At 43.3% G+C, this 119989-nt stretch overlaps 1 protein-coding gene across 1 annotated transcript; it reads right to left on the reverse strand.

Annotated features, from left to right (window-relative positions):
- Nucleotides 1–2891: 2891 nt before the first annotated feature.
- si:dkey-22o22.2 (neural-cadherin) lies at nucleotides 2892–119154 on the reverse strand. Its single transcript, XM_018678732.1, is given in 39 exon segments — nucleotides 2892–4952; nucleotides 5862–6019; nucleotides 6695–6945; nucleotides 7024–7204; nucleotides 7548–7812; nucleotides 8139–8305; nucleotides 8402–8582; nucleotides 10256–10367; nucleotides 10516–10643; nucleotides 10741–10868; nucleotides 12590–12804; nucleotides 13893–14170; nucleotides 16637–16875; nucleotides 17139–17323; nucleotides 20986–21079; nucleotides 22776–23772; nucleotides 23852–24481; nucleotides 27003–27286; nucleotides 34701–34844; nucleotides 34927–35113; nucleotides 35757–35884; nucleotides 37707–37725; nucleotides 37727–37957; nucleotides 45012–45179; nucleotides 47277–47449; nucleotides 50199–50369; nucleotides 50447–50615; nucleotides 50702–50874; nucleotides 53770–53912; nucleotides 54315–54564; nucleotides 54976–55087; nucleotides 58956–59160; nucleotides 60874–61099; nucleotides 64974–65162; nucleotides 114678–115071; nucleotides 115073–115159; nucleotides 115161–116257; nucleotides 117172–117250; nucleotides 118894–119154. Coding segments are annotated over 37 exon segments (8844 nt in total). The 5' UTR covers nucleotides 115656–116257; nucleotides 117172–117250; nucleotides 118894–119154; the 3' UTR covers nucleotides 2892–4265.
- Nucleotides 119155–119989: the final 835 nt, after the last annotated feature.

Raw genomic sequence — 119989 nt, forward strand, 5'->3', positions numbered from 1 at the left:
GAATATCAATCAAGTTAAAAGAGAGAAAAAATAAAACAGTAATTGTGATAAGTGCAAACTTTGTATTCCATCATAAATTATGTAATATCAGAAAATTCTGGATGCAAACATAAAGAGGCTGAACAACAGGACGCTGATCCAAAGCAGAAACACGAGCTGATGGTTTTAGAAATTTGGAAAGACTGAACATCTGAGAATAAATCTTAAACATGCAGCAGGACAGACTGAATATCTGAACTGAAGCTGCATGTCACGATTACCGTGTTCTTTTTCTATTTTTTAAATTCAGGAAATAAAAACAAACGTGAAGAAAATCTGACTTTTAACATCTGTTTGCTGCAGAGGTTGGATTCACTTCTTTTACCTTGAAATATCAACTAAATATGACAAATGAGATTCTGTGAAATCACCTGTTACCTGGACGAAGACGTTTCTGTCCAGAAACCTGAAAGAAGACTCTCCTGAACCCTCAGAGACTCTGGACCTTGGTCCTGGTCTTCTAACATTCCTCTTCTTCCTTTGAATAAAATCTAAAATCAAACTTTTTTCTTTAGGGGAAAAGCCTTTTTATTAAAAGTCATATACAAAAGGAATATTCCATGTTAGGTTATAAAACGTCCATATGTACATCGTATCGTACAGATCAACACTGGATTTACAACAAACATCGACAGATGTCGCACACAGCACAGGTCAAAACTCAGACACAACATCTGGAGCTTCACATCAGTTTAGAAAAAGACACCTGTGTTGTTTCATTTGGATGCATAGCTTCGAGTACAATTCGTTGAGGGCTCGTTAAAATCAGTTTTTAAATCAGGAACCAGAGGAGAAATAGAACTGGAACTGACGCTAAAATATAAGGATCTTTCGTGACTTCTGGAAAAAAATATTTCAGGGTTTTACTCGAAAATACCTTTTCAAACATCTGGATTTGATTGACTTACCGCACTCTCTGATTGTACTCTTTGCTCACTCAGACTCCACTTCCACCAATCTTGTTTTTAAAATTTTTATAAAACTACATTCATCAGGCAGTGTAAATGACAACACGTGAAGCCGAGAGGTAGGCTAGGAAACGACCGTCAGACACGACGCTGGTTAAAGTCTGCGGACACCACCGAACAAACCACTCCGCCCCAAAACAATGATTCACATTTCTGTTGATTTTAAAAAGTGACAGAAGGAAAAGTGAAAGGTCGACCTGCGAAGGATTAATGCTCTGTCTTTTTGGTCCTTATCTCTCCAGCAGGGGGCGATCTGAAGCTTCTACAGAGGCTGAACTGAACCAAACACTGATCATACAGAAGTTAAGAAATGACAAAACTACTGAAGAGGCACAAAACTAATGTTAGCAGAATATTCACCAGGAAAATAAACTTTTCTGATGATTACTGTTTTTCAAACCAAAAAAAACAATCAATCTCCTCCTCTCCTTTATTGTAAACTTGATATCTTTGAGTTTTGGACAGTTTTAAAAACGGGTTTCTCATGATTTCCAGGCTGAATTATCAATAAACTGGTGAATCTATAATGAGAATAATTGCAGAGACAGATGTTGAGATTTCTTTTTTTCTCGTCTGTGAAAACAGGTGAAAAACAAACACCTGCCGTGAGAAGCAAGAGGAAAAAAAATTGCAGTTCTTGTTGTTATATTGTTGACATGCATCACTAAAATCCGATCTAAACAAGACTAAAACCTTTTGTATTTTCTTCCAGATGATTTTTAATTAACTTTTGCAATATTATTTCAAGAAACTCGCCCTCAGATTTTTTTTCCCTCCATGTCCCCTCAGGGCTCCTGGGCAAAACTTTTGCGAGATCTCAAGAAACTTTCCTGAGAAACTTGAAATAAGAGCAAAAAGTGTCTAAGTGTCGCTCTTTGTATCATGTTTGTAAAGCTTGTCCTGCAGACAGCGTTCAACTGTTTCATTTGTTTTCACAGATGTACAATGCAAACTTAAAACCAACCTCTTCTTTTTTTATGGTTTATTTATGTTTGGTCATTTGTATTTTATTTGTTTGTCTATTTACTTTTTTAAACTAATTTTTAGGACAGTTTTAACTAACTGCTTTATTATTATTGCTTTTAGAATTTTAAAATTCTTTTCGACTGTTTTTAATGTTTAGCATTGTGTTTGTTTTGTCCTCTATGATTTGTTCTGTCTTATCAGTCATTGGTTACAGATGTCAGTTTGTGCTTCTTCAGCAGTTTGATCATTAATAAATGAACAAGCTTTGGATTCAGCCCCTGCGAACACTCACAGACTAAATGTAGAAAATATTGTTTAAACACGATGAGCTGCTTCCTCTGGTCGAACACAAAAAGAAAACGTTAATGCAGGAAGTGGAGAGGAGCTTTGGGGAAGTTTCTACACAGGAGTAAAAAAATAATCTGTCCTCTGAAAACATCCTATCAAAGCTTATTTTACACGTTGGAAACACTTTACTGTATTTCTATTTTAACTGGCGAATAGGTTCTTCTCTGAATTAGTGCAACAGGAAGGTAGAAAACGGCAACAGAGTGAAGTGATGTTCCTTAACAAAATAAGTTTGTCCTTGGGAGAGTTTTCTTTGTGACTTTTTGTTTTTAGCAGCGGGGTGAGGGTGAAAACCGTCATTGCGGACGTAAAAAGATTAAAATGCTGCGTCAAAATGCCCTTAAAGCAGAACTCACATCAAGGCCTTAACGTTCAGCTCCAGTCACCCAGAAGGTTCCTGACACAGCTTGTAACTTTCCACATTTTCAGGAACAAAACTCAGGAAAAAAGAACTGCCCAGAAAATGAAATAAATACAGAAAAATGAGGAAGTAAAAGCAAAATAAATAAAAAAGTTTGATGTCGTGTTCCTGTGTAAAGCTGGTACAACAACAACTCTCTCTGTGCTTTGTTGCTTTGAACTTGAACTGCATCTGGTTTTCTACATGAAGAAACATCGGCATCATATCGTAGTTTTACTGCCGTGACACCAGGGAACAGAGCTGCTGCGTTCACGTCACGTCAAAAATAAAACACGACCCGAGACGAAGCCGAGCACATTTTTGGTTTTGTTGTAAACCATCAAAACACTGATTAAAAACCAGTTATTGTAATATTTTAGAGCTTGAGCTTTAAGTGTTATTCCATAAATCCTCACTTTACTTTTGTGAAAATAAATGAACAAGACTTGAATTTTAATTTGAAACTGGACTGTGGGAAGTTTTACAGACGATTAACTGAGAAAACAAGCATCAGAATAATTCATAACAATGATAATTGTTTGCTGTAGTTGTGCAACAGCAACTAGAATCAAACTGGTTCAAAATCTCTCAGTTCTTCTCCAGGAGAAATCAGAGAGCCTGTAAATGTTCTGACTTCATCAAAACTCACCTGGATTTTCTCATTTTTTCCACTAACTAAACTCACAGCATCAGAACATTTCTGAATGAAACTGCATCTAAACACAGATTCATTGGTTGGTTGTTTTACTCACATTAAAGTTTCTCTGCTGTGTTTGTTTGCTCCTCATGGTCCAGAGAATCACAGAAGTTACAGACTGAGAATTCAAACTTCCCTCTAAAGGAGCCAGCAGCCAATCAGAACCAGGACTTTTTGGTTCAGCCAATCACATTTCAAGACAAGTGAACTAACCTGTCTGAGCCAATCACATTAGCTTTGTCAGACCTGTGGGCGGGGCAACAGAGCTCTGACTTCTGCTGCTGCCACCAAACTGTTTCTTTTGTTTTTCAGTTTTAAAGGCTTCTCTGTGCCTCCTGTTTATTTTAAATTAATGTACAGTTTATCTTGTTCTGACCTCAACTTTAACCTGAGCAAAAGGAACTGAATATATCTGTGTATTTGGACCAGTTTAGGCCCAAATCAGGTGTTGGTTCATGGTTCATTTTTGGTAATTTTACTAACTGCAAACGTGCTTAAGATGATGCAACACTGAAGAGGAATATCTACTGAAACGAAGAGAGGCTTTGTGTATGATTCACTCCTAAAAACACTGAGTTGTTCACTAAAGGTGAAAACATACAGGGAGTCAGCATTCCATGACATTACACCTTTCAGGTGAATCATAATGATCTGATTATTTCATTTCAGAGCAGCGTTGTTTTGCATATATATCTATAAAATATTCTTTTCGATGTTGTTAATATTGAACCACATCACACAGCCCTTCTGTGGTTTTTTCTGCCTCAGATTTGACGTGAACGCAGCACCACCCTCCCCAGGTCTGTTTTATGTGTGTGTGTAGGTGGGTGGGGTTGTGTGGCGCCCCCTAGTGGTGATGAGGCAGGGGGTCGTGGCTGTGGCTCCTCTGTATGTAGGCTATAGCGTCCTTGTATGACAGTGTGAGCTGGGGCCGGTCGTACATCTCGCTCAGAGCCTGGAACTTGGGGCCCCACCGCGACAGCCTGTCGTAGACGAACCCTCCTTCGTCGTCCTCCTCCTCTTCCTCTGTGATGTTTCTGCGCGATGCCGCCGACCCCAGCGAGCTGAGGCTCCCCGCTGACGATCCTGAGCCCTCCACGCACCAGACGTGGTAGGCATCCGGTGGGAACGCCTCGCCGTCGTTGTCGGCCTCCCAGATAATCCGTGCCACGTAGCTCTTAAAGTCCACATGGGAGCGCGACCCTGGCTGGGCGGCGTCCACGTAGCTGCTGGCATCGCTCGTCTCCACGTCTCGGCCGGCGTGTGAGGTGAAGTTGGCGTAGGTGGCGTCGCCAGTGTAGCTGGCGGCGGCGTGCTGCTGCTGCTGCTGCTGCTGCTGCTGCTGGTGGTGGTGGTGGTGGTGGTGGTGCGGGATGCTGAGGTAGGGGGCACCTGAGCTGCAGGAGGAGCTGGACGGGTGGACCTCCTCCTGGGAGCCGGGTGAGGACTTGATGAGCGGGGCAGTGGTGCAGGATGAAGACTGGGACAGACTGGAGCACAGCGGGCGTTTCAACTCTGTGATGTCGTATCCGTTCTGGAGGAAGAGGAAGGAGACAGCGTTTGAGTCAACTGATTCTGGACTGGAACCTTTCAGGTCACATTCTCCTCCCTTCTGCTTCCTGTGTCGCTATGAACAACCTCTGAGCTGCAACCTACAAGATGACGATGTTTTCATGAAGTGTATGAAACTGTTTCAGTGTCTAAACGTGGCCGTACAAGACCTAAATCAACTCATCGAAAGTCCTTCTGATTGTTGAACGTTTTATAACTTCTGAAACGTCCATTTCGTCTGTAGGAACTGGTGAATAATCCAGTCTGAGTGTTAACGTCCTGTCGTATCAAACAACAAATGTGTAGAATGTGTCGACAGAGATCGCCTCCTTCTTGTTTTCACACTGTTTTTTAACACTAGACTGCACAATAAAGTGTCAGCTAACAACAGGTCTAAGTTTAGCAACATGAAATATAAGGTGCAGCAAACCCAAACTGTAACGTCCCCTGTATGAGGACACAGGAAGGATCTGGGCTGGACTGTGAGGCTACTGTGACCCTGTTTTAGGTGTGTTTCCATTAATACATTTCTCTACACACTGAACAGATCCTCACTGTAGTTTCTGCTTTGATATTGTGTCTTTCTCTGTTATTTCTGTGCAGATTCTGACACATGGAAAACGTCCTTGGGTGTAAACGCCACACAGCGTTAAAGGATGGTGGACTGGAAGCTCAAGAATTTCTTTTTACTTTTTAAATTTTTGTGTGAATGTCCTTCTTTCAACTCAAGGTTCCCTCGCTCGGATTCAAAACGAGACTCGCTGCAGATGTTTTCTTGTAAAAGCCATAACTTTGACCTGTGTGCATCACATTTGTGTGTTTGTGACTGTTTATCAATAAAATGTTCTGGTTTGAAGCTTTTCACACGGTTCAGGGTCTTTCTTTCTTTTACCTGGTCCTGCTCCCCGCCTCCCTCCTCGTTGTAGTTGAGGATGTTTTCTCGGATGTCCTCCCAGCTCTCGTGTTCAGTGGGGATGTGGTAAACTCCTCGCTTCCTGAACTTGTTACGGCTGCCTTTCTGGTTCCACACCGTCACCGCCACCAGCACCGCTACACAGGGAGGACAGTATAAATATGATTCTGCACCATGGGGACAGATCATTTCCTTCCTGTGTGTTTGTAGCAGCAGCTCATTAACTCTGCTCTGTGGAGCCATTTAGCCTCAATAAATCAGAACAATGTTCATTTAGAAACATTAGTGTAATTACTACAAACAGGTGAAACATTAACGAGCAGCAGAATCTGTCTTTAACATCCTTCACTCTGATTCTTTTCTCTGGTTGAATTTAGAGGAAAAACCTGCTTCCAAATTCACCTCCTGCATGTTTGTCGTCTTCAGGGGAGAGCAGGAATAAACGGGACTCATGGGAAATGAAGTTTTAATGTGGACGGACTAACAACACCACTGATGGGGAGAGGCAGAGGAGGCCAACATATTATGAATTCATGAGATGCACTGACGTCCTAAAAAATGGCACATTGAACTGATTGTTTTGTAACGTTTACATAACTGAAATCTCTCCACGTCAACAGTCTGTAGGTTTCTGATCGATGCTGATGGAAAACCTATTGATCGCTACACCACTCTGTTACACAAGTTTGTATGTTTTTATCCGTCAGTCCAACTGAAAAGATTTGATGTTAATAAACTGATAAACCTTTGGCTTCATTGAGACCATTATACTTGATTAAACTTCAGTTTATTTTAATCGTCTTGTCTCTTACCAAAGAAGACGAGCAGACACATGCTGATGGCCAAGATGGAGCTGGGACTGAGGGCGGCCAGCCGGTGACCTTTGACCTGCCCCAGCTCACAGCGCTGACCCCTGAACCCCTCCTGACACCGGCACCGGTAACTGTCGGGTGACAGCGCCTGACACATGCCGCCGTTACGACAGGAAGAGAGTCCGCAGGGTGATGGCACGCAACGCTGCTGACCTGACTCGTCTGTCACAGTCACCTGACCGCCGGGACACCTGGGAGACGACAAGGTGAGCCAGTGATGTCATAATCAAGCGACAGAGGGTGTATTAGAGGATATGTACGTGTTTTACCTGCACTGGTGTTTCCGCCACAGGTCGATGCAGTGCAGCGGGCTGCGGCAGGGCTGGCTGCTGCAGGCGTCGCTGGAGCACCCAGAGGTGACGCCCCGCCTGTCCAGCACCATCACCAGGTCCCGGCTCTGCCCGTCCAGAGGGAGGACCTGACCGTTAAAACGAACGTCCCGCAGACAGCCTGGAGGAAAGAGCCAGGTGTGAGCGGACAAAACTATTTCTACTCAACCAAACCCGGACATCGAGTGAGGTTTACATCCTTACAAATCTGGGGAAAAAATACCAAATATCTTTGCAGTATGAGAAGTTTTTGACCTTATTTTGTTTTAAATGTCAATTTAGAATTTCCTATTTCACAAACCAGACTAAATCAGTCCTAGACCAGGAGCAGTCGATGCCAAACCAGGACTGGATCTGGATAGTTTAGTCGTACAGAAGAAAATCAATCACAGTGCTAAGAAAACCCAGCTGAAACTGCACGACATCTAGAGACCGACAGAATCCAGATCAGATCCAGATCTCACCCTGAAAGTCTCCCTTGTCTCCCGTGTTCGGTCCATTGCCGACCATCACGCTTGCCGGGTGAACCACGATCTCCCTCCGGCTCCCCAGCTGGGCCTGGACCTCCCGGGACCCTCCGCCCTGCTCCAGCCTCAGGGTGAACAGGTTGTCCTGGCGACTGAGGCTGACCAGGACCCACTGCCCAATGTCCACCCGCTGGCCGGGGAGCCGCAGGGCGTGGGCGCCATCACCGAGGTTGGCGCGAACGGAGAGGTGACCCTCCATGATCTGAGAGAAGACAAAGATATTTACATACCAGACAGGGTTTCTGAAGTTACATTTAAGACTTTTTAAGACCATTATAAATGAAATGCAAGACTGATTTAAGACTGAAGTAGAGAGGATATAAAAGAGAGTCCGTCCTAGAATTACTTCCAAAATGATTTATAGACAATGATTTAAAGACTTTTTCAGGCCTTAAATTCAGATTTTAAAATTTTGGACTTTTTAAGACTCCAGTGAAAACCCTGTTAGAACGAAATTACACAGCTGCTTTAATAAAAATAAAATAATGTGAAAGTCAAAGGACTGATTCAGCTCGGGGCTGAACTGACCTCCAGGACGATGTACTCGTTGGCCTCCCGGGACGTCACGGACAGCAGGGTGCCTGTGGTGGATCTGGTTCGGAGCAGCAGCTGGACGTTTGTGCGTCGGGAGCTTCCGCCTCCTCTGAGCTGATAACGCACGACGCTGCCGGAGTCGAAGGAGAACTCTGGGACGGCTGAGGGGTGGGAGACAAACTCTGAATTATCCAGCTGCTGCACATCTGGAAGTCTGTCTACTTCACTGACTGTTGGAAAACAAAACACTCTCTCACCTTTGTCACACTTGTGTCCGGTGTATCCTGGGTGGCACTCGCAGCTGAAGGAGCCCCAGTCAGCGAGGCAGGAGGCGTGGACGCCGCAGGAGGGACCGGCTGCCGTCACGCACACCCCATCCGTTAGCCTGCACCCTGGGGCGCTGTCCACGCTCTCACCTGGAGACGCCAGGTCGTACACCTGAGGGACGGAGGGAGGTAAAATGTCTGCTGTGACCCAGGCTCCTTTCACATCCTCCATGTTCAGAGGAGTGTTTTTAATTCTGCACAGTATGACTGAATTTGACATGCACTACATTTCCAAACATGCCCCATTGTTTTCAGCTGGCAGCCGTGCAGCAGTTGCATTTTGTGGCGTGTCAAAACGCCTTAATGTATGGACTCTGAAATGTGTTCAGAATTTTCTGAAGGAAAAGAGAAGAATGTTATGGTGGATTATGTTTCTCTTTCCTTTTAATGCTTTTGAATTTGGCCACATGAAAGCTAAGGTTCATCCTCCTGGGGAGCATGAATGTGCTCAATATATCTCACATTCTCTTGTTAGTCGGTCATAAATGTTAAGACTCCTGGGAACCATGGGATAGATGGACTTTGCTTCCCTTACCATAAAGTGGTGCAAGAATGAGTCCTAAAAGCAGGAAGTCAGTTAGCATGTTAGCATGTTAGCTCTTCCTGTTGTCAGTGTGTTTCTGGTTAAATGTCTGAAATAAGGTCTGTGGTTTTAACACAAGCTCAAGACATTTTCAGGTTTTATTCTCCGACATAAAATGGGTCAGTAAATCCCCCACTCCTGATGTTTGAAGCTTTTACGTGTCTTAAAAAAGGCGGTTGCTAACGAGTGTCTAAATGAGACTACAGAGGTTGTCGGGGACGTTAACATGAAAACCCATCTACTCACCAGTCCACCTTTACAGCCTCGTTGTGTTTCTACTCACGCTCTTTCAAACTCTCACTAACTTTCTAAGAAGAAAGGCTTTTGTAGAAGAGCTCAGAGCTAAATGAAATGACCAGTTGGAAGCTTAGTGGTGGAGACGTTGACGTCATGTGACCGTGGTGTAGTTGGTTTATAGCCTAACATTAGCTTCTTACTTCTGGAGGTTGGATTTAGGCTTCAAACATCAGAAACGAAATGTGTTTGTATCATAAAATTTTTGTTGCTCACTGTTTATTTTCTGTAATAATCCAAAACACTATGAAAAAATCCCACTGGCTTTTTGTGGAGGAACCAGGCTGATGTTAACTTCCCATAAAAATATATTATCCCTGCACTACTCTACGTTAGGTACGGTTAAACTAACGATTGTAGTGATTCATTTTTTGGTTTCAGATCAATACTGAAGCTGTTTTCTTGAAGCTTCAGCTCTGAAACATAAAAACCCATAAAGTTTTGACATATAAAGCTGTAGCAGGCTGAAAACACGAGCTCCATTTGAAGGCAGCGTTGGTCTCAGTCCTCTAAGATGCGGTGATGCTCGTTAACCTCTCAACTCTCAAGCCCCAAAAACACAGGGGATTGTGGGTAGAAGGACACGGATACAGTGTTTTTATCTTGGGGAATATTTTGGAGGTTGTTGAGGTTTTTCACTGAGCAGCAGCAGCAGCAGGAGGAGGAGGAGCAGGAGGAGGAGGAGGAGGAGGAAGAGGAGGAGGAGGGTTCTTTTCATTTATATTATATTTTAGACTGTGATGTTGTTGTGATGTTGGCCTTGGATGACGAGCCGAGCTCACACCACCATCTGTCTGACCACTGTTCCCCCTGGTACACACTCTCACACACTCTCACTCACACACACACACACACACACACACACACACACACACACACACACACACACACACACACAGTTGTGTTACCTGACTGTCCACCACCAGGTTGCGGATGCAGCCGGTGAAACTGTGGTAACGTCGGTGAGGAGACGTTTCCTTCACTCCTCCCAACTGGAGAGGCTGGAACACATTCAGATACCTGAGGAGGAGGAGGAGGAGGAGGAGGAAGGAAAGAAAGGAAAAAGAGGGAAGAAAAACAAGTAAGAAGGAGGAAGAAGAGGAGGGGGATTTTCAAAATAAAGCTCCTCTCTGTATTGAAGATCCAGCGTCTCCAGGTGTGATCTCACCTCTGGTTCCCAGGTGTCTCTCCTGCAGCTCTGCAGCCGGACTCGTCCGTCTCCTGAGCGTCACCCCCGACGCCCTCCGGCTCGTTCACCGCCACCCCCCCACACTGATCCAGGATCAGCTGCACGGCCTGAACACACACACAGACACACACACAGTGTCAGAAACCTTCACTGATCCGTCTCCTCTATCCTCCGTCCATCTGTCCGTCCATCTGTTCGTCCTACCTTTCCATCACTGACGACGTCGAGGCGATGCCAGCGCCGGTCGGTGACGGTGGATTTGGGCGGGAGTTGCAGAGTCAGAGTCCCTGATCCGTGGTTTATACTCAGAGCTGGAACCCCGTTCCTCAACTCTGTATGGAAAAACATGAGATTCTTAGTTTTCTGTTTTCCTGTTAAAACCACATGAGAACGAACCACTGTGGCCCTGATATAAAATCCCACAACTTCTCATGACCAAAAAAAGCAGCTTCCATGACGTAAAAACGTTGCGTTCTCCTTCTCTTAAGCCTGTAAACACCCAAAAACATGTAAAATTAGTTGGAAAATACAAAATCACAGAGTGAAAACCTCTTTTTTAGGATTTTCGACATCTCACAGTCTTCACTCTGCAAACACAGCTGACTCAAAACATATTAAGACGAGATATAAAGGAAACACAAGGCACAATAAAAGACCCAAAACTAGGATTTTAAAACTCATGAACCAGTGGACATTTGTGGTTCGATTCTTTCCGCCACACGTTTTAAGACTCGACCAAATCAAAAGAATAGATATTTTCTTTATTCATATCACGTCACGTCAAATGACCAAACCTCTGACCTCGACATCACCTCTCTGTTTCGCTGTGTAAACTGCTGAATCCCATCGACAGCTGCTGGAATCCACTCAGTCAATTCTGTGTGTGTTTTTTTCAATATCCTAAACTGCTGTCTGTGTGTTTGTGTGTTGTTCGTCCTCTCCTCTCACAGCCGTGTTATCGTACATGTAAGTGAAAAATGCTTTGGATCGATCGATGCCGCAGCCACCTTTGATTTTTACCCACACAGCAGCAGCAGCAGCTCGGGTTCAATAATTACATAACTTTAATGCCACGAGATTATGCAAGAAGTGTTTGAGAGGCTGTCTGCAGGCTAATCCGCTAACGCCACATGAGGACCGCTGGGAGCTGACATTAGACTTCATGAAGCTTGTTTGTCCACTGAGAAACTGTCTTTATAGCAGCACATTGATTCAGTCTTTGTGTTTGCTGAAAGGGACGAGTGGCGCCATGTTTCCAAGCGGCACTGTGAGATTAGCATGTTTGTTAGAGCGCTTACAAGTCAGAGAAATGTCAGAACTTTTAGAAGGATGCTGCGTTTCAAACTGAGATTTCAGTAATCCCATAGCAGCGAAGGAGCCACACCAAGAGCTTCCCAGAAAGCTGGTGTGTTTTATCTGTTACTGTTGATTTATACTTCTAATCCTAGGCCTATGAACCTCCCAAAAGGTCCCCACAAGACAGGACCTTGTGGGGGGTATTGTGTGGGAGTCAGGGGTACTGTGACTGTTGAGGTGTCTCCGATCCTGTTTGTGATATTCATGGACAGGATTTCAAGGTGCAGCCGAGGTGAGGACAGCATCTGGTTTGGGGACCTCAGGACTGCGTTGCTGCTCTTTGCAGATGATGTGGTTCTGTTGGCTTCATCAGATCAAGACCTCCAGTGCACACTGGGATGGTTTGCAGCTGAGCGCGAAGGGGTTAGGTTGAGAGTCAGCACCTCCAAGTCTGAGGCCAGAAAGTGGTGGATTGAGGAGATGTTGAGGTAGACCCAGAATTCACTGGAGGGATTATATATCCCATATATCACACACACCAAACTAACACGTAAAGGCAGAGATAGAAAATAAATCAATGCAAATGACTTAATATCCAGATTTGGGATAGAGCCATTCTAAACAGTATGTTCAGCTAAGGGTGGTAATTTCTTAAAAAACACTCTCATATCGTTGTTTATTCAATATTTCTGCATTTAACAGTTTTAATAGACATAATTTACTTTCTCACTTTCTCACTCTTTAGCTGTAAACTCACCTATGGCGATGAAGTCCTCCTGCTCCCCGGAGTGGGCGGGGCCGAGAGGTCCGTTGTAGAGAAGCAGCCCGTTGGCCGACTCGGCCAGAAACTCCAGGGAGATGTGGCTCTGGAAACAAGGCTTGATGGGAGGGAACCAGGCGTAGCCTTGGCCGCCGAAGCTGTGCTTGGTCTGCTGGCACTCGGGGCCATCGAACATGGGCGGACACTTACACCTGAGAGACGGAAAGAGCATCGTCATGAACACGTTCAAAACCACTGAGCTTACTTTTCATTTCACTTCAGATGATTATCTGTCAGTATCAGTGCTAGATTAGCTAGCTAATGTTAGCACCTGCTGGTAAAAAGCAGGTACCCCTGTACCCATTTGTACCAGTGAGTGCTATCGTTAGTTAGGTTAGCTGGCTAACGGTAGCACCCACTGGCATCAAACTTTGTTTTTCCTCATTCGTTTGAAAACATATCAATTAGCACAGCACTGCAGCATCTTGAAAACAGGAGAGACTCAGAGAAACTGGAGCAGGAAACAGGATTTTCATTGGTCATGACGTCATGACAAGTGGATTAGCATCAGCTGTATATCTTGATTTCCCTTCATAACCTGGAGTGTAACTGTAGGAAACTACCATCTCAAACACTAACTCAGTTACTGTGGAAGAAGTTTTATTTCCAAACATAATTAAAATGAATTGAGTCTAACAGGCAAACACAAAGAGAGTCAGAAACCAAAAGCTAGAAACCTTGACAGAAACACTGTTAATTAAATGTAACTGTAGAACATATTTGTTTGTGTTAACTGGCTTCTTTTTTTGAGAGCGAAGAGAAGGAAGGAGGGAAAACCATCTGTCAGATTTAGCAGCTTAGAAGTTGCATTTGATATTTAAACCATTAAAATGATGTGACAATTCAAAGTCAGCTACTGTACATGAAGCTTTGGAGGGTTAGAAAGAAATCTACCCTCTCTCCCATTAAATCCTCTAAATGTTTGACAGATTTACTGAATGTTAATCAGCGTTTCAGATGATGCTAACGGTTTAGGGTGTGAATCTGCTGCAGATGACCTGCAGGCTTCTAAACCATGGTGAAAACTACAGAAACACAGAGCAGCTGCTGAGAGTGAGAAAAAAGGGGCTCACTGTATCTCATTATAAAGAAATGTTCTTGTTGCGCTGAAGCTTTTATTTCTTATTTATGAGGTTCTACCCATAGTTATAAGGACAGGAGCATTTCAGAGACTGGCGACAGAAAAGAGCTGACAGGCCAAGTCAGAGCTTGTTGCCCTTTGACCCCTCTCTGCACTCACCTGTACCCCAGCGGTCCGTCCTGGCAGGTGCCCCCGTTGAGGCAGGGGTTGGTGGGGTAGACGGAGCAGGACAGGTGGATGGCCTCTCGACCCCTGCAGCCACACTCTGCCCTCGACAACGCCGACAGCGACACCAGAGAGATGTTACCGGAGCTGAGAGCCACCGGGGCCTGGCTGAAGGAAACCTCGTTACTGCAGCCTCCAGACTGACTGCAGTCTGTGTGGGCACAGTCGTCAACGCCCACCTGAGAGATGGACACTCCCAACATGGCCTCCAGCTGGACAGGAGAAAAAAAAAAGACATAATGGACAGAAAAAATTAGACACACACATTACTAAGAATAACGATGATGAAAATGACTGAAACCAACTGTTAGCATGATGCTAACTGAAAGTAAAAGGAAAGTAAAACTAAAACTAGCAAGAATCTAAATTTAGAAGTAAAATACAAATACTGTAAAGTAATTGAAACCAGGATTAAACTAACATGAAGCTAAAAACTAAAATTAAAACTAAGACAAAGTAGGAAGCTAAAATTAGCAAGAAGCCAATTTAAGCTAAATCTAGCTAAAAGCATGAAAGTAACCAAAACTAATAACTACATAAATACAGCACAACTAACAACAGGCTAAAACTATGATAAAACTGTAACAAACATAAAGCATGAAGCCAACTGAGACTAAAACAACACAAAACTAAAATGAACATGGGGCCAAACTAGCATAGCACATATATTTGATAGGTTTAGTTTTGATTAGCTCTGCTAGTTTTCTTCATTTGGTGTTAAGCTTTATCGATCCTATCAGTTAACTACGCTTCTTTAGGTTCATGATACTTTTAGTCTTGGCTAACACTACCTTCGTCTTTGTTTAGTTTAATGCTAGATCTAATCCCAGTTCGCTTCCTTCGTGCTAATTTTAGAGCTATAGCAACATTAGCTACCTGAATCTCCAGCTAGGATTAAACTCGGAGTAACATGAGCTAAATGAAACAAAATTTAGGATTGAACCTGAAGTAGCATGAGCTAACTAAAACTAAAACTAGCATAAAACAAAAATGAACATTCGAGCTAACTGAAACTAGCAAGAGATTAAAAATACATGAAACAAAAATTAAAACTAAATGGAGGATAAATAAACATAAAACTAAAACGAGATCAAACACAGGTGTTCTTAAAGCTGTAGCTTGTGTTTGAACATAATAGAGAATTTCAGGGAGCGACAGCAGTTCTCTTTGATCATCAGTGATATCTGAATTTATTCCCCTTAATGTTATTTATGCACTTTGGTGTTTCTCTGTCATTTCCCTCCTGTTAAAGTTTTGCTGTCATTTGCTCTCTGCTGCCGAATTCACCCGTTTCCCTGCTTGTCATCTTGATTCTCTTCTGTCGTTTTGTCTTTATGGGTGAGAGGTTTTCATCAGAGTCCCTCAGGGTTTCCTGTCTCTCTCCAACTGTGTGTATTTCTTTTTTTGGAGTTTAGTTATTCAGCTGACACTCTTATCCACAGTGACTTCACACTCCCCAGGCAGGGCTTCAGTTTTTTGGCTCCTGAGCCAGTTTCAACATTGTCTTTTATTTTTTTGTTTTTAATCTGGCATTCTTGTTCTAAATCGGCAAAGATACTTTTCCTTTTACCCTGAGATAATTAAAGACACAACTTTCTTCTGCAGCATTTGATGTACAAGTTATTTTAATCATCCTGTCTGCTTTGTACTGTTATTTATACTTAACACTTTAAGATGTGTTTCACAGTGTGATATATCACTTTATTTTCACTCTCATTTTGCGGAGTTTTCAACATTTTAGCACTGATTTTAAATAAATCAATAAATCAAAACAAATATTTTCAGTTATTTTCATCATTAAGTTATTTGTGGATGTTCTTTCTGTGAATAGTTTAGTTGTAAAATGTAAGAAAATCTCACAATCTCCCTCAAACCCAAAGATATTACACTTAAAAGAGATAAAACCATCGTTCTTTCTGTTTTTAATGCTTGTTTTCTTTTATTAGTGTTTGGTTGTTTTGAAAATCAGCACAGAAGCAGCTGAACGTTCAGATCTGCTGCTCAGTCGTCTGTTTGCATGTGTGTGTTTAATGTGTGTTTACATGCTTCGCTAACTGCCGTCACCTTCCTCTCCTCTGAAATCACTGCGCTCAGGTCAGCAGCTGCTCTCAGGGCTTTTAATGGATCTGAAATATTAATATAAAAACATGTACAGATGCGTTCGAGGTAACGTGTGTGTGTGTGAGCAGCCACTTGCTGGAGTGACAGGTCTGCATTTCCATGTGTCACCCCTGCAGTTAACCTCTTCTAGCATCTGTGTTCATGTGTGTGTGAGACAGAGCGTTAAATGGTTTAATGTGTTGAGTGTTTGAACCTGAACCAATGACGAGTCTCCTTCCTGTGGAACCACCTCCCCACTGACATTAGACTCCTTTAAATCTAAAACTCATCTTTACACCTTCACCTGATTCTCTTTCTTATTTCAGGTTTCTACCTGTTACCACTCTACCGTCAGTCTCCATGCATTAATTTTGCAGCAGTAAGGTGATGTAATTTCTGAGTCCGGTTCTGTTCAAGGTTTCTGCCTCTTGAAGGAGGTTTTTCCTCTCCACTGTCGCCTAGTGCTGCTCATGGTGGAACTGTTGAGTCTCTCTGTAAATATCCTAATATAGTAGAGTACAGGTCTAGACCTGCTCTATATGAAAACCGCCTTGGGATAACGTCATGCTTCTCCTCACCTTGGCTTTGTTCGCTGCTACGTAGCCGTGCAGTTTCTCCGCCTTGTAGTACGGCGAGCCGTGAGCAGCAAACCAAACGTTCAGCTCCTTTGCCCCATCCCGTTGGCCGGCGTCACCAACAGAGAAGATCTGGACGTTTTCCGGCAAAGTCTGCAGGAGCCCGGCCAGCGATCGACCCAGACCGGAGAACCGACTCTCTTCACCTCCTCTGCTGCTGAAGAACTGCTCCACCGTCAGGTCTGGGAGGAGGAAGGATTTATTTTAAACACAGCTGCAGAAAAAACTCAAATGAAAACTCAAACTCTGTGAAGACGGGAGCAGAAAATAAAAAGAACAACTGTGATTTATTTCCCATCATGCCTTGCTTGTTGTCTGTTGGCGCTGATGGAGCCTGGGGGGGCTGACAACCCTGAAACCAGAACCCCAAGGCACTCTGGGATATGTGACACTGTGCCCTGTCAATTACAGTTACCATGGGAATCATCATCACTGCAGGACTCACTGAAGAGGCGAACGGAGGCGGCGTTCTGCAGGGCGTCCTGCTGCAGCTCGGTGACGTCCACCTGGGCGGTGGAGGTGACGTCGGGCCAGGCGTGGTCGGACACGCGCACCTGGAGGTGGTACGAGCCCGGCGGCGTCCCCTCCCTGATGCTGAGCTGACCCGAGCTCTGGTTCAGACTGAACAACCTGAGAGAGGAGGACGGAGGTTAGTGGTGGATTTTCTCTCTGTGTTATCACCCTGACGAGATGTGCAGACAGTCTTTTTACTTCGAGGTCACAGAATGAAGGTTTTGTCGATTATTTCTTACACTGGAGATCACTTCATGGCCAATATGGAGAGGAGGAATAATTACATCTCTTATTGTACAAAAGGCACTTGAGTGTTGTATTAAAAAATATCCTAAAGACACTTCCAATGACCTTCAACATGTCTGCCTCAGCTTGGATTTAAAAGACATAAAAATACAGCAGGTGCAGCCGAACAAACAAAGATTAAGAACAAAAAACAGACGTACTGCTTTAAGGAGCCGCTCCTGGCAGGAAGTGGAATACACAATATACAAAGAAAACACTGTTTTTGTATTGATTTTCAAGGATAACTTAACTTTTTTGACAAAGTACCAGACTCCATTGACAAAATCAGCAATTTTACCAAGCAGAACACAGGAGCTGCTGGAATACCACTGCCTCCATCTGTTAGTGTATCTGATTACTTCTTCCACCACTGAAAGTCACACAGTAACACAGACACACTAACAGATGGAGGCAGTGGTATTCCAGCAGCTCCTGGCTTAAATCCCTGTTTTTGTCAGTGGAGTCTGGTAGAGATATATAGAGATGTCTCTGGTTAAACTAAAAGGATCTTCCTCTTTAATAAAAAGCTCTGTCTCTGTAGGAATCCTGTTATAATGTTGTCAGACGAAAACAAGAACTTTAGTGGACGGACTTTGATCGATACGGCACAGAGTCCGAGGATTTTTGTCCCCATCGATCATTTACACCAAAAACATGTGAAAATAAGGCCCAGATTCAAAGATACCAGAGTGTCAGTGTAGTAAAATCTATAGTATATTTAGAATATTAAGGTGAAAATGGAGCAAGGCCAAACTGAAAGTGTTAAAGTGCAGGAACACAGCTGCTCCTCCTGCTCGGAAAAACTTGGCCTGATCTTCACCTTGGTGTATTTTTCCTCGCAGTCTTAGATCTGAGTAAAATCTCTCTCCGTTGGGACTCCTCAGATCAAACTGACCAGATGGAGGTCTGTGGTTGAACATGAGTCCACATGGGTTCTTGATCTAGAAAACCTTTGCTCTGCTGCACCAGAGAGTCGTCGATCCCAGTCCACCCTGACGTGGCCCGGGTCCAAACCCGGTCCCTGAATCTGTGCCACCGGGGCTCATGTAACTGTTTAACCTCCTTCCGCCGAGGCGACCTTTAGAGCCTCAGACCAGACGGATTAATTAACCGTGACTGAATCAAGGCCAAAACCTATCCTGAGTTCGAACCTCTCTGCTGCTGGATTCACGTCACGCTTTAAAGATTTCAAACCCTGCGACACAGCACTTCACCGACAGGAAACAAATGAGCAGATATAATGAGCCGATCAATTCCAGACAAATTACTGTCTGCTGTTTGCAGCATGTGCTGTTTGTCGTCTTCCTGTGAGGCCCACTGGGGCTCCTCCACCTGGAACTCTTTCTTCTCCTTCTTTTCCTACTTTTTCTACATGTAAATAACACACAACCTAAACCTGATCCACACTGCGAACAAATTGCTATCTGCAGAGCCGGTGTGATGAGGGGCGGCGGTTCAGGAGGATCTATGATAATTCTCTCTCTCTCTATGGCAGTTTCTTTGTTCTCGGCCGTTTCTTGTCGTCTCTTTTGTCGTCCCTCCTCATAGGTAACTCGTTAGAAAGAGAAGGTGGCAGAGGGAGCGCAATCAGGCTCTCCTTTCAACGCGTCCGCATGAAGCCTCGCCTCATCAAACAAAACGAGCGCGCCCTCGCCGCGCTTCACTGGGAATTTTCAATACCGCTGGTTATGAAGTATTAATAGCACTGTTCCTGACAAGTCAGATCCCCCCCTCTTTTTTTCTCATCTCTCTCTCTCTCTCCCCGTCCTCTGCCCTTTCATTCTCTTTCACTCTTTCTTTGTTTCTCCCTTCAAAACTGCCTGTTTCTCTGTCCCAATTTTCCCTTTCTCCTCTTTTGTCGCTCCGCACCTTTGTACTGTCTCTCCCTCTCTATTTTAAATCTGTCAGTTCCTGTGCAGATCTTTTATTCTCTCTTCTTCTTTTCCTTCATGCCTCTCTTGCTGTGTGTCACATGAGAGAGGACACTTTAGGAGGAAATCTTTGTTAGCTACAACACATCCTAAAACAGCTTTACATCTGCCATTCTCTGGATGCTTTTATCCAAAACTGCTCACAGTACTCCTGACGGGGAGTGTGTGCATTTATATAAAGATGGTCCAAAGACTCCACAGGGATTTAACCTTCCCTTTGTCTTTCAATCACCTGCTGCTTTTATTAGTTTCACCTCAGTCTGACTGAGACTTCAGGATTTCTGGATGTATTTTACCTGCTGCTCCAGGCCTCCATTAGTTTCAGTGTATTTCTGCAAAATGTGAAAATGTATTTGCGTTTCGTCAGAGTGAAAATCAAGTCCATTTGTCGCTGTTAATTTATCAATATGAGGTAAATGAATGTGGTTTAAGTGAAGAAATGTTTAGTCCTCCAATATATAAGACATGTTTCTGTAGTCCAGCCCTGCAATTAACATCAGCCTGGTTCCTCCACTAAAAGCCAATGGGATTCTTTCATAGTGTTTTGGATTATTCCAGAAAATAAACAGTGAGCAGCTAAAGTTTCTGATCCTTCAGGTTTAGTTGATCAGATCATCTTCACAGATGAACACCACTGTTCTGATGTTTGAAGTAAGAAGCTAATGTTAGGCTATAAACCAACTACACCACGGTCACATGACGTCAACGTCTCCACCACTAAGCTTCCAACTGGTCATTTCATTTAGCTCTGAGCTCTTCTACAAAAGCCTTTCTTCTTAGAAAGTTAGTGAGAGGTTTGAAAGAGCGTGAGTAGAAACACAACGAGGCTGTAAAGGTGGACTGGTGAGTAGATGGGTTTTCATGTTAACGTCCCCGACAACCTCTGTAGTCTCATTTAGACACTCGTTAGCAACCGCCTTTTTTAAGACACGTAAAAGCTTCAAACATCAGGAGTGGGGGATTTACTGACCCATTTTATGTCGGAGAATAAAACCTGAAAATGTCTTGAGCTTGTGTTAAAACCACAGACCTTATTTCAGACATTTAACCAGAAACACACTGACTCTGGACGAGGAACAGGAAGTGCTAACATGCTAACATGCTAACTTACTTCCTGGTTTTAGGAAGTTACAAGTTACTTTTCCTAGTCACTACTTAGTTTTCTATGCAGCAACTGATTACAGTAAGTCACTTTTTAAAGAAGTAACTACTAATGGCCGAACACTGCTAGCAAAACTACTAGCTGCTTTAAACTTGAGAAAATAAATAATTTCTACTTTAAGAAGCAGCTGAAAATCATGTTTTCTCTACACCACTGCTTCCTTTAATCTGTCTCTACATTTCTTTATCACCACCTACATCTACAGTATCACTTCCTCATCCTCTCTACCTCTTTATCCACCTGTTTGTATTGTTCTCCACTTTATCTTTCTACCTCTTCTGTCCTTTGCCTTGCTGCCTCTCTACTTTGTGTCCTTCAAACTCTACATCTCTATTACTTTTCCACCTCTACTTTCTCCTCCATCACTCTCTCACAGTTTCCTCCAGGTGAGATCAAAGTACCTGGTTGGTTTGCCCTCGAACCGGTACACCTTCTCACTCCAGTCATCAAGGTCGGGGGATTGAACTTGTCCGAGAACCGTTGTCGGGAGGATACCTGTCAGGAGGCAGGAAGTATTAAAAAAAAGACAAAAGGGAGAGGAATTACTTTTTGAGTGCAAATGATCCCCTGCGGTACAACCCAAATATTAAGAGGGAGAAGAAGGGAAGAACATGGAGGCTTCTTTAAAGGAGATAAGGTGTCGGGCGGCGCCTCATTGGCACGTTCGGTCATGGTCTGACAGCACAGCAGGAAGATAGGCTCACATTAGAACCGCTCGCTGAGTGTTTTCCCCCCTCTTCAAAAAAAAAAAAAAAAAAGAAAAGGCTGAACACGGTGCTGTAATCTCTTTAGCTGTGAAATCAGCTGCCTTTTAAAAAACGGCTCCCTGTTTATGTGCCCGTCAAACCTGGGAGTTAATTGTTTGCTTCATGGCATGTTGTTGAGGTACGTGATGGATTCATATTAGCGGGTTAATGTACTTTCATGTGGAAAAGGCCCCGGAGAGGAAATCCAACTAAAAATACATTATAGCAAACCTTAGTTTTACCAGCAAATTACAGCAGGATGACAGATGGTATGAAATGCTAAATAAGTGATGTGGGCTGAAGCGGGGAGAGCTGCGAGCAGTCGACTGTGACGAGTACAGTCTTAACAACGCGAGCGCAGAGCACTCAGGAGGTGGTGAGGAGGGACAACGGAGGGACCTGAAGGTTAGAGGAGACGTCTGTGATCAGAAACACACCAGTTTGAAACCCTCAGACCAGCTGGTGAACTCTGAACTGAGATGATGAATGACAAATGTTCCCTGTGACAACCATCAGGGTCTATCTGATCCTAACCGTGGTGGGTTGTAATTAGAGGCTCTCAGGAGTGAAATGGACAAAAAACAGAAAATGCACTCACTTAAATTAAGGTTCACAAGTTAAAAAACACACACAAAATAAAGGTAAAGAAGCAGATAGATAAAGAGCTTTATGAGTGTGAAACTACCTCACTTTTATTTTGCGGCGCTTCACTTTGATCTCAGCCTGGGGCCTGTTTCACATAAGTGATTTGCGGGTACAAATCTATGGGACTAAAGGGACGCCGATATGACGTTTGCTTTGATTAGTCAAACACATTAAAATGAGCAAGAGGATCTCAAGCTGTAAATAAGCCTCTGGTTGTTGATGAAAACCAAAACCAACCAAAAATATCAAAAGTTAAAGAATAGAAGTGAAAATAAAAAACTTTGGATGCCAAAATCAGCACATCATTGTATATCTCTACCAGATTCCACTGACAAAAACAATGGAGTCTGGTAGTGATATATGTTTCTGGTTGAACAAAAGGGATCTTACTCTTTAATAAAAAGCTCTGTCTCTGCAGGAATCCTATCCATAAAGTTGTCAGACACTTATAATAACAATCTGAGCCTGTCCCTATCAATCACTCACACCCAAAAACATGGGAAAATAAGGCTCGAAAAGCACAGTCGGTGTTTTGTCCAGAGGAGGACCATTAGATGCAGCTGAAAACTCTAGTTGAAGGGTTGAAAATATTACGTAACTTCAAAAAAAAACATTTTTGGACCAATTTCATGCTCTTGAAATCGTAAAAACCAAAATATGCAACACTCAAGTTTATGTAACCAACAGTTTGATTACTTTAAGAGCTGCAGTCATGAAGACTTTGACACTTTAAGATCGCGTCAAGGGTCAAATAAAGTTGAGAAATCCATACTTAGAACAATACATGACAATAAACATACCCTCATAACTGTAGACGATGAAGTTGGTGTGTCCTGGTGAGTGGGGGTGGTCGTTCCTGTCGCCGATGACAACTGTCAGTGTGCTGGTGGAGCTCATTGGCGGAGAGCCGCTGTCAATCATAAGAATCGGGAGGCGGTACTCTTTTTGCCGCTCACGATCAAAGGTCCGGAGGGCTGTGATGGCAGCGCTGCCGTTCTTAAAGTCCGTCAGGTTGAAGTTGGTGGCGTCCGATGTGAGCATGAGGAGTCGTATGGAGAACGGCCCGCCGTTAGTGGAGGTGTCGCGGTCCGTGGCGTGGAGGAGGAGGGAGGTTTCGTTCATCCGTACGGCCTGGGGTGCCGCCGTGTTCTCCCAAACAACAGGCTTATACAGGACCTCGAACTCCGGCCCGTTGTCGTTAACGTCAAGTACAGTCACCATCACGATGGCGGTTCCAGTCAAGGGTGGACTCCCAGCATCTGTGGCGAGGACCATGATCCTGTGCTGCGAGATTTTCTCCCTGTCCAGAGAATCAGCCACTACCACCCAACCAGACTGGTCCACCAGGAACTGGCTGTAAGGGTCCGACTCTTTGGAAATGCTGTAAGAAAAACGTCCATTTTGGCCGGAGTCTAAATCAGAAGCTGTAACCTGAGCAACAATAGTCCCCACAGGTACGTCTTCGGACATGGCCGGCGACTCGTAGAACTGTGGGAAGAAGACGGGGGCGTGGTCGTTGGAGTCTTCCACCTGAACGAGACAAAAGGCGAGACTGAAGAAATCGGCGTCCTCAGCCTTCAGGGTCAGATTGAAAGTCCTTTCGTGGGGCTTTTCAAAGTCGACCTTCTTCTTGAGCTTTATCACGCCACGTCTGTTAACTTTGTCGGTCTCCACAAAGAACTTCCTGTCCTCGTCACCTCCAACGATGCTGAAGGTCACGACGGCGTTCTCACCCTCGTCTCCGTCTGTGGCAGAAACAACGAGAACCTCGCTGTTGACCTCCAGGTCCTCTGTCACCTGATGGACACAAGAGGACTGTTATTATTACTACTCATGATATCAACAGGTGAGGTTTGTTTTAGACAGGTTGACTTACCTGAGTGGTGTAGACTCTCTGAGTGAAGACAGGTGGGTGATCGTTGACATCTGAAACCATGATGGTGGCCGTCCCCGTCCCGGCCAATCCCCCTCCATCCCTGGCCTCCACCACCACTAGATACCGGTCCTCCACCTCCCGGTCCAGGGAACGCAGAACTGTGTAGATGGTCCCTGTGGTGGCGTTGATGGAGAACAGGTTGAGGTTGATCTCATTGCGAACGTTCTTGATGATGCTGTAGGTCAGCATGGCGTTCTTGCCCTCGTTGGGGTCGTCCAAGTCCATGGCTCGCATCTCCATGACGGAGGTGTCGGCAGGTGAATTTTCAGGCACTTGGCCGACAAAACATCCATCTACTTCCAGCGCCGGACACGGGAAAAAGGGTGCGTTGTCGTTGACATCTTGGACCTCTAAAAGGACGTCAGCGAATCCCGTGAGGCCGGCCCCTCCCTCGTCTGTGGCGAGGACAAGGAATCTCCAGGCCGGACGCTCCTCGCGGTCCAGACGACGCTGAGCGTAGATTCGTCCAGTGCGTTCATCAATGGTGAATTCGCCTCCAGCGCCCTGGCCATGGAGAGAATAGCGAACGGCGGTTTGGTCGGCTTCTTGGTCTGGATCTGTGGCTGACACCTGAAAAAGTGGCACAAAAAAACTTTTACCAAACAAATTCTGAGAGCCTCAGGTCATCTGATAAAGGTCTGCGAACTATAATAATAGTTAAAAACTTCTAGTTCTAGTACTTACGGTCACAGAAAAGTGACTTGTGTAAGTGCTTACATAGCATAACAGACTGAGTAATGTAAAATTTAGTGGTACTTCAACACCTTTTGACTCTATACAATGCAATATGTCAAACACAAAACACCCACACCACATTCTCTTGGTGAATAAAAGGGTTTTATTATATGAAGACTGCACTGAAACACTGGTCAAAGCCGCCACGTCGACTTTTCACTCCAATTCATTCAATAACGTTCGACTTCTTTAAAGGAACTATTGCTTTTTGTTCTTTTTTGTGGCCGAGGTGTTTCTTATCAAAACAGTTGAATTGCTTTTTCATTATGTACAAATGTCAGGCCCAGCAAATAGGACATGAGGCATGGGGCTGATTGCAGCAGCTGCCCCCGCAGACGGGGACTCAGCAACACAGGAATAAACATTTTCTCGTTGCTTTGTCCTGTTTGCTTAATTAACCTGCCTTCCTGCTATCTCTCTGAACGAGGGGACGAGCTCTCACATCTGTCACCGCGACACACAATGCAATTAAAAGTTAATAGACGCCAGCAAAAGCAAGAAAAAGTACACTTTTACCCTTTCTTCTCCTCTTTTCTCACCAGAGGGTTTGTTTACAGAAGCCCTTTGAAGTTTCCTCCCCCCCTCCCCTCCTCCTGCTGCATGCTTCCTCCCCCCTCCTGTTGTTTTTTTGCATTTCCTGACAACGTGATGCAGGTAGACAATATTGAAGATGAGCAGTCGCGGTGCCACAGAGGAGGAGGCTGCTGCACAGGTGAAGTCAAAAAATATTCATTTCAAATTGGATTTTCCCCTCCGTTCGCTATCTGCTGAATTGTATTAATGCACGGGGCTGAGAGCGGCGTGCGTTCAGGGAGGGGCTGGGGGCCGCCGCCGCCGCCGCTCAAGAAAAACCATTGAGAGCGTTAGAGAGGAACCGAGCGCACATCAAATCAATTCCAGCAGGCGAAGGAGGGGAAGCAGGCCCGGGTTGAGGACTCGGTGACACATGCCTCTCTGACGGGGGATTACTTCCCTGCCCTCTCCCGACGCGCCTCCACCTTTTTAATCTGATTTATCTTGGCGGCGCATGCATATTACCGTGAATTACCGGAGATAGGTGTGACGAAAGGCGGATGAAGGAGGTCGAGTCTGACTTTTCTTTTTCCGAGGCAACTTTTCCTTTCCTGTCAGGAGGATTCGGGTACGTCAAACCTCGGCGCCTCTATCAGCTGATATTGTGTTAAACAATGACACACATGTGCGATGTGTTAGTGCGTGGACACTGGATCTGAGCTGAGGTGTCGCTCCAGGCTAATTCTCCTCTGTGTCTGCATTAAACCCGATACAGCTTCACATGTTGTTCATATAAGCTCCTTTACGGTGACGGTGCGTTCAGGAGGTGCAACTTTCTCATGTTTATGTTTTAAACAGTTTCATCTGGAGTGGACGGACATCTGATCGGTGCTTATGGTTAAAGAATTCAGATTAACAGCCTAAAACATCCAAACATCCACTGTGCCGCCAACTCATCCGTTCACCCACAGAGGGGCCCTCTGTTTGGGTTACCTGGCTCACTCCAGGCCTAAACCTGGTGCTTCTGAGGCCACCTTTTTGAGGTGTCAGTCTCCATTAACCTCCTCCAAGAAATGTCAGTAAATCTTAAAACCAAATAAAAATGTCCCGTAATGTAGGCCTGGATGCTAAAACGATCTCAATATGGATTCGTGATAAAATTTATGTTGATTAAAACGATAAGACCGAGGCATTTGTTCTAACAACCTGTTGTGTCCTATATCCTATAACGTCAAAGTAAGTAAGTAAGAAAGATGAGTAACAAGAGGCACGAAAGTGAAGAACTCCCGTTATCCACCAAACAGGAAACTGTTGATAACAAAGGTCACAACACATCGATTATGTGGAAGTGGTTTGGTTTCCTTAGATTAAGACGGTCTGAAAAACATGTCACCAACAAAGATCAGAAACACATCAAATCTTCTCAATCAACCTGAAAAGGTTTCAGACTGTTTGTCTGTGCACATCGAGTCCTAGCAGGATTAACAGCTAACAGGGCTGAACCAAAACTAACATTTAAGCGACTGAAAAGAAACGTGGATAAAACAAACCCAGTTTTCTACTTCTCAGAGAACAGGATGCCCCTGAACATAGCAGAGAAACATGGGCTCAGGAAAATGATTTAAGTGTTGGACTCTAGCTGTGAACTCCCAGACAGGAAATACCTTACAGTCTAATCTGCACCTCTACACAGAAGGTCCTATCAGATGAATCTCTGATCATAGTCGTCACAGGTCTTTGTTTTATTTACATGTTTTGTTCAGTTACCACTCGAGTCCGTTATAAATATTGATATCAATCAATATGAGGAAATATCCTGATCATATTCTGACAGTATACCGACCTCCAGGATGAAGACCGGCAGCTGGGTGAGCTCCTCGGTCACGGCAGCGTGGTACTCGGTCTGGCTGAAGACGGGCGCCTCGTCGTTGCGGTTCACCACCTGCACCACCACCAGCGTCTCATTCTCCCACTTCCCGTCGGAGGCGACCAGCCGGAGCTCGTAGCGCCGCTCCGTCTCGTAGTCCAGAGGCTGAGCCACGAAGATGGTGCCCACCTCGGGCTCCACGTCGAAGGCGCCCATGGTGTTTCCCGACGTGATCTGATAGCGCAGCTTGGCGTTGGCACCTGGAAGGAGGAAGGTGGGGTTAGATTATCTGACAGGTAGACGAGCAGCGATTACTGTGTAAATGTCCAACTGTCCATCATGTGGTGACAGCGGGGCTCTTATTGTGAAAGGAAGCTTTCTGAATGTTATTGGAGTGGATTTCCACGCAGGAAAACAGGAGTTTGATTGGCAGTGGACACACAAACACACACAGAGCGATGACCCTGTGTGGACAGCAGCAGCAGATATCAAATATTTGGGAGGAAAACAGGCGTCTCTCTCTCACAGTGGGGCTCATTAGACGCCTCCATCTCCTCCACACCTCCTCCTCCTCCCTCCATCTCTCTCTCACTGAGGGAGGTGAGAAAACTATACAAACCACATTTCTCTTTTCTCCTCATCATGTTTGTCTCTTCCCTCGCTCTTCTCATTTCCATCTTCTCTTTCTCTTCCGTCTCCTCGTTACTTTTTTTCTATCACCACCTCCTCACCTCTTCTCTCCTCCTCCTCTCTTACCTTTCTCTTCCCACTCCTTTATTTTCCTCCCCTTTCTTCCTCTCTTCTCACTCCTCCATCTTCTCCTTTTTCCTCCTCAGCACTTTATCTTTTCTTTCTTCCTTTCCTCGTCTCTCTCTTTCATGCTACACCTTGCCTCCTTTTCCTCTTCATCTCACCTCCTCCTTTTCCCTCCATTCTGTATCTTCTTTTTCACCTCCCTCCCCTCAATCTCTATTTTTTCTTCTCCTCCACCCCCCCTCCTAATCCTTTCCTCTGTCCTCCTTTCAGTCCTTTTTCTCTCCTCCCTCCTTTTTCCATTCTTATCTCTCCTCTCCTCTTTCATCCTGAACCTCGCCTCCCTTTCCTCTTCATCTCACCTCCTTCTTTTTCACCTCCCTCCCCTCCATCTCTCTTTTTTCCTCTCCTCCACACCCCCTCCTAATCCTTTCCTCCTCCTTTGCCTCCTCTCTCGTCAGGTTCTCTCCTCCTCTTATCCTCCCTCCTTTCCCCTCGTCGTCTTCTTTCCTTCTCGCCTCAGTCTTCCTTTTCTCTTCCTCCATTTCTCTTCTTCTTCATTACTTCGCTCTCCTCCACCTCTTTTCTCCTCACCTTTTATCTCCCCTTTTTCTCCTCTCCTCTCTCCTCGTCTATGTCACCTCCCTTTTCTCATTCCTCCTTTTTCTCCTCTCTCCTTTCTCCTCGTCCTCCACACCCTCTCCTAACCCTCTCCTCTTGCTCATCTCTCATACCTCCTGTCCTCCCTCATCTCCTCCCTCCCTCCCTCCTCCTCTTTCCTGCTGAAATACCAACACACACATGCACATGGCAAACACACACATGTACACAAACACACACAGAGGCCTGTTCAGAGCCCAGAGGCAGGTCTGTCTGGGTCCGGCCTCCTGCTCTCTCCTGTTTACCGGCACCAAGGAGACTTTAGGAGACAAACACCATCTGTGGAGACATGGAGGACCTTCATTACCACACTGGAGAGAGTGTGTGTGTTTGTGTGTGTTTGTGCAGAGAAGCTTAAGTGCACCGGTCCGTCACAGCCTCTGAGCACGACCCATCATGACACTCGCCAAGCAGCCGAATGTGTGTGTTTGTGTGTGTGCATGAGTGGAGTAGCTCCAGCGGTTTTTTGCCTCCGGCTGCCTCCCTAATGATCAGTCTGGCCATATGGTGTTGCCCACTTAACACACACACACACACTCACACAGACACACACTCACACTGGGGGATAGGGCTGATTTAATTCGCAGCCTCGCAGGAGGCCCCAAAAATTGAGATTAAGGTCAGATCTCTGCTCCTCGAGAGGTGGACCGGAGGGGAAAGTCGTCCCTGAGCACCGACTGACTGACTGACTGCTGGTCGACACTCTGAAGGACTAAACTCTCCATCGGCTGCAGAAAAAGTTTCATTTCGATTTGGAGAAATATCACATGTTAGGGCCTCAGATGGCTGTGAGAGATACTGCAGCTTTTTGAAATTCAAGCTGCTGCACTGCCCGAAAAACCCCGTGTGGAGATGTGGTCAAAGCAGGGAGAGATGGAGGATTAAAAACCTGAATCCGGGAGGAAATTCTGGGATAATTTTCTCACAGAAATGAGCGATTTATACCCCAAAGGACAAATAATGAACTCAAAATGTCCAGAGGTGATTGGACAGGAGGGTCCAGGGTCGGACCTCTGTGATTGGAGGCCAATCTTAAACTGGACGAAGGTGTTTTTGTCATCAGACGTCTCAATGTTCAGTAATCAGAGACTCCCCACCCAAGAGTGCCACAGGAAAATGTTGATTTTTAACGTGAAACTGTTTTATTCAGTGTTTTTACTGATTTTAATCACTTGGTCTGTTTGTTTAGGAGAGGAGGAGGAGGAGAGTTCAGCTCCTGTAAAAACCTCCTGAAACATCAACACTGAAGGAATCTGAACCCACAGATGAAACAACTTTGTTAGCATTAGCTGGGCGAGAAGCTAGCTAAGGCCAGCTTTATTCACCTTACCTGGGTGAAGATAGCCACTTAAGGGCAGCTACATTAGCCTTAGCTGGGTGATGATTGCTAGCTAAGGCCAGTTTTATTAGCCTTAGCTGGGCAAAGACATTTAACTAAGGCCAGCTTTATTCATCTTAGCTAGGCTAGAAGATAGCAGGGTAAGGGCAGCTACATTAGCCTTAGCTGGGCAGCACAAAACAGGACTGACATCTGAAACAACTACAGTTTATATCGAGGTACTTGCTTTTACCAGCCGGTGCTAACTGGTACTAATGTTAGCTAGGTTAGCTCGCTAACGTTAGCAGTTGCTGGCGTCAAAGTTTGTTTGTCTTCCTTCTTTTAAACACTGTAACTTAGCTGCAGCCGTTTCCTCTGAGTTTTTGGACTCAGTTATGTTCAGACAACATGGATTCAGCACTGCAGCATCTGGACTCAGAGAAGTTGGACCAGGAAACAGTGTTTTCATTGGTCGTGACATCAGGACTGAACAGGCCAGTTCATCACCTCACACTTGTTGTTTTTGTAGTTTAAAAACTACCAGTCTGAACAAATCAACGACGTTTTACTACTGACTGAACTGATAACAGAACTATAACACAGTCACAGTAAATCACCATCATCAGCCTCTGTCTGAGTAACACACTGCTGTTCAGTGTAACATGTGATCACACACACTCACTACAGCCTCATTATCACTCCACCTCACTGCAGCAGTAGGTGTGTGTGTGTGTGTGTGTGTGTGTTTACTAAACCCTGGGGGTGACACTAAACTCAAACACCAAACTCAGCGGAATTAAAAAAAAAAAAAAAAAAAACAAGCCTCTTGATCTCATTACCAGACGCACTTAGTTCGGCAAATTTTCCACTTGGAGGACCAGGCAGCATCCAGACAACACGACGGGTGACGAAAGCCGCTGTGCCTAATCAGCTTTAAGATGGGGAAGAGGGGGGAGGAGGGGGAGGTAATCTAAACCCAACTCCCCCCTACTCCACCTACCCTTCACCCCACCTTTCTTTACTACACCAAACAACAGATTAAGATGAATTTTACAGTGAAGGAGCCTCGGTGTGTTTCTGCTGTCTGTGTTTGTTTGACCTCCAGTTTATATGAGGACAGAAGGTCGACACCTGTCAGCGTCAACAACAAACCGTGGTCATAACACACACACACACACACACACACACACACACACACACCTGCAGCCAAGGTGACAGTGCATTCGCTGCAGTCAAGAGAATAAAACCTTCAGGTGTGTTTACAGCTCGTCAAATCTCAGATTGGAGCTTTAATTCTTAGAGGAGTTTCGAGTCTTTCACCTTCAGTCTCCACAGGATGTAAACACAACACCATCAGCAAGTCTATAGATAGAGAGGAGATGCCTCTGGACAAGAAACGCACACTTAGCTAATAATACACACATAACCTGACACATTTCTCTCTTATGTTATCAGTTTTACCTCCTGCACAGCCTCAGAAAATAACCAACACAACACAAAGATGCTGTATAGACCAGTCACCAGCACAACTGCATTTTTTTAACCAAAAACAAAACGTTTGGTGACAAATAAGACGAAGTAAAGGTTCCTCTTTGGATGAGAACAGAATTTCAAAAATAGAGAAGATCCAACAAACTCTTCTGGTAAAAAAGTTACTAAGACTTTATTCTTTATTAAGGTAGAAAGAGATTAATTAAAGAACTCTCATTAAGCAGCGTACACACTAAAAGATCAAAGTTAGCAAAGACCTGATTATCTGATGGTGATCTTGTCAGATTGTCCTGTAGTGTGAGGTGTGTTCAGAGTGATTTTACCCTCCCCAAACAAGAGACGTCGTCGTCTGCCATGTTTGTTTCCTCTGACGTGGTTAGATGTGGAGTTGTGAGAGTCCAGACTCTGGTTGTTGGCGGTGAATCTGTTAGTGTGTGGTGTGTTGGACATCACACACTATAAGAACACAACTGTGACAATCTGACATGATCTGTCCTCAGGTGTGTGTCTCTCATGTTTTATAAATCTCTTGAGATTTCATAAATCTTTTAGTGTGAGCTGGGCTTTAGCTGCACTGATTCTGCAGAAAGTTTGAAATTAATAACTTTTGTGTTTTTTCTGTTTCAGCATCAACATCTATAAAACTAAAAAATCAGTGAAATCAGGCTTTAAGAAAAAACATGATGGAGAGCTGTAACATACCCACAGTTACTGTGAAAACACTGCGCATGTGAATCAAATCAAAATGGCGACGTCCATGCAAGAAGAGGAGCTGATTTGTCTGTTGTATTCAGTGCAAAAAATAGAATAAGAAAAGACGATAAAGATTCAAAAACTGCCACCCAGATCTCCTACACTCAGTGCTGACTCAGCAGGGACCAGGTCTAATCTCAGGAACACCCCCACCTACCTGCCTGTTAGGAAGGACTGAGGCAGGGGTGGGGTTGAGTTCTCCATCTCCCTCTCTGGACCCCCCAGTGGTTTGGGGTTGAGGGGGGTTTGTTAATTATCGCAGGGAGTCCCTGACGAGACACAAACTGGGGATAAAGCGTCAGCGTTTGGGAGCGAATCGGCAGCAGTTTGCTATCCTGGCATTTCTTAATCCTGTGTTCAGCGACTTCCCCGAACCTCGCAGGGATCAGTCTGAGGGGAATAAATACTAAATCTAGAACAACAACCACACATTAGAAAAAACTAAACAGATAAAAGCAGCGACTGATAACCAGCAACAGAGAGAGAAATGTAAAGCAAAGCAGATTTTTTTTCAGGCTTCAGGAGTCTGTGGTCATCGCTCTGCAGCCAAAGAGACTTTTTATGTTTAGAACCACAAAAATATCAAACAGCATCTCTGAAATTTATTGTGTTAAGATACGGACACGACACAGATCGCTGCAGCTGGAGCTGGAAAAATTAGAAATGCACAACAAAAAAATCAACTCAAATCTCTTCTGTTTTAATCAAATCACTGAAAAATGACAGTTTGTATCTGGTTTCCTTTAACACAACAAAAGCAGCTGATTCAACCTGTTTTTATCTGGTGTTGCTACGGGGTTAGCGCCACAGCTAACCTCACAAAAAAGAAGCTTATTCAAGTGTGCTATTAGCGTACTTCTTTTAAAAACTAAAAATAGCTAAGTGTTCTTTGAGTTTACTCTTTATGTTCTTATCAGAGATAAACTAAGCAAAATTAAACTTGAGTATACTTGGCTTATACTTACATGTGTAACATTGTTGATGCTAAACCAAATAACGTAAACTAACAGTATACTTAAAATTTCACTTGTAGTATAATTTACAGTATAGTCGTAGCGCAAAATAAGTTTCTTGCAGTGAACTTCAAAGTTCACTTGAATAAAACTAATAAGTGGGTTAGAAGTTAAGCTAACAAGCACACTTGTAGTATACTTCAAAGTGTACTTTCATAAAGATTATAAGCATACTAGAAGTATATATCAAGCTAGCAGACAGTATACTTACAAGTTCACTGTAGTATAGATTACAGTATAGTTGGAGTACAAAATAAAACAGATGTAAACTAGTTTTGTACTCTAATTACACTAGTCTTACACCTACTGTACACTTAAAAGTGAAATTTTATAAACTAAAAAGTACTGAGATAGTACACTTGAATTAGATTTAAGTTAGCATACTTACTACATAAAGTATACTTGGAAAATATACTTGAACTTAAGTTTTAGCAATAAAATAAACTTTGTATAAGAAGTATACTCAGGTATAAAGAAGTACATCTCTTTTTCATAAGGGCAGCCATCTTGGAATAATCTGTGAATATTCTCAGGTCATAATAAATGTGTTTTTCCTGATGACAGTGCACTGATAAGTTCATATTTATAAATTCTTTAACTGCTGAGTCACACAATCACATCTTAACTTCTCTCTCCACGTCTCACTGTTCTCAGGGTTTCTGGCTGAAACTGATCAGATTTTTATTTTAGCTTGTTAGTGAAGCCAAGCTATTTTTACTACGGTACAGTAAATGTGCTCGATTCGGAAAAACCCGATCAAACTACGAGAGAAAGTTTGGGAGGAAACCATGGGAGACGAGCGACGGGATCTCCAGAAGGAATCAGAACAAATCCAAAACAGGGATACGAAGCAGAGAGTGTCAGACCGTATGAACGTGGGAGGCAGGAAAAATAAAGGTTAAAGATTAAAAAAAGAAAATAAATAATCAGATGTCACTCTCTCTTCTGAGTCAAGAAAACCCCCGAGGCTTCAACTCGACGCCAACAGCCGTCATTAAGAGAGAGAGAGAAAGAGAGAGAGAGAGGCTGGTTCTGTTGTTTCTGAATTCTTCTTCTTCTTTTTTTTGTTGCCTCCTGCTGCTTATTGGTTTAGAGCGGAGGAGGAAGAGGAGCGAGGGACAAACACAAACAAAGAGACAAACATCAAAACTGTCAACCTCAAGGGAGCAACAGCACTCACTAACGAGCTGTGACAGGGAGAGGAGGAGGAGAGGAGGAGAGAAGAGGAGAGAGGAGAGGAGGAGAGGAGGAGAGGAGGAGAGGAGAGGAGAGGAGAGGAGAAGGAGAGGAGAGGAGGAGAGGAGAGAGGAGGGGAGAGGATAGAAGGAAAGAAAAAGGGAGAGGAGGAGAGGAAAGAAGAGGAAGGAGAGAGGGGAAGAGGAAAAAGATAAAGAGGAGGAGAGGGATGAGAGGAAACAAGGAGAGGGGAAGGGAGGAGAAGGAAGGAAAGGAGGAGATTACAGGAGGAAAGTACAGGAGAGGAAGGAGAGAAAAAGGGAACAAGGAGAGGAGGGGAGGAGGAGAGGAGAATAGACGGGGGGAGGAGAGACGAAGAAAGTAAAGGAAGAAAGGAAACAAAAAGAAAGAGGAGAGGAGAGGAGGAGATGTTTTTGTGAAAACCTCCTTGGAGTTCAACCTGAAATCAGCCTGAACCCGAAAAGAAAAACCTGCCAGACGCTGACTCACCTTCATCCTCGTCGTTGGCGGTGACGGTGATGAGGACGAAGCCGACCTCCTTGTCCTCCTCCACGCTCACCTCGTATACCGGCTGGGCGAAGGCCGGGGCGTTGTCGTTGACGTCGGTGACGAAGATCCTGACGTACGCCGTGTCTGATGGAACGACAGAGTTTACAGAGCTGCACAATCGTCTCGAGTCTTTAACAGTTTTACGTTGTGTTTGTGTGTCTGTTACCGGTGTTGGGTTGTCCCTGCTGACCCGGTCGGGCCGACTCGGACCCGTCCTGTGACTGCACCTCGATCAGGTACGAGGCTTTCTGCTCGCGGTCGAAGGACGCCCGGGTGACGATGACGCCACTGCGCGAGTTGATGCTGAAGAACTGGGAGTCTCCGCTCTCGTCCTTCAGGATCACATAGTGGATCTAAAGACAGCCAATCAGAGTCAGCTTAGTCCACTCGCCCAGCAACCGCTGAGTCATCACCAACTGCTGAGTCACTGGTTGCTATGGTGACTGGGGCCTCCAAAGGAGCTGTTGTCTACCATCAAAAATGCCCACATAGCTAGAAAAGTAAAAGTCCTATCAACAAAATTTCTTCACTGTGAGCTCCATAGAGCTTCAGTGAAGACTCTGATGTTTTATACATTCCTGAACATTCCGCGCAATACACACCCATTATAAACTCTGAGACGGTAAAAAACCCCATCAAACTTAAACTGCGATTTCGTAAAAAACGGCAATATCAAAATGCAGATTTAACCTAAAAAAGTCTCAAGTCTTGTGACCTGTTTCAACCTTGTTTCTATGTGAATATATGATGAAATCATTTGGTCTCAAAGAGGGGTGGGTTTCATCCCCTTGACTTCCAATCCACTTTCAATGGGAAATTTACATCGTCATGGTTACTAAAAATGTTACTAAAAGTCATAGTGACTTTGATGTATGTTTTGCCAGCATTTTCTAAAAGCTGCAGGACTAATTGCATGCCAAAATTTATATGGAAGAGGAATAATAACAAAAAGAAATGCATTGGATTATAACGAGCGCAGGTGGAGGTGTTTCTCACCATCCCATGAAGACCAGAGTCCAGATCGGTGGCAGACACCTGAGCCACCGACGTGCCGATCTCTGCTCCTTCGGGAACCGTGGCCTCGTAGGTGGACGACAGGAAGAAAGGGACGTTGTCGTTCACGTCTGAAAGAAAACAAAGAAAGGGAAGAGAAGAGAAGAGAAAGGCATCATCTTATTTTTTTCTAAATTGATCTGTTTTGTTGTTTTGTTGTTGTAGGATCTGGCAGGAGAACACATACAGTCTGTCACGTCCATGAAAGCTGATTAAATTGGATTAAAACTGACAGACAGAGAAAAGGCGAGGAAGAGGGGAAGAAATAAACAGACAAACAATAGAGGAGGGAAAGAAAGAAAAGCAAGAAAGACGGCAAAGAAAGACAGAAACAGTTTGTGTTTGGAGGAGATTAAAAAGTAAAGATCAACTGCAGAAAGAAAGAACGAGACAAAAAGAGAAAGAGTGTGAGAGTCCATCAGAACGTCAAGTTGGACTGTGTCTCCCCTCGCTAATGAAAACTGAGTTATTAGTGAGGAATTATCCTCCAAACACCCTGAAGAGTCCACAAAGCAGCTTGTCAGCTCACTTTCAAGCTCCGCTAAGCCAATTACAGCGTCCGATGTGGGTTTGTTCAAAGCCAATCAAAGTCAGGAAGTGTTTTCTCCTCTTTCCGTCTCTTCACCCGCCTACAGACGCTGATTGGGAAATGAGTCACTGTTAAAATGAGGCGGTGTGGAGCTCACACCACCAGCTGCTGTTGTCTTGTTTTTTTTACGACCACAGACGAGCAGGGATATGAACCACACTTCATTATTCTCTTTTTTTTCCCCCTCGTCTCTCTCCAGCAGCGCCGCTCATTATGGCTGTTGTTCCCTGATCACTTCTTTCCCTCCGCCGGTCAGAGCTGAACGGTGACTTTTATCACAAGTGTAAATGTGTTTTCCTAATTCCAAATAAAGAAAGTTAGAGGCCTGGCTTCAAATGAGAAGTGCTATTAAAACACTAATAGGCTGCTGCTGTTTGTGTAGTAGTTGTGTGTTTATTAACTCATTTATACAGCTAGTGTTTGGGACTGATTGACCAACTAATGGACGTGACCAGAAGGTGGCAGTAATGCAAGAAAAAGCTGTTTGTCAACATCCAAAAAACATCAGAAGAAGAACTTTATGACACCTGACTTTAGAAGGTTCGTATGTGCCATAGCTGTACCGTGAAACACAATCTGGCCCATACATGTGCCATAATTAGCTCATACGCAGAACTGAACCACTTTTATGACAATGCCCAATCCGTTCCACGCATGATCAAGATTTCATGTCAATTTAATTCTCGCATGAGCCTTTTAAAAGTCTTTATCATTGGAGTTGGTAACATTTGAAACAAGACAGGAGATAGTGATACGACTGTGCTGTTTTGTGTGTAAATGAGGGTTGCAAAATTCTGGGAATTTTTGAAGTTGGAAACTTTCCATGGGAATTAACGGGAATTAACTGGAAATTAGCTAAATTTCAGGTTAGCCTATAAGAGGGAACTTAAATGTAGTTGAAAAAACCCATCTTGCAGCATAATCTTGATTAAAACAATCAGATTTTGTGTAAATTCAGTTGAATTTCTACCGTCCATTACACAGACAACATCCAGTCAACTATAGTTTGATCATATTATTGAAATAAATATATTTGATCTGTGGTATTAAGTAATCACAAAAACACATCAAAATATGTTTATACAGTAGTTAGCAGGCTGCTAAATCAGATAGGAAAAATATAAGTTACCTAACATCATGTTTATGTTTATTTTATTCAAACATTCAGGTTTTTTTGTTGTTCAATTAGAAAATCAATGAAACTTTTGCTCACTAATAAATTATAGTCAGAAATGTCCATTTTCTAAATTTGTATTAGTTTCCAGGCGTGTTTGCTTATGACAAAACAAAAAGTCTCGTCTCACCTGTGACGTTGATGTAAACAGGTGGTGAAGGAGGCGAGCGGCACGGCGGCCACGTTCTGTACCCGCACCCTGAGCGTGAAGAAGCGCGTCGTCTCGTAGTCCAGGTTCTCAGCCACCAGGATGGACGCCGAGCCGTCCGCCCGGTTTGGCTTGATGTAGAACCGCACTGGCATGTTGGTCTCCGGAACCTGACCTTCCTCCAGGTTGTAGGTCACTCGGGGGTCGCCGAGCGGAGACGTCGCCTTGATGGTCTAATGGGAGGAAGAGAGAGAGAGGAGGGACTGAGCTTTACGTTAAAGCTTCAAGGTGTTTCTCATTCACACCGCGAAGCAGGTCAAGACAGGAAATGACACAGGGAAACATATTAATGTCGCACATACCTGGAGACAGCAGCCAACAAGATTTCACAGACACAGTGAGTTTTCTACACCTGATCCAGTGTGGTCATGGAGAGCTTGAGAAACAGAATCTGAATTTCTCTCTTTCTGTCAATGGGAAATAAACATTCTCCTTTCACAATAAAAGTCCTGCAATAATGTGTGATTATGTCACAATTCTAGTAGCACTGTTCCTGAGTTATGGTGTTAAATGATCCTAAAACCAGGAAGTCAGTTAGCATGTTAGCATGTTAGCACTTCCTGTTCGTCCAGAGTCAGTGTTTCTGGTTAAATGTCTGAAATAAGGTCTGTGGTTTTAACACAAGCTCAAGACATTTTCAGGTTTTATTCTCCGACATAAAATGGGTCAGTAAATCCCCCACTCCTGATGTTTGAAGCTTTTACGTGTCTTAAAAAAGGCGGTTGCTGATGAACTAAACCTGGAAGGATCAGAAACTTTAGCTGCTCACAGTTTATTTTCTGGAATAATCCAAAGCACAATGAAAAAATCCCATTGGCTTTTTGTGGAGGAACCAGGCTGATGCTAACTTCAGGGCTGGACTAAAGAAACACATCATCACTGCACCGGCCAGAAAATGGTTTCTGCGTGACCTTTGACCTTTTCATCACGTCACCATTTTATCCTATTAACTATATATTTTTGTTATCTTTGACATGACATGATTTTTTAAGTTGTATTTTGTGAGGTCACAGTGATCTTGAGCTTTAATCTTTAACTACCAAATTCGAATCACTTCATCCTTGAGTCCAAGTGAAAGTTTGTGCCAAATTTTACGTAATTCCCTGACTAATTACTGATTTAACTAAAAAAATATGTTTGTTAGTTAGCTTGAACTTGCTCTAACTGCTCTGTTCACATATTTCTGAGACAATAACTCCCACATCTCTCTATAATCCATCTGAGATGTGCTGAAATCGCACAGCTGCTTGACGTCGACGAGCTCGTTTATTATCATAACGACTCCAACGGCTTCCAGATCCATAAACCATCACACTCAGCAGAGGGATGACACTAAAATACACAACTTACATCTCAAAGAATTCATCGTTTGAGCTCAGCCCTTCTATGGACAACATGCAGCTGAGTTGACTTTCCACCGCCTAAAAAGGTTTCGGTTTCTGCTCCTGCTGATGTTTTTCATGGTGTGGAATTTGCCAGAAAATATGTGTTTGGAGCAGCAGCAGCTTTTTAGACTTGTGTTATTCTCTCGGCAGCAGATTAAGCTGAACCTCAGAGAGAGGGAGTGTGATAGCTTTTAAGGCTCGTGTCCTTCCTGAACCACACACACACTTTGCCAGGGAGTGATTGTGTTTTCCACGGCTGAGTGACGCCACCTCACTTTACTGTGCCGACAGTAAGAACATGACCTGTACACAAACACAGACACACACAGATGGAGAGCTCCACATATTCCCAAACATGCTCATGTTAGTGATTCATGCAAAAGAAAAGGAAAAAAGCGTTTTTAAATAAAATCTCCAACATTTCTTTTCTCAGTTCATCCTACTTTTTCTTGTGTTTTCAGCTGCAGACTTTAACTTACTGATGCTTTTTGTGCTTCAGACTGGGGTTTAGGGTTGCAAAGGGGTGGAAAATATCTGGTAAATTTCCACAAACTTTCCATGAAGTTAATATAGGGAATTCTGGAAATATTGAATTAGAAATGAGAACTTTCCTGGCAATTTATACAAACTGTATCATATCCAAAATCCATTGTGTTATGTCAGACGCAGTCACGCCCAGAAACTAATACTAATTAAATTTTCTTTTAGTTTTGACTTAACTTTAATACCACAGATCTGCGGCCTCAAAAAGGCAGTGAGTCAAACCAACACATTAACAAACCAATAATTAACAATAATCGATTGATCGTACCCCAGTTCAGATACAGGTGTCTTTCATATTAACGTGCAGTGGAGAAAGAGACATGTGCATGATGGTCAAACGACCACTAGAAGAATAATAAAACCAGTCCTCTTATGGTTAGCCTAGCTTAGCACAAACACTGGAAGCAGAGGGAAACTGTTAGCTTAGCTCCATTAAAACAGGAAAAAATGCACTTTCCAACATCTCCAAATGTTGTCGTGGTTTCCAGCAGAGGTAACATGTTTCCTCACAGAGAAACGCTGAGTGAGAAACACTGTCTGCCGCTTCCAACACCAAAAACCTCTCAGCCATCTCTGTCTCTGTGACCACAGCCGCTCAACCCCCAACCTTCCCCCTCTCTCATGTCTTTACCAGCCTCTTAGCATGACACACCAACATCACAATAAAACAAGAGAATATTCTTAGAGGGAATGTGTTCCCATGGGCTGAATATTTATAATTGAGTGAGAAATTTGGATCTAAACACTGAGGCCCAGCAGCAGCAGCTGTCCAGTTTCAGGTGAGGAGTCGGTTCAGGACACGTTGGTCCTCCTCAGGAAAGCGGAGTGTGGTGGATGTTGCCTTGCGGCGGCGGCGGAGGGGCCGAGGCAGCGGAGCGCGCTGGAACTGGCGCTAATGACAAATCATCTCATTAGACAACAGCTGCAGTGAAGCTGAAGCTAAGCTGATCAGTGTCTGCCATCTTCTCCCACACAGATTAACGCCCGAGGAGGAGATATCGCGGCGGATCGCTCTCAGCTGGTGCGGCCGGTCGACCAGTGTGATTCAGCAGCTGGAATAAAGATCATCCTGTCAGCTCGCTTCACATGCTAACTGTTAGCAGTCAGCTGAGGGGAGGAGGGCGGGAGGGGGCGTTCATTAAGATCTGAAACTGGAGGAGTGTTTTTTTTATTGAAGCTGGTGATTCTCACACTGTATTTCCTTAAATACGGCCACTTTAGGCTTAAGAAATGTAATATATCCATCTTTATTAGCAATGAACGTGATATAGAAGTTTGGCTTCATGCTTCAGGTTAAATTTAACTATTTCCAGATCCTGAATCTTTTTCATTTTGAGTCTAAAGCTGAAAGTGATTATTTTTAGAGTTAATATTGCGTGGTATGGGTTTAATAATGTGTTCACCTCTCGGCTGAGGTTGAAGGCAAAGTGAAGCTGAAGTGAGTGATTTGTTAGCTTTAACATTAATGCTGCAGCTAAATAGTACATCTGTCAGACCTCTGAACATTCAGCGCCTTCATGCTGCTAGCTAAACCTCAACTAAGACTAAACTAACCCCTAAAACTTGACTATTTGATGTACCGGTCAGGAAGTCTCTAATTTGACTCAAAAAAAGTCAGTCAGAGTTCTACCTTCTCTCAGGAACTACAGCGAGTTAAAATGAGATGACAGCATCAGCAGCCCGGCAGCAGAGACACAGCATGGTAGGATTTTATAACTGAGCTGTGAACAAGACGCCAACTTTATGTCCGCTGTGTTTCCGCTGTTTACGGTTTGTAGCAATGGGAAGATTACTGTTGCAGTTACACGACTTTGCAAAGGGCTTTTAATCTGAAACGATGGTCACAGGAAGTGGAGACAGTGGTAATACCTGGTTGAGGTGAGAGGGAGAAAGGTAGATTTAACTCGCTAACATTAAGTTAGATTTGTAATAACCAATTGATCCTCACTCTCCTGGAACAAATCCCAGCCCTCAGTAATAATAAATATAAACTGTCCAGTTGACCTGAGCCATCAAGAACAAGATAATCGTGTTGTGCTGATGATGAGACGATTATAACATGAAACTTGCAGACTCACACGTGAACACAGGAGATGTCTACAGCGTATTGATATGGAGATTTAACACTCACACACACAGAGCAGCTCCCACCTCTGCAGCGTCTGCCTCCCACCACCTCGTTAACAATGTAATTAACAGACCTTATTAACGCTGCTAAATTTAAAACAACAGTTCCTCCTCAGTGCAATTAACACAGTGGAGAGGAGGAAAGGGGGAGGAGGAGGGGGGAGGAGGGAGGAGGAGGGGGGAGGAGGGAGAAGGAGGAGACATTTCTGCCTTTTGAATGATTTGTACAGGTCGTCTGTTACATGTTAACCCACGACACTTATTAGTGACTAGAACTGAAAATATTAACTAGAAACCTTGAAGGACTGCTACGACTTCTTAAAGGACAATTACAGCCTCCACAGTGGCCACTAGTACCACTGAGAGGACATCTAGAACCTTCTCGTTGATCCCTGAAACCACAAGGACCTGTAGAACCTCTCCAATGACCACTAGAACCAAAGGACTCCTAGAATGCTGTCAATAACCAACAGAAATTCCCAAGGAACTTCCCAAAGGCCCACTAGAAACCTCCTGAAGGACTACTAGGTCCTCTTAAAGGAGCACTGCAACCTCTGAAAAGACTTCCAGAACCTCTTCAGTGATCATTTAAAATTCAAACCAACCTCTAGAACTCTTAGAACCTCTAAATGAGCTCTAGAACCTCCTCAATGGCCACTACAACCTTTGCAAAGGCCTCAAGAACCTCTAGAACCTTTTTAGTGACCACTTAAACCTCCCAAACATCTAGAACATCTAGAACCTCCTCAGTAACCTCCAGAACCTCTAGAACCTTCCTGTTAACCAGTAAAACCTCATCAGTGAGCTTAAAACCTCCAAAGAACCCTTAGAACCTTCTTTAGATTCTCTAAACGCTGTACTGCCATGTTGAATGAAATGAAAGTAAAACTGAACATAAAGTGTGTTAGTGAGCCTCAGCAGTGACAGTCATACTGATAAACTGAGAGACCTCTTCTTCCTCTCCTTTTCCTACATTTGACTCACCCCTCCTCCCACCACCTCCCCCCTCCTCCCTCCATCATACAGCCTCTGTCAGGTTAAACACAGTAATCAAGCGTCTGTTTTTTGGAGGTGATGAGCGTCCATTGTGACGCTCCGACGGCAGGTGCAATTATCTCCCTCTCCTGTCAATCACCTCTGACAGGGACGAGCTGTGGGTGGGACAACCTCCAATCACCGCCGCCGCCATCGCCATCATCATCATCATCATCATCATCATCATCATCATCATTTTCAGCCTTTTCAGCAGTAATATGGGGTCGAAAAAGGAGGGAAAGGAGGAGGAGGAAAGATTATATACAGCACAGGTTCACACTCATAAACACACACAGGCTTACACTGGATTACACACACACACACACACACACACACACACTCGCCCTACAACTGTTTGAAAACTGACTAACCTCCATGAAATCGAGCAGCTGGAGGGTAAAAACTCCTCCACCTTCTAAACCAGCGGCTTAGGAAAAGAGAGCAAATTAGGATGGAGGGATCAAAAGAGGAAAAAACCACCAGTATACAGGCAGACCCTGTTAGTGTGTGTGTGTGCTGGCTGCAGTGAATCAGGTGAGACAGACTCCGGTGGTGGATTTGTTGTTTGCTCGGCAGAAAAATGTTTGGAAGCGCCTTGTTTAAACGTGCTGACACTGAGAGACGGAAAGAGAGAGAGAGAGGGATGGATGGAGGAAAAAAGAGAGGAAGAAGAAGATGAAGAAAGCGTGTTTCCAGGCTCCTCGGGGTGCTCTGCACAGATGTGAAGGAGGATGTAAACGAAAGAGAAGTCTTTAACCGCTGCAGGAGAAGAACTGGGTTTAAATATTCCTCTCTCCTCAGAGCTTAGAGCTGCTTACACTGATCAGAGGAGGAAGTACGAGCTCCAGTTTCCTGATCAGCAACTTTTCACATAATGTGCACCGTTAATTTACTGTTAAATTCCTGTTAATCTACTTTGCACGTTTCCTTTTTTTTTGGGTGCGAAACTCAATCTCTCTCTTTTTGTTTAAGCAAAATGAACCAAATATATGAAGTGAATCAGTGTTTGTTTTAGCAGAGCGCTGTAGCGAGTTAGCTCTGCATGGTTAAGAAATATAACAAAACAAAGAAAGACAGAAGGTCAAAACTGAAGCTGCAGAGTTAAAGATATAAAGTATGACTCAACTGGATCCTACATTTCCCATGATGCAACTCAACAGCCTTTCATCAGACTCTCCTTCCCTGGTGAGCAGCGATGTCTTTTAAACTGCTCAGCTCTTGTTTGCAAGACAGGATGTTTGTCATCTCCAAACATGAGCTGAGATAACCTGAGGAAGTTCCCTCCAGAGCCTCAGAAGACATCACACAGTCTGCTTCATCCATCCATCATCCATCATCCATCCATCATCCATTCATTCATCCACCTGTTCAATATCTGTACTCTCGCTGTGAGGTGACAGAGCTAACCTCTGAACACTAAAGGTCAAAGCTGAAGCAGCAGAGTTAAAGATATTCAGACTTTTAGTTGCTAGTTTGGCTCAGACTCCACTGGAGCCTACATTTCCCATGATGCAATGCAACAGTCTTTCTATCGAACATATATATGAAGAAAAGATTTGGATGGCCTGCTGCCTGCATGGATCCTTCACAAAAGAACAGACATAACCCATCGACATAAACGGCTACAAGCTTCAAATCACTTCTAGCACAATCCTACGAAGTGTGTGCAACTTCCTGTGTTGACATTTTGTTTTGATGTCTTGGTTTACAGTCTTATTTTGAAGAAAATGACCAAAAATTCTACATCACTTTTTTCCTTTTTTTGTTTTACAGGCTAATATCCCCTTTCAATCTGATCAAACACAAAGTAAACGAGCCACAGAATCTGACCAGACGCTAATGTGTTTGTTGTGTTGAGAGCGTTATTCAATACTCATGCTACATGTTAAAGCTTAAAGGAAGTTTAACATTTTTAGAAATACACTTATTTGCTTTCTTTCAGTGGGTGAAGCCAGAAGATCAGCATTGATCTTAGTCTGTGGGGTTCAGTTCAGAGGTGGAGTCAGGATGTGGTTAGCCTAGCTTAGCATAAAGACTGGAAACAAAGGGAAACAGCTAGCCTGGCTCTGTCCAAAGATGAAAAATAAATAAATAAAAAAACGCCTGCTAACAACTACAACGACTGTGTGTCCCTCACCACGATCTTGGCGTCTCGGACGGTGTTCTCCGGGACGGTGACCCAGTACTCGGGCTGCTCCCAGTGCGGCGGCTGGTTGTGGACGTTGGTGATGATGACGGTCAGCTCCACGGAGCTGCTGCGGTTCCCTCCGTCAGACGCCACGATCTGCTGGTTGATCCTGGACGTCTGCGGTGAGAGTTTATTCAGATCTTTAAACCACAGAATCTGGAGGGAATATCTGTCCAGCTTTCAAACAAAAAGAAAAGTTTGCTACCAAAACTTAAAGGTCTTGTCATCATATTATCGTCTTTTTTATCGTCAAAATCTAAATTTAATGTCCATGCAGTTGTTTGAGGATGGCCTTTTGAACACTTGTAAATATTAGAGTGGAGAGAAAAAGAAAATGTTAAAACGTTGATCTTCTGGTTTGTGAATAAAGAAGGAAAGAGAGAGTTGGGGTGGGTTTGAATCTGCCTTTGCTAAATTATTGACTGATGTGTCATTTAAAAGATCAGTGGCAGAGAAGAGGAACAGAGAGAAGCTGACAGTCACTGAAGAAGAAGAAGAACAACAGTCAGACACTTTGGATTTTCAGTTTGACTTTGAACAAAGAAGAAAAACACACGACAATCATTAAACATTTAAGGCGACTGTCGGTTTGACGCAGCTTTTATTGTTCTCACAGTGGAAACAACAGAGCAGCTGCTGCCACTGGAAATATAACCTCCACCTCACGACCTCATGACCCCATTAACCACTGACTGTGTCATTACAAGTTATTATAAGTGTCCCACAGCATTATGGATAGGATTCCTACAGAGACAGACCTTTTTATTTAAAGGAGGAAGATCCTTTTTGTTTAACCAGAAATAGTCATTTTTATCAATACCAGACTCCATTGACAAAAACAGGATTTTTTTTTGAGTTATTATGTGGTACTTTTACTTATATAAAGTATCTGATTACTTCTTCCACCACTGAAAGTCACACAGTAACACAAACACACTAACAGATGGAGGCAGTGGTATTCCAGCAGCTCCTGTGTTCTGCTCAGTAAAATTTCTGTTTTTGTCAATGGAGTCTGGTATTGCTATACGGCCAATTGATTTTCATTTTGGAGTGAACACAAAACAGATGATGAGCCCTTTCCCGTTTTTCGTTTTCTAACAATGAAATTGGAAAAACAAAGCTTAAAAACCGTCAGTTTTGTCGTGCATTAAGTTTATTTTGTCCTGGAAGTCACCCAATGAACGACAGCACAGGATCCCTGCGAGCTAGCACTGTTCTTTTCTGTGCTGCCCAGCTAAGGCTAATAAAACTGGCCTTAGCTAGCTATCTTCACCCAGCTAACGTGAAAACAGGCAACCTTAACTGTTTTCGTTACTTTTGGGCAGCACAGAGAAGGACTGACAACTGAAACACAAAGATGTGGCTCAAAGCAAGAAAACTGTAATTAGCAGATGCTAATGTTAGCGAGGTTAGCTAGCTAACAATAGCACCCGCTGGCATCAAACTTTTATTTCATACGTTTAAGAATTGTTACTCATCAACTGCAGCCATTCTCGTCCCAAGAAAAGCAGTAGAATGACACTGAATAGCTAACAGAGGCTAGTGCTAGCTAGGTTAGCTGGCTAATGTTAGCACCCACTGGCTAGTAAATAGCTATATTACTATGGCTGTTGTAACATCAACGAGTGGATAGCATAGGAAGAAGAAAGCGGAATGCTGTGGAGCATGTAATTTTATTTAAAATAATTCATTTAAAAAATAAAGAGTTGTTCTTTGTTTTCTTATTTCGTTGATCCAAAAATTGGAAAACGGCTCATTTTTCATTTTCCTATTCCAAAACAAGAGACAGGAAAAGGCTTTTATCTGTTTCTGTTTCCCCATCTGAAGACAGAACAGAGGTGGAATAACGTCGCCACATTCCCGCCTTCAACAACCCTCCCTGGTGTCGTCTCTCATTTTCATTATTACTTGTAAACACACAAGTCAAAACAACAGCGCAGACTGTTCTCCCAGGGAATGATGGGAAATAAGTTTTAGCATGAAGCCATGAAGCCCCGAGGTACAAACATACATACAATCCAACAACATGCAAAACATCCTGTCGGCAAAGAGACACAAATCCTCACCTGAAGGTACAAACGCACGCACACAGACACACACATGCTCCCTCATGTTAGCGGTTAGCTTCCTCCATGTTTATTTATATCCAAACAATGAATACATTAATCTGAGTGTGTGTGTGTGTGTGTGTGTGTGTGTGTGTGTGTGTCGGACCTGTGAGATGGGGTGGTTGACGTACACCCAGCCCGTACTGGGGTTGATGTGCAGGTACGCCGGCTTCTGATTGGACAGTGAGTAGGTGATGGCCGCGTTGCTCCCCTGGTCGTCGTCGTGCGCCGCCGCTCGAAGGAAACTAGTTCCCACCGGAGTGTCCTCACGCAGGAAGTCTGAGAGACAGAGGGAGAAATACTACTGATACTACTGATACTGCATCTGATGGTACTGCTAATGTAACTGCTGTTGTTGCAACTTGTACTAAGACTACTACTTCTACTGCTACTACCTAATATTTTTACTGCTACTACTCATAATAGAAGTACTGACTCTGATAATATCATTGGTGCCATAGTTGATACTCCTTTACTGGAACTACTACTACTACTACTACTACTGCTACTGCTACTGGTATGGCTACTGCAGTTACTGCTACTTGTACTCTAACTACTACTACTGCCACTGCTACTACTGGTGCTACCACTGATACTACATCTACCACTACTGTTACTACCACAGAACTACTGCCAGTACTTCTTCCACCAATACAATACCACTGCTCACACTTCTACTACTACTGTAACTAAAGTACTACTGCTAGCACCTCTACTACTACTACTGTTACAGTGCTGCTACTAGTACTTCTACTACTACTGCTACAGTATGACAGCTAATACTTCTACTACTCTTGTACTAGTACTTCTACTGCCAGTACTGCTGCTGATAATAATGCTACTATTGCTATTACTAGTACTTGCCACAGTACTGCAGCTAGTACTTCTACTACTGATGCTACTGCTACACTATTAAGGCTAGTACTTGTAGTATTACTACTACAAACCATTGCTTGTACAATGGTTCTACTACAGCACCACTGCACTGTACTTCTACTACAGTAACAGTAGAGTAAGAGAGTTGCAGTAACAGTACTACTGCTAGTACTAGTACTACTACTGCTACTCGTACAGTACCACAGCTACTTCTACCACTACTGATACTTCTACTACCAGTACTGCTGCTGATAATGCTACTACTACACAAATACTACTGCTTATACGACTGCTACTACAAGTAGAACTACTACTAATTGTGATGCTATTTAAAGTTGTGAGTATTTTGTAGCAGTATTTGTGTGTATTTGTGAAGTACAGACTCTTCACACTCAGCAGCTCTCGTGTCTGAAAACTGAATCTCATTAAACTCAACTGAACGCAGTACAACATCATGTTCTGTGATGGTAAGCAGATATTATAATAATGGCGACACGGCGGCGTTGTGTTGTGTTGTGTTGTGTTGTGTCAGCACTGTGTCACCTCATTTTGTCATTTCTGGGTCTCACTCTGCAAAGTCAACAGATGCATTTTTTATTTTTTTTAAGTTTATGAATATAAGCTGGGATCCTGCTGACGGTGACGTGTGTCAGCGCTGATCACACAACAAAAACAAGGAGCAGGGAGGCGGGTTCGCTGCTGCATTTTCCTCCTCTGTAATACTGCGTTTCAAGCATTATGTCAATAATAATGTACTTTTGACATTTGTGGGTCTGGCTGGAAACGTCTCGACTGAATAATCACATCAGATCCTGCTGAGTCTAATGTGTGTCACTGAGGAACCACGAACACAGGATCTGCCCGTCGCTCACGGTTTACGTCTATAAAGACAGAGCGAAGCTGCATGATGATGAACTCTACTTCTTCTACCTCTGTTTTAAAAACGGCTGTTTTCTTAATGAGGTTTGGTTAACACAAGGAAAATCAAGCTTCATCATCTTGGATAATTCTACTACTTTTACTACTACTGCTATGGCTTCAGTACCACAGCTAATACTTCTACTACTACTGCTACAACACCACTGCTAGTACCTCTACTACTGCTGCTATTCCTCCAGTACCACAGATAATACTTCTATTTCTACTGCTACTGCTGCTGCCACAACAAAAATGTGAAAATGTCTTGAGCTTGTGTTAAAGCCACAGATCTTATTTCAGGCGTCTCAACCAAAGTCCATTCAAAAAAACATCTATTTAAGGACGAGGGAACAGGAAGTAGAAACTGCAGAATTTGAATCTATTCTTGATTAATGTATGTAGATAAACAGCATGCAGGCTAAACAGGCTGTTTCCAGATCACTTCCTCTGTTAGCACAGGAAACCCCCCAATAACACAATCACACACACACACACACACACACACACACACCGGTGGTAAATGAATGCATGTCCCAGAAACATTTCAATCTGCCTGTTAAATAGTTAATGAGCCACTCTGTGTGTTTCCCTAATCTGACGAGGAGAACTTCTGACACGACGCTTATCAAAACACATATTTGCACAGATAGTAAACAAACATGGACCCACGGGAGCCGGCAGCGAATATTTCATCAGTCTTAAGAGCTTTCCAGGATTACAAGGATGCAGATTGATAGACGACGATAAACAAACAGTTTCCTCACCTGTTTCCTTTAAACAGGCAGTATCTGTAGCAGTAAAAGTACTACAACCAGGAGAGAGGGTAGTATTAGACGTAGCAGTGGAACCAGTAGTAATAACTGCAGTAGTAGCAGTAATTGTAGTAGCACTTGAAGAACCAGTAAAGGCAGAACAACTCCTTAGAAGTACTATAGTTGTAGTAGAGTTACTTGCAGTGGTATTTTAGACAGCGGTGACTGTATTTGTAGTAGTAATCATAGCAGTAATAGTAATAACAATTATAGGACTACAAACTCAGTAGTAGCAGTAACAGTAGAAGTAATCATAGCAGTAACTGAGTAACTGCAGCAGTAGCTGTAAAAGTAATCATAACCATAATAGTAACAGTGGACTCGCAGTAGGAGTAACTGAGTAACTGTAACAGTACCTGTGATAGTAATCGTAGCCATAGCAGTAACTGTAATAGTAACTGTAACTGTAATGGTGGACTCACACTGGTAGCGGCTGTTCTCAAACTTGGGGTCGTTGTCGTTCTGGTCTGCGATCAGAACCGTGATCTGGCAGATCCCGATCAGCGGCTCCTCGGCCTGATCCGTGGCCGTCACCGACAGCGTGAACTCCCTCTGCCGCTCCCGGTCGAAGCTCATCGCCGTGGTGATCACACCTGACCGACACAGGGGTCAGCGCGTTACCACGGTTACGGCTGCAGTCACAGTATTAACGTGTTGCCGTGGAACTCACCTGTGTCTGGATTAATGTCAAACCCCGACGACACGCCGTCTCGGTGCATGATGCCGTATTTGACCTCTCCGTTGACGCCCATGTCGGCGTCGTGGGCCTGGACGCGCAGCACGAACGTCCCCGGCGGCTGGTTCTCCAGGACGGCGGCGTTCAGGCTGTAGTTCTGACACTGACAGGACAGATTGAGAGGTTGAGAAAGCGGCAGGAAAACTCAGCAAAACAAGCAGAACAGACAGGTGCGACGGATTCGTTCACCTCCTGGAAAACCGGCTTGTTGTTGTTGATGTCGTTGATTCCCACGATGACCTGGGTGGAGCTGCTGAGGGGGTACGGTCCGCCGGACGCGTTGTCGTCGGTGGCGGTGATGTTGAGGACGTACTGCGGTCCTCTTAACCTCGGAGGTGGACTTCGCCTCAGCTTGATGATCCCTACAAACAAACATTTCAGTCTTTAAATATACGAATATTTAACAGGAGTCTGGTGCAGGCTGGTGACTCACAGAGGAAAAATATCAGCATTTCTTAAAAGGAGAACAAGTTTAAATTACTTTTATGTTCCCAGGCATTCGAGGAGTTGATGTGTTTCCTGTTGCCAGAGGACACTGTTCACACTTTACAGTAAACAGACTGAGCTCTGAATGTTTCAGCTTAAAGAAAGTAAAGAAGAAACACCCGAGAGCTGCTGATCATGCTGAGTCCCTCAAAGTCAGGAGTGACTCACTGACGGAGGGAGGAAATTATATAATTCATTTTTCTATTCATATGTTTGGTGGCTGTCAAATGAAAAGCTCTTAAAAAGAGTCAGAGTCGACACATTTTAAAGCTACAAACAGGTTCGTAAATCTTTAGGTTAAGGTCTTAGTTTTGTTAAGAACGGAAAAGTTATTCCTTCTCAAGGAAAAGTTACGCATTGAAAATGCAGTATCATGCCGAGCCAGTAGGTGGCGATGTAACAGTGATGGAGTGCGTTACTCTAGCTAGGAATATGGCGGAAAAACAAGGAGGCATCTCAGAAAAGTCTCTGATTCTCCAAAACTATCAACACGGAATACAAATACAGATTACCATTGACGACATAAAATGGGTCAGTAAATCCTCCACTCCTGATGTTTGAAGCTTTTACGTGTCTTAAAAAAGGCGGTTGCTAAAACCAGTTTAAGGAGAGAAATGTTTGTTTAGTCTTGTTTAACTAGCCTTAACCTTCTTAGCTTAATGCTAAGTTCACACTACACGATTTAAGCTCTGATTTTTCGCTTGCTGATATATACATATATTTTTTTTAGAAAAGTCTCTTTGGGCGCTGCTGATTTTCTGTGGATATTTTCCAGACTTTGAAACTGAAAACCTGAGTTTGCACGATGCAGCTAGCTGAAAAAATCTCATTGGTGATGCTAACTTCCGTATTAGCCTACAAAAATACTACAGACTACAGTCTCTAAAATATCGGGAGAGGTTTGGGTTGAACGTCCAGATAATGAGCCTGTCTTGGATGTATACTGTGGATATATGATGGTTAAAGCCTAGACTGGATATTAAATGGATGTTGAGTGTTTTCCGTACAAATGCTAAACGACATGTTGAGCTTTAACACTGCTGATGTGAAGCTGTGATGTTGGTCTTCACCAGCAGCGACTGTCGGCACAAATATCAGCCCTCCCTTTGCGAACAGGGAAAAAAAACAAACCACATTATTCTATTCTAACTCGGGTCTAAAACAAATGTCATATTTTTTTCCTGCGCTAACAATCACTTCCACATTAACATAACAGAGCAGCGGAGCAAACAAACAAACAAATAAGCAGCTTTGGTAGAAACATGAATAGAGACACGGAGGCTGGGAGGGAGCGAACACATCTACATGAAAATACTTCACAACGCTTTGAAGTGACAAAGCAGAACAGCCAAGCAAGCCAAAGGCCATCTGCTGTGTGTGTGTGTGTGTGTGTGTGTGTGTGTTAGAGAGACTTAATATATCATTTATGTGCAAATGTTCATGTTTATATCTGTGCATAGACGCATGTGTGTGTGTGGCAGAGCAGTGGAGCGGTGCATGCTGGGTGACAGAGGCTTAGACACACACACACACACACACACACACACACACAGAGATAAACATGCACATCACAATATTGCACATGAAGTTTATCTTCAAAAAGTGTGTTTCTGACACACACAAAAAAACGCACAAACTCAGGAGAGGTGAGCAGTGTGTGTGTGTTCATGTTTATTTTTTATTTATGCACGTTTCTCTCTGTGTGTGTGTGTGTGTGTGTGTTACAGGGGGGTTCATTGGCCTTACTAAAGCCGCCAGGCTTTATCCCCAAATACCTGTTACCACAGCAACAACCAGTCTACTGTATATGTGTGTAAAACTAATTGTGTGTGTTGTATGTGTGTGTTAAAGCTATCACCTCATCTCCGTACAAAATAAATTCATATTTGTGTCGGGAATATTCCTTGTTGCAGCTTCAAGCGGACGCTAACAAGAAATCTTTTAAGAGTCGGTTTAAAACTTTCCTCTGATAAAGCTGCTACAGGCTTAAGGTCTTTTCACACAGAGCATGACGTGAATACACTGGACATGTTGTCAGGAAGTTGGTGGGACAGTTTGAGATCCTAAGCTTTATCTTGCTTTTTACTTTTATCTTTCCTCCTTAGTTTATTACCGTTTTAGCATCAATACACCATCAAGAGGATTCTGATCTGAGGAGGTAGAGGATCGATGTGGATCCTTCGACCCAGAGCCTCTGACCGTCTGTGTGACTGTGACGCCTTTAACTGCAGCGCTAAAGCTCAGAAAAATCAACCTCCTTCTGAAAAAAAAAAAAACAACTGTTTTTCCTGCGTAATATTCACGTTGTGTAAAAGTATAAACTGACACCGCCAAGACCTTCACACTGCTGGGAGATTTCCCATGATCCACCGGGCTCCTCTCTCTTTCTGTACGTACTTATATCCCATAAACGCACATTACTAACTCCCTTCCCCGTAGTTTTGTTCTCTTTCGTCTCTTTCTTCTTCTCCTGACTCTGATCTGTGATGACGTGACTCCTGCTGCTCCTACGATCCTGCTCAACCTCTGCTGTTATAATTAAAATCCATCCATCCATTTTCTTCCACTCACCTGGGGTCGTGTCGCAGTGGCAACAGTCTGAGGCTAAAAACCTCTTTTTTAAAGTTGGAGCTTCTGAGGTCGGGACGTCTGGAGAGCTGTGTGCAGCCACTGATGCTAAGCTAAGCTAGCTGCTGGACGGTAAGGAAACCCCTTCAAGGTACTTGTTAAACCACAGCGTCTCGTTTTCTAAGTCTACATCCTTCCCTCACCTTTCTGGTTGTCCAGCAGGAAGTTGCTGTCCTCGTTGCCGCCGGTGATGGCGTAGGAGACGCCGTCTCCGTCGGGGTCGTTGGCGTGGACGATGGCGACCAGCGTGTCCGGACCGGCGTCCTCGCTGAGGAAGGTTTTATAACTGACAGAGGAAGAAAAAGAGAGAGAGAGAGAGGGATGTTAAATCTTCATATGACTGAGGCCTGGTGGAGGTGAAGAGAGAAAAGATGAGAGGAAAAAGTTTGAGAGGAAAAAGGTGAAGTACGAAACACAAAGTAAAGACGAAGTAAAGAAAGAAAGTGTGAAGGAGAGAGACAGAGGAGCGAGAGCGGAGGTGAAGACGGAGTGAAAACAGATGGAGAAAGAATAGCGCGAATAAAAATAGAATCTGAATTAAAAACAAACTTAATTAGCAGACTGAGTCTGTGGGCGAGAGACACAGACAGAGAGAGAGAGACTGACGGCTGATTTTATTAAATAAAGTTGAATTAAAGAAACAAAACTGCAGGAAAAGTAGAGAAAATAAAAGTGACAGTGGTCGTACACGCTCTGGGAGAAGACGGGCGCCTCGTCGTTGCTGTTGGCGACCCGGATGCGGACGGAGGCGGTGCCGGTACGGGGGGGCGTGCCGGCATCCACGGCGACCACGACAAACTCGTAGATGTGATTGGGCCGCTCGTAGTCGAGGCGACGGGCGGAGCTGACCACGCCCCCCGACGTGATGTCGAAGTCGCCGCCATGGACGAAGTAGGAGAGCTCGGAGTTCACACCGGAGTCACAGTCCCGGGCCAGGACTGAGGAGAGAGGAGGAGGAGGAAGGAAAGGACGACAGAGAGGAGAGGAAGAAGAGAGAGATTTTATAAATACATCAGTCTGAACACTGCTGAATGTATGTATGAAAATGTGTGTGTGTGTGTGTGTGTGTGTGTGTGTCAACCATCTGTCGTAGCTGCTGGTGACTGGTTGAGATCAAACAGTCCGACTTCAGCGAGGCTTTGCTCTTATTAGGCAGACAGCCAGCAACACACACACACACACACACACACACACACACACACACACTCTACACAACACCCAGGTGTAATGTGCTGATGTTGTGTTCACTGACCTGACAGAGGTCCATAGATCTGGTTTTGTGAGTGTGTGAGGTCTGGTTTGAGTTTTTGGGAGGGCTGTGTGTGTGTGTGTGTGTGTGTGTGTGTTACCTTGCAGCAGGGAGGTTCCAGGTGCGACGCTCTCAGGTATGTTGTCTCTTGTGTAGATGGAGTGGAGGAACTCAGGTGTGCAGTCGTTTTCATCCGTTATATGAACGACAACCTGCAGAGGGCGACTCGTCGTTACCTTCAGATTTTTATTTTCCTGTGTCGATGTAATCCGCTCGTTCAGTCTCGACCAATGAAAATCCTGTTTCCTGGTCCAACTTCTCTGAGTCTCTCCAGATGCTGCAGTGCTGAGTCCAAAAACTAAACCTAGCAAAACAAATTAAGAAAAACCAAGTTTGACTCCAGCAGGTGCTAATGTTAGCTAGCTTAGCTGGCTAACATTAGCACCTGCTGGCGTCAAACTTGGTTTTTCTTTATTCGTTTATTTGTTTCTATCGTATCAGCTGCAGCCGTTTCCTCGTCTCTTCCTCGTCACAGTGAAAACAGTAGAATGACTCTGAATAGTTTTTGGACTCAGCACTGCAGCATCTGGAAAACAGGAGAGACTCAGAGAAGAGAAGTTGGACCAGGAAACAGGACTTTCATCTGTCGTCACGACTTCACAAGCAGATTCTGTCAATAATCTGTTGTTAAGAATCAATTAACAGTCTGTGTGATCACCAGGCTTCCAGCTGGGACTGAATGAAAACCATCGTAGCTTCCTGCGGTCTGCGACAGAAGTGTGAAGAATGAGAAAAGAAAAGCTGAAGAAGCCGACGTCATCTCTCACCTCCACACACCTGGAGGTGCGACTGTCGTATCAAGTGTTTCAGGAAAAAACAAACGTGATTCTGCAGCGCTGTGAAGTAAACTGTGATCAAACTGAGATCACAGACTGATAATTACCCTGACAGAAAGCTGCAGGAGATGGTGTCAGTCTGGTTGTTGGTTCAGACGTTCAGTCAGAATCAGGAGGTTTGGTTCGACATTAGCTGCAGAGACTTTTGGTTTTACTTCCCCTGAATGACTCATGCAAACATTATGAAGACAAATGTCTCCTGCTCGAGGGGAGAAACCGATTTTAAACCTCCTCCTCCTCCACACTGATCCTGAGCCTCGGCAGCCATCCTCCTCCGTTCCCGTCCAGTTCACCCACTATCCTGAGCCACTGGAGCTCTTAAACCAAAACGCTATTTTCCATTCCCCCCCCGATGAAGCCCTGATTTAACGGGCGAGGCAGGCGACCCGACCACCTGAGCACAGATTACCGAGCACGAGCCCCAGACCTTCGACTCGCCACCTGTTGAGTAATAACAGCAGGAAGATTTGGATGCACGGCTGCTTCTGCAAACACAGACTGAATATTTAAAGGTTTCAAGTGGAAAAACAGGAGAGAAAATGTTTATTATTTTCACCTGAGGCCAAACAGATGAATATGTATGTCGCAGGCAACACCACTCTCAGTTTAAAAGAAGCAAACAAGCAGGTTTTTTACTGCGAAATTAAAAACTACTGTGGGGCAAACAGAGGTCCTGATGGTGGAAATTTTTATCATGATTTCCTTGTCCTGTCATGAATTGCTTAAGAATTTATCGCATTTTATATTTTATTTTTATTTTGTGTGTTCTATAGCATTTAACGTTAGAAAAAATACATTCTGGATTTTCATCCTCATCCTTGGATTAGTTCACAGAGCAGTTAATATTTCAATGATCTCTTAAATGTTAATGATCCATTGTGTTTTACATTATACTGTGAATCCTGGACTGAAGTTTGACTTTCAAAAATTATATCGCAAATCAAATCGCAATTAGATATTTTCCCCGAATCGTTCAGCCCAACGAAGCTCCGCCCCGTCACAATAACATAAAGATCGTGAGTCTACGTTGAAGGATGTTGCCGTGTCGAATTTCGATGTTTCGCCATCAAACAGGAAGTTGGTGTAGTTCACATTTACATCGTCCAATCTGATCCAAACTTCCTGAGTCCCGGCCTGAAGACATTTACATGCTACCTATAGTCATAGCGCCACCTGCTGGCCACAGGAAGTAAGCCTTGTGTGACGAGCATCATTTAATTTACGTTAAATGTTCTTCCGTTGATACGGAGCCATACAGAGGTGATACAACGTACAATACATTATATCGTCACTTCACGCTCCACGCAGGAAATGACGTCCTACTCACGCAAACGGTGTACACGGCTACGTCCACTGGCTAACATCTTTAATTTTTGTTTGAGTCTATACGTTGTTTTTGTATAAAACCAACGGTGTAAAGAAATCGTTTTAACAAACTCCTGCAGGTTAAACTGAACTAACCAAACACTTTTAAGACTGATTAACTCAGAAAGTATAAAAATAAAATATATAATAAACGAGCCGATACGGTTCCTCTCTTTGGCTCTGTAGAATAACTCTCAGAATAACTGCAGGAAAGATTTTATGTTTGCAGTTTACACTAATAAATCAGAATTCAAAGATCTTAGTTTGTTTTCATTCTTTCTTCATTTATACTCAGATGTGTTGTGAGAGTATCGAGTATCGTACCGAATCATGAGTTGATTAAATCGTTACCCTGCACCTTTAAATGTCTTGTATTTTAAAATGTAGTAAATGACTCTCAGTTAATGCAGCTTCCTGATGTAAATTAAGGTTTTATCTTTAAGTCTTTTAAAGTCTTGTCGGGGTAATAAAGTGAGTAATTTGCTGCAGAAGAACTGTTGACAGTGAGATGTAAGTGAAGCTCTAACGACGGCGAGGAAAGAGTTCATGCTGACGGTTTTCAAAATGTCTTTAAAAGCTGAAGGCAACAGAAACTGCAGAGGTGTGTGTGTGTGTGTGTGCAGACACACACACACACACACACACACAGGCCTTTAGAGTGAATTAGCCAGCCGAGCTTATAGAGCAGCAGAGACCTTTGGGGGATGCTGGTAGTTTAGCAACTATTCTCTGTGTGTCTCAACCATCTGGACACTGAGAGCAGGTGATAATGGATTTCTCTAGGTGTGTGAGCATGTGCGTGAGTGTGTGTTAATGTGAGCAGATGTAGCTATCCTCTGTATAAAGACCTCAGAGCTCACCGTGAGAACAGGAGTCATTGCTTCGCTGCCAGGTTTCTGCACTGTGTGTGTGTGTGTGTGTGTGTGTGTGTGTGCTGCAGTTAATCCACAACGCTGCAAAACTCTCCAACAAACTTCACTGCGCTCTGGCTGAACTGCTGATCACAAACCGATCAGATGCGATCGCGGCTTTGATCCGCCGAGTTTTCACCGGGTTTTCATCATGAGGAAGCTTGGCGGGACGCTGCTGGGGAAACGAGGCTCGCTGTGTGTTGTGGTTTTTAAACGCATGCATAATGAACGCACAAGCAGAATAAACAGTAAATGAAACAGTTGCATCACGGCGTCTGATTCAGCGGCGGCGCTTTCTCTCATTTGGAATTAATGAGTTTTCATCAGAGAGTCGAGGGTCAGTGTGGATTTATTCTGTTTATCAGGAGGAGAAGGGCTGTGATAGCATCTGTCCCAGGTGGTTCAAAACCCATTCACACTGTAAAACTCTGTCACATGACCTTCACAGCTCCACTGTGAGATCGCCGTGTGAACAGCAAATGGTTTTAGCTCAGATTGTTATTATAAGTGTCTGACAACACTTTGGATAGAGATAGAGCTTCTTGTTAAAGAGTAAGAGCCTTTTTCTTTCACGAGAAACAGTGTTATATATCAACACCAGACTCCATTGACAAAAGAAGAAATTTTACCGAGCAGAACACAGGAGCTGCTGCTTTGATCTATTAGTTTGTTTGTGTTGTTGTGTGACTTTCAGTGGTGGTAGAAGTATTCAGATCCTCTACATAAGTAAAAGAACAACAAAGCAACAGAAACACACTAACAGATGGAGGCAGCAGCTCCTGTGTTGTCCTCAGTAAAATTCCTGTTTTTGTCAATGGAGTCTGGTAGTGATTTAAAGTGATGTTTCTTATTAAACAAAAGGATGTATTTGCATGTAAGTGTGTGTTTGTGTTGTTGTGTGAGCGTACCTCTGCCACGCTGCTGAGCCCGGTGTCGGGTTCGGAGGCTCGGACCTGCAAGGTGTGGAGGTTGTGGCCGCTCTCATAGTCGACGGTCCGGGTGAGGCTGAGCGCTCCGCTCTCCTGGTTGATGCTGAACAAGTTCCCAGGATTCACCAGCAGCATGTAGGACAGAGTTTTCCTCTGGAAGGAGACGGCCTGAACCACCGCAACGCTGCACAGAGAGGGCGAGAGTCAGAGTCATTTCTACACTAGAGATCAGTAAATCAGACAAATGAGGCAGAAGTAATCAGATACTTTACTGCAGTAAAAGTACCACACAGTAACACAGACACACTAACAGATGGAGGCAGTGGTATTCCAGCAGCTCCTGTTAAATCCCTGTTTTTGTCAGTGGAGTCTGGTGTGGATATACAGTGATGTTTCTGATTAATAAAAAGCTCTATCTCTGTATGAATCCTGTGGACCATGGCCTTCGTTTACATTCTTATTCAATACTGCACCGACTCCTCGACTCGGCTCGACTCGTACATTAATGTTTAATGACTCTGACACGTCCCTCAGAGTCCAGTCCTGCTGAGGACTTTAAAGTTGGATCACAACATTTGTGTTTTACTGCTGTTACACTGTCGTCGTTCTCTCGGGTCGACTCTCCTGTTTCAGACTTATACAGAGGAAGAGGAGCTGTGAGGTCGACCTGGCTAATCAATGATGAAGACACACACACACACACACACACACAAAGAGACAGCGGTGATGGAGGCAGACACACACTGACTCCCTCTCTCTGCTCACAGGGTGGCATGGATACTTGGATATTAATACAATGTGCTTTGCGCCAGCAGCCCTGAGGGATTTACTCACACACACACACACACACACACACACACACACACACACACACACACACACACTCCCCTTCATGTTTATCCAGACCTCGCTTTTAATAAATATTTGAATTTGCCACACTTTCAAATTCTCAGCCTCAGGCCACGCTCCTACATCTGGGTCCTCCTCATCCCTCCTCCCTCCTCCTCACCCCTCCTCCCTCCTTCCTTCTCCTCATCCTTCTCCTCTCCTCCTCCTCTTCATCCCTCCTCCCTCCTCCTCCCTCCTCCTCCTCCCTCCTCCTCCCTTCATCCTTCTCCTCTCCTCCTCCTCTTCATCCCTCCTCCCTCCTCTCTCCTCTCCTCCTTCTCCTTCTTTTGTCTCGCTCTACAGGGCTCATCTTTTCATGCATCACATGACAGAGCTGGATGCACACACACACACACACACACACGCACACACACACACACTCTAACACACACACACACTGAGGCAGTGGAATGTAAATATGGACGGCGGCGACACAAACAGCTGAGACTCTTCACTGATAATAACACCAGACGTTATTCTTCATGTCCTACTAACTGTACTGTAAACATTAGCTAGTACCAGTACTCTGTCAGTACTACAGTACTACACCAAATATGCACAAACTATGAGCAAAAATATTCATACTAACCAGACTCAATCTTATTCTCTAACATTCTGTAACTGAAACACGAAGAGGAGGAAGAAACTAACACAGTAAATTTGAAAAGTTGAAAAGTTGTGTGTCAGTGTAAACTCTACTTCTTCATATTATTCTTGTTTTTATTAAAATGTCTGACGGTCTCCTTGTTAACATGTAACTGTAAACACATTCTGTCCTTTATCTTCATCACAAAATATTAAATTTCAAATTAAATTTCATTTTTAAAACACAGCTCCTAACGATCAATACACAGCTTGATTAGTTTCATCCCTCAGTTGATCAGCTCATTAACACTTTACATTTTCTTATAAAAGTCAAAATTATTCATTTGTGACGACCTTCATATAAAACAAGGTTTCATACCTGTAATTATAATTTCTCCTGTAAACTCTGATCTTAAAGACTCACGGTTGTCCAACAGGTGTGTTCTCCGGTACGTTCAGGCTGTAGGTGGAGTTGGTGAACTGTGGAGGTCGGTAACCGGCCAGGATGGACACCGTGGCCGGCAGACCTTTACGTCCGTGTCCGTCCATCGCCTGCACCCGCAGCAGATACTCTTTACTCGGAGTCAGAGGTTGTCCTGAGGTCCGGATCTCACCGGAACGACGGTCGACCTGAAAGCACTCCTCCCCACCTGGAGAGTCAGAGAGGAAACACCTGTAAAATATGTTCTGATGCACAGACTGATGGAACCTGCTAATACGACCTTTCATGGTCACTTAAACGAGCAGAATCTGTTTTAAAGGTAAATTACTCCTGTTAGTAAACAGACTGTGAGGAACCACACAAGAAAAACTTTAAATTTAAAGGTTTGATGCTCTACATTCAGAAAACCCTCGTTGTTAATGACACTGGTTAACGTTAGCTAGCGTTGGCGTTGAGGTGAAGCACTTCAGAGCGTTAACATCACATTCTTTGGAAATTCATCCCACAGTCTCACTTTGTTTTATTTTCTTTGTGCTCACATGGAGTTTATGTTGGAGCCAGTTTGTTGATGCTTGCGGACTTGATGTCTGAGCTAATGTTAGCTAGCGTTGGCATTGTAGGGGAATGAGCAGGAGCTAGCGTAACCGTCACAGCCTTTGGATTTTCCTTGATAATTCCTCCCACATTCTTGCCTTCTTTTATTTATTTATTGCTTACGTGGAGCATTTGTACTGGGAGCCAGTCGTTTGTTGACGTTTGTGGACTCTAAGCTAACGTTAGCTAGCATTGGCATTGACACGAGGCACTTGAGAGTGAGCGTTAACATCCTTTTGATTTTCCCAGAATATTCATCCCATGCTCCCAGTTTCTCTTGTTTTTTGTGCTTTCAGAGTTTATGTTGGAGTATGTGTTTGTAAAGGGAGCCAGTTGTTTGTTGACATCTGAGGACTTCTATGCTAACATTAGTTAGCATTGGTATTGTATGAGCGGGAGCGAGCAGAACCATTATATCCATTTGAAATTCTTCACACATTCTTGCTTCTTTTGTTTTTTTTGTGTTTACATGGAGTTTAAATTTGAGTCTGCATTTTTTAGTGGGAGTTGGGTGTTTGTTGACGTTAGCAGACTCCATTTTTAAGCTAACGTTAGCAAGCACTGGTGATGATGCGAGGCACTTGAGAGCGAGCGTTAACGTCACATCATTTTGTCCCACATTCTTATTTTCTTTAGGTTTTTTGTTCTTACATGGAGCGTTTGTAGCAGGAGCCGGTCGTTTGTTGACGTTTACAGACTCCACTTCTAAGCTAACATTAGCTAGTGCTGGTGTTGTAGGGGGATGAGCAGAAGTGACAATAATGATAATGATCTTTGAATGTTTGAGGAAAATTTGAGTCATTTAAGTAGAAATCAATCAACAGGCCATTATAGGCAGCTGAGAAAGAAAGTAGAAAATTCACGTTAGCAGCAAAAATTTGATTTTAGTTAAATAAAATCAGAATGTTACAATGGGAAAAGTTGTTGTTGTTTTAATCAGAGACGTGTAAACTGGAGGTTAATGGCCATGAAAATGTGTTGCTAATAGTCGCAGCTGTCCAGTTATAAAAACCCAAACAAGGAAAATGGAGGCTGGAGGGCTGCTGAGGACGAGGACCCTTCTGCCAGCTGCAGCAACATGTGTGTGTTTGTGAGCTGGTTAACACTCTCTGAAGAACGGGCTCATTTTTTCACCCACGTCCCCCGTGGGTGAGGAGAGAGGGAGGGAGGGAAGTAGGAAGACGACGAGAGGCAGTCAAAAAGAAGCAAGATGAGGGGAGGAAAAGACGGATGTAGAGAGAGGTGTTGAGCAAACGAGGGAGAAAATGAAGAGAGGAAGAACAGAGGAGGAGAATCCCCAGCTGTTGACCAGAGGGTTTTGAACCAGCAGCAGCTGCATCCAACCTGTCAATCATCTCCATCTCCTCCTGCTCCGTCTATTTGTGGAGAGATTTTTCTAACACTGAGAGAGCAGGTGGGATTTTAACGCCTTTATTGCCTCACATGCAAAATTAGAAACATTAAGTTTGTTTTAATTCTGTTTTTATTAAAGTATGAAAGTGAAACTTTCATGAGTATTTCCACTGCCACTGATGTGTTTCATCCTTCATCTGATTAAAATATAAAGTTAAAAACCATGATCTGAAAGGTTTGTCTTAAAAATGAGGCTAAAAACTGGATAAAAACTCAAATTAGTGAGTTACTGTAGCTGCAGCTGAAAAAATCTGAATTAGGACTTTTGTTTTAGCTTTGATAATAACTGTGAATTAATAAAACGGAACAATAGAGAAGCTTGTGTAGAAATGAAACATTTTTACAGCACAACAAACTGAATTCCTGCTCAAACACAAACTGTAAATTTAAAACCTTCAAACGCAGTAAAATCACATTAATGCCACTAATTGACTTCACACACACTGTGTGAATATATTTCCATATTGGCATGATATTAAAACCATTTTTAATGTAAATTATTGGATTATTTGATGGTATGTAGTCACATTACGCCAAAGGGAAGTCAGAGGCTCTTAATATGAAAGCATTAGAAATTAGCTCTCAAAATATCTCTCCTACTCCTTCCTCCTCCTTCCTCCTCCTCTTCTTCTTCTTCTCTAAAAAAATAAAAAAAATTAAAAATCCACAGCCACCGGCACCCATCCGCCCACCCTCCCACTCTCTGCCTCTCCAGAGACTTTCCTATTATTCCTGAATCTGGGAGCTTTCTTTGCCCCAGGGAGCGATTAACAGTGCAGCTCCATGCCGTTTATGTTCGGTTTTTTCTCTCCCTCTCCAACTTGACGGTAATTGAAATTCAACAAGTCAAATTTTATTTATAAATCGCTCCTTTGAACAAAACAGGTTTGTCACAGAGCGCCTGGCAGAGCAGTGGCGGACCTAATTACAGATACAGGAGATAAGAGCCGGAGCAAACGTAACAAATCTCTACTTATGTATTTATTACACATCAGAGCAGAGGTGGATCTGAAAATACCCTCTCATGCATTTTGACCTTTATGTTTCATGACTAAAGGGTCTTAAACTGCATCCTAACAGTTCTTTTTCAAGGGCGTTGAGAACCGATTCTGATTCAAGGGTGTCTGACACTGGTGTCGGTGATCAGGTCTGGACCACAGTTGGCGTTCCAGTTCATCCCAAAGGTGTTGGATGGGTTTAAGGTTCAGTCAGGTTGTCTGTGTAGGTTCCCAGTCATCCAGGTCAGGGTGGTCTGAAGTGGTAGAGTTGAAGGCAACAGGACTTCTTTTAGGATCCTTGAAGACGTTTCACCTTTCATCCGAAAGGTTTCTTAAGCTCTGGAAGAACCAGAACGGAAGAAGAACTAGAACTGAAGAACCAGACCTGAAGAGGAACTAGAACTGAAGAGGAGCTCGAACTGAAGAACTAGACCTGAAGAAGCCTTTCGGGTGAGAGGGGAAACATTTTTAAGGAACCTAAATAAAGTCCAGTTGCCTTCGACTCTAGCACTTAAGACGTCCAGTCGAGTTCCACCACACTAAACTGGGAAAACCACGTCTTTATGGGCTAGAGGTGTCACAACATTCAGGTTTTAATGACTAATTCATGGAAACAAATCACCAACAATTTCTGTTTTCAATCCAGACGTCAGTACGTCTCCTGTTCTCAACAAATATTTTCAAACTTTCTGCTTTTTAAAAATGGTTCTAATCATGGAAACCACATAGAAAGTCATTTCCTGTCAATGTTTTCCACACTCTTACAACTTATTCCTTTTATCATATCATCATGAGGTAAATGTTGATTGTACAATGTAATGGCTGTGGAAAAATGGCACAGTGGTAGTTTAGATTGGTTCCTTTTAAGCGTTACTTTCTTGATTTATGGCACCAACACTGTCTTTAAGATCCCTGTTAGATATGAATTGCTTTTCCCAGATAGAGGAAATGGACGGTGGAACAACCAGAGAAACTGTGGAAACTACCAGCTAAAGAAATAAAGTTGTTGTCGGAGGAGGACAAGAAGGCGAAAATGGAGAGAGATAGAAAGACTCTAAATAAAAATAAAACACTCACCATCCAGTAGGATGAACTGGGCCTGTCCCTGCGTCCCGTCCCGTTGCCGTGCCGACAGTCGGTACACCACAGAGCCAGGTGTGGCATCAGGACCGACGGCGCCCAGGTACGGCGAGGGAAACATCGCCCACTGCAGGTTGGCCTGACTGGGCATGCTCAGAGTCAGCCTGCACAGGTACCACTCATCACCTGGAGGAGGGAGAGTGACGTTTATTTCTCTAGTGTCACTTTCTATAACATAAGATGTTTAAAACGTATGTATTTATATTTTTGTTCCAGTTCAACCTGAAGGAACAAAAACAAACAAACAAGACGAAAACACCAAACAATAAAGTTAATAACCTGGAGGAACATTAGCTCAGTGACCTGTTCAGTTATTACAGCCACTAAACAAGAAAAGGGAAACAGAGACTGTGCTGGTGTTTTTCACAGTGATGAATTTTATTCATTAGTTTTAAATTAAAGTGTGTTTTCTCCACCAACATTATTACCTCAGACTGAAACACCACTTTACCTCCACCTGGTACTGATTATGTGACCATTTTGACACGAGGTTTAAAGAGTTTAAAGAAAGGATCAAAAGAAATCAAACCATGTTTGGTTGTATTGATTCATGTCATAATAAACATAAAAGAAATGTATTGTGGGTAATTAATTTATTCTTAGTGGATTTCAACCCGACTCAGATAGCTCGGCTAGTACTATATAAAAAGATGGCCGATGTGACAACTCTAAAAGTAAAGCCAAAACATTTCTATCACCCCCTGGTGGCTGCCTAGAGTACAGGTCATGTCAGCGGATGGGACAAACTAAAACAACAAAGTTTCTGTTGATTTAGGTCATGCTCATTTTTTGGAAAAGTTTGGTTTTAATTAGTTATTTGATGCTATAAAAATTGGGTGTAATGTTGTGATTCACAGCTGTGGCTGACTCGTGATTGGACGGTTGAGTGTACGAGTGGGAATTTGATACCACGGCTCCAAATTACATCAGTAAAACAAAGATGGCAGCACTCACATTCGGGATATTTTGGCTTCATTTTCATACGGCGGGAGGAAGCAGAGACGTGTCGGCCATATTAATTTACATTGGACCGAACAGTCGGTTTATCGAAACAAATATAGGAGCTAACAAAGGAGGTATCGACTTGTTAGCCGAGTTTTCCCCTAACTTTTAAAGCTAGGGTTAATAGGTTCTTTGTTGACGATTCTCAAGTTTACATCAGCAGTAACATCAGGTTTTAAACCATCATTTTAAGCTAATATTATGTGCATCTACGTGTTTGTTAGCTTCCACTGTAGCCAGCTGCTATTGTTGTCTGTCTGGGCTTTGTTGTGCGCAGCTTGTTAGCTAAGCTAGCTCCACTTGTTCAGACTGCGGCATTCTCAGTTCGTTCTCAGTCAAAGGGGGACGAGGTGACATTTCTGTACAACATCCGTCATGTTTTCTCATCTTCGCCTCGTCTCCGCCTTGCTGCTCGAGTGAAGGAGTGACAGGGAGGAAGAGAGAAAAACAAGCAGTTCCTCCAAAATAAAACAACAAAACTTTCAGAAGATCACACGTCAACATCCACGCAGCAGGAGCTCCCACTCGCCCAGTCAAAAATACACACACACACACACACACACACACACACGTTTGTCTGCATCTACCAGTCGAACTCTTTTCTTCTTTCTTTACGTCTTTTTTTATTTCATGTCGTCTTTTTCTGAGGAGGGATTTGTTCGGTTTGAAGGTGCGTCTGCGCTCGCTGTTGTTTTGGCTCCTGTGTCGTTTCACAGCAGCGACGGAGACAAGAGCCCGAACAAGAGAGGAAACTTCACTTCAGAGAGACGAAAGAAGAAGAAAAAGGGAGGAGGAGGAGGGAGGAGGTGAAAACACAACAGTGTCTGCCTCTGTTTCTGTCTTTTTATATATCACCTCTGAAGGTCTGTCAACAAACTGAGAGCAGGGGGAGAGGGTGAGGAGGAGAGAGGACGGAACAGGAAAGGAGAAGGAAGGACAGGAGAGGAAGAGGAAAATGAAGGGGGAGTAAAGGGAGGAAGAAGAGAAAGAGCAATGGAGAGAGGAGGAGGAGGAGTATACGAACAGAGGAACAGAAAAGAAACAGATCGGTCTTTAACCCTCTGCCACCAGTTAACGCCAAAAATCACACTTCGTCTTCTCGCAGTCATAACTCAGTCAGCTCTGAACACACAGACATGATTCATATATTTTTAATTTCACTGTGACTTATACTTTCTGGGGATACCAGTACCTTTAAAGTCCATCATGAAAAAATAATACAAAACCGGCTCAGAAATCACAGAAAAAAGATGTACCCACAGAACTTGCCTGAGAATTGTCAGATTTTTAATTTTCAGTAATCCAGTGATGTTGTCTGTATAACCACGAGTGCACTGCAAACAGGAGCTGCTAATGGCTAATTCGGCTTATTATTAATGCCAAAATATAAGGAAGCTCAAGTTGTAGCAGATGGCAAAACTCACCGAATCCCTGGCAGCAGAATACTTCCTGTTTACAACCCCCTACAGCATTATGGGAACTGTAGTTCCAAAAGCACAAACTAATTATAATTGCATAAAAAGTTCACAAGAAGGCCAAGTTATTTTTGAAAATAACAATATATGACTGTAAATAAAGAGAGAAAAAGGGGTAAAAACCTTAAGGTTAACTACAAAAAAGGAGGAGGAGGAGGAGGTGATGAAGGAGGAGAATAAATCTCGCAGCTCAGTGCTCCTCCATCTTCTTCTGCTCTGCTGGTTTTCAGTCTTCAGTCTTGCTCATAAAATCCAGAATAATCACATCTATTTCTGTTCTGTTGTTTTACATATGCTGCGCTGAAGGGGCCGCGATATGAAAGTGAAATGAAATCTGTCCCATTATCATGATAAGCATCAACACATTCGGCGCCCGGCGGTCACCACATGTTGTCAGTCCCGGGCGTTAAAAAATAAAAAATTACAAAAACTCACAAACCTCATGCAGGAGGAAGGGGTGAGGGAGGGAGAGGGAGGGGGAGGAGCTGTCAACTGGACAAAATGTCTTCCTCATTCCTCCAGGCGGATGAAAGGTCACTGACACCAGAATAATGACATTTAATTAATGCTGTGTTCAGATACAGTGAAGTCTGAGCAGATGATACACCAGCTCTGTCCTCAAATGACAAACACTGGATATTTAAATATTCACAGCAGCAGATATTCTCTTTCTCCACTGCCTTAAAATACATTCTGAGGAAGAAGAAGAAGAAAAGACCTCGGCTCTGTCCCCTGCTGCTCTCACCTATACTGCATTTGAATAAATTCACAATGCACTCATTTATGTTTCTGTTTTCTGTTGTCAGACGAACTGAGCGGCTCATAAATAGACGACTGTTTTTACCAGCAGTCATTACCAAAGCTGCTGCAGCTGCAGATAAAAATCATTATTTAATGATCACGACAACGTATTCAGACAAAATAAGCCAAACTACATGTTAATGTGCGGCAGCTGTGAGCCGTGAGATCAGCTACAATCAGGTTTAAAATGAGCGACGACTGAAGCAGCAAAAGGTTGTTGTATTCGTTACGGCTGAGAAGCATCTGCTGGATTTATTCTTCAGGAAAACATCTTTAAACTATGTTATGAAACCGTGATGGAGCAACAGGAAGCTGTGTTCGGTGTAGACGGGAGTTTACCTTTACCTGCAAGTAAAATCAAGTCAAAATGATCCTGACGTCTTTACTGCAGAAACAAGCTGGAAATCATCAGTCAGTTAACCAAGAATTATTGCCGTCACAGCACAAAATGATGAAGTACGGAGGCCAGGAGGGGACATGGAGGAAAAAACAATGTGAATTTTAGTTTCTCGAGGTCTCACAAAAGTGAATCAAGGATGAACCAACATGTTTCTGTATTTCAAACAACCTTTTTTCCAAAGCAGGAGATAAGGAGGGTCGTCTAATCGTACAGAAATCAACACCAATCAACCATGTGAGGTGAATAACATCGATCATCTGGTTATAGTCCAATCTGCTGGGAAACCTTGGGTCCTTCAGGTGGATCAGTGTTTGTTCTCTTGAGTTCGATTAAAATCTACCTTCAGGACAAACTTTGCCATTTAGCCCATGGCTGGTGAGACTCTAAAGGATTCTTCATCTGTTGACACAGTCCTAACTGCCTGAAGAACAGATCAGAGTCCGGCCTCTGCAGCGTTTCCTCGTATCCTTCCACTCGGCCTCCTCATCTCATCGAGCTGATCTCCAGGTCCTCGCTGAACACATTCATGCATGCATACAAAAAACGCAGAAGAACGTCCTGCCCGGAGCGAGGAAGAGGAGTGGAAGATGAAGAAAGACGAAAGGGGGGTTGAAAACCTGAACGCTGAGCAGTCATTTCCACACAGGGATGGACGTGTTTGTCCTCTCAGGCGTGACTTCATTTCTGTGGGTTCTTCCACATCTCAATCTGACATGAAAGGAGTGTAAAATGATGTTCAAGCGTTTGACTAAGTTCCTGTCTTATTCCTGTCTTTTGTCAGTTTCCGTGTTTTGCATTTTTTATCTGCTGAGGTGATTCTGAAACAAATCTCAAGGCAAGTTCAGCTGTAACTCACTTTTTTTAACCAGTTAAGAACGCATGAGGAAACTGCTCAGCTCTCCAACCATGACTTATTCTACCCCTCTGCTTCTACCCATCATCCCTTGTGTTTTGGAGTAATTTCCTGTCACTGCTTAGATTAAATTTTCACTCCCAGTGAACTGCACCAAAGTTTTTATGAGGAGTTAGATTAGGCATTTTGTTTAACCTTTCATTTCACATTGATATCGCCCTCAGGTTGGACTGAGTTACTTTACAGAGCTGTTAATCTGTACGTCTCATGAATGCAATCATAAAGAGACGGGTCAATGAACAGACAAGTAAAGAAATGTAAGACAGAGTCATTGAACAAACTGAACTAAAGAAGAAGAAAATACTGCAGAGTTCAGAGCTTTCAGAGCGTGCTGAAAGAGGCTGCTGTTAGAAAATCAATTCAAACTTTTGTGTCTCTTGTAAAGAAGCTGGTTTCTTATCCAGGATAATGGCTGAGAGCAGTGGAAACAGCCCACACAGTCACTGAATCAGCAGCAGTTCAGACATTAGCTGTTGATATAGTCAGTCAGTCGGTGCTCTGAATGATCAGTCTGCATCTTCTCTTCATGTTTTCAATGTCAGTCTGCAGCCTCTCGCTCAAAAACATTCTCTTTTGTTATGTGGAAGATCTTTACGTCCTTGGCTGCTAAGTTATTGGATTTCAACAGGTTCAACATCTGCATCATCAGTTACGTAATTTCTGTGGTTTTTAGAGTTCTGGGTCCTTCTTGTAGAAAAGCTCAGGCTTCACTGTGTTGTTTTTCTGCCTTGTTCGGGTGCATCAAATCCAGATGGTCTCACTGGTCCTCCTTATAACTGAAGGGCAGTTTACTGTGCGTTTAAATGGAAAGCACAGTAAACATAACAACATAAAACCAGAAGATCTCAAACTATTGTGAAATATATAAGACATGGTCAACACAACATTAACAGAACTCATTCCAGCACCAAAAGCCAATGACGATTAGAACCAAACGTGCTAATGTCTGGACGACTGCAGCCGTGCACAGCAGTACGTCAGGAGAAGGAGCGAGATAAAAGAGAAAATGACGACAGAAAATGTTCAAGAAAACTTGACCGACAAGTGTCAGAGAGTCTACTAACTTCTTGTTTCTACTGTTCTACTCCCTCTTTACTCTTGTGACTTTCTGGAGTTTAGTCTTTACAGACTCACCGTAGTTGATGATGTCATGTTTCTTTACAATCATTTACATATTTACCTCGAGATATTCAAAACCTTTCTTAGCAAAGTGTTGTTAGCATAAATATCATTTGCTTTATTATAAGTTCCGAACAGTTTCTCTCAATGCTTGACATATGTAATGCATCATTATATTAGTATGATCACAATCTTATTGTTTTATTGTTGTTAGTATCCACTTTGTGTAATGTCTAAAATGTGTGTTTTTTATTTACCTAATCAAATATGCATTTGAAGGCTGATATTTTTATATTTTCTGATTCTCTACAGCTACACATGCTCATACTCCTTTCCCCACTGTTGTCCTACAGCTGGTCATTAAAGTTATTCTCTGTGCCCTACTTTCTGATCAGAGTCCCAGTCTTTAAAGGAGCTAACAAGCCAGCACCTGGAGATATTCTGGCCATTTAGAAGCAGAGTCACGTGCACTGCAAACAGCATCAAAAGCATTTTCCCACAGAGACAGGTAACACCACTGATCTGTTTTATCATCCGAAGCTGTGCCGTCCTTTAGAGCTCAATGCAGCACTTGACAGTCCAAGACCCAAGCAGGAGCTGATGGTTCCTCTGAAACAACCAGTGTGACGGAGGCCTATGTAGAGGCCTCCATCATCAAGTCCCAGCTGGACTTCACCACAGAGAAACCAAGAGACGCCGCTGCTTTTATCATCTCTCCATCCTCCCACTGTCGTCTCCTCCGACTCATATACATCGAGGTCCCTGCTGAGCTGCTGCCACATTGTTTTATGTTGGTTTCATGCAACTTTCATGTTCGCCACATGTTCGTTTGTCCCAGAGTCCTGCCTCGAAAAAGAGGTTTCCCAGAGAAACCTTCAGATTATTTTTTTTGTGTGTGTGTAGCGTCTGACTCGATCAGTGCTGGCAGAGCTTTGAGCTCTTGGTTTCTGTTGTGTTGTTTGTGTGTGTTGATTGTCTTCTTGTTTATCTGCTGAATCGGTTCGGCTGTGGTGATGGCCTAATTTCCTGGCAGAGATCAATAAAGTTTCATAAAGCCCTCGACACCAAGAGGAGGAAAAAAAACACACAACTCACAGTCTCATCTGTCAACACAGAGAGCTGTGCAGCCCCAAACTAGTCAAGCAGGAAGTGTTGAGAATGACACGTCCTTTATAAAAGCGGATAAATAGTCCCAGTGAAGTGCAGCTAAGTCCATCTTAAGCCGCCACTTACTCATTTGAATCTCAATGCAGAGCGTGTCACGGCTTGTTATGCAAAACGAGGCTAAAAAGAGAAAGGGAATTGTGCTTTGTTTACGCCGAAAAACTCCATTCTGCTGTCTTTTAATTTAAATTCATTTGTTTGTTCGGGGAGGGGGGGATTTGTTTGTCTGACACACAGCGTAACGGGATCACGACGGTAGGCGACAGAATCGAGAGGACGGAGATACAATGAGAGGAGCTATTTTCTGTCTTTTTCCTCTGAGTCTCTGATTTGAATGGCGGCTGATGTATTAAGCGTGAAGCGGTGCCGTGGCAGCAAACCAGCAAAGCTTCAGAAATAGCAAAACCGCCGCTGCTGCTGCTCGCGAGAGCTTCAATTGAAGGAGGGATGGAAAAACAAGATGTAGGGGGGATTAAATTAAACTGTGGTCGCGCCCACAGGTTGTCACACAGCCGATAATGAAAGGTGATTAAAGTGCAAGTCGTGTTTATTTATAAAGTGCTTTTAACAGACTGGTTTGTCACAACCTGCTCTGCAGAGCAGCGAGATGGGGAACAAACGGAGATAAAAACAGGCAATAAAACGAGACAAGATGAGAGGAAAAGTGCAGGGAGATGTCAGACAAAGCAAACACAGACCCAAAAACAAACAAGCCATCGACCCAGGAGATAACCTCCACACACCTTTAATGTTTGAGAGGAGAAGAAACTTATTTTGGTTTAAAGAAATCCCAAAGAAGAAAAGCAGCACATTCCCAGAATCGAGTGAGAAAACTTCTCATTAACAGAAGCTGTTGTTCTGTTGTTGTCTGGGGTCAGAGGTCAAACATCTGAAGGTAATGAGCCCTCAGCTCCCTCACAGACTTTAAATCAATATTACGTAACAGTCATGGGACGATATGAAAGTTTTAATGTCGTGATTATCCTGGATAAAATAACTGTGATTCACAATATTACTGCGATAATCATGAAAATATGATTTAAACTCTTTAAAATGGCTCCAAAACAAACTAAAAACAAAATGAAAATACTTTATATTTTGGTAAGAAACAAATATTTTTACTGCGTCACTGACAGGACACATCTTTTTTTAGTAAAATCCAATTAAAATTAAGATAATTATAAATCATTAGCAAAAGAAAATAAATAAAAATAGTTAATTTATACTTCGTCTTACGGCAGGCTACGTCAAATTAGAAGATTAATTTTCTGTCAAATAAAATAAATTCTGTAGTAAATTACAGTCAGATCGCAGCAGAGCTATGTGCTGTTTAACTAAATTGCTAACGTTACCTGGCTAACATTAGCTCAATTAACCGGTGACCAAAGCAGCATCATAACGTTACAAACATCAACGTTAGTATAACTAAACCAATACTTTAAGTAACGTTAGCGTTACCTGGAGTTCTTTGTTTTGGAATCTAAAAACTTTAGCCCTCAGCCATGCTAACAGGCTTAGCATTTTGGAATGACTGGAAAGACGCAGCTCCCCCTTGTGGTTACTCACAACTAATCAATACAGGATTGAATATTGGCTAGACAGCTTTTTTAAAAGTCACATATTAACGATAATTCCCAGTCATGATCATCCTGGATGATGGAAATTCACTACGATCAATTTATTAAGAGAGTTTTTATCGCAGTAGGTGATGAAATTGTCCATCGTCTCATCCAACCAGTGTTCATCTCTGAAACTGACATCAAGATAAAACATCCAGATTTCTGAATGGAGTTTGGTGTGTTTGTCACAGCGACAGCACTTCCTGGTCCAGAAGCCGGGGATCATGGGTAAGTTGAGAGTTAAAATGTTGCACTGCCCCTTTACTTGATCCCTTTTAACCCTGTTGTATGTGTGTGTTTGTGTGTGTGTGTGCATCAGACACACACACAGCTGTGTTGGCAGCGGAGGAAGATCAGAGGGATCAGTGTTACCTGAACGCTACACAACACACACACACCCACACACAGTTTAACGACTGTGCAGGTGTATGTGTGTGTGATTGACAGTGTGGGATGCGTCGCCGTGGTGACTCGCGGGGTGCAGGTGTTCTCCTGGGACCGGTTGCCGAGGCGACATGTTAAGTCTCTGTGACATGTGAAAGCACTCTGGCTTTATGTTACCGTGTGTGTGTGTGTGTGTGTGTGTGTGTGTGTGTGTGTGTGTGTGAGACAGGGATTTAAAGTGTGTGAGTGTGTGCTGCCTGATGACTATTAACTGCATCATTACAGTTTAATATAACTGGATATATGAGGTGTGTTTTATGTGTATTATCTGTAATCAGGTTATTTTAAACACCAGCCTGCTGCAGTGCATGCTGGGATAACAATCATGACCTTTTTAAAAACAACAATGAGATCTAAAACTAGACCAGACTGAAACTAAAATAAAACACAATAAGACAATATGCTGCAGTATCGAGCTGACAGGAAGGCAGTTACTCAGATAACCACTCATTACAGATGGACTACAGCAGCAGAGACCACACCAGGTGTCACACCTGTCAGGTAAAAACGGGAAACTGAGGCTACAGTTCAAACTGGACGATAGAAGATCAGAAAGACATTGCCTGGTCTGATGAGTCTGACATTCAGATTGCAGGGTCAGGGTTTGGTGTGACTACTTTTGATTCTACCTTTAGAACGTTTACCTTGCCTTGTTTTTTTCAGCACAACCTCACATGTGACTTTACAGTTATTTTTTCATTTTGATGTACTGTATTAACACGTGGGACCTAAAATCACACAAAAAAATATAAAATCCAAGCAGTTTTTACTGTGAAAACCACAAACATGTAACTGCAGAATGCAAATATAAATTGTAAATTAATGTACAAATTTAGCAAATTACAAGTTATATACAAGTATTTAAATTTTTTTGTACACCTAACTTACAAAACAATCAGGTGTCAGATCAGTTCTTCAAAAATAAATCCCCTCTTCCTCAGCAACCAAATGCCGCGTGTTGCATATCATTTTTTGATTGGTTGTTGTGGTGCATTTTTCCATCCAATAGGAAACAATTAAAAAACTGGTATATAGTTTGAAGTGCGCACTTTCGACACAAGTTGAAATGGAAACTCAATGAGGCTGCGTCTTGCTGCTACGTCATCTTAAATCAGTCATGTGTTAAACACCACAGCCGACCTGAGGACTGTTGCTGACCATGTCCATCCCTTTATGACCACAGTGTACCATCTTCTGATGGTTGTACTCAAATGTCAGGTCTCAGTCCAGCAGAGAACATCTGGGATCAGAGACTGGTTGTTCAGTAAAACGTTGACACCGTAGAGAAACGTCGGAGATGTACGAGCGGAGGAGAAGTCAGGGTTCTCGTTCTGCAGTCGAGTCGAGGTGAAAGTGAAAATATCGTCGGACAAACCCTCCTCTGTTTGTGAACCCGGCTCTCCATCTGGTCCCTGGGAGCCAGCGGACAGAGGCCTGCTGCATCCTAATTAACCACCTTATAGACTGGCCTACTTTACCTCTGCACACACACACACACACACACACACACACACACACACACACTGAAAGCCAAAGTCCTGCAGGCACACAGTTAATTAAGCCCCATTTTTCACTGCTGATGAAGAGAGAGAGGGATGAAAGAGAGAGGGGGGAGACGACGGAGGAGAGAGAGAGACGAGTTTAAAGCCACGATAACAAGGCAGATAATGATGAGAATAATAAAAATGAAAAATCAATGCATTAATCTGCCTGTTTGGAGGAAGACAACACAAACAGCAGTCACACAAACTGATGCAGCGATAAATAGAGTCATTATGACTCATCTGACATTTGTGAAAAGAGGAATTGATTGTGGGTTTTTTTTCCAAATAGGTGTTAAATTTAACAAGACAATTTCATTCTTCACTGTGTCTCATTCTGATGATAAATCTTCTATTTATATTTTGAGGTTTTTCTATAGTTACAGACTCAGCAGCGTGATTCAGACACAAACGCAGAAAATCAACAGGCAGTTTTCATCACTCTTTAAGAAAAACATGGATTTAAATATTTTGATAGAGAAGGTCAGACCATGCTGTACTGGACTAGACCAGACTAGACCAGACTGGGAAAAGACTCTACAGTAGAGTTAGGTCAAGTTCAGGTTTTGCCAGTTGGTTCCTTGTTCTGGCAAATTAAAAAGAAACCAAAGCGTCTCAACACTAAATCAGACTCAGAATCGTCTTTATTTTCAAGTTAGTTTACACAAACCAGGAATTCGTCTCGGTGCCAAAACAGTGATAATAAACAAAGTAAATAAAAAGTAAAAGTAAAAATATAAAAGGTTAATGTGTGAGGAAGATGTGTCCATTTACCACGGTGCTGTCAGGTTGTTTACACGACAAATATCTCCTTTAGCGCTGCAGTGTGCATGCCAGACCAGCAGGTGGCGATGTAATAGCGTTGCTCTTCCTCTGTTTGTGCATGGGCGTTGCTGAAAATGTAACAACCGTGAGAGAGGTGGAGCCACAGTTTCCACAAGAACTCATGTATTTCTAGACGTATTTCCATTGCGATAGTAAGGGTGGCGTTTACGAAAGATTACGCTCTGGAACCCGATTTCAGAAGTTTGTTTTTTCAGGCCCCAAAACACCGTCAGGCCAAAACACAACAAAGGTTTACTGACTGACTGGTTTTATGCAAAAACCGTTCAGCTTCAGTCTCAAAGAAAACTGAAACCAATGTGGCAACATTTCAGATGAAGCCGACGAAAAGCAGAAAAACGCAGATGAAGCAACACGTAAACACCTGAAGGATCAAGGTTGTGAGAAGACGACTCCTTAGGACTCTGGAGACAGAGGCAGTTCTATTTTCAAAAATCATAATTATACAATTCAAAATACTGAATATCTAAGGTGATTTTTTTCAGTTTAACTTGTCGTTTTCCAGCTTTGTTGTGACTGCAGCAGAGTGAAGTGCTACGAAAGAAAAAATGCCTCAGCTGTGACAGAAGCCATTTTCCTGACATTTATAATTGTGGGTGCAGCATGAAAAACAACTTCCAGGAATGAAAGTCTTTGTGCGCTCACTTCCTGAACACTAATGTCATCTATGAGTCCTGGTGGAGACGTGGACGACCTCTGGACTCTCAGGAGTGTGTAGGAGGAGCGAACAGCAACATGGAAACTCAATTAGGGTCTGATTCTGTGGTCAGGGTGGAAAAGGTGGAGGGAGGATGGAGAGAAGGAGGAAGAGAAAATGGAATAAAAGAAGAGAAGGGTCTGTTCAGCTTAAAAGGATAAGTGTGTTTTCAAGAGTTATTTGTTTAAGAATGAAAGAGAAAACAGTGGATTAGAAGAGCGAGTACAGATGAGACCAGATCAGACCAGGCCAGGTGGGACTGGACTAGACTATAATTTAGAACAAACTAGACTATACAAGACCAAACTGGAGTAAAACTGACTAGACAAGGACAAACTAGACCAGACTGGACCAGACCAGAACTGAACTGACACGATCAGATGGTCCACAACAGAGCAGACCAGACCAGACTGGACCCAACAAGACCAGATAGGACCTGATCAGACCACATTAGATCAAGTTGAAACAGAATAGACTAGACAAGACAAAACCAGACCTGAACCTGACTTGAGAGAACCAAACTCGACAGGACAGGACCAAACCAGAACAAACCAGACTACAGCAGCCTAAATCAGCCAAGACCAGAGAGTGACTTGATTAAATCAGGTCAGGCTTTGTTATTTTATTCACTGTTTTATTTGTGTGTCCTTGTGAAGCTTTAAAACAGTTGTTTTGAAAGGTTTATGTAAATAAAATTATAATTATTATAATTTTTTATTTGCAAGTAAGAGCCAACAAAAATGTGTACTGCAAGTTCTTTTTCTGAAATGCATTTTTTTTTTACTGTATTCTAAATAATGTTGTTTGCTGCTGAGGTTTTGGAGGAAGAACTGGCGGCATCTGGAGGTTTTGGTAGGAGGATGGTTTGTGGAGGCCCCTGGGAAGGTTTTGGAAAGGTTTTAAAAGGTTGGAGAGGCGGTGGGGGCAATATTCAGGTTTTAAGATGGGTCCTGGGTGGTTTTGGAAAGCAGGTGTTGAGGTCTGGGAGGCGTCAGGTTTGTTGAGGATTTTATTTTTTAGTGGTACTGAAAGGTTTTGGCTTGGTTGTCTAGGTCTTGAGAACCTTTGGGGATAGTTTTAATCTGCTTGGAGATACTGTGCTCCTTCATAAGGCTGATTGTCCTGTATTGTTTCTGAGGCGAGATCTGAGTTTTTCTGAGCTACAATCTCAGCTCCAGCTCCACCAATAAGCCTTTTTTGGAAAGCAGTGATCATTATATATTAAGATGAAATAAAGTAAGAATAAAAGCAGAACAGAGGAAACTGCAAATAAACAATAACAAGCGATGAAAACAAACCACAAACATCCATCTTTGCTGTGTAAAGAATCATAATTTTAGTTTTAGTTCTCTAATTTGAGTCTTTTTTATTCGTCTGGAGCCGAGTGTGATCATGTGAGAGTGTGTTAATAATCCAGCTGCTGTGATGGCACAAGCTGGAGGTTTGAAGAGATAAAAAAAATAATATGAAAAAGGGATCAGATGAGACTTGTGACATAAATTAAATATGGCCACTGTGTCCACAAAGCAAACTGATGACATCGTTGCGTTCAGTTTCTCAGCCTGAAAGTAAAGAGACTCGCTTCGCTGCGTTTTGGCGGCGAGGATCATTGTTTCCCACGGAGGGGAATACAGAGACTCACCCCCCCCCCTCGTCCCCCAGGGGCCCCTGGTGCTGCCTTCAAGGCCCCCACCTCCCCTCCCGAACTCCTGAGTTCAATCCATACAGACAAACAGTAGATCCACAGGCCTGATTTCTATTGACATGCCTGCAAAGGGAATCAATGACACGAGGGGAGGAAGAGAAAAAATGGAGGGGAAGAAGGAAGAAAAATGACAAAAAATAAACGAGGGAAAACAGGACCGGCGGCTAAAATCAAACGGTTAAGTCAGTGGACTGAATTTCTGCCGTCTGATCTTCTCCCATCCTGATTGGCTGGATGGAAAAAAAAGAAAAAAAGTGCATCATGAGAAGCGGGGCAACCGGACCGGGTCGAAACAGGATTTACCGATAACTCGTAGCGTTTGTTTTAATCTGCTTGGAAGAGCAGACGGGTGGAGCTCGGAAAAATAACAAGAGGAGAGTTTCAGAAATCAGAGGAATGTATTTGATGTGTGTGTGTGTGTGTGTGTGTGTGTGTGTGTGTGTGTGTGTGTGTGCGACGGTCAGATTGGTTCTGCAAGAGTTACACCAGAAGATGAAAAGACGACAAGAAAGGGAGGAAACATGAAAGGACGGCTAAAAACTGCTGAAAAGAAAAGAGACAAGACGGAAAAGGAGATCTGAGAAATCCAGAATCTCAGAGTGAAAATCTGTTAAAGACACCTGGAAAAGATGGAGACAAGATGGAGGACGGACGGAGAGAGAGAGAGAAAGGAGGAAGAAAGGATGACAAGAAAAGAGAGAGAGAAAATGGGGAAGGAAAAAGATTTAAGACCAGAACTGATAAACCTCAACACCAACAAAACCAGAATCGTCTGGACTAGACCAGACCAGATAAGCCTGGATACAGATGATGAAATTAGATCAAGAACAGACTAGACCAGAAGAAACTGGACCAAAACCACAGCAGGCCTGGGCGTACTAAACCAGACTGGACCAGACTAAAGGGATCAGACCAGATGGGATTGGACCTGACCAGACCAGATTGGACTAGATTAGAGCTGAGTGGATAAAGATGGACTTTTGGAGAGTTAGGGATGAGGACTGATGAGAGACCTGCAAGGATGGGTCTTGGATGGTTTTGGAAGGTTTGGGAGCTGTTTGGAGGTGGATTAATGATAGGTCAGACATTTTTTGCAGGCTAAGATTTATAGCAGTGTTGAGGTTTTCTTAGAGGTCTTGGGTAAAACTGGAAGGTTTTAGAGGGGTGGTGGTGGTGGTGAGGACTCGGACTCTGGAGGGCTTCAGGGGTTAGCAGGTTGTGGGATGTTTCAGGGACCTTGAGCGTGTCTCTGGTAGATTTATCTGGAGCTGCTGGGTTTTGTGTGGAAGCGTCACCACGGCGGCTAAAGAATCCAGGGTGATGTGAGAAACAGCGGCTGTCGTCTGAATTATGAATATCTGAGGACTTTTGTCAGCCATTAAAAAATAAAGCGGTGAAAGTTTAATGCGGTGCTTCGTTGATTATTGATGGAGGAACTCCGACAACTGACAACTGTGGGAGTGCGATGTGCGTTCGGCTTTAAAACCATGTGTCTGCGTGTGTCGAACATGGTCAGTGTGTGTTTTTATTTTAAATTAACGTTATTATTTCATGTTTTTTGGTTATAAATGGAGATGGAGGATGATGTCACCAGGTGGGCGGGGCTTGTAAACACCGTCCCCAGGTGATTGACAGCTGCCTCTGGGGGCTGGACAGAGTGCAGCTGTGCAGCCAGTGGCTTCACATCTGGGTAACTTGTGTGTGTTTTAGTGTGTGTGTGTGTGTGTGTGTGTGTGTGTGTGTCAGGCCGGCTCTCGCTGTGACGAACCCTCAGCAGTTCTGACGTTAGCGCCTGATGTCGGAGCTTTCAACTCGTGATGGGATTTCCTCGCTGTGCGTTTCAGTGTGTGTCTGTGTATAAATCTGTTATCTCTCACCATCATACGGAGTGACAGAGAATAATCAACAAAGGCAGAAAGCTGCACAGTGCCGGGTTTAATATGAGTGTGTGTATATGTGTGCACTCTTAATCTACTGTGTGTGATCTTATGCTTTTGCATGTGTGTGTGTGTGTGTGTGTGTGAAGTGGTTGGATTTTCCGGCAGTGTGTGATTCCTCTGATGTGCGACTGCAGCTTTATCTCTGACAAATTATCTTCACATTAGCAAAAAGACCTCTCGGTGTCATTTCTTTTTTTTTTACTTTCCCCATTTCAAAACCTGAACCTCAGCCTGATTAAGATAAGAGACATTCAGGAACAGTCTGGTTCAAGTGGGACTCCAGTCAAACTGTTAGGGCACTATGTTCTTTCCAGAATACTGCAGGGGGGACTGAAATTTCAGTCCAAGTCCAGCCTGAGTGCTCCAGAAGTCCCTGATTCAGCGGTATTAAAGTGATGAGCTTTAAATATTAATATTATGTGCTTAAAAGTTTAACTGGAAGATTCCAGCTATTGTTTTCTAGCTGCTGACCTGAGGTGGGAGCTGCAAGAACTGTGTATCCAGCTCCTGCAAACAGCTGCTGCAGTGTAATCCAGTGGATATTTGTCCACGTCAAGGTACGTCCAGTGAAGTGCTCACAGGCTCAGATTGTTATTATAACAACATTATGGATAGGATTCTTACAGAGACAGAGGTTTTATTAAAGAGTAAGATCCTTTCTGTTTAAGCAGAAACATCACTATATATCACTGCCAGAAGAAGTAATCAGATACTTTACTTTGAAGTAAAAGTACCACACAGTAACTGAAACTAGAAATAAAAATGGCCTCAATGAGACAAAGAGTTAAACAGTCTAATCAGCCAATCAGAGTCAGTTTAGTCCACTTCCGCCCAGCAACCGCTGAGTCATCACCAACTACTGAGTCACTGGTTGCTATGGTGACTGGGGCCCCCAAAGATGTTGGGCCCCAAAGGAGCTGTTGTCTTGCCAACAAAAATGTCCTCACGCCTCGAAAAGTAAAAGTCCTATCAACAAAATTTCTTCACTGTGAGCTCCACAGAGCTTCAGTGAAGACTCTGATGTTTTACATGTGGACGTCCTGTTTACGGTTTAGGCTCCAGTCACAGTTTTAAAACAGCCTCCATCTCTGTTTTTAACAAGAACTTCAGAGCTCAGGTTTAACATGGCAGTCTATGGGACTGTGGGTCAGCGCTCTCTGTGTTTGGAGGAGATTTATTCACAAACTGTGAGTCATGTGACAATGGGAGTCACACTGGGTGAGAGAGGACACATTTCTCTACGTCTTCATATAGAAAGTGTCTGTGTAGGTTGGAAACTGTGGGAATTAAAAGAGGTTTGAATCAGATTTTTATGGTAAAATGTTCAGAGGAGGCAGTTAGAGTGATGATGTCACACATTCTAGAGCAGAACATTCCGCGCAATACACACCCATTATAAACTCTGAGACGGTAAATAAACAAAACAATAAAACTTAAACTGCGATTTCGTAAATTAGCTATCAACATGTAGATTTAACGCAATAAAGTCTCAAGTCTTGTGACCTGTTTAAAGTTTCCAGCATGTTTCTATGTGAAAATACGATGAAATCACAACATGGTTTCAGAGTCTTAGTCTCGTAAAACCTCAGTACATTGTTATTATTTATCATTATTACTGTGAAACTCCACAGTCGGCTGCTGATTTCCCACTAACACTGTGGTCCTGTCAGTCACTGTGTTTCCAAACACAAAAACCTTCACAGAGAATAATGAGACACACACTGATCTGCTGCATGCATGAACACACACATCAGGAGTGTGTCTGCGCACAACTGAGGCACACACACACACACACACACACACACACACACAATAACAAGGGCGTTTTCTACTTTTCGACTGAATGGAATTAAGCCACTTTCTCTCTGTGATAAACTTTAATGCACTTGTGATTATCTGCACACACACACACACACACACACACACACTCTCCTCCCTGCAGATGTGGCGACTCGGCCTGGTGATCAAAGGCTCAGATTTGCTCCATTGTGTGGATAAACACCCAGGAACACACTCATCCAACACAACAACAGCTCGCACTCCGCCAATTTGGTCCAATCTTCCAAAGCCGCCACTTTGGCTAATTCGCACCGAGGAGGGCTTCTGAAATCCGCGTGACCGAAGCACTTTGTTACGGTGGTGGTGGAGGAGTGGGGGTGGGGGGGCACAGCCTTCAGATCATTATAAATCCATTGTGGGGCGACGGTGGACTTCGCTGCAGAGCTATAATGAAGCTCCCCGAGTGTTGAAATCTGTTGAAATACACGGCGGCAAAGTGAGGAAGAAAAGCCGGAGTAATTCATCTAAAATGTCTGGCAGATGAAAAACGGGAGATTCTGCCCTTGATGTGACGGTTCCTCGAAGAAACCGACTGTGAAGAGATGATGTGACAATTAAGTTCTGTGACCTTTTCTCGTTGATCCCGGCCGAATCTCTGCGGCTTCAGTCGCTTTGTCAAACATCAGTCAGACTCAGCAGAAGCTCTGAAATCTGCTGTTCTGCTTCATCATGTCGGGGGTTTTGCTGCCAGATGCTCTCGTGTTTGAAGTGAATGTAAGTGACTGTAAGTGGAGCTGGTTAGCAGACGAGGCTGAGTGTCGGCCAGGCTGGGATTCAGGCTGAAAAAGGTGGTGAGAAGAAAAACTAAATCTGCCTCCGGGTATCCACAGAGACAGAGGTCAGGTGGATTCTGACTCTGACACCTTTGTCTTTAGAGTTTTATTGTATTTTTTGATGCGGTTTCTTCAGGTTTCTCACCGTAGCCACAGGATCTTGTTAAAACCATGTTAGAAATGGAAATATTCTGAATCTACCAGACTCTTTATGCTCATGATGAGGGGATTTTTCTTTTAATTGCTGCTCATAACCTTCGCATCTTCGCTCTCTGGGCTCATTTGTACATTTATCAGCTCAAAATCAAAGCATCAAAGAAAACACTCACCCGTGGTTCGAGTGTTTGAGAGTGTTACACACTTTACACAAACATTCCTCTCCTCCTGAAGTGAAGGTGAGGTTAAAGCTAAAAGTTTCTGCAGGAGGTTTTTACCCTGTAGAAATCTGGAAATAAAGTGGTAACGTGGCAGTTTATAGCTGAGTTCAGTACAGATAATGTTACGTATTTGTCCTAAACACCCAAAGTTTGAGTCAACTGACAAAATTCTCAATTAAAATGATCAGTCATGACATGTCCTTCCCTAATTCGTCAGCTAAATTCAACATTTTATGGAACGCAGTGGACGTGATGTGTTTTCTGACAACAGCTGGACCGTTTGAACAGAGAGTTCAAGTGGCCTCTGAACGTTGCTGGAAGTCGCTGTAATGGTGGACGTGGTCTGAAAGACGAGGATTATTTCTGAGCTACAAAAATGATCACAAGGGAGAAGCAAAGCATCAACAGACAGATGCTAAACTACAAAGAGACACATGACAACTACAAACAGATATTAAGCTACAAACATGCTAACCAGACACTAAACTACAAACAGATGCTAAACAGACGCTAAATTACAAATAGATGCTAACCTACAAACAGATCGCTAAATTACAAATACACGCTAAACAATAGACTCAGGACAACTACAAGCAGATGCTAAACTAGAAACAAGCTACACTACAAAGAGACACAGGACAACTACAAACAGACACTGAACTACAAGAGACAGGTAATGAGAAACTGACACTAAACTACAAAGAGACGCATGATGACTACAGACACAAACCAGCCATATGAGAACACGAGTTAAGGGGTTTTATAGCAGTGCAGTGACAGAGAAGTTAAAGAAGTTTTTAGTTAAAGTTAAGGCTTTTTAGTGTTAAGGTTAGTTAAAGGAGACGGGGCAGGTCAGGTTAATTGTGCTGAAGTGTTGCTGGTGGATGAAGCTCACAGAGCGAACGGCCTGTTTGACTAATGAGAGCATCTGTCGAGGCTCAGCCGCCTGCAGCGCACACACACACACACACACACACGCTCATGCAGAGTGGTGTGTCCCAGGAGGAAGCGAACTCTGTTCTCTCTTCACTCTCATCACAGTCTCTGTCATCTTCAATCTGCCTCCCGTCCCGTCTCCATGACGACGCATCACCTCCTCCTCTAAAACTACCACGGCGACCCACGCAGCATCCTCACCCTCATCATCAGCAGAGGTGAGCGGGCAGCCGGGAGGACGACCTCTGGGTCAACGAGGTGTTGTTCAAAGTGGGGTTCAGGGACCTGAGGCGGGTCCTGAAGGGCTCTCAGAGGGTCCTTCACCTCCTGAACCCTGATGTTTGCCTTAATAAGGTTTAACAAAAACACGTGTCTACACTGCGTATATTCTGTGTCTGCCTTCTCCAACATGTCACTATAACAGTGTGAAATATTAAAGTCAAAGAGCAAATATTTCTTTTTCCCTTTTAACAACACATCTGTCCTGTTCTAACTGAGGAAACTTCACTATTTTATCTCTATTTAATATGAAAAAATTAATCAGCCTGATTGATTTTCTTGAAAATAAAACTTCCAAACAATGAACTCCGGTGTTGTATTTGCATCAGAAACTTAAAATCAAATTACTTAAAATCATATTATGTAGTTTAAAATGTCTGTTTTGTTCCGTGCATTGGTCACAAATCTAAAGAAGAAACTGAAAGGATCAGTCAGATTTTAGAGTTTGACTTCATGCACTCTGACGGGTTTCACGCAGCGATTTCTCAGGTCGCACATGAAGCATCTTGTTCTTAATCTGAAGTGAAAATGACCAAAGTTGGAGATATGAGGTTTTTCCAGCCGTGATAATAAAAAAAAAAAAACAGTGTTCTCATTATGTCTCACTTGATCTTTTCTCTCTGTTCTTGTTGGACTCAACAGCAGAGTGAAGATGACTCACATCAAAGAGACAGTCAAGGAAACGTTAACGCCTGACTCATCTCCACTGATGGCACACATCAGGGTGTGTGAAGGTACTACACACTCGTACACAAACTCAGCACAGACACAGTGCAAGTAACTGAGTAAAGTATTAAGTAATCAGGAATTATGACGTGTCAAAAGACAGAGAACAGACCAAACATACAGACAGGACTTCCTTTGTTAAATTAACGACTGAAGCCTAAAGAAACCAGTGGACTCATTAGTTAAACTCTGATAATTTAACAAAAACAGAAACAAACATGTTTTATCTGCCTTAACTGAACATTAAAAATTAACTTGTGCAAATAAAACAAAAACCTGTGACGAATGACGATCTCGCAAAAGTTTCTCAAGCTCTTGCAAAAATTTCTTAAGATCTCTCGAACTTTTATGAGATCTTAAGAAACAAGAAAAAAAAATCTGAAAGTTAGAAAACAAAAAGATCTCTCTCAAGATCTAGCAAAAGTTTCTCAAAATCTTGCAAGATGTACTTCTACACTTCTTTTCGATCACTTTCCATTCGGGCCACAAAGGACAAGATAGATGTCAGATGTTGGTTTTGGTTCAGCCTTGGGTGATTGACAAGATTTGTTGAGTTTCTGATCTTTGTTGGCGACATGTTTTTCAGACCGTCTTAGTCTGGGCTTTGTCATTTTCAAGTGAACCAAACCACTTCCTGGTGCAAATAAAAATGCCCTGGGTCCAAAAACCAACCCCTGTGAACCAAACTTCTTGAGAGGGTTTCAGTGCAAATGCATGTCATTCATATTTCAGTTTGTGTGCAGGAGACTTTCCCCACTGTGGATTCAACTTGTGAATCCATCGACTTAAAAACCTCGGCCGACTCTAGCGGTGTAAACATGACTGAGCAGCGGAGCCTCAGGAGACGGAGGGCGACTTTGACTTCCTCAGATGCAGCGACCTCCTGAACGTCGGCTTTATTTCATCAGTAACTCAAACTGAGGCTGCGGCTTAAACAGCAGCTCCTGGTTTCACGCTGCTGTTAGATTTCCAACAAGGAAGATAAACAGGAAGCAGAGAGGACGGCAGGAAACTGACAGAGGTTTGGAAATGATGGAGAGGAGGTGCGAAAATAAAACTGCCAAGAAAACAGACCATGTTATGAGGCATTCCTGTTTATTCTGTCTACATGCGACCAAATCATCAATTCACCCAGGTTTAAAGGTGAAAATCATTTTAAAATCAAAGACTGACTTAACATGTTAAATTAGTTTTATTACTATAAACTTAACTTTTTCCAGTCTGAGCTGCTGTAAGCAAGTACATCTGCACAGATTTCATTTTGTCCAAAAAACTATTCAGTCTCATTCCACTACTTTCAGATTAGCTAGCTAACCTAGCTAACATTAGATGGTAAAAGCAGGTGCCTCTGATATCAGCTCTGGGTTTTACAGGGTGTTTCTTGCTATGAGCCACATCTTAATGTTTCACTTGTCAGTCCTTTTCTGTGCTGCTCAAAAATAGTGAAAATAGCTATCTAAGGCCGTCTGTTTTCACCTTAGCTGGGCGAAGATAGCTAGCTAATAAAGCTGACCTTAGCTAGCTATTTTCACTATTTTTGGAGAGCGTTTAACGTTAGCTAGGTTAGCTTGTTAGCACTGCCGTCAAACTTTTTCTTCATTCTTTTCTAAATTGAAACTTAACACACATCTGCATCAGTTCTAGTGTAATTTATTGAATTGTTCTGTTTTCTGTGCTCACTCATTTTATTTGTGTTTAAATCCATGTATACGGGGTCTAGCTTTATTTTTATTTTCCCTGTTTTATTTGCAGTAGCTGCTCATAAGATGGAGGCTTTAGTATTCAAGGTTTGTTGTTTTTTATTGACCTATACCATGAATCTTTTATTGCATTTTCTTCTGATGTTTTCCTGCCTGGGATCAATAAAGTTTACTGTGTCGTCATCTGGTCTGAACAGGGTCGGATAAAGGAGAAATTTAAATGTTTAACACTGTATTTCTGGTTCTGAGCGCCATTTTAAATATTGAGGTTCCATTGCTGTACATTATTAAACCAAACATCAGTTTTGTCGTCTTCGCTGTGATTTAAAGTCGTTTCGGTGGCGGCGGTGGCGGCGGCAGAGGGGGTTTCTACTTTTAGGACCTGCGGAGGACCGGAGTTTGGTCCCAGTTAATTAAATAAAAGAAGAGAGTGAGAGCAGCTGAAAGACGGAGCGCAGGAGAACGAGGGATAGACGAAGACAGAAACCTGCCGGGGGGAAGGAGGGAGGACAAATGGAGAGAGAGAGAGGGATCAGAGTCAGAGGGATAAAGATAACACCAGGACGTGAGAGAGGAGACGGAGAGGGAGGGATGGAGGGATGGAGGGATGACAGACGCTGCTCTCCTCTCGTCCATAATGAAGCCTGAAGGTCCTGAGGAGCGTCGCTTAATAAAAAACTCAAACTCCCAGAGAAGGAGAGAGTCGGTCTGTCAGGGAGACGCAGAGGAGGAGAGGAGGAGACATGATTTACAGACGATCGGGAAGAAAGGAAAAGAAATGAAGGAGCACACAGGATGAGGAGAAGAGATGAAGAGAAGAAAAGAGGAGGAGGAGGATGTGAGAGGGAGAGAAGGAGAGGAAAAGGATTAGAGAGGAAAGGAGGAGACGACAGGAGAGGAAGGAAAAGAAAGAGATGAGAGGAGAGGAGGGAAAAATGAAGAACACCAGAAGAAGAGATGAGAGGAAAAGTAAAAGAAGACAAAAAGAAAGAGGAAGAGGAGAAAAAAGGAGGATGAGGAGGAAAGTGAGGAAAGGAGAGATGAGAGGAAGAAGAGGAGGAAGGAAAGTAGGAAAAAGGAGAGGAAAGGGGGGGAAGAAAAGAGGACACAGGATGAGGAAACCGATGGGAGAGAAGAAGAAGGAGAAGATGGGGATGAGGAGAGGAGGTGACAGAATGAGGAGGAGATGAACAGGAGAAGAAGAGAAGATGAAAAGAGAGGAGAGGGAGAAAGAAGAGAAAAATAAGAGGAGGACGAGGAGAGAAGATGGAAAGGAAGAGGAGAAGAAAAGGAGGAGGAGAGGTGACAGAGCAAGACCTGAGGAGGAGAAAAAGATGAGAGGGGAAGGAGAAGAGGAGAAGATGACAGATAAAGGGAGGATCAGGAGGAGAAGAAGGGAACAGAGAGACAGGGAGAGGAGGAGGAAAAGGAGAATTCCAGAGGAGGAGGAAAAGATGGGATTGTTGAGTGGGAGAAGAAGAGGAGGAGATGAGAGGGAGAGACAGGAAGGAGGAGGTGAAACGGTAAATGTTGTAAAACCTCCTCCGATCAGAGGAGCGCCGGCAGGCAAACCACACACACACACACACACACACACACACACACACACAGCCTGCAGCCTCTTCCTGTGTGTGTGTGTGTGTGTGTGTGTGTGTGTGTGTGATGCAAGCCTGCCGGGCTTCTCTGTAATCGAGGCCGGACGGACGTCAGGGCTGAAAGTTACAGCAACCCTGCAGCTATGATGTATAAAACACACACTGATAACACACACACACACACACACACACACACACACACACACACACACACACACACACACACACACACACACACACACACTCAGAGCCGGGGGGAGGCTGAGTTGTTTCTTTTCTTTGTTCTGCTTCATTATTTTCTGGATCTTGATGTTTCTTTCTTTCTTCATTCTTTCACCATGTTTTTATTCTCACTCCTCCTCCTCCTCCTCCTCCTCCTCCTCCTCCTCCTCTTCCTCCTCCTCTTCCTCTTCCTCCTCCTCCTCTCCTCATCTGTCATGTCTTCTCCCTCTTCCTCATTTCATCAGATTCACTCGTTTCCTCCTCTCCTCTCTCCGTCATCATGTTTCCTCCTCGTCTCCTCTCTCATCCTCCTTCCACTCTCACTTTCACCTCCTCCTCCTCCTCCTCCCCTGCTTCCTCTGTCGTTTCTCCTCCTCCTGTTACTTCCTGTCTCTGCTTCACCTCCTTCTCCATCCCTTGTTCTCCCTTTCTCCTCCTCATCCTCCTTCCTTTCCCGTGTCTTCTCCTAGTTTTTTCCCACTTTTTTCCTCCTCCTCTCCTCGTCTCATATCTCCTCCTTCTCCATCCTCAGGTGACAGAACGAGACCTGAGGAGGAGAAAAGATGGGAGAAACAAGTGGGGGAAGAGGAGGAGACGACTGCCCATCCTCCTCCACCTGTCACGACTTCTTTCTCCTCTCCTCCAGGTAACAGTTACAGGAGCAGGAAGTACCGGGGCTGATGGGAGATGGAGTCTTGCTCTAAATTTGCAGAAACATGAGCACTACAGAAAAAAATCCTCCTTCAATCGGTTTCTCTTTTAATTTAACGTTCCAGAGAGAAAACTCCCAGCATCCTTTGTTTCTCGTTAATCCACGGCCTCCATTTCTCTCCCTCCCTCCCTCTTTCTTTCTGCTAATTACGCTGCCGGAGCCTTTGATCTGTCCGTTAACCCTCCGTTAACGGAACAATTAGTCAGCAGCCGTTCAGGTGAGGATTGATCCCAGCTGCCCGGCGCCTACAAGGCTTTTAATGGATTTAATTAAACTGCCAGAAGAGTGAGTGTGTGTGTGTGTGTGTGTGTGTGTGTGTGTGTTAACACCCAGAGGACGATCAGAACAAAGTGAAACAGGCCTGAACACAGGGTTGTCAGGGAAACGCAATTAAAATGTGAAACATACGTGTGGCGCTTCGTTAAGTCCGAGACAGGAAAGAGGCTGAAACGACGCCAAACAATATCTATTATTTATTTATATTTGAAATTATGAAACAGTGGGTCAGAAAACAGGAAGTCGAGTCTGTGACAATAATAAATGATTTATCCAGCACTGTAAATCTCTGTATATTACCCATGATCCTCCTCTCCTCCTGGACCAGGAAGTGCCTTTAATAGATTCATCAAGTGTGTGAAATCTTTCTATAATTCTGGACTTTTTGAATCTTTCAGAACCTTTTGAAGAAAACTAACCCGAGTGGAGCGGCGTGCTATCCTGCTAATAGTTTTTAGTTTAAAAATTACTTTTCTTTTCTCACGAATGTCCCAGGAAATGTGATAATAAAGGTCACGATTAAAGATCATCATGTATCGTGAGAGTCGTTAATATAAAACTCAATATTTTTCTTAAAATATACGTTTAAAAACTTTTATCTTTTCTGAAATATTTTTTGCAGTTTGACCTTGTTTGAATTATTTTTAACTGATGTGTTCAGCCTGATCGTTCAGATCGTACCTGCTTTACAAGTTAAAATAATAAAGATGAAGCTGTTATTTAAAACAGTGACATAATGTCACTTTAATTTGTGCACAGTATCAGTTTAACTATATTGACGATGCTCCTCCTGGTTAAACCTTCTCTGCATTATTATAATGTTATTTTTCTATACCTTCGTGCATCGTGTTAATCTGATGGCTCTGGGTTTATATTCAGAGACATCACATTCACATTTAAACTGATAATGAAGAAGTTAGAGAGAAACGACCTGCTGCTCCGACACCTGTCACTCACCCGCTCTGAGCTCTGCTATAGGTCAGAGGGCAGCTGAAGCCCCGCCCCCTGCTACCTGTCAATCAAGCAGAGAGAGGCCAGAAGCCAAACAGTCACACAGGGAGGTGAAAGGAGGAGATTACATGGGGAGGACAAGGGTTGAGGGTTCAATTCCCGAGGGAGCTTCAGGTCAAAATGACGTCTCTCAATGAAAAAGAAAGTTTTGTTCTGTTATAATCTTTAATATTCACTAAATAAAAATATACATATAAAAGTTTAGTGAGTAAAGATCATAAAGTTGTGTTTCATGTGAAACTATTGTAAAAACGGTTTATTGAAACACTCATTCATATAAATTTTATACATTTTCCACAGAGATATGTTATTGTCCGAGGGGAAACTACCAAAATAAAAGCCTGATTCATTCAAGTTTGGTGAAAATAATACAGAAAATATAATGAGATCAATGAGAAGGTCGTCATTTCAGATCATCGTGAAAGTCGTTAACAGAAAATTCAATATTTTTCCAAAAATGTGTTAAGAATTTTTATCTTTTCTGAAATATTTTTTGCAGTTTGACCATGTCTGAATTATTTATTTTTATTTTGAATTTTTCTAATTTGGATTTTTTTTTTTTTAATTTTTCTTTTTTTTTAACTTAGAATTTTTAAAAATTTGAATTTTTTGAACTTTGAATTGATTAATTTTTTTTTTTTTTTTAAATGCATCCCAGTATGTTACCAGGCTTAAAGAGAAACTGCCCTCCAGTAAAAAACAAACCCTCAGGTCATCTGTGGTCGACAAGACAATTTTGTGCCTTTTCCAAATCAAACCCTGACTCTCACAAGTTTAACTGTAAAATCATTTAGTTTGGACGACTTGCTGCTTGAAAAACATACAGTTCATCATCAGAAATCAGTGACTAAATATGTGCATGTTGTGTTTTTTGATCAGTGTTTCCTGAGCTGTGTATGTGCTGCAGTTTTAAAGCAGTTTACAATGAAAAATAAAGGTAGAAACTGCATCGACTCCACAACAGCCTGCTGAGTAATTAAGCTTTTATTGTGAAGTTCACTTGTGTTTAAAAGAGTGAGCGAGACAATGAGGTGTATTGAGGACACTGAGGGCGCGACAAACACAGTGTCATGTCAATAAAGACGCACTCACGCCTCCCTCCATCAGAACAAGCCCTGTCCTCCCCCCTCCTCACCTCCCTCACCCCTCAGCTGTGATTGGCAGGTGGGGGGTTAAAGGACAGCGCTGCTGAGTGGAAACAAAGATGGAGGCAAATGAGACGAGCTGACACACTGAGACACACACTGAATCTTCAGAGTGTGTGTGGAGTTTTAAAGGTATTTTGAACCTGGGCCTCATTTTCCTACATGTTTTTTGGGCGTATGAAACATCGCTATTTATCAGTACCAGACTCCATTGACAAAAACAGGAATTTTACCGAGCAGAATTGGAATACCACTGCCTCCATCTGTTAGTGTGTCTGTGTTACTGTGTGGTACTTTTACTTCAGTAAAGTATCTGATTACTTCTTCCACCACTGAAAGTCACACAGTAACACAAACAAATTAAGAAACAGAGGCAGTGATATTCCAGTTCTGCTCTGTAAAATTTCTGTTTTCCTCAATGGAGGCTGGTATTGATATTTAGCGATGTTTTCCGGTGACACAAAAAGGATCTTCCTCTTTAATAAAAAGCTCTGTCTCTGTAAGAATCGATCCATAATGATGTGAGACACAGAGTCTGTCCCTGTAAATCATTTACACCTGAAAACATGAGAAAATAACACCCAGGTTTGAATATATCCTGTAACTGCTGAGACAGACGTTCATAAACCTGCCGTGATTCGAATCACATGCCCCAGAAAAGCAACAATTTGTTCACATTTATTCACACCAGGATACACAACTGTCCCATTGTACAGTATCTGTCACAGTCGTCTGACATGGAGGTAAATCCCAGTGGAGGCGAAGGACCAGGGCTACGCCGCTAAGCGTTGTATTTACAGCATCGCGCTACATCAGGTTTATTTATGTAGCTCTGGATTCTCATCACTAATTCAATGAATCTCGTGCCCTCACTCGCAGCTGCTGTTCTCTTCTGCAGCTGAACCAGAAATAATCTGGTTCTGAACATGTAATCCTGCTCGTAGCGACGCAGACGACAACATGTTTCCTCTTGTTTATCGGCGGGATTGAACCGCGGCCCGTCACCGTCACGTCCATCTGTCGTCGGACAGGTGTCGCGTCTCTGAAACCTCGGCTGCGAGCTGATACTGGAGCCTCTCTCCTGGGGCTCCGCAGGGGTCTACACCAGGATTACCACACCAGACATCTGGGTGGATACGAGGCTCATCTGCTCATCAGATTAACAGTTTAATGAAGGCGACGATTGGTTTAATTTTGGTTATTAAAGCTGAGCGAGGAAAACACGACGAGGTTCATCCACTAAGACCTGTTTCACTTTCTAAAGCTGAGAGAGGACCAATAATCAGACCAAGAAAAGACGGTTAATAACAGAACCAGGACACCTCAGAGACCTGTACAGCCAATAACAGACAAATAACAAATAAACTCTAAAGCAGCGTTTGACGACAAAAACCAGAAATATCTGTGGTGAGATAATATCGGTTAATTTATCGACTCCACTGACTCCTTTATGATCTTTTTAAAATAAAACAGCTGAAACAACAACTCTGATAACTGATCGATCAGTAATCGTTAATTACTCAAGCAAAAATACAAATCGTTCTCCGGCTCCAGATTCTCACGAGAAGATTCAGACCTTTTCTCTGGACTGGCTCAAAGGACTTCAGGCATTTTGGACATTTTCTCGTAAATTTGCTTTAATTCCAATATATTTGCATTAATTCTCAGAAATATTACCATTAATATTAAAATTAATTATCATTCATTTCTGTGAATTCTCGTTAATTCCAGTTAATTCCCAAATATTCCCATTAATTCTTGTCAATTCCTATATAATCCTGTTAATTCTTGTGAATTCCCATTCATTCCCGCGGAAAGTTTGCAACTTTCCAAATTTGTATGAACATTTCTGGAAAGTTTCTGGAAGGTTTATGTAATTTTACTGGAAATTTCCCTCCTCTTTATAACCCTATAGTTGCAGTGCTACACTTCCATCTCAAGTTATTTCTGTCATCATTTCTTTTTTGTTTTAACTCACACTGACGCAGCTTTGATTCAAATTTTACTTTTAGTCTGTTAATTAAATCTACAACTAATAAAGTTTTACTTCCTGCATCTGTAAACACACACTCTCATGCATGTACACACAGATGAAACACACTGATCCACTCAGTATTAACCCGTCATGTCTGTGTGCAGTAAACATGAAGCTGCTTTGTCTCTGCCCTTTTAAACCGTGGTGGCGGTTAGCCGGGGCCCTCGGCCGCAGAAACAGATCTCCACCTCGCCGCTGAAGGGGCCAATTAAACCGACAACGAGGGGCTAAAGAGCGGGACAATGGGTCTATTCAGCCGCTCTGACAGGCGCCTTTCCCTCAGAGCGTCGGAGGCTTTTGTCTCGCCGAGGGCCGAGGTGTCGCCGAGGTGCGGGAGTGATCGGGGTGAGTGTTCGAGGGCGGCGTTGTGGGTCCTCGGAGCGCAGCCTTTGTGTTTTCGTTTGTGGGTTTGATTGGCAGTAATTATGGGAGGGTTCACGGGAGGGCATGAGCCTGAGCGAGAGGGCGAGGGAGACGGAGAAACACAAACAAACAAACACGTCGTCTGATCAACGGTTTCTGTCAGAAAAACAAAAACGAACGGTTTTAATCATTTCTGAATCTCACTGAGCTGTGTGTAATTAGAGAAGCTTCATTTGCACATGAAATGATGAAATGATGAGGGAGACTCTGTTGTTGTTATCTGCATGTTCATCTGTTAAAGTGATGACAGGGAGGAGTGTAACGGTCAGTCCGGTGGTCGGAGGACGATCAGATTCAGCTGTAAATGTCCAGACGTCAGACACGTCGTCTCTGATTCGTTAAGACACGAACTGCAGTGATTTCCTGTGTTTATAACTCTTTAATTTAAAGACAGTTCTTTAAATCTGAATTTTAAAGAGTCTGTGAAAAGAGGGAGGATGGAGGAGGAGAAGAGGGAGGATGGGAGGGAGGAGAGAGGGAGGAGAGAGAGAGAGAGGAGGAGGAAAGAGGGAGGAGAGGGGAGGACAAAAGGAGGACAGCGGGAGGACCAAGAGGAAGATGGAAGGAGGATAGAGGAAGGATAGAGGGAAGACAGAGGAGAACAGAAGGAGGAGAAGGAGGAGCTGTGGCCTCCTAACGAGGCGTGGAATCGTTATCAGTGACAGGACTAATTATTTCCTCCACTTCGTTAAGACGCAGAGCTAATCCTGTTAGCATGGAGGAGGAGAGAGGAGAGAGGGATGGCAGGAGGGATGGAGGGGGGACTGAGAGAAGGATGAAGAGAGGGAAGATAGGAGGAGTAAAAATGAATGAGGGATGGAGGAACATGAGGTGGAGGAGAAAGAAGAGATGGAGGGATAGGAGGTAAATAAAGGAATGAGAGAAAGATGGAATGATGAAGAAAGAGGAGGAATACGTGGAGGAGGAGAGATGGAAGAAAAATGGATGGATGAGAGAGAGATGGAGGGAGGAAGAAGAAGGACAGAAGAAAAACAGATGAAGAAAGATGGAGAGATGATAGAAGATCAATGACTAATGGAACAGAGAGAGAGGAGGAATGAAAGACAGATGGAGGGGTAGAGGGATGGAAGGAGGACAGGAATAAAGAGAGCAGTGTCTTTTGATGCTGCCCTAACAACACACTCTTCTTCTTCCTCCTCCACTCGTTTATTTACCAATTAGTGAAGCAGGAAGTCGTTAGCGTAACCACAGCGACGCTTCCTGTCGTCCTGATTAGAGCCGAATCTACATGTTCTTTTTTTTTTCATGTGTTCTTTTTAAATCTCTGCCTCTGATCTTTGAGTTTTATGGAGACAAATTGGATGTTAGCAGAGTGTCGCTAACGTCGAGTCGCCGCTGCTGCTGCGGTCTCTATTTTTTCTACTGCAGATTAAACATGTTAAGATTTGTTCTGAGATGCAGTGAATTTCCAGCCAAACTGCCCCGTTAGATTTCCACATTCCTGTGTGTGAGCTGGAAACTGTGACCTGAGGGGAAGGGAGGTGGAAAAGGTCATCGAGGCATTAGAATCAAAAGCTTTTATCTCGTCCGAAACATGAGCGTGCTCGATGAATTTCATGGCGACCTGCCGATGAAATTAGAGCGATATCTGGTTAATTATGAAGATATATCTCAAAGTGACATTTAGTCCTGAAGGGACGGGCTGATTAAAGGTCAGAGAGCGGCTGAAATCAAACGCTTTAGAGGAAATAAGAAGGAGTTCTGAGCGGAAATATTGACAGTTTTGGTAAAGATATCTCTCTAGATATGTCTGAGCAAACAGGAAGTCTGTTCTCTGTTTCTGCAGATAGGTTCAGTGGTAACAGTGTTGGCTAAGGGTAAAATTTACAATCAATTATTGATTAATCATTATTTTTTATTCTGTAAATGTTGGCTGCTAAACAAAGTGTGTTTTTATTCCAAGAAGAAACAACAATCCTCTGACACAAAGTCTTTAAAGTTGAACTGACAGAAAGTAAAAGTAAAAAGAGGCTCCGAGTCAAAATCAACAAATGAACAAACCAAAGCTACGACTGCTCGACACAAACACAACTGAGAGGCTTTTACACACAGAGCAAACCAGTTAGCATTCATATCAAATAATAAAATACATTCATTAAAACGAGTTGTCCCTAGCTAATGTTAGCACCTCCTGGTAAAAGCAGGTACACCTGATATAAGCTCTGGGTTTTACACGGTGTTTCTTGCTATGAGTCACATCCTCATGTTTCCGTTATCAGTCCTTTTCTGTGCTTCCTAAAAAAGCTAACATATCTAGCTAATGATGTTTATTTTAACCAACAGCTTTTTTCAGCGCTTGCTAACTAGTGCTAACATTAGCCGGCTAAGCTAGCTAACTTCCGCTGCCATCAAACTGTGTTTTTCTGAATTTGTTCAAAGATTTAAAATTATCGACAGCAAAAATAAAATTAAAAAAAAAACACTTCATAAAGCCGGTAGCTTACGGTCCTCGCTTTTATCAGGGATTGCTAACCGGCACTAGCATTAGCTGCGTTAGCTAGCTAATGGAAACAGTACCTGGAAACAGTATTTTCATTGGTTGTGACATCACAACTTAGCAAGCCGAAACAGGAAGTCCTGGATTTGTTTTTTGTCTAAGATTTAACTTTTTATGTCGGTAATGATCAAATAAATCCTCTGCTTTGTTTTATATTATTGTTGTTGTTGTTTACAATATGACATCACGACTTCCTGTCTAATCTCTCCCGTTTGTTTTTAACGTTTATTTTCCGGCCTGTTTACTGATCCGAGCTGATGAGTGAGAGTGTGTGTCTCTGTTGTGTCTCTGTTGTGTTGTTCTGTTGTTGTTGTGTTGTTGTGTTGTTGTTGTGTTGTTGTGTCCGGTGCCTTATCTCCCCCAGTCGCAGGCTGTGGAGCCCTGCAGAACATTCCACCAGCTCTGAACACACCGCCAGCTGGCACACACACACACACACACACACACAACACACACACACACACTGATCCACAGTAGCCTCAGACAACCCTGCATTTGGCCCTCACACATCTTAGGATATACCCGAGGCATCCGGCAGGAGAGAGAGAGGGAGGGGGGGAATTAAGGCAGAGAAGAAGAAAGAAAAGACAGAGAGGAGAAAAGAAGAAGAAGAAGAAGAAGACTGGAGATGAAGGAGAAGAAAGAGGAAAATGGCTGCAGTGGAGATGGAGAGAATGAAGAAGAATGAAGGAAGGAAAGACAGTACAGAGGGAAGAGAGAAAGAGAGAGAATGAAAATGTAGAGGGAAAATAAAGAAAGACTGAAAGAGGGAAGATGAAACAGATACAGAAAGGAGGACAGAAAGAACAAGAAAGAAAAGGCTACAGAGGGAAGAAAAAAGGAAATGAGGAAAGGAAGGAAAAAAAGAAAGAATAAAAGAGGGGAAAAGGAGAATATAGAGGGAAGAGGAAAAGAAAGAAAGAAAGAAAGAGTAAAGGAAACAAGGAAAGGAAGGAAGGAAAGAATCAGATCATCTCCATCTTTACAAACACTCAGTGTTTGATCAAAGCCGCCTCACACTCCTTTGAATTGTGACCTTTGACCTCTGCTACTGTGACCTCCAGACATCAGGAGTGTGTGTGTGTGTGTGAAGAAGAAGAAGGAGGAGTAGAGAGAGATGAAAAGAGAGGGATGAATGGGTGGAGAAAAGGAGCAGGAGAGGAGGACGAGATAAAGAGAAGGAAGAAGAGAAGATGGTGGAGAGGAGAAAAAGACAAGAGGAGGAAAAGAAGAAAGAGGAGGAGGAGGAGGAAAGGAAGAAAGGTGAAGGGGGCAGAGAGATGAAAGAAAAGCAAAGAAGAGGAGGAGGTGGAGGAGGAGGAAGGGCCCTGCAGGAGGTGCTGGAGGTGGAGGAGGTCTGGCTCCAGGCTGTGTGTTCAGCTTTAGTTGATGAAGGTTGTTTTGGGCTCAGAGACGAGGTCGTGCTGAGTCAGGTGTGTTTGTTTCAGCCATCTTTATTTTCCACCAGCTGTTTGTTACTTCCTGTCCTGACTGTTTTAAAACACCGAGCCTGTTCGCGATAAACATTTCAGGATTAACGCTAACCCCCTCAGCTGCTGAAGCTGCTTTATTAGACGGATTATCAGACACTAGAAACAAGTGAAAAGCTGATTCAGACGCTTCTTTTTTGTCTCTGAACATCAGTTCACAGCCTCATTAAAAATGACAAATGTACATTAAAATGTTTGTAACGCGCAGACAGAAATAAAACAGCACTGAGTGAATAAACACAAATTAATACATTAAAATTAGTTATTATGATGTTTTCACCTGTGTCTGTTTGACTGATTCTCCAGAATTAGTCAAAAACTACAGAACCGATTTAAACTAAACTTGGTGGAGGGATGGGATGTGGACCAGAGAAGAACCAAATAAAATGTGGTCCAGATCCAGTTAAGGGGGACGAATCCAGGATGTTTGGTGTTGGTGGAGGTATAAGCTCTGTCGAGTGCCATTGTAGTTGTATTTGTGTCGTCGTTGCCATTTATTTTTCAGTTTTTCACAACAAAACAAGTTTATATTTCAGCTGAAATAACATCCAGCTCAGTGCAGAACTCCTCTTTATCAATGTATCAGTCAGTAAACCTCATTTCAGACTGAGAATCTGGTTTTAAACACATTCAGGCAGAAATTTAACGTCTCAGTTTGTCGTCGTCTCGACACAAACTCGTCCCTACGCGCCCACACGGCTGCTGTCGGCCCGACGAGCCGCTCTAATCCATCACATCCCCTCCGTCTGTCATCGCGTCTTAAACTCCTGACACCTCCCGTGTTATCCGAGAAGTCACTTCTGAGCAGTGTTTTCTGGGAAATGGAGTCTCCAGGCGGGCGTGTTGACAGAGTCGTGTCACCTCGCCTGCTGCTGGAGCGAGACGTTTACCACAGCTGACACATGGGAATTCACTGACCTGGTTTAAACGCCGATGTATGGGTTAGCGCTTTACCAGACTTTACACAGATCTACAGGTAAACCTGATATTTACAGACATAGAGACTAAGTTTAACTAAGTTTCGACCTCTTTAAAACACTTGAAGGTGTGATGGTGTTTCAGCTGCAGGGCTCCAGCATGGCGTCTGTCATCAGCAGCGCTTCTTTCCTGGATGTAAGACGACCCGACGTTCACATCTTCACGTCTCATTAAACAAAGTGAAGCAGGTTCAGAGCGATGACGGAGCCGCCTGCTGTTTGTTTTAGAGTCTTTGTTTTAGAGTCTGAAACTCATCACCACACCTGCAGCAGAGGAAAGCAGCTAGAGACGAGCTTTGTCAGGAGTTCAACTCAGTGTTCAACCCTTGAAGTTTTCCAGTGGAAACTGAGTTCAGTCCTTTTACTTGAATAAAACCTTCTTTATTTCTTAAATCGTTGGTTCTATCATAAGTTCAGTATCACTGCGTCAAACTTCAGTAGATGTTTCCAGACCAGAGGAACTTTTTAATAGAACCTTCCACTTCTGTGAACGCTGGACGATAAAACGATCTTGATCTGTCAATTAAGACGATAATAACTGCCCCGTGTGAGAAGTGATTGAAAAGAAGTGTGGATAAAACAAAGTCCGTTTAGAGGGACTTTATTAGCTTCCACTTGAGGATCTTTAAGTGATATCAATGTGCACTGAATCCAAAGCAGAAACCACCATTTATAAAACAACTCACAAGGTGCACTTCACTTAAAAACATCTAATCATTCACACTCACTGACTTCTATAGGAGTTGGTTTTATGGTACTGTCGATCAGCTATTGCAAACTGATAAAAAACACATAATTTCTCAAAAATATATGTTGAAATAATTAAAGTGAAGGCTTTACTTAAGAACCTATGGTGGTGTTAATTATCTAGAACACTCCTGTGCGTTCCTGTTGTATATTATTGAGGATATGACAAAAGGAAATACTTCACGACTCTTTCTGTTACCGCTTGTCTCCACATTCACTAAAGTCCTACAAATTTTTTACTTTTTCTTGTTTTTTCTTGTTTAAGTTTGGAGCCAAGTGAGACGACTACAAGAAAACAAAATTTAACCTCCCACAAACTCTTCAACACTGCAGCCTAATCAATAACAGCAGACTAAAGTATAAAAAACACAAGTACTTTAAATTTTAATCCTCTCCTTTTACAGTGCAACCAGTGTGTGTTTGTGTGTGCGACCAATGTTTAACCATTGCTGCCCTAAAGGCTAAAAAACCCCAACAAAGAAGACAACAAAATGGCTGCCACATATCTTCACTAAAACACTCTCCAGCCTGGAAGCCACTTTGAAATCCTCCTCCTCCTCATCTTCATCCTCCAACCTCCCTGAACATCAGACGGCAAAAAAACCCCAACAAGCTCCGGAGGGGAAATCCAACAGAAAAGAAGAAATATTTTACAAAAACAGAAGAAGAGAGGATGTTTCTCCGTCTCTGTTGGATCACAACGATGCATTTATATTTGACAAGTAGCATCAATAAGTCAGCAGGCGTTGTAGATAGAAATGTCCTCGCACCTTCAGTACATCAGCGTTCAGCGGGGAGCGAGTGTCAGAGGCTGTACGTTCGGAGCTTTTCCATGTTTGTCTCTCAGAATAATCTCTGTCTCTGTATATTTTATTCATATACAACACTAATTTCTCTCTCTGTGAATGTGTGTGATACTCAGGTAGGAGAAAAATAAATAAAAATAAATACACTAAATTCCTCTTGATTTCCAAACTTCCATGTGCGGTTTTCAACCTAATGTTTTATGATACAAGGTGCAAAAAGTCCTGAGACTGTTCCTGTTGCTGACAAGCAGGAAGTTCACTATCATGAAATTTGGGAATGTTGTCCCATGCCTAGGACCAACACAATCCTCTATCCTCTCCGAAACAAACAGATCAAGTCAATAAAATAATTTAAAACACTAAATAAAACAGTTTCCAGTTAAAAATCGATGTTCATCTGTGACGATCTTTGGTGGAACGATGACAAAAATCCTTCATCTGGTTCAAAGATTAGCGTTCAGGTTCAAACCTCTGACCAGAAAGAGTCAGAACTGGAACACACCAAATGTCCAGCAGCAGTGTCCGCTGAGGCTCATGGGTAATGTAGTTTTAAGAGCTGTTCATGACACCAAAGTGTCTCCACTTAAAACAATCTCTTCACCTCTCATAAAATGTCCTCCACACTCAAAAATGTGCACAGTCTAAAAATCAAACTGAACCTCACGGAGACGGAAACACACACACACACACACACACACACACACACATACGACCTACTGGCCTGACAAACACACATCCACAGGTAATGTAATACGACAATGAACCTGAACACCACACACACACGCTGCAGTCACAATAAAGGACTAAACTTTATTTGGGAGTCACACTGCGCTTCAGGGACGACAACAAAGGTGTAGATGTCCACCCCCTCACATACAAACACACACACACACACACACACACACACACACACACACACACCTCTTCAGAGCAGGGCCTGGTAATCCAATATGAAGCAGGTTTGTGTTTGCGACGCCGCGGCTTCAAATCAGCTCTGACAGGACGGCCGCCGCTCGCTCTCTCACGCCCTGAGGGCTCGCCACGTGTGTGTGTGTGTGTGTGTGTGTGTGTGTCACTGTGCCAACCAGTCCTGCCACCACGTCCTGCTAACACCTAGCTGAGCTCTGTGTGTGTGTGTGTGTGTGTGTGTGTGTGTGTTTTGTCTGTTTAAATGTTTGCTCTGTGACCGTGTTCTGGCTTTTGTTTACATGTGTGTGTCTGCTGTGGTGTTGTGTTTACATGTGTGTTTATACTTGTACATTTAATGTCTTATGTTACAGGAGAAGCAGAGCGTGGTCTGCAGGCTGCTCCCTTATTAGTTATTATTAGTTTACGTGTCCATATTGTCTTCTTAAAACCAATTTACATTTTACAACAAATCCAGGTATAAACAGAATCTGGAATCACACACACAGCTGCTGTAAAGATCAACAGAAACATGTTTCTCATTAACCAGACCTGCTCCTTTCTACCCAGACTGCTGTGATTTAAATCTGGTCTCCATCGTCTTTCTTGAAAGTCTCGCTCTTTCAGCTTTAATTTAATTTGAGGGACATTAACAAATGAACAAAATCAGACACCGACTGATATTAGAAATTAGTATCAGATTAGATTCTCATTTAGAGTCAAAAATGAGAAAAGCAAAAGTGCTGTGTGGAATGGTTATTTTGCGCACGAGGCAAACGATCAGGGAAAAGTTAAGGATGTCGATGAGCTTGTATGTAAACAAAGCTACAAAGTGGTGTCACACAAAGTAGCACAACAAACGTGGCGAAGCATCTTAAAGGCCGACAAACCAGTCAGCAAAGCCAGTATTCACTATTTGTTCACATGATGCTTCAAATAATAAGAAAGCAGGATTTCAGATTTGTCCTCTGCTTCGTTCACAAACGTCTTTATTAAAAACTCTTTTTGTCATTTTTGTCTCTGCGATATCTAAAATGGTGTCGAGTATTTTCCTTGGTATCTGTGAGAAACCTGGTGAAGACACACGATGGATTTCAGCGACATTAGATGTTGTATTCTGGTTTCTATTCAACTAAAGGAGGTGCTGTGTTTTTACTGTAACAGCAACTGTATGAAACAGACTGAACTTCACTGAAAACCTGAGGAGATGTGGATATGTTTAGCTCGGATATTTACAGAGTGAGTGTGTGTTTTATTTCAATCTAAGCATGTGTGTGTTTGTGTGTATAAGTGCGTGTCCATGTGGCGAAGGAGGCATATGGGTCAGGTATCATGGGACTGCTGTGAGACAGCTGGCAGAGTGTGTGTGTGTGTGTGTGTGTGGCAGATGGACTGGTCAGACTGGAACATCAGAGCTGCGACCGACCACCACGATGGACGACACCAACAAGCATCAGTTTTATTTCAGTGTGTGACTTTGGGCCATTCTGCTTCTGTAACGTTTTCTTTCAGACCGGTGAAAAGAAAAATACACAATAAAATGTTTATTTTACAGTTTGTGCGTCTGTACGTTTCTCCTCAGTTTCCTAAAAGTTGGTTATTAAGTTGGCTGTGTTGTGTTATCGGGTCTAAACGTGGTAATTTCCTTTGTATCATCAGTCGTTCAGACGCGTCACGTGACGTCCTCTGACCTTTATAATGACGTTTGTATAAATTACCACAAATTTCACAAAAATTCCTGTAAATTCTATCTATAGAAAGTTTTCCACCTGTTTGCAACCCTAGTTGTGTTTTAGACGTTCTGAGTTTAAAATACAAATCTTTAAAGTCAAAATTAGTTTTTCCTCAGACTCTGAACCAAAATATCTCCACTTCAGTTTAAACTTAAATTCACCAAACTTTCCAGTTTTATTCCTGTCTATATGATGAAAGTTTCTACAGAGGGGTTTGTTCATATATCATTCACAGTCTGATTTATAGAACATTTATCCATAAAAACATGGCAAAATGTATTTTTTTATGGCTGTTAATGTTTTCTGACGAGTGTATATATAGTAAATAAGATTTCCAAAATCCCATCTGTAAAAACTTTTTACTCAACAACAAGAGAACCTGTTTTTTTCCAACGTTCATATTTCTGTTAAGTTAATGCAAATGAGTGCATATTTAATTAGATAATGCCTCATTTACATATTTAAACATACAATTGCAGAAAACCTGTAATACAAAAAATCTGTGTTTTAATGTCAGAGATACGACAATAAATCCAGGTCTGATGGTTTTAATCTCCAGTATCACCTGGCAGCTCTGTGGCTCTGTAATGAAGAGACTCCTGCTCTAAATCATTAGCGACGAGGGAGAGAGCGGTGAGGAGGCAGATGTAAAGGATGGAGGGGGAGGTGGAGGGGGAGGTGACAGGAAGTTCACAGCGATACTTGCTTAGACTCACAAAAAAAAAATCCTGCTTTTGCTGCTGGAAACCGGAGCTGCCTCCTGAAAATGTTGAATGTCCCCAATATCTCCTCCCCCCACCTCTGAGAGATGTGTGAGGAGAGGAAGCCATAATGAAACTCCTTCTTCTTCTTAAAGCTCACTGCAGATCTGTGTGGTTTAACTGTTGACTATAAGTTATTAGATGTTATCTGGAATCTTAATTTGTAATATGAGATGTAAAAAATGTGAAAATTATATCAGGATATTTAAATAGAGTCCTGTAGAGCTAGCCCTGAAGTTAGCATCAGCCTGGTTCCTCCACTAAAAGCCAATGAGATTTTTTCATAGTGTTTTGGATTATTCCAGAAAATAAACAGTGAGCAGCTAAAGTTTCTGATCCTTCAGGTTTAGTTGATCAGATCATCTTCACAGATGAACACCACTGTTCTGATGTTTGAAGTAAGAAGCTAATGTTAGGCTATAAACCAACTACACCACGGTCACATGACGTCAACGTCTCCACCACTAAGCTTCCAACTGGTCATTTCATTTAGCTCTGAGCTCTTCTACAAAAGCCTTTCTTCTTAGAAAGTTAGTGAGAGTTTGAAAGAGCGTGAGTAGAAACACAACGAGGCTGTAAAGGTGGACTGGTGAGTAGATGGGTTTTCATGTTAACGTCCCCGACAACCTCTGTAGTCTCATTTAGACACTCGTTAGCAACCGCCTTTTTTAAGACACGTAAAAGCTTCAAACATCAGGAGTGGGGGATTTACTGACCCATTTTATGTTGGAGAATAAAACATGAAAATGTCTTGAGCTTGTGTTAAAACCACAGACCTTATTTCAGACATTTAACCAGAAACACACTGACAACAGGAAGAGCTAACATGCTAACATGCTAACATGCTAACTTACTTCCTGGTTTCAGGATCAGTGCTGCAGCTCTGTATTATAGTCAACAGGTCACCTGTGTGTACGAGCTAATAGATCAAAATTATCTCCTGACTCCTGAGCTGCAGTTTGAAGTTTTCTCGTTTCTACAGAATCGTCTGAAGTCTCTGTTGCTGAGGGAAGGGTGGAGGGGAGTTTTGGAGGACAGGGATCACCATCTCCCTCCTGACTCCTGGTCCTGATTCCCCCAGAGCGGGAGACTCGTTAATCGGTGCAGCGACCTTGACTCGAAACGAAGGAGCCGAGAGCGTTGCTTCATCCCACCGTCTGTCCCCGAGGGGGCATCAACCACGAGAGGAGTCAAAGCCCGAGGGGGGAGGGAAGACGAACGGAGGAGCGTCATGGTGGAGATTGACGGACAGGCGGACGCTCTGGAGACACTGAGGTTTTTAAACGTGATTCTCCACGCTGCAGGGATCAGTGAAGGTCAGAAACTGCTGCTGGATAAAACCGACACGTCGCTGCTCTTAGAGACACTTCATAAAAAGTCTCAGCTTTGTTCTGAAAGTTTATCTCCTCAGTTCTTTCAGCTCGTGTCTCATTTCACACCTTTTTTGTTCGTCCACTTTGAGCGCTTCTGGTTGAAAATCTCTGAGCTTGTCCAGAAGATCCTGATGTTATCCTATCTTCCACCTGCATGTGTCATGTGACTATTTTGGTCCAATCAAGATCAAGTTGGTCACACCTGCGGAAAAGCTGAATAACGAGCCTGAGACTGCAGAACCGCTAGACTCGCTCAAGTTAACAGCGACGGAACATTTAAGAAAAAACGAGGTGTGAACCGAGCCGTAGATTTGGAGAATCAATCAAACTGCCTCCGGCTGGTGGGAAAACAGTCAAACACATACTAATAAAAAACAATTCACTGATGCCAGTCTGTCGAACGAGGGCAGAGATGTCATGGTGGTGTTGTCATAGAAACAAAACCCACGAGCGGCGCTTTGGGGACGCAGCTGCTCGTTACACAACACCAGGACCCAGACTATGTCCACTTTGAGGTGGTTAAATCTAAAAAAACATAAACCTTCTCACCTGAAACCCTGTGAGAACAAGTGGAGGAAACAATGTTTTAATAGACTGATCCCTCAGTAGAAAACTGAGGTAAATGCACAGTGTAAATGTGGATCATTCAGGCTGTTAATCAGCAGCTTCACTTCACATCAGACGACAGAAATTCAGCCTGATTCTAAAACTATTTTGTCTCGGTTCAGGGTTAAAACTCTGCAGCTCCGTCCACACTTTCATCCGTCTCAGCTGTAAGCGAACAGCAGCAGAGTGTGATGGCAGACAATTAGCGAGGACACGTCAACACACACATGAGCAGACACGGTGATGTGCAACAGCCCCGAGGGTGTGTGTTTGTGTTGGGGGTTGGAGAGGGAATGAGGGGGGTTAACATGCAGAAAACAGATGTGTAGCATCTCACACATACATGTTAACAAACATGTGCACACAGCTGTAGAGTTACTGGAGAAGAAGTAAAGTCTGCTGCTGCTTCTGTTCATCAGAGAGAGATGGAGGAGGAGGAAGTCAGCTTGTATTATGAGTGTGTGTCGGTGCAGGACAGCGAGAAGAGCAGCTCGACTAAACCGGAGAGAAAAGACGTCTCTGTTCGGTTCTGTTACATAATCCACTGAAGCTCCGATCTGAACGAGCGCTGTCATTATCACTGAGCGTTCAAGTCTTATTTTCTTATAAAGAAAAACATCTGAAGCGGTTCAGTGCCAGCTCTGCTTCTGCACACACAGACTTTAACTTCTGACAGTGGGAAAGAAAAGAAGAATTTCCAGTGTGACTTGTTATAAAACAGAGAAACAAACCGCAACGCAGCCGCGCAAATTCACAGTGAGAGATGAACATCAGCGGCACCGACGAGTCCGACGAGTCCACAAAGACCTCGACAAGTTTACTGGACAAAAATAGTTCTGGATTAAGCTCCAAGAGGAGTTTACAGAAGCTCTGTCCTCAGTGGAACCAGAAAGCTGGTTTCACGTCAGTCCTGTCGGAGAAAATGGACGACGCCCGCCCCTGTTCACCTGAAGAGCTCAGCGGTCGCCATTTTGACACTGAAGCTCGAAGCTCGTAGCGTCAACGAAAAACCATAAAAGTTACAACCTTCAAACTTTCTGTAGAATCAGTCAGCGAGTTGAACTGTACGTGGAGGTAACCAGAGCTGTTTAACTCACCTCCTTCTACCTGAGAACAACTAATAATCAATCACCCCTGGTACGTCTATTTCAAACAACACAACCTGTGTCACTACACAGGAAAAACGTACAGAAGTACAGATGACATGAACACAGAGTGTGGACAGAAGACTCCAACTGCATCTAAATTAGCCTGAAGATGGACAGGTGATGTGATGCTGGGTTTAGGATGCTAACACATGCTGTTATTTGAGGATTATGGTTGAAAAGTTGGAAAGTGTACATGTGAATTAACAGGAATATTTGGGATTTACCAGGAATTAACTGGGAATTTGCCAAACTCTGGGCTACTTCTCAAAACAAGCTGAGCTAACGTTAGCAGCAGCTCAGCTAACAGCCAAAGAGCACTGGAAAAACACTGATTTTAACATGAAACTGCTTGATTTAGCAATTTTACTGGCTTTAATCACTTGGTCTGTTTGTTCTGGAGAGGAGGAGACCTCTGAGGAGAATTCAGCTCCTGGTAAAAACCTCCTGAACCTTAATATTTGATCATATTCATAACAGAAAGTGACAGATTCTTGCAGGTTTCAGTGCTCATCAAAAAGCATTTAAACCAACCTCAGGACACTGAAACTCTCCACTGAATTTGTTTCATCAGGAAGCCAGCCAGGTCCAATCAGTCGCTATCTAAAATAATCTCGCATGAACGTGCACTGGAAAGTATTTGATTGGCCGAACAGATGCAGCACAAGTAGAACCAGGTTGAGCAGCTTCACTGCAGTGACCTGGTTGAGGTGGTGTAATCAGGGTCAGAGGTTAAAGGTAAGGAAAGGAGAACGGAAAGAGGGATGTAAACAGCTGGAAAACAGGGAGAGGGAGGGATGGAAACAGTGTGTGTGGTCGTCAGACAGACACACACATGATCGCCTAAGTGAAGATCAAGCCCGTGGCCTGTGTGTGTGTGTCGTCTGATGTCGGCTCCAGACTTTCATTAATTAACCAGAAGACGACTTCCACACATCCACACATCTGATACTTGGCTCTGTGTGTGTGTGTGTGTGTGTGTGTGTGTGTGTGTGTGTGTGTGTGTGTGTGTGTGTGGAGGAGAGCCAGGTGTGTTTCCAGGTGGGAGCTCTGCAAGAGGCATCTGTGTGTGTGTGAGGATCAGGTGTTTCCATGTTGCCTTTTACAGCCTCTGGTATCTCGCTGTTTAGCTTTAAACCTCCATTTTATCAACCATCCATCTCTCTCTGTGTGTATAGATAGATAGATAGATAGACAGATAGATAGATAGATAGATAGATAGATAGATAGATAGATACGCCGAACTGTAAATCTGTTAAAAAGACACATAAGTCATTAAAAACCAGAGTTCATCTCGGATTTCCAGCCAGGAAACTTTGAAAATATCAAGAATTTTGAATGGAGTTTGGTGTGTTTGTTACAGCCACAGCACTTCCTGGTTCAGAGGGAGAAGGGGATCATGGGTAATATATACTATTGGGCCTTGTTTCGGTTCAGGAAGTGAAGAGCTCTGATAAGGAGATGAAAACTACTTACTTGCAGTTAGCCTAGCTTAGCATAAAGACAGGAAGTAGCAGCTGTCTGGTTTAATTTTGGACTTTTTAAAAGTTTCTCAAACTTCTGTGTTACTCGTAACAACGAACCGTGAATCATTTAAACTAAGAGCTCATATTTTTACAGAAACACCATAAATAGCTCGGTGTTGTTTGTATGTAGCGTGTCATGTGTTGCGTGTGTTGATCGCTGCAGTCTGGATGGGATGACCTTGTCCTACTTGGTGATTGGTGAGTGGTGTTGCCCGAGGCTACTGCTGATTGGCTGTCAATAAGCTATTAGGACAACAGGGAGAGACAGAAACAAAGGAGGGGGGCAGTGAGGACAGACAGGGAGGGAGGGGGGGGAGTAAACAAGTCTAACAGGCTGGAATCTAGCTAGCGCCCCCTAGAGGCTGTAATGTTCTTTACAAAACTGAATAAACACATTAAAAATAAAAAAATAAAATAAAAAGTGCATTTGTGGTGTTTAGGAGCAAAAAGTATTAAAACTATTTGTTGACAAACAAAAGGGTAATTTATCCAAGTTACACAGGTGTTAGCTTCTTATCCTAAGCAGGTAAAACCTCGGCTAACAGTGTCTGTGCTAACTGTGCTAAGCTAAGCTAAAACATACACAGAGATGAACCTGGTCTCCATCCTCTAATCGGACTCAGTGGGTGAAGGAAACGGTGAAAAACGTACAGACTGTTCCTTTAGCCTGATGATCAGAGCTGCATCCGAAGCTGCTGAAGCTAAATCTGGTGAATATGGAGCGTCATTTATGTGTGTGTCGCTGCTTTGTTGTTGCCTTTTAAAAAAAAGGTCATTCTGGGGGAACTTCAGTGTGTGGCCACAACAATACATCCTGCAGCATTTTACACACACACACACACAGAAAACAGTGAAATACCAACAAATAAACACTCACACTGCGACTGCTGTGATCAATGTATGTGACACTGACAAATACACAATCACTGTGAAGCTCAGCAGCCTCCAGGGCTCACAGTCCTATAGTGTTTGGTGTCGCACAAACACACACACACACACACAGTTGCACAAACACGTGGTGTGGTGGCAGGTTGCTTCAGGCCTCGGGCTAAATCCAGAAATAAAGACAATAGAATAAACAGGAGGAAAAAAATGTGTGTGTGTGTCACCTCAGGGCTGCCAAACACACACACACACACACACACAAATAAAATGTGTAGGAAAAGCCTGACAGACGAGGACAGTGTTTGTGTAATAGTGTGTGTTTGAGACAATTAATACCAGTCAACAGTGAGGCTGCGGTTTAATGAGGGAACAGGCCCGTCGGTGAGCAGGCAGCTGCTTTAATTGCAGCCAACAGGAACAATTTTCTCATTTAAATATGCAAATAAACACATTTATTACAGTTAATGAGACGGTAAAGAATAAAAGCTCCGTGGCTCTGTGACGTTTCGAGTCTCAGTCGGGGTCTGATCGCACTTTATCAACTCATCTGTTGAATGGAAAGTCTGACTGCACCTAAACGCTGCACGTATTTGGTTTGTGCTGATTAGATAGTAAACCTCGCAGCTTAGCGAATCCGAGTGCTTTATCAACCTGGAAGCAGATCCAAATCTGATCTGGCTATTAGGAATCCAACGCCAAGGAAATCTGTGAAGTAGGACAGGGAATATGTCCCAACACAAACACAAGACACACACAAGCAAAACACAAAGGATTAAGGCTAAAGAGGAAACAGATGCAGTTTCTTTAAACAGCTAAATCCAGCCCTGAAATATCCTACACAAAAACTACACCATGATACACCTGCAGTAAGATCCTTTCTGTTTAATCAGAAACAGCCGTTTTCTCACTCAGGTCAAATCCACCAGACTCCATTGACAAAAACAAGAATTTTACCAAGCAGAACAGGGGAGTTGCTAATCTACCTCTGCCTCCATCTGTTAGTTTGTTTGTGTTACTATGTGGTACTTTTACTCATATTTATTATCTACCATCACTGAAAGTCACACAGTAACACAGACACACTAACAGATGGAGGCAGCGGTATTCCAGCAGCTCCTGCTTAAATCCCTGTTTTTGTCAATGGAGTCTGGTATTGATATATTAGGATGTTTCTGGTTAAACAAAATCCAAACACTTCTTCCATGACTGAAATTTATCAACAAGTAAGCTCCTTCTTATTTAACCAGAAACATCAATATTTATCAATACCAGACTCCACTGATAAAAACAGGAATTTTACTGAGCAGAACACAGGAGCTGCTGGAATACCACTGCCTCTATCTGTTAGTGTGTTTGAGTTACTGTGTGGTACTTTTACTTCAGTAAAGTATCTGATTACTTCTTCCAGTCACACAGTAACACTGACACACTAACAGATGGAGGCAGTGGTATTCCAGCAGCTCCTGTGTTCTGCTCAGGTTAAATTCCTGTTTTTGTCAATGGAGTCTGGTATTGATATAAACTGATGTTTCTTACTCTTTAATAAAAAGCTCTGTCTCTGTAGAAATCCTATCCATAATGTTGTCAGACACTTATAACAACAACATATACACATACAGTTTACATAAGAGGAGGAACCCAGCGTCACAAACACAGGGGGGAAAGCTGCCTGAAGTCACGGCCTCCACACACCAAGAGGACAAACTAGTGTGTGTGTGTGTGTGTGTGTGTGTGTGTGTGTGTGTGTGTGTTTTCTGAACATTTACTGAATGTCAAGGATAAAACAGACTCAGTAGAGTCGCTGCCATCTGCAGTGATGGACGACCTGCCAGAGAGAGAGTGTAGGTGACATCTGTGTGTGTGCAGCATTTATTACACACAGGAGCTGAGGTGTGTGTGGTTGAACAGAGAGAGAATCTGCAGAGCCAGACGACCAATCAGAGCCCACCGCCGCCACCGCCGCTCAGACCTCGTTCCCACACATCAAAATCATGACGACGAAAGACAGGCCGCCTCAATCAGCGAGGCCAGTTTACAGCAGGCTCAGCGCCGTGTCGACCAAATCACACACTCCCTGCACCGACCAACCAGAGGAGGCCTGAGCTCTGCAGCTCGCTTCAACACAAACAAAGCTTCCTGCCGAACACTGTCTGGGTCTGTCTCAGCCGTGAGTTCAGACCTGGGGGAGCTCCAGGTGAGCAAACACGACTAATTTCTACAAATAAACAGCGGAGATGCAGTTTGGATGGACTGATTAGCCAGATCTGACCAGAACACCGAGCCACCACCACCACAGCTGTCCAGATGTGGGGAGGTTAGGCTTTTGGTTAAACATTTACTTTGGGGGTGGGGGGGTGGGGCATCTGGACGTCGTTTCGTGCTGTCAAACAGCTCAGGGTGGGCTCAGAGTTCAAGTATCTCTAAAGTCCTGTTTCCTGAGTCTCTCCTGTTTTCCAGATGCTGCAGTGCTGAGTCCGATCTGAGTCCAAAAACTATTCAGAGTCATTCTACTGTTTCCACTGTGACAAGGAAGAGAACAGGAAACGGCTGCAGCTGATACATTTCAATTTGATGCCAGTGAGTGCTAACATTAGCCTGCTAACCTAGTAAACCCAGCTAACCTAGCTAACGTTAGCAGCCGCTGGTAAAAGCTGGTATCCCTGAAATAAGCTCTGGGTTTTACAGGGTGATTCTCGCTGTTGATAAGTTTCTATTTTTAAACTAAGGCGAACAAAGTTTGACGCTAGCAGGTGCTAACCTTGCTAACATTAGCATCAAAAATAGTGAAAATAACTCACTAAGGCCAACTTTACTCGCCTTAGCTGGGCAGCACAGAAAAGGACTGACAACTGAAACACCCTGTAAAACCCAGAGCTTATATCAGGAGTACCTGCTTTTACCAATGCATGACAACCAGTGCAAAAAACAACACATTTATAAAGTTACAGCAGCAAAACAGAAACTTGTGATTACAGTGTACAACTAGAAGTATGTGATATTTGTTTTTCTATCTTCCCTGTTTCATTAAATCCTTATGTGGAAGAACTGGACTGGTCCAGACCTGATCCAGACCTTATCAGACCTCACCGATGCTATCCAACATCTGGTAGAAAAACTGAACCCAGAAGAGTTTCTTAAAGAAAAAGTTTAAAATACAGAATTAACTGTTGAGATTTGTTTTTATGGGAGAGGAAGAACCAAGCCTGAACCCTGAACGCTCAGATAAATCCTTTTTTTTTTCCAAACAGCCTATTTTGTTGTTTAGGTGAGTGGACTTCTTTAATCTAAATGGGAAATTGTGGCGTTGCAGCAGCCGAGTGAAGCGGAGCAAAACAAACACTGCTCTCTCATCAAATGTGGTTTTTCCATATAAATAAATAAATATAAAACGGAAAAGAAGAAAATAACTGCACGGAAAAATATGAATTATCAGCTTCAGTCAAGGTCGCACACGGGCCCTGTGGAGGGATGTCAGCCTTTCTGAGAGTGTGTGTGTGTGTGTGTGTGTGGTAACAGTATGTTGAATTTAAACGTGTGTGTGTGAAGTGTGTTTAGGTTGTGTTTACTCTACACTAAACACTGTCAATTCTGCTCGTCCTTTAACAACCGGCTGCTGCTGCTGCTGCTGCTGGGTGTGTGCTGCCAGAAATCCCTCACTCACACACACACACTATAAACACACACAGACAGACAGACACACACTTTGGCTGAGTGTGTGATGTGAGGAGGAGTGTTGTAAGGAATGAATGAAAAGAGTGGAAAGTAGCCGGTGACGGTTGAGGTTGATTCAAACTCTCAGCTGGAAACCAGCCAACACACACACACACACACACACACACACACACACACACACACGCACACACACACACACCTCAATGAATACACCCCACTCACTCTTTAAAGGAAAATTCTGCAATAAAACAGACAAGTCTGCTGCAGGAGAAACCAAGCCTTACATCTGTGGTCATCATGGGTATTAAAGGGTCATTCCGCTCTTTCTGAACGTTGTGGACTTTTTACTACAAACCAAGGACACGTGGCATGACTGCTGACCTTTGACCTCACCAATAAGATCAGCTACACCACTTTTCCTCTGTGCAATGTGTCTTTGCTTCCAACTAAACCGTCTGTTTGAGGCTCTCTGTATTTGGAGCGTTTAAAGACAGTGGGGAGCTCACTCGTGTTTTTGAAGAAGAGTACAGGAGAGTTTCAGGTCAGTTTGTGGTTTAAACGATTCTTTTTCCAGTTTCAGCGTAAAAACAAAAAACGAACCAATCACCAAACAAAATTCAAACAGGCAAATAATCTGTGATCAGCAGCAAATCAATAATCAATAGTCAATTTTTCAGCTTCATCACGATCCAAATATGAATAAACATGATGCAGCAGCGGCATCAAACCATCACCATGACTCTGCAGGTTTTTACGCACAGAGAGAGAAACCAGCTCCTCTTACCTCGGAGGTTCTGGATCTTCACCGTCACCTCGGCGGGTTCCCGCAGGCTGCGCGCCAGGTACAGACGTCCCGAGTCCCGCTCGATCTGGACCGGCGAGTCCGCCTCCGATATCACCTCGAACCACCGCTGCTGGAACCTCTGGTCAGGCACCGTGAACACCAGGTCCCCGACTCTGACGTGGTCCGGGACGGTCACGGTGTAGGTCAGCTCCTCGGAGAGAGCGCGGGGCCTCCGCCGCGCTCTGCCGGAGCGGTGGACGTCGACGCGCAGGAACGCGGGCTCCCCGATCAGCGCCACGTCTCCGCCGTCCTTCACGCAGAGGCGGAGGGTGACCCGGCTGACCCCCTGCAGGGACCCGACCAGCCGAACCTGTCCGGTCTGGGGAACCACGTGGAAGCAGGTGAGACTCCGGTGACGCGTAAAAGGTGACGCGTCCGTTCCTCTCCGCGTCGCCGTCCTTCGCGTCAAAGCGGGCCAAGCTCGGTACCGAGCGGCGTCAGCTCGTCCACCTCCACCGTAACGTTCCCGGTGGTGAACCGGGGGATGTTGTCGTTCCTGTCCGACACCTCGACCTGGACGGCCGCCGGTCTCCTCAGACACCGCGGCGGCAGCTGCACCCGCAGCTCGTACATCGCTATAAACTCCCGGTCCAGCGCTTTAGCGGAGACCAGACCCAGATGTCCGCGGTGCTCCCGGTGTCCGCGGCGGTGCACAAGCCTAAAATCCGACGCGTAGTCCCCCTGCAGGCTGGCGTTCAGGTCCGCGCCGGGACAGCCGCCGGCTCCGAGCGGCAGCAGCACCCCGTCCACCGCCGTCCCGGCCGGAGAGTTCTCCGCTATGTGTCCGAAGTAGCGCGCTGGATGCTCGGGCTGCGCGGACAGACACACCGGGGACACATGGAGCAGCAGCAGCGGGAGCAGGTGGAGGAGGCGGAGGAGGTCGTGCAGGGGAACCGGTCCGTTTGCAGCTTTGGTCATGTTTCCATTAAACCCGGTTCAGGTGCAGGAGACAGCAAAGTGTCCGCGAGAGCTGATACGGATCCAAAACTGAAGGATTTTATGCGTAAAAATAAAAATCCGCAAAGTCCCGTGCAGCAGGAAAAAGAATAACCTTTACTTCCTGAAACAATTCACTTGAAATCTTCCCAGTGAGCTCCGGGAACAAGCAAAGGGAAACATCAGTAACAGTCTCAGTCCTCTACACTGAAGTAAAAATTCAATCAGGGACTTTTACGCACAAATAAAAGAAGAAGTCTTCTCCTCTCCGGTGCTCCGGTAAAAAATCTGATCACATCAGCAGACAGTAATCAGTAATCAATAATCAGAGTCCATGAGTCTCAGTTCAGTTCAAATATTCTCCCGTACAGATGATGATGATGGTGATGATGCGCCAAGTTGCTCCAGAGTGTCCGGAGCGTCTCCACCGGAGGATGGATCAGACTGACGGGCACGGAGACACCCAGCAGCCTCCATGTGGCGGCACGTGGCACCGCCCACCCCGGAGGAGAGGGGCCAATCAGAGAGCAGGAGCCGGGCTGAGTGACAGGCCGCAGGACCCGCCTTCTGACAGGCTGAGTCAGCTGAGAGAGAGAGAGAAAGTTTAGAACAACTCATGGTCCTGACCCATGTGAGACCGTTAGATCTGATTACCTGTGATCCTCTCTGTCAGGTCACAGGAGCAGGTGCAGGTCAGGAATGTGATACTGGTGGTTATGGAGAGGATTCTTACAGAGACCGAGCTTTTTATTAAAGAGGAAGATTCTTTTAGTTTAACCAGGAATGTCAATATATATCAGTACCAGACTCCATTGACAAAAATAGGAATTTTACAAAGCAGAACACCGGAGCTGCTGGAATACCACTGCCTCCATCTGTTAGTGTGTCTGTGTTACTGTGTGACTTTCAGTGGTGGAGGAAGTAATCAGATACTTTACTGAAGCAAAAGTACCACACAGTAACACAGACACACTAACAGATGGAGGCAACAGCTCCTGTGTTCTGCTCAGTAAAATTCCTGATTTTGTCAATGGAGTCTGGTACTGATATATATTGACATTCCTGGTTAAACTAAAAGAATCTTCCTCTTTAATAAAAATCTGTCTCTGTAGGAATCCTCTCCATAACAGTCTGAGTCTGTCAGTGACAAAACAAACTCTTTATTTTCCAACGTTTTGGGGAAAATAACTGAATCTGTTTGATTAAATGAAGTAAATACAAACTTCTATATAAACCTTATGTGTTTATTCAGTTAAGGGAAATTCTTACATAAACATTAATCACACATATAATTCATGATTAAACAAAAAAAAAGGTATAATTAATTCAATCAAAGCTGACATTAATTAAGTTATCCACGCTGACATAATGTAATTTTAAAATAAAACAACACATTGTTGTTTCTGTAAATTGTCTATTTATTACCAAAGTGTTAATCAGTAATGTAGAGACTATGGAGAAAATATGAATATGTTGCATTGAATGTGTTCTCACTCACCTGTTGTGATGTGTAGCTGAACAGATTTACAGCATGACCTGCTGTTGACGTCAGCGTGAAGATAAGTCATGTTTCAATGCTGCAAAAGAAAAAGACAGAAGTGCCCTTTAACCAAAACTGTCCCTTATTTATTTATTTACTGTAATTTGTGCAGACTGGCCCTTTAGATTCACATCAGCAGGTTGAATGAGTGGGTTTTAAAAAAGCTCTTTTCTTTCATTTGCTTCCTCCCTCCTGTTTAATTATCTGTTTTATCCCTGTTGTGATTGATTCCTTCATCCTCGCAGTGGGAATTGAACCACAGACCCTGACGGCGTTAATGCCTTGCATTAAAAGCCTCGTTTACTCGTCTCCTGTCCACGGTAACGATGGCGGCCTGCAGCAGCGTCATTTATCAACAAGGATCTTTTCAATAAAGGAGCAATTTGCTGAGATCAATCTGTTTTTTTTCACCTGTTTCCTGCTCTGTTGGAAACCAAACCAGGCTCGTCCTGAGCGAGCGAATCGTCCAGGAAACCTCTGAAGTTTTCAAATATCTCATTTCATATCCACTTTAAAAACGGTGGAATTGTCTGCACATGTTTTTGTTTCTGAGGCTGAATGAAAAGCCTCAGGCCTTTGATCACAGACTGGAGGAGGAGGAAGTGGGTGAAATGACGTGATGGGATAATGACACGCAGCAGAATGAATGAATGAATGAATGAAAGAAATCACTTTCATCTCTGAGAAGCTCCTGTCTGAATGTGTTCAGATTCCAGTGTGAAGTTATTCTGGAAATAATCTGGACCAAAGTACATCTTTAAATACATTACAGTGACATTTGTCAGCTTTATGAAGACGTCAGGATCTTAGATTCTTTGATATATTTTTTTCATTCAACTAAACATCTGGAGAAAATTTACAAAAATGACACGTAACAAAGACGAACCCAGAGATAAATCCCCTCGTCCTGACCGGGGATGGGAATAGTTGGGAATAGTTAATCAATGGTCGATTATTGATTACAGCATTAAGATTTCATTGAGCACAAACACACTTTCTTTAGCAGCCTATGTTCTGCCATGGACATTTTCAGTATGAAAAATAATGATAATCTATAATTGATTGTTAATTGGGTCACCTGAGGGAGGGTGTATGCTGTTGAAGGACCTGAAACACCTGATGATCTCAGGAAACATCACTGATGATGAGTCCCAGTGCTTCCTAGGATGTATGAATAAATAATATAGATATCACACACACTTTTATTTGCTCCGGAGTTTTTATTTTCTGCAATAATCCAAAAGCCCAACTGAGAAAAAGGTTGTGGAGTGAACCAGGGTGATGCTAACTTCTACTACTTCTACTACTGGTTGTCCTAGCACAACATTTACACCTAGCTTATAATATGTCCTCATAAATACATAAATAAGTTGCATAAACTGGAGTGCACACAACTAAACCATATGAAGTTACGTTGAAATGTATTTCAGACAACAATGACACAGCAGAGGACACATGTAAGACTTTAAACTGATATGAAGGAATTTTCCTGTCGCCATTTTGACTCGTAGCAGCTAGCTAACGTGTTGCTAATGTATGCTAACAGCTACATTTCGAGAGCTGAAGCGCTAGTTAACGACCTTTAAACTTAAATAATGTTCCACAATCGACACAAACGCAGTGTCACTCTCTTTTTTAACGTTTGTGACATGCAGAGAGTGTTTTCACGGTGTTACTGACCTTTATAAATCGATAAAAACGTCAACCGTTCCCGTTTCCGGTCCGGACAGACGGGCTGATTTGATTCGTTCATGCGAGAAGAAACAGCCGCTGATTAAGAACTGATGCTGGCAGCGATGGTTTCCATCGTTCGGGGAGTAGACAAAGATATTTTCTTCATACGTAAACACGGAATGCAGGTAACTTCCTCCTCTCTGCTCCGTTTGTTTAGTGAATAAAACACAGTCGCTGAGCGTTACAGTGACACATAGCGGCCATTTTGTGAATGACCACACGCCATAAGCCTGGTTATATTGAGCATCCGAACTCAAACATGAAAAGTCAATGTAAACCCTGCAAAATTACAAATAAATGAGGAAGTACTAACTGTTAATAAGACTGATAATTGCATATTTTGGAGGTTTGGTCAGTAAAAATTGTTTTTCGGGCTGGTAGGTTTCAAAATAGTCAATGCTGAACCCAGAATATTTAGATGATATTTAGAGACATAAACATAATGTCATATTGACTAATTACTGAAATCATATCACAGTGAAAGCTTCAATTTTTATTGTTTGTAGAGGCAGAGAGACAGAGTTTGAGGTGGAGACCTGGACTGAAAAGGGAAAATAAAAGATTTAGTTGCCCGATTTTTTATTTTATTTATTTAGTTAGTTTTTCAACTTTTTGTTTGGAAAGCAAAAACAATTCTTTCTTTCTTTGTTTTCTGGGGGAAAATAATTTTTTTTGAAGGCAGCTGGGATCTTGACCCATCAAGACCTCCTGATTCGTCATGGAGCCAATTGAATCCATATAAGGCAGAAACAGTAAATAGTTTTAAAAGTACATAATGATTCTGTTTCTACAAGTTCAGATGAGCAGGAGTCCTCTGGTCTGTCTCTAATGTCTCACAGACTGAGGAGCTACTTTTAAAGCTTTGTGAATTTCTCTTAGACCAAGAACTTAGGAGCCTTAAAGTGACTGACACAGAGTTTCTCCTAACTCAGCCACTTTTAGCCTCAGGATGTTTTGTGAATTCATCCTCTGGAGACCACAGAGTCACTTTAATCTGTGTCCCTTTTAATTTGCGAGAAAGTAGCTCTGCTCCATTTCATGA

This window comes from Lates calcarifer, linkage group LG15 (assembly GCF_001640805.2).
Source record: "Lates calcarifer isolate ASB-BC8 linkage group LG15, TLL_Latcal_v3, whole genome shotgun sequence".
Taxonomy (NCBI): Eukaryota; Metazoa; Chordata; class Actinopteri; family Centropomidae; genus Lates; species Lates calcarifer.